Source organism: Schistocerca gregaria, chromosome 2 (assembly GCF_023897955.1).
Source record: "Schistocerca gregaria isolate iqSchGreg1 chromosome 2, iqSchGreg1.2, whole genome shotgun sequence".
NCBI classification, from domain to species: Eukaryota; Metazoa; Arthropoda; class Insecta; order Orthoptera; family Acrididae; genus Schistocerca; species Schistocerca gregaria.
The window spans coordinates 957,307,293-957,451,471 of NC_064921.1; the positions used below are offsets into that span (position 1 = coordinate 957,307,293).

The 144,179-nt window shown below is 43.1% G+C and overlaps 1 protein-coding gene across 1 annotated transcript; it reads right to left on the minus strand.

The window, feature by feature from the left end:
* Window positions 1-2,722: 2,722 nt before the first annotated feature.
* Window positions 2,723-89,386, minus strand: LOC126336068 (trypsin-like). The gene is made up of 4 exons (XM_049999549.1): window positions 89,102-89,386; window positions 68,929-69,152; window positions 30,770-30,935; window positions 2,723-2,893 (listed from the first exon to the last, which is right to left on the minus strand). Exons 1-4 carry the CDS (start codon window positions 89,384-89,386, stop codon window positions 2,723-2,725), a joined length of 846 nt encoding a protein of 281 aa, XP_049855506.1.
* Between the last annotated feature and the right edge of the window lie 54,793 nt (window positions 89,387-144,179).

The window sequence follows — 144,179 nt, forward strand, 5'->3', positions numbered from 1 at the left end:
CATTGTTAAACCACTGCATAAAATAGGGGGTAGGACTGATGTCAACCCAATCTCCCCCTTCTGACTGCGTTATCCAAAAATCTTGAAAAAGTAATGTATTGTAGAGAAGCTACACATCTTTGTAAAAATAAAGTTTTAGCAAAATGTCAGTTTGGTTTCCAGAAGGGAAATGCTATATATACTTTCACAAATGAAATATTAAATTCTCTGAGTAACCCAATGGGATTTTGTGTGATCTATCAAAGGCTTTTGATTGTGTAAATCATGGAATACTTCTAGATAAGCTCAAGTACTGTGATATGAATGAGACAGTGCTTAAATGGTTTAAATCATACCTAACTGGAAGAGTGCAGAACGTTGAAATAAACATTTCACATAATGTGCAAAAAACTTGTGATTTCTCAAACTAGGGAACAATTGAGAATGGCGTGCCGCAAGGTTCGGTCTTGGGTCCTCTGCTGTTCCTAATATATATTAACGACTTGCCATTCTATATTCACGAAGATGCAAAGCTGGTACTTTTTGCCGAGGATACAAATATAGCTGTCACACCCAACAGACAAGAATTAACTGGAGAAATTGTAAATGATGTTTTTCAGAAAATTATTAAGTGGTTCTCTGCAAATGGGCTCTCATTGAACTTCGACAAAACACAGTATATACAGTTCCACACAGTAAATGGAATGACACCATTAAAATATCTACACTTCGATCAAAAATCGGTAGGTAAAGTAGAATATTCAAAATTTCTAGGTGTATACATTGATGAGGGGTTGAACTGGAAAAAAACACACTGAGAACCGGCTGAAACAATTGAGTTCACCTACTTATGCTATTAGGGTCAATGCAAATTTTGGCGATATACCAGGTGCTTAAAACGTGACTATAAATTTGAAAACTGAATAAATCGCGGAATAATGTAGATAGAGAGGTACAAATTGACACACGTGCTCGGAAAGACATTGGGTTTTATTAGAACCAAAAAAGTACAAAAGTTCAAAAAATGTCCGACAGTTGGCGCTTCATCTGATCAGAATAACAATAATTAGCATAACAAAGTAAGACAAAGTAAAGATGATGTTCTTTACAGGAAATGCTCAATATGTCCACAATCATTCCTCAACAATGGCTGTAGTCGAGGAATAATGTTGTGAACAGCACTGTAAAGCATGTCCAGAGTTAGGGTGTTGGATGTTGTCTTTCAGCATCCCTAGAGATGTCGGTCGATCACGATACACTTTACGTTCCAGCAGGTCTTTATCAGCCACTGCTGGGGATGATGCGATTCTGTAACGTATAGGGGTACCTTTCATCCGTCACGGTAGCACTCACTGACCTTTTGCTGTCCAGCGCCATCTGTCAGACATTTTTTGAATTTGTTTTTTTTGTTTTAATAAAATTCCATGTCATTCCAAGCATGTTTGTTAATTTTTACATCTCTATCTACGTTATTCCGTGGTTTATTAAGTTTCCAAATTTATACTGACTTTTTGATCACTTGGTACACCTGAGTAAATTAGCTTACCACGCCTATTTTCATTCTTTGCTTTCGTATGGCATCATATTCTGGGGTAACTCATCATTGAGTAAATGAGTGTTCATTGCACAAAAGCGTGTAATCAGAATAATTGCTAGAGCTCATCCAAGATCGTCCTGCAGACACTTATTTAAAGAGCGAGAAATCTTCACTGTAGGCTCACAATATACACATTCACTTCATGAAATTTGTTATCAACAACGGGAACGAATTCAAAAGTAATAGCAGTGTACATGGCTACAACACAGGAGAAAGGATGATCTTCAGGACTGAAGGTTAAGTCTAACTTTGGCTCAGAATGGGGCAAATTATGCTGCCACAAAAGTCTTTGGTCACTTACCTAACAGCATCAAAAGCCAGACAGATATCCATATAGCATTTAAAAGGAAATTAAAAGAACTTCTTAATGGCAACTCCTTCTAGTAATTAGATGAATTTTCGTATATAGCAAGTGGGTAATTTACCCAACACTCACAAAAAATTAAAAATATTGAGTGTCATGTAATATTTTGTGTGATTTAATATCTTGTATTGAACTCCGTCTTCAGGCCACAAGTGGCCCACCGGGACCATCCGACCGCCGTGTCGTCCTCAGTTGAGGATGCGGATAGGAGGGGCATGTGGTCAACACACAACTCTCCCGGTCGTTTTGATGGTTTTCTTTGACTAGAGCCGCTACTATTCAGTCGAGTAGCTCCTCATTTGGCATCACGAGGCTGATTGCACCCCGAAGAATGGCTACAGCGCATGGCGGCTGGATGGTCACTCATCCAAGTGCCGACCACACCCGACAGCACTTAACTTCGGTGATCTCATGGGAACCGGTGTATCCACTGCGGCAAGCCCGTTGCCTAATATCTCGTATAGACACCTTTTATTAACCTGATACGTTCCACATCATTTAAAAGTGTCGTATTCATGATGTATGGAACAAGTACTAATCTAACCTAACGGGCTCTAGTCAAGTTACTATTTAGTCACGTTATTTCTCGCAATGGACAGCTCTACTGTCGAGTAAGAAAGAGGCAGCAGGTATGTATTTTTCGTCGAAACGCGCAGCGCAGAATCAGTTTAATAGATGTGAAAGTAGAGACACGTTTCCAAAATCACAATCGTTCAGGCGCCAGCATGATCCCAAAGGACGATGCACGGAGGTGGTCGTCGGCGTGTTGCCGGGAAGCGCCGTCACCGCCAGGAGAGGCCGCCCGCCGCCAGCGTCCAGGCGTACACAAACCCGGGTAGCAGCGGAGGCGCCCCGGAGATGACCTGCAGCAGCCACGCCAGCTGCGTGTCGACGCGGGCGTACACGCCGGGCCTGCGGTCGGCGCACATCATGCACCACGACACCACGCCCACCTGTCGCAGCCGACGGGCACAACCGTAGTGTCTCACAACGACTGCAGCAGCTGAGGCGCAGATTTCAGTTCAGTCTGTAGGGCGTCCACCATTGCATCTTCTACACGCGAATTGGAAGCCACGTTTCACAACACACGAGAGGGCAACCAGAAGTTAGCGAAATTGGAGTATTACTCGCAAATGGTTTATACAGAGGTGACAAAAGTCATGACATACCGATATGCACTAGTACAGTAGGTGGTAGCACTGTACGCACAAGTTGTCATTTGCACTCAGGTTATTCACGTGAAAAGGTTTCTGACGTGAATGGCCGCACGACGGGAAATTACACACTTTCTACACCTACATCTACATTTATACTCCGCAAGCCACCCAACGGTGTGTGGCAGAGGGCACTTCACGTGCCGCTGTCATTACCTCCCTTTTCTGTTCCAGTCGCGTATGGTTCGCGGGAAGAACAACTGCCGGAAAGCCTCCGTGCGCTCTTGAATCCAATTTTACATTCGTGATCTCCTTGGGAGGTATAATTAGGGGGAAGCAATATTTTCGATACCTCATCCAGAAACGCACCCTCTCGAAACCTGGACAGCAAGCTACACCGTGATGCAGAGCGCCTCTCTTGCAGAATCTGCCACTTGAGTTTGCTAAACATCTCCATCACGCTATCGCGCTTACCAAATAACCTTGTGACGAAACGCGCCGCTCTTCTTTGGATCTTCTCTCCTCTAGCAACCCGAGCTGGTACGGATCCCACACTGATGAGCAATACTCAAGTACAGGTCGAACGAGTGTTTTGTAAGCCACCTCCTTTGTTGATGGAGTACATTTTCTAAGGATCTCCCAATGAAACTCAACCTCGTACCCGCCTTACCAACAATTACTTTTATATGATCATTCCACTTCAAATCCTTCCTCACGCATACTCCCAGATATTTTACCGAAGTAACTGCTACCAGTGTTCCGCTATCGTATAATCATACAATCAAGGATCCTTCTTTCTATGTACTCGCAATACATTACATTTGTCTATGTTAAGGGTCAGTTGCCACTCCCTGCACCAAGTGCCTATCCGCTGCACATCTTCCTGGATTTCGCTGCAATTTTCTAATGCTTCAATTTCTCTGTATGCTACAGCATCATCCTCGAAAAGCCGAATGGAACTTCGGACACCATCTACTAGGTCATTTATATATATTGTGAAAAGCAATGGTCCCATAACACTTCCCTGTGGCACGCCATAGGTTACTTTAACGTCTGTAGACGTCTCTCCTTTGAGAACAACATGCTGTGTTCTGTTTGCTAAAAGCTCTTCAATCCAGCTACACAGCTGGTCTGATATTCCATAGGCTCTTACTTTATTTATCAGGCGACAGTGCGCAACTGTATCGAACGCCTTCCGGAAGTCAAGCAAAATGGCATCTACCTGGGAGCCTGTATCTAATATTTTCTGGGTCTCATGAACAAATAAATCGAGTTGGGTCTCACACGATCGCTGTTTCCGGAATCCATGTTGATTCCTACAGAGTAGATTCAAGGTTTCCAGAAACGACATGATACGCGAATAAAAAAACATGTTCTAAAATTCTACAACGGATCGACGTCAGATATATAGGTCTATAGTTTTGCGCATCTGCTCGACGACCCTTCTTGAAGACTGGGACTACCTGTGCTCTTTTCCAATCATTTGGAATCTTCCGTTCCTCTAGAGACTTGCGGTACACGACTGTTAGAAGGGGAGCAAGTTCTTTCACGTACTCTGTGTAGAATCGAATTGGTATCCCGTCAGGTCCAGTGGACTTTCCTCTGTTGAGTGATTCCAGTTGGTTTGAAGGCAGAATGGTAGTTGGAGCCAGACGCGTGGGACATCGGAAATCGTTAGGGGAGTCAATATTCCGAGATCCACAGTGTCAAGAGTGTGCCGAGAATACCAGATATCAGGCATTATCTCTCACCACAGACAACGCTGTGGACGACGGCCGTCAATCAACGACCGAGAGCAGCGCCGTTTGCGTAGAGTTGTCAGTGGCAGTAGACAAGCAATACAGCGTCAAATAACCGCAAAATCGATGTAGGACTAGCGACGAATGTTGTAGTGCCCCCAGAATTTTACGAAACTCTGAAGTCACTTGTGATCCAGCCGCTTCGAACACACGTTATTTTATAGTGGGTTGTAGCGTAAACAGATGTACACTGCAGCAGGACGTTATTTGTGCAGGCTAAGCGAAAAAGAAGAGTAAAACCGGGCCAACAAGTGATGCGCTCGGTTGCATCAAAGAGAAAAGAAAAACTTCCGGCCCAGAATTCCGTGGACGAATTTCATTCACGAAAAACATTGGTGATTGTTGTGTGTTGTGGAGAGACAACGGAAGAAAAAAAATGATTATTATTAATAGTGACTTGGTCTCCAGCACACGGACATGTATATTAGTATTGTATCGTTGAGAAAAAATTTAGTTTAATTTGGTTGACTTCAGTCGTGTGCAATGTCCTAAGAAAGTGTGGGCTTACTGTTTAATGTGGCAGTGAAATGGTGTATTGAATTTTGAATATAGAATATATTACCAGCAACTGAATTTTGAGAGGGTCTTTACTTGGACTAGATAATAGGATTTTGGAATAGTAGATGAATTTTCACCTTCTTCAAAATATAGAATCTTCGTAGAAGAGTTTGATGCAAACAGAAAATGCCGGAGCTGCGGGGAAGCTGAGACAGTATCCGGCATTCAAGTACGTAAGTTCACATTGATAGTCCAAGGAGCGCGGCTCTAAGTTTTAGAGAAGATACAACGGGGCACCGCAATGCGTCTGTGAGGACAGGCTGGGGAAATTTGACGTTGATGGGCTATGAAAGCAGACAACCGACGCAAGTGCCTATGCTAACAGCAGGACATCGCCTGCAGCTGCTCGTCTGCGGTCATGACCGTATCTGTTGGAACCTAGACAACTGGAAGATCTTGGGCTGGTCATCTGCGTCCCGATTTCAGATACTACGAGCTGATGTTAGGGTTCGAGTGTGGTGCAGACCACACGTATCCATGGATCCAAGTTGTCAACAAGGCACTGGGCAAACTGGTGGTGGCCCCATAATGGTATGGGTCGTGGAATGGACTTAGTCTTCTGGTCCAACTGAACCAATCAATCACTGGAAATGTTTATGTTCGGTTACTTGGAGACCATTTTCAGCCATTTATGGGCTTCATGTTCCCAAACAACTATGGAATTTTTATGGATGGAAATGTGGATTGTCACCGGATCACAAAGGTTCGCTATTGGTTTAAAGAACATTCAGGACCATACTAGCGGATGATTTGCTCACCCACATCGGTTGCTACGAATCCGTCGAACATTTACGGTACATAACAGAGAGGCCAGAGCATGCACAAAATCCTGCACCGGCAACACATTCGCGATTAAAGGGGCACCATGGCTCATTATTTCTACAGGGGACTTCCAACGATGTTTTGAGTCGAGGTCACAACGAGTTGCTGCACTACTCCGGGCAGAAGGTGCTCCGACACGATATTAGCAGGTATTCCATCACTTTTGTCACCTTTGTGGATTATGACGCAACTGGCCTTCATTACTCGATCTTGTGAGACTTTACACACTACGGACATCATATTGCGGTCGAATTCTTCCTTCTTCCCACGGTCGAAAAATCATACCAGTATGTGGTAGCTCATGGAAGTGTAACACAGACGATAAATAGTTTGGACAAGAAGAAAATAGAAAAAAAAATGGCTCTGAGCACTATGGGACTTAACTTCTGAAGCCATCAATCCCCTAGAACTTAGAACTACTTAAATCTAACTAACCTAAAGACATCACACACCTCCATGGCCGAGGCAGGACTCGAAGCTGCGACCGTAGCGGTGACGTGGTTCCAGACTGTAGCGCCTAGAACCACTCGGCCACTCCGGCCGGCAGAGAATAGAAGCTTTCGAAATGTCGTGCTACAGAAGAATACTGAAGGTTAGATGGGTAGAGCACATAGCTAGTGAGGTACTGAATAGAGTTGGGGAGAAGAGGAGTTTGTGGCGCAACATGATTAGAAGAAGGGACCGGTTGGTAGGACATGTTCTGAGGCATCAAGGGATCACAAATTTAGCGTTGGACGGCAGCGTAGAGGGTAAAAATCGTAGAGGGAGACCAAGAGATGAATACACAAAGCATATTCAGAAGGATCACATGAACTTCATGCAGCACATTCAGCATATTGGACATGCTTGCGAATGCCTCGATAACTAGACCTCTTCGCCAAAATGACGAATCTTGCTTTCCTTCTGCAAGGTGTTGATGAATTTCATTTTTCTAATGATAGGTGTTTTCATTGTTATGTATGTTTTCCATCTGATTTGCTTTGGCTTGTTCTCTCCTAGTTTCCCTGCTCCTTTGGTTTAGTGTTTTGACGCAGTATCGCTTCTGCTCTACTGTAAAATGTGTACAAATGAAGTATATATAAACATGAGCGTATACAGTCCTTGAAGTCATATTCAAATTTTTCTTAGTTTGCAATCTAGGATATGATCTGATTCGTTATCTTTCTGCTTTTAGTTTCTATATAATACAAAATAAAGAAAAATTAAAAAACTGAATAAATATAACAAAACTATGAAATACTTGCTCATACATATCACGGAGCTTGGTGGTGGTTTTTCGGCTATCTTCTCGTTTTTTTTCTTTCTCCTCTTGTTATTGTTTTGTCATCATAATTAATATGTTCTTCCGTTGCAGCTTATTTTACATGATGATCTGACTACGGGCAACTGAAGTTACAGGACAGTACCAAGTCACACTGTTTACAAAAAATAAACAGTAATGACTCAGTCCGATAGAGCGTCTCCCATGTAAGCAGGAGATCCAGGATTCGAGTCCCGGTTGGGGCACACATTTTAAACTGTACCTGGTGACAATTATCAACGCATGTAAGCAGCTAATGGTATGCATTTCATATTTGTGTGTTGTCTCAAGTAACAGATGGCACAGAGCACCTGGTGGCCTATGCATCAAGGTAAATTAACTCAGCAGAGAATAATTACTCTACGACAGAAAAGAAATGTTAAGCCTAATCTATGGAATCACCTGCTTCTAGTGTTGTCTTTATGGAAAAATGTCTCGAATGATAAAGGATCATGCTGGATTGCAATGGTTCCTGTGGGTGCAGGTACCATCTAGTAGGTTGACATGATGTTCGGTAGAAGTGAATGAGTTTGATTTTAAGGTCGTACACAAACCTGCTAAAAAGCAGTTGAATGCAGGCAGGTTAAGTAGGAAAATAACACTGTTACAAATCGAAGGTGATGAATAGCAGACGGCACAGTAGACAGATAGTGATGTAAGGAGATTAGTAAACAGTAACAGTTTTGTATACAGGATGGATTTCTGTGGAGAGAAACTAAATTGGTACCAAAGATGATGGTGCTTGCAAAGTCGAGATACAGAGTGTTGCAGTAAAAGGATGATCATGTGTTATCAGGTGACGGGGATGTAGGTCTATCAACAGGAGAGTAGCAGAGGGATAATGGTGAAGATTAGGAAGTCGAATGTGGACCAATATGTATGGAGTAACAAACAGTGGGCACAAGAGAGGTGATATGCGTGGGACAAGAGCACCATTGAAAAGGTTCTCTGAACAATTACCAAAGTTTCAGTCGCTTAATATTAATCTTTTTGATTCTTTCAACAATACAACTGCAAGGTATAAAAATGTACTTACGATTAATAGTGTGGCAAGCGTTAGGAAACAGTTTGACACCAAAGTTCATGGTATCTGAGACGATATTGACTGAACTGGGAACCAACTTAATGACGAATTTGTTCAAGGAATTGCGTAAGCATTTGGTGTGATAAAGCCGAGGACAGGTCCTTTACACCCTCAAGCTAATTGGAGAACAAAGGAATGCACAGAACTACATGGGAGATGCTATGTGGCTATGAGGGATCACAACATTCCAATTAGGATGTTTATTTAATGTATATCGTCTCAGTGTACAACACTAAGCAGCACAGGAATACAGTATTGTCACCTTTTGAGGTTTTTTGTGGTCATAAGATACCATCGATATTCTACATGCTAAAAAACAAGTAGAGTAAAACAGGAGAACCTGTTAAACACTTCATGAGAGCAATAAGGGAAATACGGAACAGGGTGCTCAACACCAACACCAAGGTGCTAGAAATGCAAGAAGAAGCAGAGAGCCATTCAGTAAGAATGCCACAGTACAAGGATGGTGAATGAGTCATGTCATTATCCTCTTATGCGCCAAAGGGGAAGACGAAAAGAATTTTCCCCAAAGTATGAAGGGCCTTATCTAATTGTGGAAACTAAGTCACCTTTGAACATCAAGATTTAGCTGCTGACGAGGACGACAGTTGCACATATGGGACGTGTGAAACAATTAATTTTTGCTCGTTACTTACGGTGTTGATGTTGTGATGTTCGTCTCCTTTGTTTGTAGTGTGGTAACACCCTGATTTCTACCACTTTACTCATTTCACAGGCATTTTTTGCGATTTTTCAAACTTGCACAGCGTTTTTGTCGCTATTTCATGTTGTTGTGGCTGTGTAGTATTCATTTGTTTCGTGGCATGTTTGTCTGGTGAAGCGCGCAGATTTGAAGCGTTGTTGGCGTTTATGTTGTTTGGTTTGGTGTGTGTGTGTGTGTGTGTGTGTGTGTGTGTGTGTGTGTGTCAGTGTGTATTTGTGTGTGTGTCTGTGGGAGGGAGGGAGGGGAGAGAGAGAGAGAGAGAGAGAGAGAGAGGTTTTTGTGGAACGGCATCTGGAGTGAATGTATTGTGCAGCGTGGAGGAGAGGGAAATTTAGTTCTGAGGACTGACCTTATGAAGTTTTGGTGTGGATGTTATTTATATAGTTCTTCAGTTGTGGCACAGAGGGTTTATTGCACAGTGAAGTGTATTCGTTTGCTTTTTTCTTTCCGTGGGCCACTGATTTTAGGATTTGACAGTTTTCTTTTATTGTTAATTTTTGGTGTACACTGTCACTAGTTTTAAGAATCCTTAAGACAGTTTCAATGTTTCTTTTATTGTGATAGCACACTATCACAGCCCAACAAACATTGAAACTGACTTAAAGTTTATTAAAACTGGTAACAGGCTATACCAAAAATTATCTGCACAAACACAAGATGGTTATAGGAGTATAATTCAGTTTTCTTTCCAGTAGCAGGGAAACAGTCATGGTACCATTGTTACGGTGTCCACATTATCCCATTAAGCAAGGGATGTTGAGGGTTCACCAGGGTAAATGTGTAGCGGTTCAAAGGACAAGACAGGTATGCGGAAATTGAAGAAGCAGAAGTGTTACAGAGTTGAAGTTACTGTTTATTCAAACAGTGAGAGAAAGTCAGAACTCATGCGCAGTGAAGCTGTTGGGTCAGAAAAGAGGGAAGAAAGTGAAAAGGTTTGAGTCAGATGGAAGTTGATTATTGATAACCGGGACATTGTGTGTGTTAATAGGGCCAACCTTCTGTCTACCTGCAACAACTTTGGGAGTAACCCATCCGAACATTTCATACTCTCTGTTATATTGGCCTGAGAAACATATAGAAGTATTACCAGGAGCGAATCTAACTGTGCTGAATCAGACTTTAGCACCCAGTTAATTCAGTCTGTAGACTAACTCATTAGCGAGCAGGATGGACGATTATCCATGGAGACATTGTTGCAGCATACTGATAAATACACGAAGAACCAGTACCAAAGAGAAACCACATTGACCAAAATTACACCAGGTACTGCAGTGACATGTATTACGTAAAACGTAGTCCTTATTTACACTAAAAAGCAGCAAAACACGAGACAAAGTTCGGAACAAGCATTATTCAAATCCCAATTGACTGCATTCCCAGAGCCTAGGAGGCAGTAGAGGAAACTGCAACAGCACCTTAAGCTAGAAGAAGGTGACGGGGCGTAGACAACGTACTGTGTAAGAGAAAGTAATGATAAAAATAATTTTGGATAAAAGTGGACCAGGGCTAACTGTGGCAGTCGCCAGAGAATTGATCATTGACGTTTGCATAAGGATAATCTAATTAAGGTGACCGAAGCTACTGGGTCTTGTCACAGATGAGGGCAATATAGCACACCTATCACATTTGTTCAGAAACACGGAGTAAGAAGTTGATTGTAGCAGCACCAGCCACAGGCAAGCGCAAATGTTACGCCTTACAAAATACAATAACGCCGTTGCAAGGGGAGCTTACTTGGTGATGTGTGGACACAGCTGACACAGCAGTATCCAAACGGAAGACGGCGGAACCCTCTCCACAGTGGGTGCTTTGGATGTGGTTAGCGTACTTGCCAGAAGGCACTGAAAAGCCCAGGTAAGCACCGCCTGAAAAGTATGAATACCTAGCCATTTTGTACTAAACTCTCTTGTATTAGTATCGCTGCTGTACGAATACAATCACAGAACCCTCTCTGGCCTGGATGCATGCACTTAAACTGTTGTGATGGTGTCATAAAGCCATTATATCCTCACCCGAGGCAAGCGCCGACCCATAACTGTTCTAAAAGGTCGTTGATATCCTGTATATTCATAATTGGACAGAGTTAATGTGCAAGGTGGCCCCATACTTGTTCAACTATGGACTGTGTGCTCTAGCATGCCACGAATAGAGGAACACTGTCCCGTTGAAAAATGACACTACGATACTGTCAATTGAGAGGTAACATATGATGATGCAGGATATCTGTCCCATACCAGTGTGCCGCCAGTTACCTGCTTAAGTCTTACCCTATTGCACCCCACACCATGACATCAGGACTAACACCACTGCTCCTCTTCAAAACAATAGGAGAATGGTATCTCTCCAGAGGTCGCCGCTATACTCTTTGATAATGGTCATCCGGGATAGTGCAGAACCTCGATTCATCGCTGAACACAATGCGACGCCATACATCTGCAGTTTACTATTCTCACCACTCTTAAAGTAGCCGTCGTATTGAGGTGTGAACGGCGGACACTGCAGGGAATTGTATTACACTAGTCTGTCTGTGGCTGGTCTCCGACCGATGTTGCAGAATGATGCACAATGTTGCAGGGAGAGTGTTACTTGTTCTCAGTTGGCAGGCACAAATATGAAGGGGTTATGGTGTAGTTGGTGCACAATAGCGATACTCCCTTTTGGTAATCAGGCGTGATTGACCGGAACCTTGACAAGTATGCCTACATTCACATTTGCATTATCAGACCACTGTCACATCTGAATGCGGCACAAATGTGGATATTCCACGATTATGACTTGCGGAGTGGATGGACACCCACAATGAGGTCCCTTTTTTACTCGCTCAAGTGACGATAACGCCGTCTCACACGAGTATCCTGCATCTCCATATCGTTCACAGTGATCACTCAACATCTTACTCTCTTCACGCCCATTGTACATAGAGATGCCAAAAGTCATGTGATGCCTCCTAACATTGTGATGACTGTGCAGCGAAGACGGATGCTAGCGATTTTTGAGCGGACAAAGCCCTGTATATATGGCCTACCACGGGGAGAAGTCGTCGAATAGACAGCGGAGGCTAACCAGCCTCTTCATACGGGCTAGCAGCTGGACTCGTGCGATAAACCCAGTTGACAGCCTCATACCCGCAACCAGCATTATGAGGAACGAAGGCCTCGCTGATCCATAAACCTGCAACCTCTATGAAAGCCCGAGTCGCACAAAGGCCTTGTAAAGTTGGAGCAGACGTGCTCTGCGGCTCCCCAAGATCTATGACTGACAAGTTTAAGGACGTTAAAAACCTTGAGACGTCTCAGTTTTAGTTCCTGAAAGTGTGGCAACCACTTAAGCTTCTCATTAAAAGTGAGGCCCAGATATTTCATATTTTTCTAACGAATGAGAACAGTATCCCTCAGTTAAAAAGAGAACAAGGGTGACTGAAATCGACACTAATAGATTTCTCGAAAGACCATTTAAATAGATATCTCGAAAGACCATTTAAAACCTATGTTGTTAGATCATTCTTCCACCCGCTTGATCGTCATATGTAATTGCCGAGCAATCGTTCCAGGGTTAGAGGACGCACAGAAAAAGAAGAAGTCGTCCACAAACAATAAAAAATGACAACATACACTGACTGAGAAAAAATTACAGCACAAAAAATAATGAATGTAGAGTAATGAAATTTCGGGAATACTTTAGTTCAAATGGTTCAAATGGCTCTCAGCTCTATGGGACTTAACATCTGAGTTCATCAGTCCCGTAGAACTTAGAAGTACTTAAACCTAACTAACCTAACCCTCCCATGAACCATGGACCTTGCCGTTGGTGAGGAGGCTTGCGTGCCTCAGCGATACAGATAGCCGTACCGTAGGTGCAACCACAACGGAGGGGTATCTGTTGAGAGGCCACACAAACGTGTGGTTCCTGAAGAGGGGCAGCAGCCTTTTCAGTAGTTGCAAGCGCAACAGTCTGGATGATTGCCTGATCTGGCCTTGTAACAATAACCAAAACGGCTTTGCTGTGCTGGTACTGCGAAAGGGGAAACTACGGCCGTAATTTGTCCCGAGGGCATGCAGCTTTACTGTATGATTAAATGATAATGGCGTCCTCTTGGGTAAAATATTCCGGAGGTAAAATAGTCCCCCATTCGGATCTCCGGGCGGGGACTACTCAAGAGGATGTCGTTATCAGGAAAAAGAAAACTGGCGTTCTACGGATCGGAGCGTGGAATGTCAGATCCCTTAATCGGGCAGGTACGTTAGAAAATTTAAAAAGGGAAATGGACAGATTAAAGTTAAATATAGTGGGAATTAGTGAAGTTCGGTGGCAGAAGGAACAAGACTTCTGGTCAGGTGACTACAAGTTTCTAAACACAAAATCAAATAGGGGTAATGCAGGAGTCGGTTTAATAATGACTAGGAAAATAGGAATGCGGGTAAGCTACTACAAACAGCATAGTAAACGCATTATTGTGGCCAAGATAGATGCGAAGCCCACACCTACTACAGTATTACAAGTTTATATGCCAACCAGCTCTGCAGATGACGAAGAAATTGAAGAAATATATGATGAAACAAAAGAAATTATTCAGAAAGTGAAGGGAGACGAAAATTTAATAGTCATCGGTGACTGGTATTTGAGTGTAGGAAAAGGGAGAGAAGGTAACATAGTAGGTGAATATGGATTTGGGGCTAAGAAATGAAAGAGGATGCCGCCTGGTAGAATTTTGCACAGAGCACAACTTAATCATAGCTGAAACTTGGTTTAAGGATCATGAATGAAGGTTGTATACATGGAAGAACCCAGGAGATACTAAAAGGTATCAGATAGAGTATACTGAATTTAATTGGTGAAAGGATAAAGTATAAAAATGCAGTAAATGAAGCAGGCAAAAATGAATACAAACGTCCAAAAATGAGATCGACAGGAAGTGCAAAATGGCTAAGCAGGGATGACTAGATGACAAATGTGTGGATGTAGAGGCTTATCTCACTAGGGTTAAGATAGATACTGCCTACAGGAAAATTAAAGAGACCTTTGGAGATAAGAGAACTACTTGTATGAACATCAAGAGCTGAGGTGGAAACCCAGTTCTAAGCAAAGAAGGGAAAGCAGAAAGGTGGATGGAGTATATAGAGGGTCTATACCAGGGCGATGCACTTGAGGACAATATTATGGAAATGGAAGAGGATGTAGATGAAGATGAAATGGGAGATATGATATTGCGTGAAGAGTTTGACAGAGCACTGAAAAACCTGAGTCGAAACAAGGCCCCCGGAGTAGACAACATTCCATTGGAACTACGGACGGCCTTGAGAGAGCCAGACCTGATAAAACTCTACCATCTTGTGAGCAAGATGTTTGAAACAGGCGAAATACCCTCAGACTTCAAGAAGAATATAATAACTCCAATCCCAAAGAAAGCAGGTGTTGGCAGATGTGAAAATTACCAAACAATCGGTTTAATAAGCCACAGCTGCAAAATACTAACACGAATCTTTACAGACGTATGGAAAAACTAGTAGAAGCCGACCTCGGGGAAGATAAGTTTGGATTCCGTAGAAACACTGGAATACATAAGGCAATATTGACCCTACGACTTATCTTAGAAGAAAGATTAAGGAAAGTCAAGCCTACGTTTCTAGCATTTGTAGACATAGAGAAAGCTTTTGACAACGTTGACTGGAATACTCTCTTTCAAATTCTAAAGGTGGCAGGGGTAAAATACAGGGAGCGAAAGGCTATTTACAATTATTACAGGAAGCAGATGGCAGTTATAAGAGTCGAGGGGCATGAAAGGGAAGCAGTGGTCGGGAAGGGAGTAAGACAGGGTTGTAGCCTCTCCCCGATGTTATTCAATGTCTCTATTGAGCAAGCAGTAAAGGAAACAAAAGAAAAGTTCGGAGTAGGTATTAAAATCCATGGAGAAGAAATAAAAACTTTGAGGCTCGCCGATGACATTGTAGTTCTGTCAGAGACAGCAAGGGACTTGGAAGAGCAGTTGAACGGAATGGATCGTGTCTTGAAAGAAGGATATAAGATGAACATCAACAAAAGCAAAACGAGGACAATGGAATGTAGTCGAATTAAGTCGGGTGATACTGATGGAATTAGATTATGAAATGAGTCACTTAAAGTAGTAAAGGAGTTTTGCTATTTGAGGAGCAAATATAACTGATGATGGTCGAAGTAGAGAGGATATAGAATGTAGACTGGAAATGGCAAGGAAAGCGTTTCTGAGGAGGAGAAATTTGTCAACATCGAGTATAGATTTAAGTGTCAGGAAGACATTTCTGAAAGTATTTGTTTGGAGTGTAGCCATGTATGGAAGTGAATCATGGACGATAAATAGTTTGGACAAGAAGAGAATAGAAACTGTCGAAATGTGGTGCTACAGAAGAATGCTGAAAATTAAATGGGTAGGTCACATAACTAATCAGGAAGTAATGAATAGGATTGGGGAGAAGAAAACCGTGTGGCACAACTTGACCAGAAGAAGGGATCGGTTGGTAGGACATGTTCTGTGGCATCAAGGGATCACCAATTTGGTATTAGAGGGCAGCGTGGAGAGTATAAATCGTAGAGGGAGACCGAGAGATGAATACACTAAGCAGATCCAGAAGGGTGTAGGTTGCAGTAGGTACTGGGAGATGAAGCAGCTTGCACAGGATAGAGTAGCATGGAGAGCTGCATCAAACCAGTCTCAGGACTGAAGACCGCAACAACAACAACTAAACTAAGGCCATCACAGACATCAATGCCCGAAGCAGGACTCGAACCTGCGACCATAGCGGTTGCGCGGTTCCAGACTGAACCGCCTAGAACAGGTCGGCCACCCCGGCCGGCACGTTAGTCTACGTAAGATATTTAAGTGACTAAAATTTCAAAAATCACAGTTTAATGTAAGTACGAGATAAGCCATTGCAAATGTGAAATGTTGGCACATAAATATCGGGTGTAAGCACCACAATGTTTGAGTATAAGCATGCAAAGTGCGTATACTGTGTTGTACAGGTGCCGGATGCCAGTTACTGGGATGTAGTTCAAGACCTGTTGCGCTTTCTCGGTCAATGTTGTTTGTGATTACGTTGGAGTTGTCGTCCAATGATGCCCCATATGTATTGGATTGGAGACAGATCTTGTGATCGAGCAGCCGATGGCAACATGTCTACATTCTGTAGAGCATTTTTTGCGTTACAACAGCAGTATGTGGGAGAGCTTTATCCATTTGGAAAACACCCCCTGATATGCTGCTCAAGAATGGTAGCAGAACAGGTCACACCACGAGACTGATGTATAAAAATGCAGTCAGGGTCTGTGAGATAGACAAGAGAGGGCTTCTGTTGTCATACAAAATCACATCCCAGACCATACAGCTCCAGGTGTACGTCAAATGTATGCATCAAGCAAACAAGTTGGTTGCAGGACCTTAACTGGCCTCCTTCTAACCAACAGACGGCCACCAATGTCGCCAAGACAGAACCCGCTTTCGTCAGAAATCACAACAGACCTCCACCCTGTCCTCCAATTAGCTCTCGCTTGACACCTCTACAGTCGCTAGTGGCGGTGGTGTGGGGTCAGTGGAAAACACGATACACGGATTCTGGCTCGGAACTGACTTTGAAGTAACCGATTTGTAAAGTTAGTTTTGCACTGTGATGCCAACTACTACTCAGGTTGCTACTGGAGATGCATTACGATGCACCAGAGTGATATGCCGGACACAATGATCTTCCCCATTTTTCTTCTCGATAGCGCCGCTTAGCCGTCCGAAACCCGGTCTTTTACGACTGTACATACTCGCGACCACCATCGCCAGCAATTACGTACAGTGCCTACATTCCTGCGCAGTCTTGTTGCAGAACAAACATCGAGCTTCTCGTAGCCTTGTAATACAACCTCGTTCAAACTCAGTCAAAATCACAGTACAGCGTTACGCCGATGATATTCTACGTCCCTTTTTGCTGTCCGTCCTGGAAAGCCATCCTGGGTTTACATTTCGGAAAGATAATGCCATTCAGCAGACGGTGAGAGTGCTTGGACCTGCAAGGTCGCCGGATGTCTTCCCAATTGAGAACTTTTCGACTATTGGTGGCAGGGCACTCCTATCAGGTCGGGATTTAGAAGATGTAACGCTCCAATTGAACAGAACTTGCCACTATATCCCTCATGAGGACATCTAACTCAGTTAATCAGTGCCAAGATTAGAGAAGTTGCTAAGGTGGACCAACATGTTAGTGACTTGCTCAGTTTGTGGAGCTCTTTCTGTTGCATAAATCACCATTTTTTAAAAAAATTGTTAGCATTTTTTCTGTCTGTATGTGTACGCCATATCTGCCGATCTCCGTCCCATTCGGGTAATTCTTTCGTGGTGCACCGTTTTCTCTTTTGGCTGAGGGTGCGTTACGCCAATGGTATTGTTGGTGCCCAGTCGACAGAATTCATCACTAACGACTGAATATTGCTTTTGCTCATGTGCCTACTGCCACACAGCAACGTTATTCGCCAGGGTGTTACTCCAGCTTCGGCGGTTATAACTGAATACAAATGAATTTTAAAATATGTAGATGTCTCTTGTTACTCCGAATCCACTTAGAACGCCGCACGTTGTTGTACAGTCATTCTCCAATATCGATTCTTTATATCGACCAACGAGGGATTCACTATGACGAAGTTTACTTCCTTCCAAAAATGATCGTTTAAGTAACTTTAGCTCCTGCGAGGGGCGTTTAATAAGTAAGGAAACACATTTTTTATTGAAATAAGCTTGGTCTGATTCCAGTACACCAAATTACTCCCCGCTTTGTCGGCTACAAAACCCTATTTTTCAGCACAATCTCCTTTCAGTGAAACGGCATTACGGCACGTTGCTGAGAGGGGCTGTATGCCCGCGTCGTATCATTCTACAGGTTGACGTCGGAGTCAACGCTTTGCTTCATCAAGAACCTCATCATTATGCACGTACTGTTTCCTGCAGAATTGTTACTTCGTGCAAGGAAGTGTCCAGGCATCTCGGAGTGAACCAAAGCAATGTTGTTTTGACATGGAGCAGATACAGAGAGACAGGAACTGTTAATGACATGCCTCGCTCAGGCCGCCGAAGGCCGCCCAAGGATGGGATAAACAGACGAGGTCGGAAAGTGCGAGATCCGGGACGTACGAGGGTAGTCCCAAAAGTAAGGTCTCTTTTTCTTTATAAGTAAATAGACCTGTTTATTTCTACAATGGTTTACATCAGTTTACAGCTTGAACATTTAGTGATTTTTCGACATAATCACCATTTCCGTTGATGCATTTTTGTTGATGCTGTTGCAGTTTTTGTATGCCCATGTCATACCAGCTCGCCGCCAAGCTGTTCAGAAAGTTACGAACTGGCGTGATTGATGCTTGGTCTCAGGTATAAAGTGGTATGCCCAGGTTTCGTCACCCGTGACAATTGAGTCCAGAAAGTTGTCCTGTTCGGCTGCAAGGCGGTGAAGAAATGTGCGGGAAGCATCAACTCGTGGCCGCCTGTGTGCCTCAGATACCAAGCGTGACACCCATCTTGCGCACACCTGCCGGTAGTTCAATGTTTCCGTTAAAATTCTGTGAGCGGTGCTTCGGGAAATCTCAGTAACCAACGTGCAGAGATCATCCAGTGTTATCCGTCGATATTCACGCATGCTTTGCTCAACCTTCAACACTGTCTCCTCAGAAACTGACGATCTCCCGCTCCTTTGTTCGTCGTGAATTTCGGTCCGACCAGCTGCAAACTCTCTACACCACTTACGAACATTTTTGACATTCATGCACGACTCATCATACACTTCCGTCAACTGGCGATGGATTCCAATCGCCGCAGTGCCCTTTGCGTTCAAATACCGAATAACTGCGCGCAATTCGCACTTAGCTGTAACATTCAACGGGAGGTCCATTCTCAACGGCTGCTAAGACAAGGCCGAGCGCCACAGTGCGGCGTGCTCATGTTTACACACAGCGTTGAAGCACTCTCCATAATAGTGTGACCAACTGCCACCCATCTACAGCTACATCTACATAAATACTCCACAATCAACCACACGGTGTGTGGCGGAGGTACCTCGTACCACAACTAGCATCTTCCTTCCCTGTTCCTCTCCCAAACAGAACGAGGGAAAAATGACTGCCTATATGCCTCTGTACGAGTCCTAATCTCTCTTATCTTATCTTTGTGATCTTTCCATGAAATATAATTTGGCGGCAGTAAAAGAGTACTACAGTCAGCCTCAAATGCTGATTCTCTAAATTTCCTCAGTAGCGATTCACGAAAAGAACGCCTCCCACCCGAGTTCCTGAAGAATTTTCGTAACATTCGCGTGATGATCAAACCTACCATTAACAAATCTAGCAGCCCGCCTCCGTATTGCTTCTATGTCCTCCCTCAACCCGACCTGATAGGGATCCCAAACGCTAGAGCAGTACTCAAATAGAGGTAGTATTAGGGATTTCTAAGAGGTCTCTTTTACAGATTAACCACATCTTCCAAAAATTCTACCAATGAACCGAAGACGACTAACTGCCTTCCCCACAACTGCCATTACATGCTTGTCCCACTTCATATCGCTCTGCAATGTTACGCCCAAATATTTAATCGACGTGACTGTGTCAAGCACCACACTACTAATGGAGTATTCACACATTACGGGAGTTAGCTGCCATTCTTTACACCAATCACAAATCCCGTCCAAGTCATCTTGTATCCTCCTACAGTGAATCATCGACGACACCTTCCCGTACACCACAGCATCATCAGCAAACAGCCGCACATTGCTATCCACCCTATCCAGAAGATAATTTATGTAGGTAGAAAACAACAGCGGACCTACCACACGTCCCTGGGGCACTCCAGATGATACCCTCACCTCCGATGAACATTCACCATCGAGGAAAACGTACTGGGATCTATTACTTTAGAAGTCTTCGAGCCACTCGTATATTTTGGAACCAATCCCATATGCTCGTACCTCAGTTAGGAGTCTGCAATGGGGCACCGAGTCAAACGCTATCCGGAAGTCAAAGAATATGGCATCCGTCTGATACCCTTCATCCATGGTTCGCAAGATATCATGTGAAAAAAGGGCGAGTTGCGTTTCGCAGGAGCCGTGCTGATGCGTGGACAGCAACTTCTCTGTCTCAAGGAAATTCATTATATTCAAACTGAAAATATGTCCGAGAATCCTGCAACAAACCGATGTTAAGGATATTGGTCTGTAATTTTGAGTATCCGTCCTTCTACAAACAGAGTTCTGTACTTATAAAAAATGGGAGACCTTACTTTTGGGATTACCCTCTTAGAGTGGATGAGGAACAATAGCCGGCCGCGGAGGTCTCGTGGTTCTAGGCGCGCAGTCTGGAACCGTGCGACTGCTACGGTCGCAGGTTCGAACCCTGCCTCGGACATGGATGTGTGTGATGTCCTTAGGTTAGTTAGGTTTAAGTAGTTCTAAGTTCTAGGGGACTAATGACCACAGCAGTTGAGTCCCATAGTGCTCAGAGCCATTTGAACCATTTTTGAGGAACAATAGTCCACTGAAATATTGTGAGCTACTCTTGGGTGTGCAAACTTCTGTCAGGTCTTCCCTTGTCATAGAGAAGGAGAAACTCGTTTGTATATTACTCGCAACGTACCGGATGAAGTCGTTTCTTCTTTTTCATGAGGGTATCGCATTACACTTCAGAGTTGATCGTTGCGCTTTGGGGGAGGTCACCAAACAGAGTAACATCATGAGAGTCTCAGATCACCGTCGTCACGGCTTCACCGGCTGAGGAATGCGGCTTTGAACTTTTTCTTCGGGGGAGAGGTTGTGTGGCGCCAGTCCTTGGATTGCCGTTTTGTTTCCGATTCGAAGTCATAAACTGATGTTTCCTCTCCTCCGACGATGTTCGACAAAAAATTGTCACGATCAGCCTCGTAACGCGCAAGCAGTTCCGGTCTGATGGTCCTTCGTTGCTGTTTATGGTCTTCCTGTTAGGCGGCGAGCAACCGAGCGCGCACACACCTTTGAGTACCCGAATTGTGGGATGAGTGTGTCAGCACTAACAACAGAGACGTGCTGTTGTATAGGTGTTTGATTGTGACCCGTCGGTCGTCTCGAACTACAGTCTTGCCACGTTCCAACATTGCAGGAACGACAGGGGTGTGCGACCGACCAGCGCACGGGAGATTAGACAGGTCTGCGTGACCTTGTTGCGGTGATGACAGACTCGCCGAACGACGCACCGTGCTTTTGTTCACTGCCAGTTCTCCATAGAATTTCTATATGTGCCTGTATATATCAGCGATGCTCTGGGTTTCCACCAGAAGAAACTCAATGACAGTTCTCTGTGTGGAACGCACCTCCGTTACAGAACCATTTTTGAGGTTACGTATACAGGGTGATCCATTGATAGTGACCGCGACAAATATCTCACGAAATAAGCGTCAGACGAAAAAACTACAAAGAAAGAAACTCGTCTAGTTTGAAGGCGGAAACAAGATGGCGCTATGGTTGTCCCGCTAGATGGCGCTGCCATAGGTCAAACGGATACCAACTGCGTTATTTTTTAATAGGAACGCCCATTTTCATTACATATGCGTGTAGTACGTAAGGAAATATGAATGTTTTAGTTGGACCACTTTTTTTCACTTTGTGATAGATGGCGCAATAATAGTCACAAACGTATAAGTACGTGCTATCACGTAACATTTTGCCAGTGCGGACGGTATTTGCTCCGTGATACAATACCCGTGTTAAAATAGACCGTTTACCAATTGCGGAATAGGTCGACATCGTGTTGATGTATGGCTATTGTGATCACAATGCCCAACGGGCGGGTGCTATGTATGCTGCTCGGTATCCTGGACGACATCATCCTTAACCGGATAGTTACGTTATTTAAGGAAACAGGAAGTGTTCAGCCACATGTGAAACGTCAACCACGACCTGAAACAAATGATGATGCCAAATTAGGTGTTTTAGCTGCTGTCGCTGCTAATCCGCACATCAGTAGCAGACAAATTGCGCGAGAATCGGGAATCTCAAAATCGTCGGTGTTGAGAATGCTACATCAACATGGACTGTACCCTGTTTCTATGCACCAACAATTGCATGGCGACGACTTTGAACGTCGTGTGCGGTTGTGCCACTGGGCGCAAGAGAAATTACGGGACGATAACAGATTTTTTCCACGCACTCTATTTAGTCATTCTATTCAGCTATTCTATTAACCAACAGCGGTAACCTACACCGGCATCATATGCACTATTTGGCAACGGAAAATCCACGATGGCTGCGACAAGTGGAACATCAGCGACCTTGGCGGGTTAATGTACGGTGCGGCATTACGGGAGGAACGATAATTGGCCCCCATTTTATCGATGGCAATCTAAATGGTGCAGTGTGTGTTGATTTACTACGTAATGTTCTACCGATGTTACTACAAGATGTTTCACTGAATTACAGAATGGCGATGTACTTCCAACATGATGGATGTCCGGCACATAGCTCGTATGCGGTTGAAGTGGTATTGAATGGCATATTTCATGAAAATTGGATTGCTCGTGAAGCACCATACCATGGCCCGCACTTTCACTGGATCTGAAGTCTCCTGATTCCTTTCTGTGGGGAAAGTTGAAGGATATTTGCTATCGTGATCCACCGACAACGCCTGCCAACATGCGTCAGCGCATTGTCAATGCCTGTGCGAACATTACGGAAGGAGAACTACTCACTGTTGAGAGGAATGTCGTTACACGTATTGCCAAATGCATTGAGGTTGACGGACATAATTTTGAGCATTTATTGCATTAATGTGATATTTATAGGTAATCACGCTGTAACAGCATGCGTTCTGCGAAATGATAAGTTCACAAAGTTACATGTATCACATTGGAACAACCGAAATAAAATGTTCAAATGTACCTACGTTCTGTATTTTAAATTATTAAACATACCTGTTACCAACTGTTCTTCTAAAACTGTGAGCCATATGATTGTGTCTATTAATGCGCCGTCTATCACAAAGCGCGAAAAGTGGTCCAACTAAAACATTCATATTTCTTTAGGTACTACACGAATATTTAATGAAAATGGGGGTTCCTATTTTAAAAAATGCAGTTGATATCCGTTTGACCTATGGCTGCGCTATCTAGCGGGCCAACCATAGCGCCATCTGGTTTCCTCCTCCAAGCTAGACAGGTTTCGTTCTTTGTAGTTTTTTTCGTTTGACGCTTATTTCGTGAGATATTTTGCCCCGTCACGATCAATGGACCACCCTGTAGTGTCACCAGCTCTCGGAACTTCACGAAACTATAGGGGCTGAAGTGGGAATTTTCCACGATGTCCCACAACAAATTTTTCATTTTTGCAATAGAAATTTGCCGAGGAAAAATGTGTTGCATTACATATTGAATGCCCTCGTCCATTACAAGTATATGTTCGTTTTCATTATAGCGCTCTATCTCGGCTAAGCGAGCGCGTCTCAAAATTAATAACCGACAGTGTGGCTTGATGAGGATGACAAAGACAGTATCATTAGTTTACAATTTGTCGGGAGAAACTGTTGCATGCGGTTCCCATACAAATGCACTGCACCAGAACCGTCTCGAAAAATCCGAGTATTCATTTGCCTTCCCTAACACTGACGGCACGTTTGTCATATCATTTCATAGCCTTACCCGTTAGTATCTAAGCTTTATGCCACGCTGCACAGGTTAAGCTTAACGCTATCGTGTAGCTGCTCTTGTTGGTAAGCATCAGCTTTCATTCTTCCGTGACACATCTTACAAATGCTGGATACCCCACACTTTAAGGGCCACAATTACGAAGATGTTAGCGGTCCTAAGTTAAGTATTTGGAGATACGGAACTGACGGTCAGAAATGAATAGCTTAGTTTCTGTAACATAATTACCAATTTATTTGCCAATATCGCTATGCTTGTTTTACAGTTTTTTATTATACAGTAGACGATCAGAAGTACCCGACCACCTTCAAAACATATTTTCCTTTTAAGGTGCATTGTACTGTCACCTACCGCCAGAAACTCCATTTCAGCGATCTCAGTAGTCATTACATATCGTGAGAGAGCAGAATGGGGCGCTACTCCGAACTCACGGACTTCGAACGTGGTCAGGTGATCTGGCGTCAATTGTGTCATACGTCTGTAAGTGAGATTTCCATACTCCTATAGATCACTAGGTCCACTGTTTCCGATGTTATAGTGCAGTGGAAACGTGAATGGACATGTACAGCACAAAATCGTACAGGCCGGCCTCGTCTGTTGAGTGGCAGAGACCGTCGAGAATTGAAGAGGGTCGTAACGTGTAACAGGCAGACATCTATTCAGACCATCACTCAGGAATTCCAAACTGCATCAGGATCCACTGCAAGTACAATGACAATTAGCGCGAGGTGATAAAACTTGCATTTCGTGGTCGAGCGGCTGCTAATAAGACCCACATCACGCTGGTAAATGCTAAATGACGTCTCCATTGATGTAATGAGCGAAAACATTGGACGATTGAACAGTGGAAAAACGATGTATAGAGTGACAAATCACAGTACACAATATAGCGATCTGATGGCAGGGTGTGGGTATGGTGAATGCACGGTGAACGTCATCTGCCAGCTTGTATAGTCCCTGCAACAAAATTCGAATGCGGTGTTGTTACGATGTGGTCGCGTTTTTCACGGACGGGGCTAGCACCCCTTGTTGTTTTGCGTGGCAATATCACGGCAAAGACCTACATTGATGTTTTAACCACCTTCTTGCTTCCAACTGCTTAAGAGCAATTCGGAGATTGCGTCTGCATCTTTCAACTCGATCGAGCACCGGTTCATAAATCACGGCCTGTGGCTGAGTGGTTACACGACAATAACATCTCTGTAACCGACTGGGCGACACAGAGTCATGACCCGAATCCTCTAGAACACCTTCGTGCCAGGCTTCAGCGTTTTTCATCAGTACCTCTCCTCAGTGCAACACTCCGGGAAGAATGGGGTGCCATTTCCCCACAAACCTTCCAGTACCTAATTGAACGTATGCCCGCGAGAGTGGAAGCTGCCATTAAGGCTGGGCCAACACCATATTGAATTCCGACATTACCGATGGTGAGCAGCACGAACGTGTAAGTCATTTTCAGCCAGGTGTCCGTATAGTTTTGATCATATAGTGTGTAAATGTTAACTGTTATCCTTCGTTTGCAGCGAAACCGAGAAATAAAATAAAATCTTATTTCATAATTGTGCGATTGTCGCAACTTTCCGCTAAAACTGCTTCTATTAAATTTACTGTAAGGCATAAATTTGTTATTGCATGTATTATGGACCGTAATCGTTACATCACAAAATGTTTCCAATTTTTGTCTGTTGGCGTAGGCAGCCATCCATGACACTTCACAACGTTCTGTGTCTTCTTTATACACAATTTGTGTAATCTTCGCACTTATGACTACAGATTGTGTACTACTTTGATGTTCAGATAGATATGTTAATTTAATTGTTGAAGAAAGGTTTGACCCAGTTACATTAGTTGTAATTGAAGTCATGCAGTGCAGACCGCCATCTGGCGATAAGTCTCAGCACTAGCCTCCATCATATTCCAAATCCGGTCGGCAGTTACTCTGTGGCCGACAAAAATGGCGTTATACCACGAGAGGCAAGATGTGGTATGTATCTGTTTTGTTCTTGCCATTCGTACTCAAAGATGTAGATACAACGCTATGTCCACCTCTATAGCTGTGCAGCAAGGAGTACCCGTTGTCTAGAGGTAGCGATTTTGATTCATAATCAAACGTATTTGGTCCCGGGTTCGATCCCCGCCACTGCCTAAATTTTTTCGCCGGCACGGTTAACTCAGCGTGCTCAGTCAGAGGGTTAGCTGTCCTCTGTAATAAAAAAAAAAAACTGATTTAATTGATCAACGACGAATTGAAACGGGCGTCTTGCGACGTCCGCCACGAGCAGAAGCAACGAACAAACACGAACAAAATGAGATTAAAAAACAGTGGTCACCGTGACGGATTGCCGTCCTACGGACCTGGGTTCGGATCCCGGAGTACTGACCCAGAAATTGTTCAATATTATAAAAACTATTGTGCGGTACTAAGAAAAGTTATTAAAAAGTCCAGAAGCATGTGTATCATGTCTGAGATCAGTAACTCTGATAATAAAATTAAAGCAATTTGGAATATTATTGAAAGGGAAACAGGGCAACCAAGAGCACAGGAAGACTTTAGTGCAATAAAACTGAATGACAAGTGCACTAACAAACAATCAGAAATTGAAAATATTTTGAATAATCATTTTTTAAATGTTGTGGAGAAAATAGGATCTAGATCTTCACTAGAAGAGGCAAGGCTATTAATAGAAGAGGCCATACCTGCGCAGTTTGAAACAACTGTAATTCCACCAACCTCTCCCTCTGAAATCAGTAAAATAATAAACTCACTGAAAAGTAAAAGCTCTTACGGAATTGATGGCATTTCCAGCAAAGTACTTAAAGCTTGTTCCCCACAGATAAGTAGGATTCTCAGCCACGTATGTAATAGATCTTTGGAGCAGGGTGTTTTCCCTGATAGACTGAAATATGCCATTGTAAAACCATTGCATAAAAAGGGGGTTACGTCGGATGTCAACAACTACCGCCCAATCTCTCTTCTGACAGCTCTATCAAAAATTTTTGAGAAAGTAATGTATTCAAGAGTAGCCTCCCATATTTGTAAAAATAAAGTACTAACAAAATGTCAGTTTGGTTTTCAGAAAGGCTTTTCACCAGAAAATGCTATATATGCTTTCACTGATCAAATATTAAATGCTCTGAATAACCGGACATCACCCATTGGTATTTTTTGTGATCTCTCAAAGGCCTTTGATTGTGTAAATCATGGAATTCTTTTAGATAAGCTAAATCATTATGGTTTGAGTGGGGCAGTGCACAAATGGTTTAATTCATACTTAACTGGAAGAATGCAGAAAGTTGAAATAAGTGGTTCGTGTAATGTTAAAGCAACAGCTGATTCCTCAAACTGGGGTGCTATCAAGCACGGGGTCCCACAGGGTTCGGTCTTAGGTCCTTTACTGTTCTTGATATACATTAATGACTTACCATTCCACATTGATGAAGATGCAAAGTTAGTTCTTTTTGCTGATGATACAAGTATAGTAATAACATCCAAAAACCAAGAACTAAGTGATGTAATTGTGAATGATGTTTTTCACAAAATTATTAAGTGGTTCTCAGCAAACGGACTCTCTTTAAATTTTGATAAAACACAGTATATACAGTTCCGTACAGTAAATGGCACAACTCCAATAATAAATATAGAATTTGAACAGAAGTCTGTAGCTAAGGTAGAATTTTCAAAATTTTTAGGTGTGTTCATTGATGAGAGGTTAAACTGGAAGCAACACATTGATGGTCTGCTGAAACGTCTGAGTTCAGCTACGTATGCTATTAGGGTTATTGCAAATTTTGGTGATAAGAATCTCAGTAAATTAGCTTACTATGCCTACTTTCATTCACTGCTTTCGTATGGCATCATATTCTGGGGTAATTCATCGTTGAGTAGAAAAGTATTCATTGCACAAAAACGTGTAATCAGAATAATTGCTGGAGCCCACCCACGGTCATCCTGCAGACATCTATTTAAGGATCTAGGGATCCTCACAGTAACCTCACAGTATATATATTCCCTTATGAAATTTGTTGATAATAATCCAACCCAATTCAAAAGTAATAGCAGTGTGCATACCTATAACACCAGGAGAAAGGATGATCTTCACTATGCAGGGTTAAATGTGACTTTGGCACAGAAAGGGGTAAATTATGCTGCCACAAAAGTCTTTGGGCACCTACCAAACAGCATCAAAACCCTGACAGATAGCCAACTAACATTTAAAAATAAATTAAAAGAATTTCTAGATGACAACTCCTTCTACTCATTGGCTGAATTTTTAGATATAAACTAAGTAAAAAAAACTTAATCATTAGTGTCGTGCAATATTTTGTGTAATGTAATTTCTTGTACAGACATCTTTTATTAACCTGACACGTTCCACATCATTACGAAGTGTCGTATTCATGATCTATGGAACAAGTATTAATCTAATCTAATCTAATCTAATCTGGGATTTTCTCCGATCAGGGACTGGGTGTTGTGTTGTCTTCATCATCATTTCATTCCCATCCGGAGTGCCGGTCGCCCAATGTGGAGTTGAATGTAATGAGACCTGCACCAAAGCGACCGGATCTGCCCCGCAATGGGCCTCCCGGACAATGACGCCAAACGCTGATTTTCATTTCCATACAACGCGATAGAACACCTGGCATGCCATTGTAATGTTCAGACTTTCTTATGGTATGTTTTTATTTACATTGTACTTATTAAAAGTAGTCATTGTTATATTTTTACTTTGGATGGAATCCGTCCAAATGAGCAGCATTTCACAAGAGGTTTTGTTTTACAGCACATGTAGGAATATGGGGCAATGGTGTTTACACAGTCATAATGTGATGAAGTGGTTTAAATATTGTGTGGTGTAACTACCACTGCCAAGTTTTATAAGCATGTAGTTTTTGTCACTAAGTTCTTGTTTATGTCCTACAACATTTTTATTTGACCGTAAGTCTGTAATCTCCACATACATTCTCTTTATAAATCTGAAGATTGCGATACATATTGCCGAAACTAGACATCTAGTAATGGTGTTAAAATAGACATTTTGGCAAGTAAATTGGTTTTCACAAAAAAAAACACGACAAATTTATAGATCGCCTGCTGCACAGAACCACCAGGTCAGGTGACCATAATTTAGTTTTTGATTGATTAAATAATTCATACCTTATAGTAGAAACTTACGATCATAGGAATTATCCAAAGTGATGAACAATGTCTCAAAGCGTTGCTAGTTTACATATTTGCTTGTGTTTGTGGCGGAGGGGAAGTGAGTTATGTGGATGGATGGAGAGGGTTGTATGGGGGCACGACGGCAAGGTCTTCAGCGCCCGCTCAGTAACAGATTGAGACTGGTGTTAGGAAAAGACTCAGAACAATAAGATAAAACAGGACGTAAAACACAGGTAATAGGCTTGGAAAAATGTGGGCCTACCCACTCGGAAGCGTGCGACGAAGCATGCCGCCAGCAGTAAAACATGGACAACACAGGAATAAAGTGGCAGAGGGAGCTAAAACAATATAACAGATGGAAGTGGCTGGCTGACCGCAAGGAAAAATGGAGTAGCTAGCCACTGTAAAATACACTAAGGCCTCCAGCATTAAAGTTTAGGCCAGAGCCCAGACACATCACAAAACTTTAAAAAGCTAGACACATACGTCTCATTGTTAGCTAAAACACAGGGCAGATCCCCATCATCTTGTGCTTTTGCCCTTGCATCACGTTATAAAATGCAGTCTGTTAAAATGTGGCGGACAGAGATGTGCACACCACAAGCATTGCAAAACGGGGGATCTCCCGCCGTAATAGAAAGCTGTGTGTGAGAGGACAGTGCCCAATCCGAAGACGCGTGAGGATCACTTCTTCCCGCCTGAGCAACCGGCAGGAGGAACGCCACGGCCGAGTTGTTCACTTCACCAACTGCAGTTTACTGGCCGTCACCGTCAGCCATTCTTCCTCCCACAACTCCATGCGCTTCCTGCGGAGTGCACAAATGACAGAATGCAAGGGGATAGAGCACTGGACCACATCCTGCTCTCTGCAGGCCTCCTTGGCAGCCCGATCGGCCTGTTCATTGCCCCATATTCCTACATTACCAGGCAGAAGGACACCTCCTTAACCCCCAACGGAGCAAGTACAGTTGGTCATATATCACCTGAACCATCTTCTCAGTTGGGTACAGATTCTGCAATGATTGTGAGGCACTAAGAGAATCTAAACAAGAGGAGAAATCTATAGCTCCGAACACGATTCATCCACTTCAGTGCCTTCAGGATCGGGTGGAGCTCCGCTGCGAAAACGGGATATTCATCAGGGAGGCGAATCCGGGTAACGTGATCAGGGAACAGTACAGAACAGCGAAGGAAATTCTCCTGTTTGGAGCCATCAGCGTAAACGACGGTAAAACCGTGATGTGCATCTAAAATGTTAAAAAACTGAAATTAGAATGTCAGATCTGGTCTACTATCTTTCTTAAAATTAGTCAGATCTAAAATAAGTCTCGGTCTCCGGAGGAGCCAAGGTGTAAATCTACTCCAACCGAGACGGAAAACATGAAGACCAGCCACATCCATCGCAGGGAGGCAATCCTGTGCGCGAATCCCATAGGGCCGCGTCGCTTGTTGCCGGTTATGAAATAGCCATGCCAGAAGTGAGTTACAGTACTGTGTGATGTGGAGTCGTGTCTACCACAAAAATAGCCATGAGGGAGACGTTTTCGGAGACTCTGACTTACTTGGACATCTTGGCATATGAGCGCCGAGCCAGTGTCCCCGCCACACAAGATTTTCTTATGGAACGAGCAGAGATGCACATGGCCGCGCAGCTCCCGTTGTAGTGATTGTGAGCAATTAGGCGTGTCCACGAGGCGCAAGTGCAGCTTCACCAGCCTCCTCTCCTTCCTGGCAACAGCCGACACGCCAATCCAGCAACAGCGTATAGTGTGGAATAAAAACTACACTACTGGCCATTAAAATTACAACACCAAGGAAAAAGGCAGATGATAAACGCTTTTCATTGGACAAATACACTCCTGGAAATGGAAAAAAGAACACATTGACACCGGTGTGTCAGACCCACCTAACTTGCTTCGGACACTGCGAGAGGGCTGTACAAGCAATGATCACACGCACGGCACAGCGGACACACCAGGAACCGCGGTGCTGGCCGTCGAATGGCGCTAGCTGCGCAGCATTTGTGCACCGCCGCCGTCAGTGTCAGCCAGTTTGCCGTGGCATACGGAGCTCCATCGTAGTCTTTAACATTGGTAGCATGCCGCGACAGCGTGGACGTGAACCGTATGTGCAGTTGACGGACTTTGAGCGAGGGCGTATAGTGGGCATGCGGGAGGCCGGGTGAACGTACCGCCGAATTGCTCAACACGTGGGGCGTGAGGTCTCCACAGTACATCGATGTTGTCGCCAGTGGTCGGCGGAAGTTGCACGTGCCCGTCGACCTGGGACCGGACCGCTGCGACACAAGGATGCACGCCAAGACCGTAGGAACCTACGCAGTGCCGTACGGGACCGCACTGCCACTTCCCAGCAAATTAGGGACACTGTTGCTCCTGGGGTATCGGCGAGGACCATTCGCAACCGTCTCCATGAAGCTGGGCTACGGTCCCGCACACCGTTAGGCCGTCTTCCGCTCTCGCCCCAACATCGTGCAGCCCGCCTCCAGTGGTGTCGCGACAGGCGTGAATGGAGGGACGAATGGAGACGTGTCGTCTTCAGCGATGAGAGTCGCTTCTGCCTTGGTGCCAATGATGGTCGTATGCGTGTTTGGCGCCGTGCAGGTGAGCGCCACAATCAGGACTGCATACGACCGAGGCACACAGGGCCAACACCCGGCATCATGGTGTGGGGAGCGATCTCCTACACTGGCCGTACACCTCTGGTGATCGTCGAGGGAACACTAAATAGTGCACGGTACATCCAAACCGTCATCGAACCCATCGTTCTACCATTCCTAGACCGGCAAGGGAACTTGCTGTTCCAACAGGACAATGCACGTCCGCATGTATCCCGTGCCACCCAACGTGCTCTACAAGGTGTAAGTCAACTACCCTGGCCAGCAAGATCTCCGGATCTGTCCCCCATTGAGCATGTTTGGGACTGGATGAAGCGTCGTCTCACGCGGTCTTCACGTCCAGCACGAACGCTGGTCCAACTGAGGCGCCAGGTGGAAATGGCATGGCAAGCCGTTCCACAGGACTACATCATGCATCTCTACGATCGTCTCCATGGGGGAATAGCAGCCTGCATTGCTGCGAAAGATGGATATACACTGTACTAGTGCTGACATTGTGCATGCTCTGTTGCCTGTGTCTATGTGCCTGTGGTTCTGTCAGTGTGATCATGTGATGTATGTGACCCCAGGAATGTGTCAATAAAGTTTCCCCTTCCTGGGACAATGAATTCACGGTGTTCTTATTTCAATTTCCAGGAGTGTATATTATACTAAAACTGACATGTATTTCAATTAAGTAGGTCCTGAGAAACCAGTTCCCAGAACAATCACCCCTGGCCGTAATAACGGCCTTGATACGCCTGGGCATTGAGTCAAACAGAGCTTGGATGGCATGTACTGGTAAAGCTGCCCATGCAGCTTCAACACGATACCACAGTTCATCAAGAGTAGTGACTGACGTATTGTGACGAGCCAGTTGCTCGGCCACCATTGACCAGACGGTTTCAATTCGTGAGAGATCTGGAGAATGTGCTGGTCAGGGCAGCAGTCGAACATTTTCTGTATCCAAAAGTCTCTCTATTTTGCCTTTAGGCAGTATCTCTCTTACGCCTAGTGATATACGTCTGTTCTTCATTTACTGCATTTTTGTACTTTCTCCTTTCATCAATAAAATTCAGTATCTCTCATGCTACCTGAGGATATCTATTAGACCTCTTCTTTTTACCTACTTCATCCTCTGCTGATTTCACTGTTTCATCTCTGAAAGCTACCCATCCTTCTTCCACTGTATTTCTTTCCGCCATTCTTGTCAATCGTTCCCTAATGGTCTCCATGAGACTCTCTACAACCTGTGATTCTTTCAATTTATCCAGGTCCCACCTCTTTAAATTCCTAGCTTTTTACAGTTTCTTCGCCTTTAATCTATAGTTCATAACCAATAGATTGTGGGCACAGTCCACATCTGCCGGTGGAAATGTCTTAAAATTTGAAACGGGTTTCCTATATCTGTGTCTTACCATTATATAAACTATCTTACACCTTCCAGTATCTCCAAGCTTCTTCCATGTATACAATCTTGTTTCATGATTCTTGAACCAAGTGTTCTTACATTATTGAAATATGTACTACACAATAAATTGCGTTACGGCATGAAACTTTTATTTCACTGAACAAATAATGGTGAGTAAAACAGATTGAGACACAAAGGAATTACAGGTATCCGCTGCGAGTGCTGGCCCAGGATTCGAATCCAGATCTCCTGATTACTAGGCAGCTCCTCTAAACACTGAGCCATTCAGACACGGTGGTCGTCGCAACTGCACAGACTACCCTCGCAAGCCTCACATCCAAATTCTCAACTTACTCACACACTACTAATAAGACACCACGTATATGTGAATATTTCCATCACAAAACTAACCATCTGCAAACTTCGCATGTATAAGAAAAGGATGGATTCATAATTAAAGTTATTTGTTAGATATCTGCAAAAAGCTGATTAACCTGGTATTAAATTGTGCTAATAACAGATATTTTCATGCATTTAATGAAAATAAATCTACCAGAACGAGAATAATTGATAACTAGAGAAGAGTTGAGATGAAACGCGCATTACTGATGACCGACGCCGGCTCGCAATAAAATGAAGCTTTATTTAAATTTTTGTATGCACTGAACTATATTTGGAACATATGTGTGGAAAATTTTTTCTCCGTACGAAATTTAAGGGAGGTGCTAGCTTTTTCCTTAGACAAAAGGAAAAGCTAAAACTAGCAGATTGCTCTCACAATAATAACTAAGATGGGGGCAGAAACTCGTAACCTATATCTCTAAAGGTAGACGCATTTACAGAGCAAAGAAAACACTAACTGAAAACGTTTATCACCTAGAACAGTTGTCCCATATCATTAATAAGATAGATGCAGCCGGCCGCGGTGGTCTCGCGGTTCTAGGCGCGCAGTCCGGAGCCGTGCTACTGCTAAATTTGTGACAGAACTGAGGATTTATTTATCGATAGGAAATACACAGAACAATAACTCTGATGGAGCAAATGCAGAGGAGTCGTCAGGGTTACACGAGGGAAGTGTGTTGGTGCCTATGCTATTAACGGCGCACACTGTACAAGTTGCCCCCAGTCTTGGCCGTACCCGTACTGTTTGACTGATACTTCACAATTTTTCATACTTAAATTCCCGCAGACGATTTCTGTACACAAGAGGAAATACATCTCTTGGATATAACAATAAACTGAGACAGCAGTAAGCACACACTTTACACCTTCAGAAAGCCAACAGGCACAGACGGAATTATACATGCCATAGTCAACGAACCACAAAATCAAAATTTAGCGGCCATGCGACGCATGCTACACAGACTAAATAATATCCCACTCAGCAAAGAAAACTATGAAAAACAATTACGAACAACACAACTCATAGCCACAAACAATGGTTGTAACACCCATGGAGTATAACGACACATGCCCAAAATGATAGCAAACAGAGAATACAAACACCACAAATAATACAGACAGCACAGCACACACAGAAACGCCCATGGCATGACTGACAGGCACAAATGGTACACTTTAACAAACAAACACAAATCAGCACAGAGAATACCACAGAGAATAGCAGCCGGCCGCTGTAACCGAGCGGCTGTAGGCGCTTCAGTCCGAAACCGCGCTGCTGCTATGGTCGCAGGTTCGAATCCCGCCTCGGGCATGGATGTGTGTGTTGTCCTTAGGTTAATTAGGTTTCAGTTGTTCTAAGTCTAGGGGACCGATAACCTCAGATGTTGGATCCCATAGTGCTTAGAGCCATTTGAGCCATTTTTGAGAATAGCAAATATACTAAAAAAAAAACAGGGATTACACATTGCTTACAGAACACGAACAGCTTGAGTTACATTTACAAACAATCCAATTAAATGCGAAGGAGAACGTATACATCAGTTATAAGGTCCAGAATGTTGATCAGTGTGTTTCAGAATGTGAAAGCAGGAGTTTCAAAAGTTGATCTGAAGAACATACACTATGTGATCAAAAGTATTCCGACACCTGGTTAAAAATGACTTACAAGTTCGTGGCGCTCTCCATTGGAATGCTGGAATTTAATATTGTGTTGGCCCACCCTTAGTCTTCATGACAGCTTTCACCCTCGCTGGCATATGTTCAATCAGGTACTGGAAGGTTTATTGGGGAATCGCAGCTATTCTTCACTGAGTGCTGCACTGAGGAGGGGTATCGATGTCGATCGGTGAGGCCTGGCACGAAGTCGGCGTTCCAAAACACTCCAGAGGTGTACTATAGGATTCAGGTCAGGTCTCTGTGTAGGTCAGTTCATTACAGGGATGTTATTGTCATGTAACCACTCTGCCACAGGCCGTGCATTATGAGCAGGTGCTCAATCGTGTTGAAATATGCAGGCGACATCCCAGAATTGCTCTTCAACAGTGGGAAGGAAGAAGGTGCTTAAAACATTAATGTAGGCCTGTGCCGTGAAAGTGCCACGCGAAACAACAAGGGATGCAGGCCCCCTCCATGAAAAACACGACCACACCATAACACCACGGCCTCCGAATTTTACTGGTGGCAATATGCTAGCTGGCAGATGAAGTTCACCGGGCATTCGTCATATCCACACCATGCCATCGGATCTCCACATTTTGTACCGTGTTTCGTCACTCCACACAACGTTTGTCCACTGTTCAATCATTCAATGTTTACTTTACTTATACCAAGAGAGGCGTCGTTTGGCATTTACTGATGAGCAGCCGCTCGACCATGAAATCCAACTGTTTCCACCTCCCGCCTAAGTGTCAGAATTCTGGCAGTGGTTCCTGATGCAGTCTGGAATTCCTGTATGACGGTCTGGATAGACGTCTGCCTATTACTCATATTACGACCCTTTTCAACTGTCGGCGGTCTCTGTCAGTCAACAGACGAGGTCAGCCTGTGCGCTTTTGTTCTGTACGTGTCCCTTCACGTTTCCACTTCACTATGACATCGGAAATAGAGCATCTAGGGCTGTTTAGGAGTGTGGAAAATCGCGTAGAGACGTATGGCACAAGTGACACTCAATCACCTGACCACGTTCGAAGTCAGTGAGTTCCGCGCAGCGCCCCATTCTGCTTTCTCACGATATCTAATGACTACTGAGATGGAGCAAATCAAGAATTTCGGTCCAGAAACAAGAAAGTGGATCCTGCAGCTTTTCAACAACTGCATGAACCAGTGCCAAATACCAAAGATCTGGCGAAAAAGCAGGGTGATAGCTCTTCTGAAACCTGGAAAGGAAGCAAATCATCCAAGACCAGTTAGCCTGTTCAGTCACCTTTATAAACTGTTCGAACGTATGATTCTGAATAGAATCCTACCAGGAATAGACCCTCTTCTCATACCCGAACAAGCAGGACTTCGACCAAACAGAAGCTGCACAGGGCAACTATTGAATCTCCCTCAGATTATAGAGGATGGTTTTGAAACCCGTCAAATAACGGGCGTGGTCTTCGTGCATCTCACAGCAGCGTACGATACTGTCCATCATCGGTTACTCCATGCAAAACTATACAATATGATCAACGCCCACCTCGTTAGACTACTCAGCACCCTCCCCCAAAACCGCAGGTTTTTTTGTTGAATTTCAGGGACAACGCAGTCGCTGGAGAGCGCAGAAAAATAGTCTATCTCAGGGAAGCGTCTTGGCTCCACTTCTTTTCAACATCTATAGAAACGACCAGCCATTGACCCCAGGCACAAGGAGCTTCTTATATGCAGATGACCTAGGTCTTGCTACACAGATACCATGCTTTGAAAGAGTAGAAAGAAACCTGACAACAGCACTTAGAACACTGTCAAGCTACTACAATCGGAATCAACTCAGACCAAACCCTTCGAAGACACAGGTGTGTGCCTTTCATTTAAGGAACAGGGAAGCTAATCGTGAGCTACATATTGCATGTTCAGGCATCCAACTCCACCATCATCACGCACCTAAATACTTGGGAGTCAATCTCGACAGAACTCTGACATTCAAAACGCACTGCAAGAACACCAAAATGAAAATCTCCGCTCGAAACAACCTAATTCGCAAACTAGCGGGAACACAGTGGGATCACATCCACAAACTATTCGCAGTTATGCAATGGCACTGTGCTTTTCTACTGCTAAATATGCTTCTCCAGGCTGGTACAGGTCATCTCAAGTGAAAATTGCTCTCAACGAAACCTGCAGGTTGATCACGGGTTGCTTAAGACCTACCGGAATGATAAGCTCTACTGCCTGGCTGGAATAGCGCCACCATGGATACGCAGAACGGTAGCTGCCAACATGGAGAGACTGAAAGTGGAACAGGACAGTGCCCATCAACTGCACGGATATAATGCACCACAGCAACGGCTGAGATCGTGAAAGAGCTTCCTGAGAACATCCGAGAAGCTCACCGTTTCACCAGAGAAGGCAAGGCTGGAGTTATGGAAGAAGTCGACACCACACTTGCAGACGCCAGAACCTGAAGAACTACCACCTGGACACAACGAGAGCTGGCTGGTATGGACATCTTTAAATAGATTACGATCAGGAGTTGGACGATCCAGAGACAACCTGAAGAGATGGGGCTTCATAACAGAAGATACGTCCTGTGATTGTGGACAAGAACAAACCACAAGCCACATGCTCCAGTGCCATTTTTGCCCTGCACCCTGCACGAAGATTGATCTCCTGCAAGCCACTCCAAGCGCCTTGGAGGTTGCAAAGTACTGGGCACATGTAATATAAATACAGTTTGTGTGTATATATTTATTGATGTGTATGGCAACTGTAAATTTGTGTGTTTCTGATTCGAGAATAAATAAATGACTACTGAGGTCGCTGATCTGGAGTACCTGGCAGTATGTGGCAGCACAATGCACCTAATATGAAAAACGTATGTTTTTGGGGGGTGTCCAGGTACTTTGGATGACATAGTGTATAATAAGGTACAAGTATGAGACTGACCATTCTACCTATGCTGAACACCTGATGAAACGTGGACATAAACCATTCAACATCAAAACTTCATGACAATTATTACAGAGAACAATTACAACTAAAAACTCTCATTATTGTATAAGAGCTTTCACATTCAATGAGCCCATGCAATGAAAGAGAAAGTACTTAATGACTAAATTAATGGAAGCAGTAACTCATTGATCACGTTAGCCACTAAAACAATAACAACAATCAAAAACACTACCAGACTCAATAAGTAATCAATTCACCTCCCCCCTCTCTCTCTTTCTTTCTCTCTCTCTCTCTCTCTCTCTCTATCACACACACACACACACACACACACACACACACACACACACACACACACAAGGAAGAATAATACGTTTACGCATAACCACACACACGCACACTCACAGAGAACCCCTTGAGTGCAAGGTTGCAAGTTCAGTCTTCATTAAGGCTTACCTGAAAGTGTTGTGTCAACAGTTATGACAGGGCAAGTATTGACTCCTAATGACTCACCAAGTATTGGCTCCTAATGACTCACCATGTTTGTAAGAGGCGGACAGAGGTGCAGAAATCAACATTCTATGGGATGTATGTATCTCACTTCACAAAATGGACATCGTCGACATTCAAGAAACGTTGAAAACAAAATATTAACTTGCACTATAAACACCGAATGAAAAATGGCGCGCCATAGCGATCACAAAGTTTCACATCATCAAGATCGAAGGCGAACTTCTTGGGAGCTACAAACCGCGCTGGACTTTCAGCTAGGTATCCACTCTTAAAGAACGCATACACAATTATATTGGTATAAAGGAGTCATGAGAAATGATGGATGTGATGGCATGCGAACGAATGCGAAATATGTTGTCGTGGAGCTTCTCGTGAATCTGGCTATTCTTTAAAGTGTAGCTGCAGGTAGTGCGATAATATGTTCTAAGTGGTATGAATTGCAGTGACACACTTTTCAGGAGGAGGTACAGTTTGCTCTAAAAAGATTATCATTTTTATACGCAGACCACGAATCAAGCAAAAGCACGTTATTTTGACCAGGTATTGGCCAATAGCAGTGTTCATTCCGTAGTAACAGTTCTCTTATTCCTAGTTTCCCATTCTTGCTTGCTTTGACGTATATAGCCACACACTGCTCGAAAGATCACGCACACGAATACGAATCGTTGGGGGCAGACCACTTCCATCTTGTCGCGTACTATAAATAACTTTCTAACCAATTTACCATCCAGATTAACAATTGGCTTAATTATCTACGAATGCACTAAGTAATTGACGTTCAGGGTTCGTTACATCACATTATTCGTTGTCAATGGATCCCTTGGAGAGGAGTCTCTGGGATGTTGAAAGATACTAGGATGTTGTACAATTCTAATGCAGACAGAGTTATGAGCTATAATCATTGTGAAGATATTCATCGGTGCAGTAGAAGCAGTTGGCCAACAGGAAGTTCTATAATTCAAAAGCTAGCCATATCTCCGCAACATCCTTTCTTTCAGGAGTGCTAGTTCTGTAGGTTCGTATTAGAGCTTCTGTAAAGTTTGGAAGGTAGGAGACGAGGTACTGGCAGAAGTAAAGCTGCGAGGACGGGGCGTGAGTCGTGCTTGGGTAGCTCAGTCGGTAGAGCACTTGCCCGCGAAAGGCAAAGGTCCCAAGTTCGAGTCTCTGTCGGGCACACAGTTTTAATCTGCCAGGAAGTTTCATATCAGCGCAGACTCCGCTGTAGAGTGAAAATTTCGTTCTTCTTTGATTCACTCTGAAACCGATTTTTAACACTTACAAGACCTTTGATATGCTCAGGTAAGTTATTGATTATGTGAGTGCCCATGTATTTGACTCGTTTTTATACTAATGTTAAGCTTTATAGTCGTTATACAGATTGTTTTTGGTTCTGTTATTATATCATGTTTTGCACTATTTTGTGTAAAAAGAGACATGTTGGGAATGACAAAGGACATCAATGAGTATGTGTACTGAGAAGTAGTAGTTAGAATACCAAGTTTCTGAAAGAGGTCTCTGCATGATGATCTAGGACTGACACCAGATATAATTATAATGACTCGTTTCTGAATTTTGAAAATGTTCTCTTTGTGAGAGAAGTTTCCCCACAAGATGATTCCATAACTCATTAGTGAATGGAAGTAGGACAAATAAACTAACTTCTTCATTTTTAAAACATCTATTGCTACTATCAGGCGTGATGCAAATGTAGCTGAACTAAGGCGTTTCATTAAATCTAGAGTGTGAGTTTTCCAATTTAGGTTTTGGTCAATTTGTAGCCCTGACACTGTCTACAGCTTTAATTTCGTTGTTTGAATACATTGTACTTATAGGGTACTAAACTGTATGTACTGGGTCTTGTCAGAATTATGTGACAATCCACTTGCTGGGAACTACCCTTGGAACTTACAAATACTTCATTAGCTTATTGCTCAGTGAGGTCACAGGTATTGTTTTTATAGCAATTTATATTTTGTGACACTGCATATGGAAGCTCATTAATGTATTATAGGAACAACAAGGGACCTAAAATAGAGCCCTGGGACACCCCTTGTCTGATGGTTTCATAGTTTGAATGACTATTGTTATTTAGTAAGCCTGATACAGGCACCACTGTTTTCTATCAAAAAGATAGGATGAGAACTATAAGTCTGCTACTCGTGTTACCCCATAATATTTTAACTTTTGTGTAAGGATATCGTGCTTAACACAATTACAAGCTTAACCAGATCACGCAACATTCCAAGTGGTAATAACGTTTGATTTATGGATTATAATACATCATCTGTAAAAGTGAACATAGCTTGATCACTTGACAATCCTTTCCAAAATCTAAACTGTTCGCGAATGGGAATATTTTTCTGTATTAAGTGTTTATAAAGTCTATTGTACATAACCTTTTCAAACACTTTTGAAAATATTGCCAATAATGAAATGGGACGGAAGTTTTCCACTGATGATTTGTCTCCTTTTTGTGTAATGGGTTGACAATTGCAGATTTAAGCCTATCTGGAAAAGTACCACTGTGGAGGGATTCATTACATAAGTAACTCTGTTTGTGACACATTTCTGAGGAGCAACATTTAATTATGGTAGTGCTGGTTTCATCATAACCACTCGAACATTTGTTTTTAAGAGAGTTAATAATATTATAAATCTCTTTCAGTGTGGTAGGATATAGTTGAATTTTGTGAAACTTCTACAGAACCGCATTTTTTAAATATTTTAAGCTTTCTCCTGAGGAACTATGCAAACCTAAGTTGTCTGCTACTGAAAGAAAAAACTTGTTGAAAGCGTCTGCAATTTTGGAGGTATCTCTAATCAATCCAAATCAATTTTGAGGTTCTGATTACTTTTTTTAGAATTTTAGAATATAATTTGTAATGTGATTTAGCTCTGTAATCATCATTTTCCCTAAACATTAAGTACAGTCTTCTTTTTGTTTTGCAACATCCTTTTATTCCATTTATAATTCTAGGTTTTGAAACATTTAGTCTATTTGCTTTGATTACTTTCTTAGGGCAGCAGTTTTCAGTGTGATCTACGGGCGTATTAGAGAAACAGTTATATTTTTCTTTTATCCCAGGTGAATTGTATACACCTTTCCAGTCTGTATTCCTCAAACAGTTTTTTATACCATCAATTCCTGTTTCATTTATTATTCGAATAGTTTTCCAGATCCTGTTATTAGTTGAATCAGACCCCACTACATTAAATGCAAGCAACTGAGCATTATGATATGAAAAGCCATTAAATATTGGTTTTATACTAATATTTGCTAGTGTGGTAGTATCTATGAAAATTTTATGAATAGCAGTGCTACTGGTACCCATAACCCTGGTTGGGAACTGTACTAAGGAATGAGATTATAATATGTGGTAAGAGACTCTACTATGGATCTTGAGTAACTATCCTCCAGGAAATTTAAATTAAAATCCCCACTTAGTATGAGTTCATTATTTTTAGAAGTTAAGAAATTTAATACTGCATCAAGCTGTTTAGTGAACAGTTGGAAATTACCAGTTGGAGCCCTGTATATTGTGACTATAATTATTTGTCTTTTGTGTGTCTCTACTTGTGTGGCACGTGCTTCAAGAGGCTAATCATTACAGTATTTAAGAATGTCAGTGGTTTTATAATTGTGACCCTATCTAATGTAAGTGGCAACTTTCTCCGTCTCTTTTGTGCAATACTTTGAAGCTAAGATATACCCTTCCAAATTAAGCATTTCACTTTCGCTACCTAAATGATGTTAAGAAATACAAATGATATCAACATGATTTGTAGACTGTAGCTCATCTAAACAGATCTGAAATTCATAATTTTGGTTTTTAAACCTCTGATATTTTGATGTAGTAAATGTACTGATTATTTGTTGTCTTCACTAGCATTATGCTTAACATTTTCTGATACATCTTGTTCAAATAGTGAATGTTTAGATAATCTCCCCCCCCCCCCCCTCATATCTCGATTGGTCGGAGTTGTCAACAAATTCATTACTGAACGATGGAGTAAGTTTGTTTATCTCATCTACAAATTTTCGGGCGATTCCGCTGTGAGTCGTCAAGTTGACTCTTTGTTTGAAATTTCGTTATCTTACGTCTTCAAATTCTGTAGCATTGCTTGAAGTTATCCAACCATTTACTGTTCACTTGAAATCTCTGTAATGTATGCCGCACTCAATTTGATGTCGATAACGTAGTAGGTCACTATCTTGCACATCCTGTAAATTGAATCGACCATCCTGGAAAAGCACAAACACCAATTTTTGTAACAACTGCGCTTTGTCCTCTCATGAATATCCACAGTTTTTATTATACACTACACAGTATTTTTTTTTTATCTGGCACTTCTTTCTCACTCTTTGAAATTCCTTGTGTTCCTTTCTGACTAAATGTCACCTTCAGTAACTCTTGTTGTACATACGATGTTAATTTTTTTTGTTTATCGTTGCCATTGCTCAATTTTGTATCACCACTGCTCGCACTGTACCAGTGTTGCTAGTTACTCGTCGACTAAGCAGTTCAACTACGCTTCGTAGCATCTTGCTGAGTTCACGATTCGATGCTTACACTTCCAACCCCTGGCTGGCTGGCTCTGAGCACTATGGGATTTAACATCTTTGGTCATCAGTCCCCTAGAACTTAGAACTACTTAAACCTAAGTAACCTAAGGACATCACACACATCCATGCCCGAGGCAGGATTCGAACCTGCGACCGTAGCAGTCGCGCGGTTCCGGACTGAGCTCCCTAACCGCGAGACCACCGCGGCCTCCACCCCCTGTTGACATTAGGAGCCAACACTGTTGATTCAAAGTGTGCATTATGTGTGACGCCGAATGCCATAATCACCATTGGCCCTTTGCAAATCTTACCCTCATGGGTTTCGTTGTGAGACAAAAACATTCACATAAAAACATGAACAAATATCAAACCACACATACAGAGCACAAACAAGAAGCGAAAGATAAACATACAGTGACAGTTGGTAACAATACGCACTGTAGACAAACCAGTTCAACACAGAGTGAAAAGTGCAAGTGAAGTGTCGTAATAAATGTGGATAAAGAAAAAGGTCGAAAATTGCCCATCTTAAGTATGGAGACCAAATCTTCACGTTTCCAAGACGATATACATGGAACAGCAAAATTGGAAATCAAATGTAACACCAGACGATAACTTCACCTATCAAACGAGTGCTCCAAAACCTTTTTCTGACCTTAAAAACAAGAGAATAACAGGATAAAACGTAACCTAGTAACATACTAGTACCTACTATGTAATTCGTTTACAGTTGCTGGCGCCTGTTAATGTGTGTATATACAGGATCATTCCATGACGATGTTACAAACTTTCTAGGATGATGTAGAAGGGTGAATGTGACGATGTGAGGTAAGGGTTAGGCACCTGGAGCGAACGACTCGAAAGTTACAAGCGAAATCCGTTCTGACACCTCTGACAGTGGAATACATGTAGCGGTACCGTAGTTACTAAGACTGTAGAATAGGCAACTTTCAGAAGTGGTCTAGTAAATAGGGGCGCTATTATGCATCCCTTAAGAGCTATGAGCAAGAGTAAGGATCATAACCAAAAATGGAAATCGAGCTCATTGTAAAGATCTGTACAAAAAACTGTGAATATTTACTGCTCCGTGTGAATACATTTGCCAGTCAGTTGTTCACATAAAAAATAACATTGGTTATCACAAACAGTCCTGTCCAAGACCATGGAACAAGAGCTAGACTCAACTCAAATTTGCCAAGAAGAAATGAAACTCAAAACAGCATTTGCAAACAAGGAATGGAACTGTACAATAAATTACCGAAAGAGATAAAACAAATTGGAAAAACACACTTTTTAAAAAGGCAGATAAATAGTACCTCTTATGCAATACATTTTATACATTGAAGGACTGCTTAGATGAAACAAAGAAGGGGTTTGTTAGTAAAAAGCGCTATGTAAACAAATAATAATAACGGTTATAAAACATCCAACATTCCACATAACACCTTCACTCTATGTTTTTTTCCTTCTTTTTCCTTTTCCTGGAACACTTACCCCAAGCTATGTGTAGCACAATACTAGCACCTCTTCCTCTTTATGAGCTGAACATCTCACTCGTTATAGAGGGATGCTGATTCGGTCTGGCACACAGTTTTAATCAGCGCACTCTCCACTGCAGAGTGAAAATCTCATTCTGGAAACATCCCCCAGGCTGTGGCAAAGCCATTTCTCCACAATACCCTTTCTTTCAGGAGTGCTAGTTCTGCAAGGTCCGCAGGAGAGCTTCTGTTAAGTTTGGAAGGTAGGAGACGAGGTACTGGCAGAAGTGAAGCTGTGAGGATAGGGCGTGAGTCGTGCTTGGGTAGCTCAGTTGATAGAGCACTTGCCCGCGAAAGGCAAAGGTCCCGATTTCGAGTCTCTGTCGGGCACACAGTTTTGATCTGCCATTAAGTTTCATATCAGCGCCCACTCCACTGCAGAGTGAAAATCTCATAGTGGGAACTTCTTGACTGTCCTTCACATTAGTTTTCAAAGAATAGATGTAGGTGTAGATGTAGATAAGCAAGGAGACGTAGCACCGTGGACTACTGAAGCAGCTGACAATTACTGCCCTTACAAAGAATTTGGAAAAGCTTTATTGGCAAGATATTTATCACAAGGAAATCAGGAGCAGCCACTAGAAGTAATTTTAAATCCCAAATAATACTATATGCAAAATGGTAAGTTGAGACCGTACGTTGAAAAAGGAAGTAAACAACACCAATTATTGGGATGAAGAATTGCTACAAGCAGATATCGTACACATCATCCAAGGGAAGTTGATGATGCAGATCAGGAAATGGTCCTAAACGATAACGTAAAAGTCTGCAGCTCGTGGTCGAGCGGTAGCGTTCTCGCTTCCCACGCCCGGGTTCCCGGGTTCGATTCCCGGCGGGGTCAGGGATTTTCTCTGCCTCGTGATGACTGGGTGTTGTGTGATGTCCTTAGGTTAGTTAGGTTTAAGTACATCTAAAGTTCTAGGGGACTGATGACCATAGATGTTAAGTCCCATAGTGCTAACAGCCATTTGATAACGTAAAAATTTTGTTGGCAGTTGTGCGAAATTGTTGAGAGAGGGCCTGAGTACTATTGATAAGAGCACTATCTTGTGCCCACCGCAGAAAACTAACAGGTTCAAAATATAGTAGTAGGTGACTTGTAATCACAAACCAATACGCAGTAAGACGATGGCAGGATATTCAAAAACTAATATCCACACAGAAAACAATCAGGAACTATTTTACTACAACAGCAGATGACAATATGCAAATCCGCAGGGGAAAAGCCTAACGGGATTGACAATGGTTTTAGGCCAGGACACCCAAACAAGTCACCGCTAAACAACGCTCAGAGACGACGACGCAAGAGAGCTTATAGAATGAGGGAAATCCATTAGCCAATTCATAACGAAGCAGATGTGGAATTTTATGAGGTCAGAAAAAATGTCTCGCAAGACTGGTTGGTAATGCAATATGTGCGGACACGGAGCTAGTAGTAGCACTTACCCAACAGAACTGTAACGAACTACAGGTGGAAACCTTACATTATGGACAAAAAATACCTTTGAAAATGGGAAGATTATTAAAACAGTTCCATGCCATGTGCAGCGTATTTGTCTTGCTACATGGATCACAGGACTGTCACATACAAATAGTACGTTGCACTTAGCCACTCACACAAGCAATGTGGCCAGCGTACACACATTATGATAGCCTTTACGTTGATGACTTGATAATAGACTAAGATCCGAAACCGGTTGCTATTTAAATAAAAACACACCACTGTGCAATTCTGACAGTTTCTTAATCTCATTGAAAGTTGGATACCGTTGCGATGAAGAGGTTTTCGTCTACACTAGATCAAGTAACGAAAGTTTAATTATAACTATCATGTATTTAGGAAGCGAGAAGGTGGAGAAGAAGATGAAGATGAATATGAAGAAGAAGAAGAAGAAAAAGAAGAGGAAGAGGAAGAAGAAGAGGAAGAAGAACAACAAGAGGATAGTTATGATTTGGAAGATGGAGACTAGAATGGAGAAGAAGATGAAGCAGAAGGAGAGGAGGTGGAAGTGGGGGAGGAGGAGGAGTAGGGAGGGAGGAGGACGACATTCGGACTTACAGATGGTCTCCAACAAAAGCTACAGCACATTTCGTCACGAATAAATTTGTGGAACAATTAGTTTTCTTACTGGCTTCAAGAGCGGTGGGCCACAATTAACAAAATAAGGAAATAGTGTTTACTGGAGAGAAGGGTCGGGAAGCATCGTTCATCGCTTGAAGTGGTGGAAAATTAAGTGAATATCACTATTGATAAAAAAAAAGTTTTGCATCACCCCGGTTCCGAGAGTTCCGGAACCTGTACAGAAAATGGGAATAGAGATCAACATAAACATCATTTTCGCCCTTTTCATTGCTGATAAAAAAACCACACATTGCATGTTGTACCACCATACAGCGAGATCTTCAGAGGTGGTGGTCCACATTACTGTACGCGCTAGTACCTCTAATATCCAGTGGCACGTCTTTTTGCATTGATGCATGTCTCTACTCGTCGTGGCCTACTATCCACAAGTTCATCAAGGCACTGTTCGTCCAGATTGTCCCACTCCTCAACGACGATTCGGCGTGGATCCCTCAGAGTAGTTGGTAAGTCACGCCGACCATAGACAGCCCTTTTCAGTCTATCCCAGGCATGGGGATACGGTTCATGTCTGGAGAACATGCTGGCTACTCTAGTCGAGCGATGTCGCTATCCTGAAGGAAGTCATCAACAAGATGTGCACGATGAGGGCGCGAATTGTAGTCCATGAAGACGAATGCCTCGCCAGTATGCTGCCGATATGGTTATACTATCTGTCGGAGGACGGCATTCACGTATAGTACAGCCGTAACGGCGCCTTCCATGACCACCAGTGGCGTATGTCGGCCCCACATAATGCTACCCCAAAACAACAGGGAACCTCCACATTGCTGCACCCTCTGGTCAGTGTGTCTAAGGCGTTCAGCCTGACCGTGTTGCCACCAAACACGCTCCAACGATTGTCTGAATGAAGGCATGTGCGACACTCATCGGTGAAGAGAACGTGATGCCAATCCTGAGCGGTCCATTCGGCATGATGTTAGGCCCATCTGCACCGCGCTGCATGGTGTCCTGGTTGCAAAGATGAACCTCACCATGGACGTCGGGAGTGAATCTGGGCATCATGCAGCCTGTTGCCCACAGTTTGAGTCGTAACATGACGTCCTGTGGCTGCACAAGAAGGATTATTGAACATGATGGCTTTGCTGTCACGGTTCCTCCGAGCCATCATCCGTAGGTAGCGGTCAGCCACTACAGTAGTAGCTCTTGGGCGTTCTGAGCTAGGCACGTCATCGACAGTTACTGTCTCTCTCTATCTCATTCATGTCCGAACAACACCGCTTTGGTTCTCTCCGAGACGCCTGGACACTTCCCTTCTTGAGAGCCATTCCTGGCACAAAGTAGCAATTCAGACGCGATCGAACAGCGGTATTGACCGTGTAGGCATGGTTGAACTACAGACAACACGAGCCGTGTACCTCCTTCCTTGTGGAATGAGTGGAACTGATCGGCTGTCGGACCCCCTCCGTATAATAGGCGCTGCTCATGCATGGTTGTTTAGATCTTTGAGCGGGTTTAGTGAAATCTCTGAACAGTCAAATGGACTGTGTCTGTGATACAATATCCACAGTCAACGTCTGTCTTCAGGAGTTCAGGGAACCGGGGTGAAGGAAAACTTTGCCGGCCGTGGTGGTCGAGCGGTTCTAGGCGCTACAGTATGGAACCGCGCGACAGCTACGGTCGCAGGTTCGATTCCTGCCTTGGACATGGATGTGTGTGATGTCCTTAGGTTAGTTAGGTTTAAGTAGTTCTAAGTTCTAGGGGGCTGATGACCTCAGAAGTTAAGTGGTATAGTGCTCAGAGCCATTTGGACCATTGGAAAAGTTGTTTTGGTGTGTGTATAATCACAGGAAACCGGATAAACATATCGACATTCATCACACAAACAACATGAAATCCAGAGATACAATGACTCCATAAATATATTGTACCACGTATCAAAAAAGAAAAACGTTAAGCTGCTGGCATGTTTCGGATTGTGATGTTGCCCACCCTGTCATTTACAATGATGAGCGCACAGTGGTCTTCTGTATTTAAGATAGATAGTGTGAGCGACCTTTGTCAGTTGTTCTTTCGGCCCTGAACAAGTAAGAGATCGCATTTAACTTCTGGTAATGTTGATTACACAGCAGCTGCACTGATCAGCCAGAAAATTATGACCATCGACATACTATCGATATAAATCCGTTCACGTGATAGCAAAGTCATCTAGAGAGAAATGACTACTAGTCAGTCATATACACGGTGCATGCAGTATCAGTGAGCATGCTGTCCTTGTACAGAACGGGGAAAACGCGCGATCTATCTGAGTTTGACGGAGGGCAGATAGTGATGGCCACGAGGCTCGACATGAGGGTTTCAGAAACTGCACGACTTGCTTTGGTGAGTGTCTTCAACAAGTGGCGAAACCATGGTGAAACCACGTCCAAACGTCGCGGAGCTAGGTGGTCACCTCTCATTACAGACGTCGGACGTCGTAGGCTGGGCAGAGTGGTAAAACAGAACTCCGCAGCGGACAACCCACGCATGTGCCAATGTGAACACTGCATCAGCAGATACACCTGTAATGGGCACATGACGATCGCCAATGAACAGTGGCACAGCGTTGCATGATCTGATGAATCCAGGTACCTTGTTCATCATGCTGCTGGGAGGGTGTGAATCAGTCGTCTTCCAGGGGAACAGATTCTTGACACCTGTACTGGCAGTGACTCCATTACGCTTCAGGAAACAATTACGTTGGTATCCATGGATTCAGTGGAGCTGGCGCCAGGCACCATGATGGCCAAGGAGGATCATACACTGGTTGCAGCCCGCGCATATCCGTTCATGACGATCATATTGCCCGACGCCAATGACATTTTTCAACAACATAATGCGCCTTGTCTCAGAGCCAGGGGTGTGATGGAGTGGTTCGAGGAACACAGTGGCGACTTCCAATCGATGTAATGGCCCCCCAACTCGTCAGATCTGAATTCGATCGAACACATCTGGGGTGTGATTGAACGTGCCGTCAGACGTCATCGTCACTGCCCAGAATTTACGAGAATTAAGTGACTTGTGCGTGCAGATGTGGTTCCATTTCCCTCCAGCGACCTACCAAGACCGCATTGCTTCTGTGCTACAGCGCGTCGCCATTGTTTTCCGTGTCAAAGATAGACATATCAGTGATTAGGTAAATGGTCATAAAGTTCTGGTTGGTCAGTACAGATGGGCTCTACCATTTCTATCACATAGTAGTTGAATGACACAAGGCATAGTTATTATTTCCTTTATGTTTCAGCACACCGCAGAAGCGACTGTAAATGAAAGTGGAGTGCAATTTTCGATACATACCTGATGAGCAATGACTGAAATGGTATATAGAGTGATAGCACTGAACACTGGACGATTAGAAATGAGTGCTTTAGAGTGGTGTACGCTACCTGCCATCAGTGAAGTACAGAGATGATGGTGTTACGGAATGGTCATGTTTCTTGTGGTCAGGGCTTGGTCCCGTTACTTTACGTAAGAAGACAGTAAATGCAGAAGGATATGAAGACATTTTGTGGTATTGTGTATTACGTACAGTAAAGCAGCAGTTTGGAGAAATTAAACGTTTTTATCAACTTGACAATACATCCTGTCACAAAGAAGGACCTGTGAAACAATAGTGTGAGGACAATAATATTCCTGAAGTTGATTGGCCTGCCTCGAGTGTCGACCTGAACGCGATGGAAGACTTTCTGGAGTGAGTTAGAATGCTGACTTCATGCCGGACCTGAGAGTCTGACACTCACAGTTTTGGCTAGTGATTAAACAACTGATTGTCATCTTCAGAGAGACATTGAAAAGTCTGGTCGAAAGTGTTCCCAGCAGAAATCAAGGTATTATATAGGCAAGGGGTGGTCATATCTCGAACTTCCATTTTTACAGTGTCACTGTTCTTTGCTAGGACAGTTGACGCAACATAAACCAATCTAAAGCGGTATTATTGAAGAGAGGAGCAAAGATTTTTACCAGAAGTTTGCCATGTGTAGCAGAATGAATGTGGAGACATTCTGTCAGTCGAGAAACGACTGTAGAAATGTTCATTGTGGAAGAGTCCATGTTGTTGTTGTGGGTTTCAGTCCAGAGACTGGTTTGATGCTGCTCTCCATGCTACTCTATCCTGTGCAAGCTTCTTCATCTCCCAGTACCTACTGCAACCTACATCCTTCTGAATCTGTTAGTGTATTCATCTCCTGGTCTCCCTCTACGATTTTTACCCTCCACGCTGCCCTCCAGTACTAAATTGATGACACCTTGATGCCTCAGAATATGTGTTAACAACCGATCCTTTCTTCTAGTAAAGTTGTGCCACAAATTTCTCTTCTCCCGAATTTTATTCAATACCTCCTCATTTGATTTTCATCGAATAGCATGCAGTGGGTTATGGGCTTCTACAGAAGAATTAGAAGTATCATAATTGACACTAGCCAAAGCGTTCGGGATGAAATAAAAAAAACACACACGGTCCCGATGACAGTCTACAAGATAGTAGATGTGTGGTGGGCCTACTGTGGTTTTTTGGACATGGGCTACAGTAAGCGTTAATGGGAATTCCCCTCTCAGTAGTACAAATAAATGTTGACGCATTTTGCTCTATGATTTTGTCTTCTTTCCAACGCAGAAGGTCTCCTATGTTTCTCTAGAGGCTTGCAGCTGGGAAACAACCTGAACGTGATAAACCTTGGCAAGTATCAACGGGTGTTTTCTTGTTTCTCGTAAAAGTAATAAGTCTCCCAGTTTGCTTAGGTTTATCTGTTTTCTCACGATGGATGGCAAACTGACGTTTTCTGGAATGTGACTGCACAATTCCTGCTGATTCAGCAAGGAGGTTTGTGGGTGAAATCAGTATCCATTTGTAGCAGATTTTATGTGGTTAAATGATTGTTAATGCTCCTGCAGCCGATTTCCGAAATGAACTCAATCACAGCGTCTGTCACTTGACAGCTTGTTCGAAGGATATGATAAAACTTTACAACAAAAACAGAAAACACTGTCTTTATATTTCGAATACACAAACCATTAAATATACCTTCTTTTTGCATTTGGTGAAGTTCTTAAGTAAAAATGAGTGGAAAATTTTCTTCTGTTGACATTTAAGGGATACTCAAAATTTACAGGGTTAGTGGGACCTTTCTGTACAGCTTCATTTGCCGCGGGGGATGTTAAGGTATTCGGCCAAATTCCTGTGTCCGAATTTGTTACTACTTCAGGATTGTTATTACTAGGCCTACGTGAACGTGGAATAACAGGAATTCCGCACTCCAATGCTTCATGTTCACTTGTATCTAAAGCACCACATGATGAGAGTCTACTGTAAATGCCATCGTCCTTACAGCACACTTTAGTCTATCTGAAGTTGTTGTCGAAGAAATTTTTCGATAGTGCCTTTTTGTCAGTTCTGTAGCTTTTTCTTCACCTTTTGAGCACACAAATTGCACACATAACACGTGAAACGGCCTGAACTGGAAAAGTATCGTACGTTTAAACTGCCGACAGTGAACTAATCATATCTGTGGGAAACACGATAATGAACAGAAAGGGTGCGGAGACGCGCTCAGAAATAATGAATCGCGTACCTCGTAATTTATGCGTGAGCAATAGTCATGCGTTGACGATAAATAGTCAGGGTCATAGCCCATGGTTCCCTCGATTTCGATGCAGGTATAATTATCTGAGGCGTACTTCAGTGGCCACAGCTGCGTCACAGTACGTACAGAGTTGCATTATATTACATTAAAAGTAGTTTCAGAAATATCTTACTTTTTTTCAATTTATCTCTAATAACAAAATTCAGTAGGGCGCCTGGAATATTGGGGCCCTGCCCAGTTGCACCATTTGCACGTGCCTAAGGTTCAAAAAAATGGTTCAAATGGCTCTGAGCTTCTCAGGTCATCAGTCGCCTATAACTTAGAACTAATTAAACCTATCTAACCTCAGGACATCACACACATCCATGCCCGAGGCAGGATTCGAACCTGCGACAGTAGCAGTCGCGGTTCCGGACTGCGCGCCTAGAACCGCGAGACCACCGCGGCCGGCGCACGTGCCTAGGGCGGCCATGGATTAACGAATAGAGAACACAGACGAAGAAGGTATTCTGTAAGCACGTGAGACTAGTTAAGCACTAGAATAGTGCTACTCGAGATATGCCTCTGTTCTGAAGGATATTTTCACACTCACTTTCGCGAAAAGTCGCAAAAACAAAAAGAACTAATCAACCGGCGATGCCGAACAAGAACGCCTCAGGCAGGTGGTGCGCGAAATCTTTGACAGCTGTGAAGCATGCTCTCGGACGTGATAGGGTCTTCTCTGATCTCCTGAGATCAGATGAGTATTTTGTTATGTTCTTGTGGTAGAGTGCCACTGGAGGAGCATGCTTTCTGCCTTGGGCCAGAGCGTATCTGATTGACTCCTTACTGTTTGGCATAGTAATGGGAGATTGAACTTTATTGCAAAGTATTTTGAATGGGAGATGTGTCTTGCGTCTGGCCAGCGAGTGGAAGGAAGTAAAGCAAGGACGCACTGCTTTGCGGTTAGGTGGAGAGCCATAGTCTTTAAGTACTCTCTGTTTGGAGGTAGGGCTTGTCAAAAGACTAACTCAGTGTTCGGACCTCGACAGCTGTTCGTTGTTCAAATTTCTATGAGTAACTGCTTGTGTGTTGGATTTTAGAAAGTTTTCAGTATGCTGTACGTTGTCACGATTAGATCCAAACATTTGTCGCTTGCATTGGTGGTATCGCCGACTTGGGTGGGCGACCGATGGATGACGGAGACAGACCATGGTAGCATCATATTTGCCCCAGCTGCTGGGGCAGAAGGCGAGGAAGAGAATTGCAGACCCACTGCGTCTGCTGTTACCGTAATCAACAAGCGGGCCACAGAAAGAACAGCGCAGGTCAAAGCAATGAGTTCAGATTCGAAGAATGAGGAAGGGATTTATATCGGAGAAAGCTGGGATAAATGAACAGAAATGTGGATAAACTGGGGAACCGAGCTTATGCAAATGTTGCTAATCTTGAATCTTTCCCTTCTAAACCTTTCAGAGCTAATTTGTCACTCATTTGCTGAATTATTAAATTAGTGAGAACATGAGCCGAGGTGACAGAATACCCGTAACTACACTTGGTTACCTTCATAACACAAACACAGTCTCTCCTAAACAAGTTGTGAATCGGTGTCATTTTGCGTTTGTTTCTCTTCGTTATTAAGTTTGTGTACTGAAAAGCCAAAGAAACTGGTGCACCTACCTAATATCGTGTATGGCCCACGCGAGCACGCAGAAGTGGCGAAACACGACGTGGATGGACTCAATTTATGTCTGAAGTAGTTCTGGAGGGAATTGATATCATGAATTTGCACGGCTGTCCATAAATCCGCAAGAGTACTAGAGGGTTGAGATCTCTTCTGAACAGCAGATTGCAAGGCATTCCTGATATGTCCAATACTGTTCATGTCTGGAGGATTTGGCTACCAGCGGAAGTGTGTAAGCTCAGAAGCCACTCTGTAGCAATTCTGGACGTGTGAGGTGTCACATTGTCCTGCTGGAATTGCCCACATCCGTCAGAATGCGTAGTGGATATGAACGGATGCAGGTGAGCAGACAGGATGCTTACGCACGTGTCACCTGCAAGAGTCGTATCTAGACGTATCAGGGGTCCCACATCATTCCATCTGCCCACACTTGACACCGTTACAGAACATCCACCAGTTTGAGCAGTCCCCTGCTGACATGCATGGTCCATGGATTCATGAGGTTGTCTCCATACCTGTACACGTCCATCCGCTCGATGCAATTTGAAACGAGACTCTTCCGACTAGGCAATATGTTTCCAGCCATCAACAGTCCAATGTGAGTGTTGACGGGTGCAGGCGATGCGTAAAGCTTTCTGTCTTGCAGTCATCAAGGGGACACGAGTGGTTTTTCGGCTCCCAGAACCCATATCGATGAAATGTAGTTGAATCGTTCGCACGGTAACACTTGCTGACGGCCCAACACTGAAATCTACAGCAATTCGCGGAAAGGTTGCACTTCAGTCACGTTGAACGGTTCTCTTAACTCATTGTTGGTCTTGTTCTTGGAGGATCTTTTTCCGGCCGCAGTGATGTCGGAGATTTGATGTTTTACTGGAATTCAGATATTCACGGTACACGCGTGAAATAGTCGTACTGGGAAATCCCCAGTTCATCGCTCCCATGGAGTTGTTGTGTCCCATCGCTCGTGCGCAGACTATAACGCCACGATCAAACTCGCTTCAATGTTGACAACCTGACGTTGTAGCTGCAGTACCAGGTTCTTTGGCGCTTCAGTGTACATTTCCTGGTGTTAACGCGATTAAGATCGGTTTACTTTCAAATGTATATGATGCCTGTGGTGACCTTAACACTATATCATTTGATAAATAAACAGATATATGGCTCACGGTTTTTCATTTAACCGATTTCATGTCATTTATTACTGTAGCCAATACACTAGACATGTTAACTTAATTGTTGCTGCCACTGTCACAATCAGTTTACATTTTAGCAACTTATGAGGGTTTGTTTAGACGTAGCAGTTTTGTGAACGCTAAGTTAATGGGAGCCCCTTCATCACAAGACCCAGAGTGGTAGAGATTAAGACTTAACAGTTTTGTTACCTCGTGAGCCAAAGAGCAGCACAGTATCTAGCAGATGACCATCAAAAAATGGTTCAAATGGCTCTAAGCACTATGTGACTTATCATCTGAGGTCATCAGTCCCGTAGACTTAGAACTACATAAACCTAAGTAATCTAAGGATATCACACACATCCATTCCCGTGGCAGGATTCGAACCTGCGACCGTAGCAGTAGCGCGGTTCCATACTTAGGCGCCTACAACCGCTTGGGCACAGCGGCCAGCACATGAACATAAACAAAACGTGAAGATAGGTAATGGAATAAAGTCAGGAAATGGGACAATGAGGGAAGGAGAATGGTCTGCTATTTGGGAAACAAAATAACTGACCATGCCCGAGCTAAATCGGATATAAAATGCACAGTAGCGCAAGCAAGAAAATCGTTTTCGAAAAAAAAAGCAAATTTGTTATCATCGACTATGAGTGTTAAGCAGTCTTTTCCTGTAAGTATTTATCCCGATTCCACTTTTGTAAGAAAGAGAATATTCGATCAGAAACAGCTGACATAAGAAGAGAACAGAAATTTTAAAAATGAAGAACGTTGTCGAAAATTGGATTGGTAGATCGTGGTACTCTATCGAAACAGGGAGAATTTCGGACAGGGAAGAGTGTGCGGAAAGGATTGTCGAGGGAGAACCCATCTTGATTTCAGAAAACTGGTTCAAATGGTTGTAGGTCGCAGTAGTTATGCAAAGAAGAATAGGACAGACTTGCGTGGAGAGGTAGGTCAAACTAGCCTGCGGACTGAAGATCACAATTAAAAATAACTTGTTTGCAACATCTTTAGCAAGAGATTCTTTTACATGAGTATTAGATCCACAGAGTTTCTTAACGTTTCCTTCTCTTGACCCATAGGTAGATAAGCGTTTACTTACGAGGCAATATTATGTTTACCGTAACTGGCAGCTATATTCACGTCTAAACCAACATCTACGTGAGCATTCTGGAAACCACCTGTCGGTGTGTGGTGGAGGGTACTTCTGGTTCCACTATTTAATATCCCCTGCCCCCGTTCCATTCACGAGTGGCGTGGAGAACGACTGTCGGTAAAGTCCTATATAACGTCTAGTTTCTCCAATTTTGTTGTTGTAGTCCTTTCACGTGCTGTGTGTGGGAGGAAATAATAAGCTGTATGAGTCTCCGTGGAACCCTGAACGTACTCCCTCGGAATTTCAATTGTAAACCACTCCGTGAGGCACGACGCCTCTCTTGTGGCGTGTGCCGCTGGAGCTTGTAGAACATCTCTGAAACGCTCTCTCGCAGGCTAAACGACCGTGTGATGACACACATTGCTCGTACTTTGGATCTTCTCTGCTTCTTCTATTAGTGCTACTAGGTATGAGTCCCAGATTCATGAACAATACTCAATAATCGATCGAACAAGCGCCTTGTAAGGCACTCCATTACTGGATGAATTTCATTTCCTTAAGATCCTTCCTATAAATCTCAGCCTGACATCTGCTTTTCATACTATTTCGTTTATGTGGTCATCTACATCTACATCCATACTCCTGACGGTGAGTGGCAGAGGGTACCCTGAGTACCTCTATCGGTTCTCCCTTCTATTCCAGTTTCAAATTGTTCGTGGAAAGAAGGATTGTCGGTATGCTTATGTGTGGGCTCTAATCTCTCTGATTTTATCCTCATGGTCTCTTCGCGAGATGTACGTAGGAGGGAGAAATATACTGCTTGACTCTTCGGTGAAGGTATATTCTCGAAACTTTAACAAAAGCCCGTACCGAGCTACTGAGCGTCCAGTCTTCCACTGGAGTTTATCTATCATCTCCGTAACGCTTTCGCGATTACTACATGATCCTGTAACGAAGCGCGCTGCTCTCCGTTGGACTTTCTCTATCTCTTCTATCAACCCTATCTGGTACGGATCCCACACTGCTGAGCAGTATTCAAGCAGTGGGCGAACAAGCGTACTGTAACCTACATCCTTTGTTTTCGGACTGCATTTTCTTAGGATTCTTCCAATGAATCTCAGTCTGGCATCTGCTTTACCGACGATCAACTTCATATGATCATTCCATTTTAAATCACTCCTACTGCGAACTCCCAGATAATTTATGGAATTAACTGCTTCCAGTTGCTGACCTGCTATTTTGTAGCTAAATGATAAGGGACCTATCTTTCTATGTATTCGCATCACATTACACTTGTCTACATTGAGATTCAATTGCCATTCCCTGCACCTTGCGTCAATTCGCTGCAGATCCTCCTGCATTTCAGTACAATTTTCCATTGTTACAACCTCTAGATACACCACAGCATCGTCTGTAAAAGCCTCAGTGAACTTCCGATGTCATCCACCAGGCCATTTATGTATATTGTGAATAGCAACGGTCCTATGACACTCCCCTGCGGCACACCTGAAATCACTCTTACTTCGGAAGACTTCTCTCCATTGAGAATGACATGCTGCGTTCTGTTATCTAGGAACTCCTCAATCAAATCACACAGTTGATCTGATAGTCCATATGCTCTTACTTTGTTCAGTAAACGACTTTGGGGAACTGTATCGAACGCCTTGCGGAAGTCAAGAAACACGGCATCTACCTGTGAACCCTTGTCTATGGCCCTCTGAGTCTCGTGGACGAATAGCCCGAGCTGGGTTTAGCACGACCGTCTTTTTCGAAACCCATGCTGATTCCTACAGACTAAATTTCTAGTCTCCAGAAAAGTCATTGTACTCGAACATTATAGGTGTTCCAAAATTCTACAACTGATCGACGTTAGAAATATAGGTCTATAGTTCTGCACATCTGTTCGACGTCCCTTCTTGAAAACGGGGATGACCTGTGCCCTTTTCCAATCCTTTGGAACGCTTCGCTCTTCTAGAGACCTACGGTACACCGGTGCAAGAAGGGGGGCAAGTTCCTTCGCGTACTCTGTGTAAAATCGAACTGGTATCCCATCAGGACCAGCGGCCTTTCCTCTTTTGTGCGTTTTTAATTGTTTCTCTATCCCTCTGTCGTCTTTTTCGATATCTACCATTTTGTCATCTGTGCGCCAATCTAGAGAAGGAACTGCAGTGCAGTCTTCCTATGTGAAACAGCTTTGGAAGAAGACATTTAGTATTTCGGCCTTTAGTCTGTCATCCTCTGTTTCAGTACCATTTTGGTCACAGAGTGTCTGGACATTTTTTTTTGATCCGCCTACCGCTTTGACATAGGACCAAAATTTCTTAGGATTTTCTGCCAAGGTAGTACATAGAACTTTACTTTCGAATTCATTGAACGCCTCTTGCATAGCCCTCCTCACACTACATTTCGCTTCCCGTAATTTTTTTTTGTCTGCAAGACTTTGGCTATGTTTATGTTTGCTATGAAGTTCCCTTTGCTTCCGGAGCAGTTTTCTAACTCGGTTGTTGTACCACGGTGGCTCTTTCCCATCTCTTACGATCTTGCTTGGCACATACTCATCTAACGCATATTGTACGATGGTTTTGAACTTTGTCCACTGATCCTCAACACTGTCTGTACTTGAGACAAAACTTTTGTGTTGAGCCGTCAGGTACTCTGTAATCTGCTTTTTGTCACTTTTGCTAAACAGAAAAATCTTCCTACCTTTTTTAATATTTGTATTTACGGCTGAAATCATGGATGCAGTAACCGCTTTATGACCGCTGGTTCCCTGTTCTGCATTAACTGTTTCAAATAGTTCGGGTCTGTTTGTCACCAGAAGGTCTAATATGTTATCGCCACGAGTCGGTTCTCTGTTTAACTGCTCAAGGTAGTTTTCAGATAAAGCACTTTTTCACTGGATTCTTTGTCCCTGCCACCCGTTATGAACGTTTGAGTCTCCCAGACTATATCCGGCAAATTAAAATCTCCACTCAGAACTATAACATGGTGAGGAAATCTACTTGAAATATTTTCGAAATTGTCCTTCAGGTGCTCAGCCACAACAGCTTCTGAGCCCGGGGGCCTATAGAGACATCCAATTACCATGTCTGAGGCTGCTTTAACCGTGACCTTCACTCAAATCATTTCACATTTTGGATCTCCGTGAATTTCCTTCGAAACTATTGCACTTGTTATCGCTATAAACACGCCTCCCCCTTCACTGTCCAGCCTGTCTCTACGGTATACATTCCAATCTGAGTTTAGGATTTCATTACTGTTTACGTCTGTTTTCAGACAACTTTCTGTCCCTAGTACTATATGGGCGTTGTGACCGTTTATTAATGAGAGCAGTTCTGGGACCTTTCTATAGACGCTCCTGCAGTTTACTATTAGCACATTAATGTTGTTATTCTCTGTTGCATTTTGCCTACTCCTACCTTGCAGCGTCTAAGGAGGCGTCATGTCGGGCCTAGGGAGGGCATTCCACTTAATGTTGCGGTGGATGCTTACTGTTAAACATTTTACTGTAGCTACTGTTTCTAGCAATTTCTCGACAGCTGTGTAGTTGTACAGTAGTGGCTTTCTTCTTCTACGTACAAGCAATATAGCTTAGGGTCCGCAATCAGTCCATGCACCATTAATCAATCCTCTACAAATCCTTTCGCAAATCTACCTATTGTTTTTCTGTAGGCTGAGACTTTCTTCAACCTTTATGTTTAGTAGACCACGTTTGCAGCACTCTATGCTGTAATGGCACCAGCTGCTGTACCTGTAGCTTTAATGTCTATATCGGCGATAAATGTCGTTGGTGCCTCAAATAAGAGAACATTGAAGGGACTGTTGAAATTTTACAAGCGCGTGAGGTCGGTCACGACAGTTATCAGTAGAAGAACAGGGAAACCACGTATGTTGCCTGGACACAACATTTTTTTCAGAACGTTATTTCGATAGCTATATAACCTTACGTACAGATAACCCGAGTCAGAAAAATCATAATCGTAGCCAGATTCCTCTCGTACCAAAGCCAGTATACCGGGATCTGATCTGTGTATGATCCGACCATGTAAAAACTTAGCAACGTTCCACAATGGCGCCCACCATTAGAATCCGCTGAAACTCTGGACGACCCCATGACCTTTAAAGAGGCGGATTAACACAGAAAACGCCTTCCTTGGCAAGGGTTATTCATACGCAGAATGAGAAATCTCGGAGGAACGAAAGGAATACCTGCTTTCTGTGTCCCAGTTGGTAGACCTTGCCCACTGCTGTTTTTAGCAGCTGGCAGGAGACCTATTTGTTTGCCGGAAGTCTGCTTAAAATAATGGTCTCTAAGGACATAAAACTGAAGAACGCTGCCGTATCATCCCATCTCTCCAGTTCGGATATCATCACTGGCTGAAGTGAAATGGCTTGCCCGGAAGCTATTAAGGGTTGTGCATTTCGCTACAGGCACTTGCCCTATAGAATCTCGTTAGAGTTCTGCTTTTCCTTGCCTTGGACAGAGACGCTAAATGACGCACGCGACAAGGCGCCACCAACATAACACGGCGCGAGTAGCTGTTTCGGACAGAGTGTTGCAGCTACCTGCTGAGTCTTACAGACCACTTTTGACATCGCTATATCGTAAGAAGACGTTTCAAAATCCATCCGCTCCATTGTAGCCTCGACTGAAGACTCGTGAGTGCAATAACGACTGTAATATCTCTGGATTATCTCCAAAACTTTAGGTTCTAGGCAGCCGGCCGGTGTGGACGAGCGGTTCTAGGCGCTTCACTCTGGAACCGCGTCACCGCTACGGTCGCAGGTTCGAATCCTGTCTCGGGCATGGATGTGTGTGATGTGCTTAGGTTTCTTAGGTTTAAGTAGTTCTAAGTTCTAGGGGACTGATGACCTCAGATGATAAGCCTCATAGTGCTCAGAGGAATTTGAACCATTTAAGTTCTACGTAAACGAAAAATTGACCACCTCTCTCGAGACACTACATTCTTAGTAATTTACTAACAATGTATGTTTCTCTTTAAATGCGTGTGTTCTACTTATAATTGTCTACAGTGATTTTTTGGCTGCCATCAGATTTTGTGAAGGTTGTTCTTGGCAATGTTGAAGATTCGGTTGCTAATGTATGAATATTTTAATCATAACCTTTTCCTTTCCTGGTTATAAGATCTGACCGCCTTCTTTGTCTCTTAGTTACTCACTCTGGACCCTCTTCAGGTAGGGATGAATTCTTTTTATCATATTCAAAATTATTCATGCAAATAATTACGTAAATATCGTAACTTACAGTAGTTAAAAATTCTGTACAGAGTGCTTAAAAGTATGTGAATGGTTTGATTTTTTTACAGTATATTCAGTAGGGTTTATCCAAACACTACTTGAGAGGTTTAATTAGCATTTTGTTAAAACATTTTACAACATAGAAAAATGTTTCTGAACTCTACGAATTACGTTTATGCCGCATATTCAAAAGTGTGGAACAAAAATTAAGTAAAGAGTGTAACTGCCGTTGTTTCAAAACATTTACAGTATGCTCAAAAGTATTCAAATGCTCTGATTTTATTCACCATATTGAAAATAATTTTACCGAATTTTCACAAAGCCGCAATCGTTTACGTTGAAAATTCTAGTTCTGTACCGTAGGTGGTTTAAGGTACAATGGACCCTAAAATTAATTATTTTATACACCTCATTTATTGTACAATCAATTTCACGTCTCCCATGAAAGGCATGAAGACGTCATCAAGACTGAACTTGCTGAATGAGCATTCTGATTACTTCGACAAGTCTCGTCTTTCTGACATCCAGTGCATTAAACTCTCTTCTCGCCGTAATACGATACGCATGATACATTGCAAAACACGCATGGACACTATTACTTGACTAATTTACAGCTCGAAGTCCGCTTGTCGATAACAGTAAACAGTGTTACTCTCCTGTAAAATACTCGCATCTCAGCACTCATTCCATACCCATAAATTTGTTCATAGTTTGGAAGTGAAGCATACTGTGGAATAGAACTGGCAATGGTGGATACAAAATTCTCGTTTTATGATGTTTTCAGCCCTGTGATATTGCAGTAATTTTTTATGTAACAGCATTAAATACAGACCACATTAAAGGTTCTCAGGTTTTAACTCCAAATGTTTTGGAGAAAGCCTCTTTTACTTCCCACGTTTATATTAGGTGTATGAAATCAGAGTCGGACATGTTTTTGAGAAGGTATGGTGCTGTAAAAACACCCGTCTGACAATAATAAACTCTAAAAAAACAATTCAAACGCTTGTCTAGAATTGAAGTTAGTAAATTGGAAACTACACTACTGGCCATTAAACTTGCTACACCACGAAGATGACGTGCTAAAGACGCGAAATTTAACCGACGGGTAGAAGATGCTGTGATTTGCTAATGATTAACTTTTCAGAGCATTCACACAAGGTAACGGATCGTGCAGCCACGTCTCGATCCCTGAGTCCACAGATGAGGACGTTTGCAAGACAACCACCATCTGCACGAACAGTTCGACGACGTTTGCAGCAGCATGGACCATCAGCTCGGAGATCATGACTGCGGTTATCCTTCACGCCGCATGACAGACAGGAGCGCCTGCGATGGTGTACTCAACGACGAATCTGGATGAACGAATGGCAACGCGTCATTTTTTCGGATGAATCCAGGTTCTGTTTACAGCATAATGGTGGTCGCATCCGTGTTTGGCGTCATCGCGGTGAACGCATATTGGAAGCGTGTATTCGTCATCGCCCTACTGGCGTATCACCCGGCGTGATGGTATGGGGTGCTATTGGTTACACGTCTCTGTCACCTCTTGTTCGCATTGACGGCACTTTGAACAGTGGACGTTACATTTCACATATGTTACGACCCATGGCTCTACACTTTATTCGATCCCTGCGAAACTCTACACTTCAGCACGACCGCATGTTGCAGGTCCTGTACGGGCCTTTCTGGATACCGAAAATGTGCGCCTCCTGCTCTGGCCAGCACATTCTCTAGATCTCTCACCAACGGAAAACGTCTGGTCAATGGTGGCCGAGCAACTGGCTCGCCCCATACACCACTTACTACTCTTGATGAACTGTGGCATCGTGTTGAAGCTGCATGCTCAGCTTTACCTGTACAAGCCTTCCAAGCTCAGTTTGACTCAATTCCCAGGCGTATCAAGGCTGTTATTACGGCCAGAAGTGGTTGTTCTGGGTAGTGATTTCTCGGGATCTATGCACCCAAATTGCGCGAAAATGTAATCACATGTCAGTTCTTGTATAATATATCTGTCCAATGAATACCATTTTATCATATGCATTTCTTCTTGGTGTAGTAATTTTAATGGCCAGTAGTGTATTATGTTATTTTTTAAAGAATTATGATTGGGAAAGGCTACTCTACAGTTGTACTTGTTTTGAAGCAGACTCTGTATTTTGCAAGAACAACAACAACTATTTGGCCTGGCAGTGGGGAACCGCTTTGCAGGAATGTCCGAAAGAACAGATACCATCTTCATACAGATAAGGCTTACCGGCCTATGATCTTCATCAGTGCAGATGTACACACATTGCTTACACTCTTACGGGAATCGGTAGATTGACTGCCGAGAGTAATGAGTTTAGTGGTTAGGGGCACTGTAAATGTATTGTGTGGACAGTAAGTTGGAAATATAGGTCTCACGGGGAGCGTGCCAGAGGTATGTCCCTGCAGTCGCACTATCCTCTGTGCCCTCGATGGATTGTCGGCACGGTAGCTCAGCGTGTTCGAACAGAAGGTTAGATGCCCTCTGTAATAAAACAAGGATTGAGGTAATCGCTCAACGATGAACTTCAACAAGCGCCATGGGATATCTGCCCCAAACAAATAGAACGATCAAAATGAGATCACAAAGAAAAAAGGGGCAGGCATGCAAGCAGGAGATCCCGGGTTCGAGTCCCGGTCGGGGCACACATTTTCAACTGTCCCCGTTGATATTTACCAACGCCCTAAGCAGCTAATGGCCTGGATTTCTTTGTAATTTCATTGATTACTCTTGGCGACAAGAACACTTCAAGCAGTAAATTAGGCCAGCAGTAGTACTCATGCGTGTTATGCAGTGAGGTATCCATATAATATTACGCCAAGCCAAGAGACAAATTAATTGGATATCAACAACACAAGACTTGACAGAAAAAGCAAAAAGCTCATCCAGCGAGTTCTGCCTTGCTCGTATCTTCCTGCCTGCATTGTGACGCTTTACGGTCATTATAAAAGGATTATATTTGAGAAGTAAACCATCCGCACGAACGCAGGAGCTATTTTATGTAAATTTACGTAATGCTTTTCAATACGGCGCAAAAATTCATAGCTTTCAGATACTGCTGAGCACCTGTAAAGTACTTTAAAATCGTGCAAGCTCCACACCTTGAGCCATTTTTTGGTTAAACGTGGCGCAAAAAATGATTTTCAGAGCGTTCAGATACTATTTAGCATCCTGTAAATAAGAGGGTCAGATACGTTTTAATGTCTACTATTGTTTATCCCTAAACAAAGTATTTTTAAGCGAAAAAATTTAATTCAGCGTTATTCTGCAAAGCTGCAGCTGCTGTCCTGCATCAAAAGGTACCAGTACTGCAGTCCCTAGCAAAATGACCACATGGATGTTCGTATTTGACAGTGTTATGTAATAGAATTCTTGAATGCAGAATTTGAAACGTCCATTCGCATTCATCAACAATCAATGGGGGTTGCTGCTAGCTCTATTCGAAACACGTAACGCAGAGAGTATCAACAGATGCCGTTGCATGTGCCTATACAAATATATCGTTGTGCGACACACAGTTCGAGATTTGATTTCATAAATGCTGAGATGCGTGAAAAAATGCCACATCAAGCACGTAATTTTGATACCCTTTTTCTCTACTATAAGACACTCCTACAGCCGAGTCAACTTAAGGAAATCCGTGACACCTGGCAGCACTTTGACAACTTTCAAGTGCTAAGTTCAAACGGTTGAACGCGAAAGGAATAGCCTTCTGTAGAGCTAGACGCGTTGCCTTAGTGAAGTTTACAAAACCATGTTGTAGACACGTGAAGCAGCTGTGTCCAGCGTACAAAAACTGGAATTGTGACAAGAAATATTGTTTGTAATCTAGTTATATGTTAAATAAACATTACAGACAACTTATATTTTACATACTATGTTTCTTAATTTGGATACTGTATTTAAACATTTATATAGCATGCTTCATTCTTTGTATTATTGTTTCATAATTTCAGAGGTGTTTTCACGAATACGTGGTAATGAATTTTTTTTCTCTATTACTCTGCAAACACAACTCAGTTTTTGTTTTCGTTTTTAATAGAAAATTGGCAAAATGAACACTCTGGCAATGCCGTGTTTGTCAGCTAGTTTTAGATGGAAATGTATTTGTCATATGATAAATCAAGAAGATTGTCCATTTCTGCAACACGCCACTAAAAGCTATTCAGAAACAAAGCAGAGAGACATGGGCAGGTAGTATTGAAACGAAGAGTAAAAATGTTGACTTGTTCAAACCTGTATGTGCTTCTATAACCTTCAAATGAAATGTGCGCACACACGCACACACACACACATACACACACACACACACACACACACACACACACACACACACACACACATATATATATATATATAATGCTCAAAAGTAGCTGATTACTCTGAATTTTTTTTCCTCTATTCTCAAACGTATTTATCCAGAAATAACGTAATGTGTGAATTTTTGTTTTTTGAAAGTATTTTATGGGCTGATCTAAAGCATCCGAATGCTCTAAGTATTTTTTTGCGCCATATATATCCAAAAAGTGACGTAAAGTGTGTAGCTTGCAATATTTAAAAGTAGCTTATATGCATGTGAACTCTTTGGATTTTTTCAGCATTTTGAATCAAAATATTCTACAAAGTATGTATCAAGAATTTGAAATGCAAGTATATAGATTCCAAACCACAACACTGACGATTAACTTACGACTTTGCAATATAATCTCCATTTCCGCAGTTTTGATTCAGCTTCTATTCCAGAGTGGTAAAACACAGGGTCCTGCTTCCGAAGCCATTGACACATGGATATTTTCACGGGCTCAGCATCTTCGATCTGAAAGCCACGTCCCGCGATGATCTTCTCTTAACGTACACAACAGATGGAAGTCTGATGGTGCCTAATTATGGCTGTATGGGGAATGAGGAAGTCTTCCCAACCAGTCCGATCAATGTCTTCAGTGATGTGCCGACTGGTGTCTGATGTTGCTTTGTAATGCACAAGAAGAACATCCGCAGTAACGTTTGCTGGGAGAACTCGCTGAAGACATGTTTTATGCTGTTTGAGGCTACTGGGGTACTGAATAGAATTTACTGTGCATCTATGCCACCAAAAAAGATCATAATAACACCCTCTGCTTCACACAATCCTGTAGCCATAACTCTCCCTGCCTAACGCATGGTTAGGATGTTCTCTGCTACGATGAGTTCCTGTGATGCTATTCCAATGACTGTGTTTTTGATTATCTTCACCCGCTTCGTTACAGCGACGAACCCACTGTCTGAAATTGCTGATCTCCACTGTTGCACTACCACACACATTTTTCAGTCTCTCATGAATGCGAATGGACGTTTCAAATTCTGCATTCAAGAATTCTATTACACAACACTGTCAAATACGAACATCCATGTGTGGCAAGTTTGATTGACATCGATCCAATAGTTTAGCAGGAGATGTGGATTACACACACATTCATACACATAGACATCCCCAACACTGTCAAATACGAACATCCATGTGTGGCAAATTTGATTGACATCGATCCAACAGTTTAGCAGGAGATGTGGAACATACACACATTCATACACATAGACATCCACTTTCATAATATGTTAAGAACAACATATCCATTTTTTTCTTGGTTTTATGACGTAATGCCGATCCCTGCTCCATTGTGTAAGCCATTCCCATCACTCGACGAGGGTTTTATATCTCCACCCTGAAAAAGGTATTAAGGCCAAGCCTGTAAGTCTAGGGTCGCCTTCCACTACTTGCTTGCTTCAGTATCCTAGTTACCCGTTATTCATATTGTTGATGTTATCGTCAGTCCAGAGACTGGTTTGATACAGATCTCTGTGCTACTCTATACATCTATCTTCCTCATCCGCGAGTAACTACCGCAACAAACATCCTTCTGAATCTGCTTAGTGTCTACCTCAACGATTTTTACTCCCCACGATTCTCTCCAGTACTAAATTGATGATCCCTTTGTGCCTCAGAACGCGTCTTACCAACCTACCTCTTCTTTTAGTCAGGTTTTGCCACAATTTCCTCTTCTCCCCAAATCCATTCATTACCTCCTCATTAGTTACGTGATCTACCCATCTAATGTTCAACATTTTTGTGTAGCACCACATTCCGAAATCTTCTATTCTCTTCTTGTCGAAACTATTTTTCGACAATATTTAACTTCCATACATGGCTACGCTCCACACAAATACTTTCAGAAATGACTTCCTGACACTTAAATCCATACTCGATGTTAACAAATTTCTCTTCCTCAGAAACGCTTGCCTTGCCATAGTCAGTCTACATTTTATATCGTCTCTACTTCGACCATCATCAGTTATTTAGCTCCCCAAAGAGCAAAAACTCATCTACTACGTTAAGTGTCTCATCTCCTAATCAAATTCCCTCAACATCACCTGACTTCGTTAAGAACTGATAAAAGACTGAAATATAAGAAAATGAGAATTTAAACAGATTGTAGCCTCTGAGAATGCCATACACATATTTATCGTGTAATAAATGTATTAAACTTATTGTGAAACCCAGCTGTAGTACTACAATTAATGTAACACCCTTGCATCCCCTAACTTGATAACAAACATTCGAAACCCCATGATTGTTTTGATTTATTTTGCTCTTTTCGTTTATCTGCCCATCTCTGTAGAAGGTTACTACACGACTCTTTCTTATAAAACGACTCTTAAAGTTTTGGGAATGATTTATATGACTATTAGGTCACGATAAGCTCAGTTGAACTGTTGCCATAGTGGCTAGCGTCGCAAGATTTAACTACAGAGATGGGTAGATAAACGAAAAGAGGAAAATAAATAAAAGCGATCATGGGGTTTCGAACACTGGTCACTGAAGTGAAATCCTGTGACGCTAGCGACTATGGCAACAGTTCAATTGAGCTTATAGTGACCTAATAGTCATATAAATCAGTCCGAAAACCTTGGCCGTCGTTTTCTCAGAAAGGGTCGAGCACCTGTGTATAAGCTGGCTGCTCTTCCGCTCAGCGAAGTTTCTCAGAAATCGGGTTGTGGCACTTGCCGTGTTCTAGGACCTAAGGCATGGGATGGACACGAGAGAGACATGGAATTTGAACGGTGCTAAACTACCGAGAGATCAACAAGAAACATCAAAATAGTTATTGGATGAGATTTGACAGAGGAGTGTGAACTGACTTGGGCGATTTTTCCTTCATCTTTCCCCAGCCAGCCACGGTGCAGTTGAGACTGTGCAAGACCTCCCCGGGGATGATGTCATCGGGCAGCGGCACGTAGGAGACCCGACGGCTCATCACCAGCTTAGACTGCAGCCGGATCAGTCCCAGGTCGTAGTCGAGGGTCATCTCGGTTTTGAACATGGGGTGTACCACGAACAGATCGGGCCACCCCCGCTGCCCCACCTGCACATAAAACGGTGGCCAGTCGCATGTCTTACTTCTGCCCTCTCGAATCGCATCATAGTGTATAACTTGTAAATTATTTCACTTACGTGGAATTGTGAAACAGGTGCAAGGGCTGCAACGAATTTAATGCAAAAGTTCATTTTACACCAAGGGATAGACACGAGACAGCGATATTCACATATACAGATCATGGTAGTATCGCGTGCACAAAGTATAAAGCGGCAGTACATTGACGGAGGTGTCACTTGTACTCAGGTGACTCATGTGAAAAGGTTTGCGTCGTGATCAAGGCCGCACGATGAGAATTAACAGACACTGAATAGGGAATAGCAGTTGGAGCTAGACGCATGTGACATCCCACTTCGGAAATCATTCTCTCTCTCTCTCTCTCTCTCTCTCTCTCTCTCTCTCTCTCTCTCTCTCTCTCTCACACACACACACACACACACACACAGGTCATACCGGACTTGAGAGTCCGTTACCGCAGCAACGTATTTCCGCCATCTGTCCCTGTCTTGGGCTAGTTCCGTCCATTCATCTTCAATACCTAGGCTCCTCAAATCAGCCTTCACATTGTCCTCCCATCTACGCCTCGGTCTCCCCACATGACGTTTTCCCTCTAGGTCCCCTACCAGTACTCTGCGCGCTGCCCTGCCCTCATCCATTCGAGCTGCGTGACCCGACCATCGCAGCCTACGTGATTTAATAATTCTGATTATGTCAGGGCTTGACTACAGTTCTTAAACCTCTTCGTTATGCAGTTTTCGCCACTCTCCGCTAATGTCATCCCTTATTGCTCCGAAAATTTTCCTCAAAATTCTGTTTTCAAATACTCGAAACAGCTTTTCCTTTTGCACAGAGACAGACCAATTCCCACACCAATACATCATAACCGGTAGAATACTAGTTTTGTATATTCTAGTCTTTAAATTCCTAGAAAATATCAGTGATGAAAGTAATCTATTCAGTGAGAAGTACCACGCACTTCCCACACGTAATCTCTTCTTCAGTTCAGATTCAATCTCATTTCTCGATGTGATGTCCACGCCTAGATACTAAAGTCTTTTCACTTTTTCTAACCGCATGTCTCCAACTGTTAACATTTCCTGATTTACTGCTGTTGGCATTCTAGTAGTAACCAGGTATTTAGTTTTGCCTTCACTTACCCTCAGACCTGCATCTTCACTAGCCTTCATTAACGCATTCGCATTTGCTGTTAGAGATTCTTTCGTATCGCTAATAATGTTTAGATAATCTCCATACTCTAATATCTTAATATTTCCATTTAACTCCACACACTCCGAATTATCTGCTACCATTCGTACAATATATTCTAGGACTAAATTAAAAGGTAGTGGAGACAGGGCATCTTCCTGCTTAACTCCGTTCTTTATTACAAAATCTTCTGACTCCAATTTTCCCACGAGTACCTTTGGTGTTTTTCCAACTCGCTTCTATAAGTCGAACATACTTCTTTGGTATTCCAAGTTCCAAAAGAATTCTCCGGAAATCACTAGGGAATTCAATATTTGGAAATCTACAGCGTCAAGAGTTTGCCGAGAATACCAAATTTCACTTATTAGCTCTCACAGCGGAGAAGGCAGTGGCCGACTGCCTTCGTTCAACGACCGAGAGCCGTGGATTTTGAGTAGAGTTGTCAGTGCTAACAGAAAATCAACAGTGCGTGAACTAACCGCAGAAATCAATGTGGGTCGTATGACAAACGTATCCGATAGGACAGTGGGGCGAAATTTGGCTTTAATGAGCCATGACAGCAGACGACCTGCACGAGTGTCTTTCCTAACAACACGCCATCGCCTGCAGCTCCTCTCCTGCGCTCGTGACCATATTGGCTGGTCCCTATAAAACTGTAAAACAAGTGGCCTGATCGGATGAGTCCCGATTTCAGCTGACAGCAGTCGATGGTACGGTTCGAGTGTAGCACAGACCTAACGAAACGGCGGACCCGAGTTGTTAAGATGCCACTGTGCAACTTAGTGGTTGCTCTGCAAGGGTGTTGGCTGTGATTGCATGGAATGGTCTGGTCCTCTGGTCCAATTGAACCGACCATTGACCGGGAATGTTTATGTTTCACTACTTGGAGACTATGTTCATCAATTCATCGACTTTATGTTTCCAAACAACGACGAAATGTTTATAGATGACAATGTATCTGTGAGCCACAATTATTAGCGATTGGTGTGGAGAATATTTTGGACAGTTTAGGGGAAAGATTTGGCCAACCACCGAATATTTATTGGACACAATCGATAGGTCAGCTCATGCACAAAATCCTGCACCGGGAACACTTCCGTAATTATGGACAGCTATAGAAGAAACAGGCTCAGTATTTCTGCAGGGAATTTTCGAGGGCCGGCCGCTGTAGCCAAGCGGTTCTAGGCGCTTCAGTCCGAACCGCGCTGCTGCTGTGGTCGCAGGTTCGAAACCTGCCTTGCGCATGGACGTGTGCGATGTCCTTAGGTTAGTTAGGTTTAAGTAGTTCTAAGTCTAGGGGATTTATTACCTCAAATGTTAAGTCTCATAGTGCTTAGAGCCATTTGAACAATTTTTGAACTTCCAAGGACTTGTTGAGTCCCTTCCACGTCGAGCTTCTGTATTACGCCAGGCAAAAGGAGGTCCTACACGATATGAAGTACCCCATGACTTTTGTCACCTCTGTGTATTTATGACAGTGGTTCAGATTCTCTGCACAGCCTGCGTACCTATCTGCTCATTCGGTACAAGTGCAGAGGGTGACCGTGATAGGTACTGGGAGGTCCTGTATTAGACGTGTCACGGAGCCCCTCAGGGGAAGAGTAGGCAAGGTGGGAGGGAGTACCACTGTGCACTCGGTGGGTTTGTCGGAAGGTCTCGTCCTCTATGTGGAGGACGCTTTTTGGCTGGCTGTCGAATGGGTGAGTGCAACCGGCTTCAATTCTTGTCTTACGATTGACGCCTATAGCTTGAGTTTTCAGGGCCTTTCCTGCTCTTTAATACACTACTGGTCATGACAATTGCTACACCAAGAAGAAATGCAGATGATAAAATGGTATTCATTGGGCAGATATATTATACTAGAACAGACATGTGATTACATTTTCACGCAATTTGGGTGCATAGATCCTGAGAAATCAGTACCCAGAATAACCAACTCTCGCCGTCATAACAGCCTTGATACGCCTGGGAATTGAGTCAAACTGAGCTTGGAAGGCTTGTCAGGTACAGCTGACCATGCAGCTTCAACACGATGCCACAGTTCATCAATAGTGACTGGCGTATGGGCGAGCCAGTTGCTCGGCTGCCCTTGACCAGACGTTGGTGAGAGATCTGGAGAATGTGCTGGCCAGGGCAGCAGTCGAACATTTTCTGTATCCAGAAAGTCCCGTACAGGACCTTTAACATGCGGTCGTGCATTATCCTGCTGAAATGTAGGGTTTCGCAGGGATGGAATGAAGGCTAGAGCCACGGGTCGTAACACATCTGAAATGTAACGTCCACTGTTCAAAGTGCCGTCAATGCGAACAAAAGGTGACCGAGACGTGTAACCAATGGCACCCCATACCGTCACGCCGGGTCATACGCCAGTATGACGATGATGAATACACGCTTCCAATGTGCGTCCATCGCGATGTCGCCAAACACGGATGTGATCATCATGATGCTGTAAACAGAACCTGGATTCATCCGAAAGATGACGTTTTGCCATTCATGCACCCAGATTCGTCGTTGAGTACACCATCGCAGGCGCTCCTGTCTGTGATGCAGCCTCAAGGGTAACCGTAGCCATGGTCTGCGAGCTGATAGTCCATGCTGCTGCAAACGTCGTCGAACTGTTCGTGCAGATGGTTGTTGTCTTGCAAACATCCTCATTTGTGGACTCAGGGATCGAGACGTGGCTGCACGATCCGTTACAGCCATGCGGATAAGATGCCTGTCATCTCGACTGCTAATGGTACGAGGACGTCGGGATGCAGCACGGCGTTCCGTATTACCCTCCTGAACCCACCGATTCCATATTCTTCTAACAGTCATTGGATCACAACCAACGCGAGCAGCAATGTCGCGATACGATAAACCGCAATCGCGATAGGCTACAATCCGGTCTTTATCAAAGTCGGAAACGTGATGGTACGCATTTTTCCTCCTTACACGAGGCATCACAATAATGTCTCATCAGACAACGCCGGTCAACTGCTGCTTGTGCATGAGAAATCGGTTGGAAAGTTTCCTCATGTCAGCACGCTGTAGGTGTCGCCACCGGCGCCAAGCTTGTGTGAATCCTCTGAAATCCTAACCATTTGCATATCACAGCATCTTCTTCCTGTCGTTTAAATTTCGCGTCTGTAGCACGTCATCTTCGTGGTGTAGCAATTCTAAGGGCCGGTAGTGTATGTGCCTTATTGAGTAATAGGTTGCATTTCGCCTCGTTAATGTATTAGGCTGGTGCATACTATCGTAGCGTTTATCAATAAGTTCGATAATAAACGCAACAGATACTCATAACAGAGACTGTAACCATCAATAATGTGTTCTACTTCAGTTTTACAACAGTCTGCCAACGGTGGTGTGACTTTTCGATAACACGACTGTAGAAATCACGTGGTTTTGAGGTGCAGAACTCGTCGAGTCATGTTCGGAGAGTGTTTTCATGCGGATAGGAAGTTCATTGAAGGGTATTCGATGGGGAGTGGAAAAAATGAAAATCTGAGGGCTCAACATCAGGTGACAAAGTGATTGTGGGATGAATTCCAAACCTAACTCCCGTACAGTGTTTTCTGTCAGTCCAGCAGAATGTGGGCGGTCATTATTGTGCGGTAGCATCACTTCACATAGTGTTCGTAGTCGTTCTTGGACTGCGTCTGCAGGACGTCTCACTTGTTGACAATGAATGTCAGTAATGATGGGTTCACCTCGGGAGAGCAACACACAGTGGCTGCTTTGTTTGGACTCATGCGTTCCCTTTGTAAGAGGTCCATGACTAAGAAATTTATAGCTAGCGCACTCGAGCAGATATAACTTTGATTGATTTGTCAGGCGCTGCCTGCGACATGTATGCTACAATAGAATCGCAGACCAGAGAGCAGTGTCGGCAGCAATAGTGGTAGAAGCTGGCAGTCGGGCTGTGGTGGAGAGCGATGGCGGTGCCTGAGCGAAGGTAAAACCAAAAATCACTATTTATAGCTGCGCGCAGATGTAATTTGTAACAACTGACTTTGTACTATTGTTATATCAAGTCCCATGTAAATGTTTTTAAAAAAAATCTTTTAATAGTAATCTTCCTTATGAAAATAACTTTTGAGAATCATTCATCTGAATTTAAAGATTTTACTAATTTATACTATCCATGGTGATCCCGATTATCGTAAAGAAAAACCATTTGTTTCTTTTTATAAATGACAAATCTAGCGGCCAGCGTTGCACTGGGCTGTGCCAGAAAAATTCCTTATAGGAGCAGATATATACGCGTCGTCCGGCGACTTCATTGAGGTAAGAATTAAGAATTTCCAATTCATTCAGAATGAGTTTTCAGGGCCATGACGCAGCACTAATGAAAATGTGACTCATATGTAACCTTTCAGTGATTAACTGACTGTGAATTTAAACTGGTAAATTGTGTTTTTTAAAAACATTTACATTGGACTTGATATAACAATAGTACAATAGTACAATAGTACAATAGTACAATAGTTGCCAATTCCAAGGTTTTTTACATCTTTCGTTTTTTCAGTAAGTGTGTACAGCCTTTTCTTGTAGGACTTCCATTTCTGGTAACGCTCTAATTGTCGATTCCGCTTTCCGTTATTTCTCGTGATTTTTATTACTTGTGGACTGCTGTTGCCTTAAGGAGTTAATTTTTAAATGTCGCTCTTTGTACTGCTGTCAAAAACAAATCTTGGAATCGACAACTAGTATTCACCTATATAGGTCAGTTCTAATTGCCAATTCCAAGGTATGCAGTTTTTGCATTTTTGCGGGAGGTACCTTATGTCCTCCCCCCATGAACCATGGACCTTGCCGTTGGTGGGGAGGCTTGCGTGCCTCAGCGATACAGATGGCCGTACCGTAGGTGCAACCACAACGGAGGGGTATCTGTTGAGAGGCCAGACAAACGTGTGGTTCCTGAAGAGGGGCAGCAGCCTTTTCAGTAGTTGCAGGGGCAACAGTCTGGATGATTGACTGATCTGGCCTTGCAACATTAACCAAAACGGCCTTGCTGTGCTGGTACTGCGAACGGCTGAAAGCAAGGGGAAACTACAGCCGTAATTTTCCCGAGGACATGCAGCTTTACTGTATGATTAAATGATGATGGCATCCTCTTGGGTAAAATATTCCGGAGGTAAAATAGTCATCCATTCGGATCTCCGGGCGGGGACTACTCAGGAGGATGTCGTTATCAGGAGAAAGAAAACTGGCATTCTACGGATCGGAGCGTGGAATGTCAGATCCCTTAATCGGGCAGGTAGGTTAGAAAATTTAAAAAGGGCAATGGATAGGTTAAAGTTAGATATAGTGGGAATTAGTGAGATTCGGTGGCAGGAGGAACAAGACTTCTGGTCAGGTGACTACAGGGTTATAAACACAAAATCAAATAGGGGTAATGCAGGAGTAGGTTTAATAATGAATAGGAAAATAGGAATGCGGTTAAGCTACTACAAACAGCATAGTGAACGCATTATTGTGGCCAAGATAGATACGAAGCCCACACCTACTACAGTAGTGCAAGTTTATATGCCAACTAGCTCTGCAGATGATGAAGAAATTGAAGAAATGTATGATGAAATAAAAGAAATTATTCAGATAGTGAAGGGAGACGAAAATTTAATAGTAATGGGTGACTGGAATTCGAGTGTAGGAAAAGGGAGAGAAGGAAACATAGTAGGTGAATATGGATTGGGGCTAAGAAATGAAAGAGGAAGCCGCCTAGTAGAATTTTGCACAGAGCACAACTTAATCATAGCTAACACTTGGTTTAAGAATCATGAAAGAAGGTTGTATACGTGGAAGAACCCTGGAGATACTAAAAGCTATCAGATAGATTATATAATGGTAAGACAGAGATTTAGGAACCAGGTTTTAAGTTGTAAGACATTTCCAGGGGCAGATGTGGACTCTGAACACAATCTATTGGTTATGACCTGTAGATTAAAACTGAAGAAACTGCAAAAATGTGAGAAATTAAGGAGATGGGACCTGGATAAACTGAAAGAACCAGAGTGTGTACAGAGTTTCAGAGAGAGCATAAGGGAACAATTGACAGGAATCGGGGAAAGAAATACAGTAGAAGAAGAATGGGTAGCTCTGAGGGATGTAGTAGTGAAGGCAGCAGAGGATAAAGTAGGTACAAAGACGAGGGCTGCTAGAAATCCTTGGGTAACAGAAGAAATATTGAATTTAATTGATGTTGTTGTTGTTGTGGTCTTCAGTCCTGAGACTGGTTTGACGCAGCTCTCCATGCTACTCTATCCTGTGCAAGCTTCTTCATCTCCCAGTACTTGCTGCAACCTACATCCTTCTGAATCTGCTTAGTGTACTCATCTCTCGGTCTCCCTCTACGATTTTTTCCCTCCACACTGCCCTCCAATGCTAAATTTGTGATCCCTTGATGCCTCAAAAACATGTCCTACCAACCGATCCCTTCTTCTAGTCAAGTTGTGCCACAAACTTCTCTTCTCCCCAATCCTATTCAATACCTCCTCATTAGTTACGTGATCTATCCACCTTATCTTCAGTATTCTTCTGTAGCACCACATTTCGAAAGCTTCTATTCTCTTCTTGTCTAAACTAGTAATTGTCCATGTTTCACTTCCATACATGGCTACACTCCAAACAAATATTTTCAGAAATGACTTCCTGACACTTAAATCTATATTCGATGTTAACAAATTTCTCTTCTTCTTCTTTAATTGATGAAAGGAGAAAATATAAAAATGCAGTAAATGAAGCAGGCAAAAAGGAATACAAACGTCTCAAAAATGAGATCGACAAGAAGTGCAAAATGGCTAAACAGGGATGGCTAGAGGACAAATGTAAGGATGTAGAAGCTTATCTCACTAGGGGTAAGATAGATACTGCCTACAGAAAATTAAAGAGACCTTTGGAGAGAAGAGAACCACGTGTATGAATATCAAGAGCTCAGATGGCAGCCCAGTTCTAAGCACAGAAGGGAAGGCAGAAAGGTGGAAGGAGTATATAGAAGGCTTATACAAGGGCGATGTACTTGAGGACAATATTATGGAAATAGAAGAGGATGTAGATGAAGACGAAATGGGAGATACGATACTGCGTGAAGAGTTTGACAGAGCACTGAAAGACCTGAGTCGAAACAAGGCCCCCGGATTAGACAACATTCCATTAGAACTACTGACGGCCTTGGGAGAGCCAGTCATGACAAAACTCTACCAGCTGCTGAGCAAGATGTATGAGACAGGCGAAATACCCTCAGACTTCAAGAAGAATATAATAATTCCAATCCCAAAGAAAGCAGGTGCTGACAGATGTGAAAATTACCGAACTATCAGTTTAATAAGCCACGGCTGCAAAATACTAACGCGAATTCTTTACAGACGAATGGAAAAACTGGTAGATGCAGACCTCGGGGAGGATCAGTTTGGATTCCGTCGAAATGTTGGAACACGTGAGGCAATACTGACCTTACGACTTATCTTAGAAGAAAGATTAAGAAAAGGCAAACCTACGTTTCTAGCATTTGTAGACTTAGAGAAAGCTTTTGACAATGTTGACTGGAATACTCTTTTTCAAATTCTAAAGGTGGCAGGAGTAAAATACAGGGAGCGAAAGGCTATTTATAATTTGTACAGAACCAGATGGCAGTAATAAGAGTCGAGGGGCATGAAAGGGAAGCAGTGGTTGGGAAAGGAGTTAGACAGGGTTGTAGCCTCTCCCCGATGTTATTCAATCTGTATATTGAGCAAGCAGTAAAGGAAACAAAAGAAAAATTTGGAGTAGCTATTAAAATTCATGGAGACGAAGTAAAAACTTTGAGGTTCGCCGATGACATTGTAATTCTGTCAGAGACGGCAAAGGACTTGGAAGAGCAGTTGAACGGAATGGACAGTGTCTTGAAAGGAAGATAGAAGATGAACATTAACAAAAGCAAAACGAGGATAATGGAATGTAGTCAAATTAAATCGGGTGATGCTGAGGGAATTAGATTAGGAAATGAGACACTTAAAGTAGTAAAGGAGTTTTGCTATTTAGGAAGTAAAATAACTGATGAAGGTCGAAGTAGAGAGGATATAAAATGTAGACTGGCAATGGGAACGAAAGCGTTTCTGAAGAAGAGAAATTTGTTAACATCGAATATAGATTTATGTATCAGGAAGTCGTTTCTGAAAGTATTTATTTGGAGTGTAGCCATGTATGGAAGTGAAACATGGACGATAACTAGTTTGGACAAGAAGAGAATAGAAGCTTTCGAAATGTGGTGCTACAGAAGAATACTGAAGATAAGGTGGATAGATCACGTAACTAATGAGGAGGTATTGAATAGGATTGGGGAGAAGAGAAGTTTGTGGCACAACTTGACTAGAAGAAGGGATCGGTTGGTAGGACATGTTTTGAGGCATCAAGGGATCACAAATTTAGCATTGGAGGGCAGCGTGGAGGGTAAAAATCGTAGAGGGAGACCGAGAGATGAGTACACTAAGCAGATTCAGAAGGATGTAGGTTGCAGTAGGTACTGGGAGATGAAGCAGCTTGCACAGGATAGAGTAGCATGGAGAGCTGCATCAAACCAGTCTCAGGACTGAAGACAACAACAACAACAACAATCTACTATGTATGATTTCTCTTATAATTTTCTTTGTTATTGCCACTCCCTATGTTGTTTTAGATTCCTGTCTAATACAACCTCAGAAATCGCTACACATTTGCAATAAGCAACATGATTTAATCAGTTGCCAAGACAACCACAGCAGCATCTGGGAGTATAGCAAGACGAGGTCATATTTCGATTAAATATGATAGTTTACACAAGTTACTAAGACAACCACAGACAACATTTAGTAACAGTCCGACTACATCATTCCAGATTGAAACCACTATGTAGACCATTAAGGTCAAAACAAACAAAAAACGTGCGAAATAATTCAGTCAGCTAATAAAATGAACTAAGAGAAATGTACGATAACACACTTTGCTGTCTGGCAACATATTTATTCACTACCCGTTTCGATCACATACCGTCTTCACAGTGGAAAAATAACTATTGTGACAACTTCTCATGTCATACACAACAGATATTTTTACACTATGATGATGGTCTATGATCGAAACGATAGTGAGTAAATGTATTGTAAGACAGCACAGCGTGTTATCACCCATTTCTCCACGCATATCGATGCTGTTGATAGACGCCTGAATTTTTTTTTAACTAAATGAAATTAACAGGACAACAGTGGCAATGAGGGGGTTTTGCGCATGGACAAGCTAAAATGGCTAAAATGGTTAATTAAGGTAAGGTCATTCCAAAGCAACCAGAAAATTGAAAAATCACGCACACTGATTCCTATAGAATAAATGGAACCAAAATCTACAGAGAACACAAAACTGGAATTGAATAATTTGCTTGACCTATATAGATCACACGAAGAGAGCGCTAGCAGAGCAGAGTCTATGAAACACTGGCCCATGAGCTGATGGTTCACTATCCCACATCAACGTTTACACACCTTGGACGCTGACGTTCCACCTGACGAAGCCAACGGGGCTTTTCAACAGATCAGTAAGGCACGTTTCGGCGTTTTACCAGGCCAATATTGATAAATTTGACTTCATTACTAAACATAATACATCTGGAGTATGCTGTCTTATGACCATGTACGGAAGTTAACGAGATTCTCATAATAGTTTCCACGCAGCTCTTGATGGAGATGTGACAGGGATGGGACGTATGTCGACGGAGAATGATGGGATACTCGCCTACTTTATGGCACTTCCTCAAATGAACGCGCGCAAGCTGATGTTCGGATCAACTGCAACAGCAGCAAGAATATTACTTACCTCCTCTTCTGTCATCACTCTTCCTTCCGTTACGTTGTCTAGGTACTACACTACCACTTCAACGTAACTGGTTGAAGAGGCTGATAAACAATTGCCGAGATGGTACAGTTCAATTGGGATACCTCACAGCATACGCCGTACAAGCACGAACTGCATTCTTCCTACACCCTCCATACACCATAAGAATGTCGGTTTGTTCTGCACTGCTAAATCGCATAGTCCACTCACCAGCTACTGCTTCGACTGTCACACTCTAACTGAGCAGCAAGTCGCAATGCACTCAAGGAACACACAGACACGCTGTAAATAAACATAAGAACATCGTTCCTAGCAACTACGCGGGTTGAGTAGCAGAAACAAGTGACGGTGTGGAATCTTTTTAAAATACGATATCAAGTAAACGACTCGCGCTAGAATCCTGCAAAAAACACCACTGACTTCCTAATTTACTCCACTTTTAGATAGCTGATTTAAATAGGGATTGTTCCATTTAAAAAGAGTGTAAGTTTGTACAAAAGTACACTTTCTATGTATTATTACAAGCTGTTTATTGACTAACGATACGAGCCTCTGACTGCGTATCCATTATGTGAAAACTGAACATCAATAGCACTTCACACTTCCGCAATATTTGAGGTGAAAGTTTTAGGTGATTCACCCTGTGTAGCTGACACGAAAACAGCGATATCAAACATATTCCGCAAAACGACTTAATCGAAAAATAGCACACACAAATTCCTCCAAAGTAAACGGAAAGAACATATACACAAAATGAGCTGGAATCACACTAAAATAAAAAAAATTAATAGATAAAAAACCGAGAGCAAAAAAAATAACGTAGGAAATGAATGATTCGATCTCATTCGACTAAACCATTACTACAAATATACTCCACACGAGTGAGCCACCGCTGACAGCAACACGACCCCTATAAGAACAACCGATACTATAGACGCAGCGGCCCAAAGGCGTCACATTAAAAAAAACAGCCAGTTATTTGTAAAACACAAGATTAAAAACATCACCACCAGTATCACTCACGACCATTTGAGCCATGCATTTAGGTTCCTATCTAAACCCATCCTCAACAAACTTGCCACATAACAAAAACAATAATTGTAAGCTGCAACATGATAATAGTCTCGTCCGCAACAATTAAACTTGTGCTCGTAAGTCACTGCCTAACTTTACCATATGAAATCATGTCAAATATAGAAAGAAACAGCCGAATATTTGTGAGAGGAAAATATAATCGCTATTAGTTTCTGAATCGACAACTGAGGCCGGCCGCTGTGGTCGAGAGGTTCTAGGCGCGTCAGTCCGGAACCGCGGCCGGCCGGAGTGGCCGTGCCGTTGTAGGCGCTACAATGTGGAACCGCATGACCGGTACGGTCGCAGGTTCGAATCCTGCCACGGGCATGGATGTGTGTGATGTCCTTAGGTTAGTTAGGTTTAAGTAGTTCTAAGTTCTAGGGGACTGATGAAAAGAGCAGTTAAGTCCCATAGTGCTCAGAGCCATTTGAATCATTTCTAGAATGCGTCATATCAGCCGATCCCTTCTTTTAGTCACCTTGGACCGAAAATTTTTTTTCTCCCCTGTTGTATTCAGTACCTATCTACCCACGCAACATTCAGCATTCTTCTGTACCACCACATTTCAAAAAATTGTATTCTCTTCTTGTCTAAACTGTTTATCATCTACGTTTCACTTACACATGTTGCTACACTCGAGACAAATACTTTCAGGAAAGATTTACTGATACTTAAATTTATATTCAATGATAACAAGTTTCATTTCTTTAGGAACGCTTTTCTTGCCATTGGCAATCTACATTTTATATCCTCTCTGCTTCGGAAATCGTTAGGTTATTCTGCTGCCCAAATATCAAAAGTCATCTACTACTATAAGTGTCCAGTTTCCTAATCTAACTCCCTGAGCATCACCTTAGTTAATTAGACTACAATCCTTCGTTCTTGTTTAGCTTTTTTTTATGTTCATTTTATATCCTCCCTCCAGGACACTGTCCATTCTCTTCAACTGCTCTTCCTTTACTGATTGGTCACTTCCTGCCGGCCGCGGTGGCCGTGCGGTTTTGGCGCTGCAGTCCGGAACCGCGGGGATGCTACGGTCGCAGGTTCGAATCCTGCCGCGGGCATGGGTGTATGTGATGTCCTTAGGTTATTTAGGTTTAAGTAGTTCTAAGTTCTAGGGGACTTATGACCTAAGATGTTGAGTCCCATAGTGCTCAGAGCCATTTGAGCCATTTTCTTGCTCACTTCCTTATCAATCAGTGCTACCGATTCATGACCGTCGCCTCTTATAACTGCCGTCTGTTTAACGTACCGCTTGATACACCAAATAATCGAACGCCTTTATCACGGTTTAACAATGGTTACGTGCAAACATAGTAGTTCTCTGGTGCCATTCCGTCACGTCTCCACGGCGTTGCTCTTTCCATGTAAAACAATGGCATGTACACAACCCACACACTGCTGCAACTTAACATCATCGGTAAAAACCCACGTAATATACCGGCACCAGAATTCACCACCTACAGCGTCCACAAAAAGATCATTTTGGGAATTACTAATACTACATATTACCTTGGTGCGTAAGTTCATAGCGGTTTTGTTTCCGTTTTGGTATTACGATTTCTATGGATTTATTTATCTATTGTTATGTTTATTTGTAGTTTACTGTTGCTATATGAGTTAACGTATTGTCATTTTGCCATCTGGAAATAGAAAGCAGAGTTGTGGACGTTAGAAAATGGAATTCCAAGTTGAGAAATAGAATCATTTCCGACATATTCTTCTGTTTGAGTTGAGTAGAAGGACAACAACAGCCATGGCAGAAAGTAACATTTGTGCCCTGTGAGGGGAGAATGCCACTGGATAGAGCACGCCAAGAATATGTTTTTTTTCCTTTTAAGGAGGGTTGTTTTGACATTAGTGACTCTACATGTTCACGAGGAAATTTGGAAATTTATGGTAAGTTCCTTTGGGACCAAACTGTTCAGGTCATCGATCCCTAGGCTTACACATTACTTAATGTAACTTAAACTAACTTACGCTACGAAAAACACACACAGATGCCCGAGGGAGGACTCGAACCTCCTCGCGAACCGTGAGAATGTGCTAAAGACCGCACGGCCACCCGTGCGGCGTTCAGGAGGAAATTCGAGCTTTGAGGAAGATAGTTTATACTCATTGATCTTGAAAGATTCATGTCAGTGTATTCGAGAACAGTCAAATGTAATGAACTGTGATCATTCCACCGAATTGCGACATCTGCATGGAATGGGAAAGGTTCAACAATATGGTTGTGGATACCGTATGCTCCAAACCAAAATTACAATAATATGAGGGTGGCCAAATGTGCATCTCTTCTTGCTTGTCATAAATAGGCTGGTGAACAACATCGACCATTCCTATCCTGCATCGTTTCTTTTGACGAAAAGTTCTATCTTTGTGCTAACATAAGGAAAAGAAAGGAATCGTTGAGCCCAAACAAAGCAGCAACTTCCCGTACAACAATCTATGCCTGTCCACAAAGGATAATGTTATGTATCTAGTGGGACAGTGGCAGTGTGGTGTACTACGAATTGCTTACCCGAGGTGTAAACATCACTGTTGACCTTTACTGTCAGCAACTGAGACGTCTTTCAGACGCAGTTCAAGAGTGCGTGAAGTGATGCTACTCCACTATACCGCAGCCCCCATTCTGCTAGACTGATTCAAATGGGTCTGAACACTATGGGACTCAACTTCTGAGGGCATTAGTCCCCTAGAACATAGAATTAATTAAACCCAAACAACCTAAGAACATCACACACATCCATGCCCCAGGCAGGATTCGAACCTGCGACCGTAGCGGTCGCGCAGTTCCAGACTCTAGCGCCTAGAACCTCTCGGCCACTCCGTCCGGCACTGGCCAAACAACAAGGGTCAATTGTAGTGTCCGATTCCACTCGTCAGCTTTGAGCAATGGCGTCATACCTCAGGAAGAGACGCTACATAGAGGCAATCTTTGAAAGCAACTGATCATATACGTAAACAAACGAATGTAGCATAGGATAAAATTAGACACTGTTTACGTGATTAATTACTTAGCCATAAATTATACCGACAAGAATTGAATAAATAAAAACATAAAAAGAGAAGTAGATATGTCTGAAATAAATTATTATCGCAGTTTATTGCAACTAAGAAAAGCGCAGAGAACTTTAAATCCAATACAGTTTATCGCATGGTGAATTCATAATATTATGAATCAGCGTTAACTTTTAATACTAATTGTTAAATCAAATGGGACGAGTACAGAAGTAACGCAAATTAACAAAAAGTAGCGTCTAACAAGCACGGGAATCTGTAACTAGAACTGAGCAACATAGGATAATTCTAGTTACCGCTTCCAGCCATTCCATTGTTCGTTATTTAGAACGTTTTAACAACAAGCGTGTGCTGTAAAGTGTTACAGGATTTCTACATATGGCGTTACTTTCTTCATTACTATGAACAAGAGAAAAATCTGGAAGCTGCACCTACAATATTTGTTAGTTTTTCGTAGTAGTTTGAGATCAATAAGAAATTTAAAATCCTAGGGAAACCTAGTTCACAGATTTACTCCTATACAGGTTAGTTCTAGTTACCGATTCCAGCCACTCGGAGATTCAGTAGTTAGATTCTTTTTTCAGCATGCGTGTGCACTAAAATTTAGGCTAATATGATTTCTGCACTTGTAATTCGTCTCTGAACTACTGCAAAAAAAGTTACTAATATGGAACTGGTAACTAGAATTGACTTATGTAGATGGTCAGTTCTAGTTAGCGATTCCAATTTTTGTTATACACAGCAGCACTTTTAGAAAGCAATTGCAAATTTTGTAATACTGTTACGTTTCAGTGCGTACAGCTGTAAAAATAATTTACATATGAATCATGGAGCGGTTGGAATCTGTAACAGGTATTTACCGACACAGATTACTTCTAGTTATCGATTCCAATATTCTTTATCTTTTATAGATATTTGTTTGTCATGTAGTGGATATTATTTTAGAATTTAGTGTGCCGGTTTCTCCACATGTTATGCTACTGTTTAGTACTTGTTGTCATTCATTTAATTTTCCCGTTTTCCTGACACATTTTGGTTTCTCCTCGACCAAAATCCCCAGTTCCTTGCCCTTCTCCCGTTAGATTCAATAATTAAAAGTAAATTTAACGCTCTTTTGTAACACTATGATTTCACCAAGGGTTTTAATGTAATGCAATGTCAAGGTTCTCTGTGATTTTCTAGCCGCACACGAATATTTGTTTTAATTCTTGTTCTTAATTATTGTCGTTATCCTCAGTTCATTTCGATATAATTCATGACTAAGAAAATATTTGCGTGAACTTGATTGTAATTTTATCGTATGCTACATTCGTTTGTTTACGATTATGATCCGTTGTTTCCCTCGATAGATTATACGTAGCGTTTTTGCAATAGGTATGACGTCATTGCCGACGAGTGGAATCGGACACTAGAATTTACACCGAACTCAGTTTAAGGGCTGTGTTTGTAAGTCATTCCACACCTACTTTGTTCGCGTGATCTTGCGACCTGAGATTTTCGCCTTCTCCGCTGTATCACGAAACTCTCAAGGAACCTTCTTTCCATTTGCAAATGCGCTCCGAACATGGCTGGATGAGTTTATCTCCTCAAAGTCACGTGATTTCTACAGTCGAGGAATCGGAAACTTATCGCAGCCTTGACAAATGGTTGTAAAAAGTGGAGGATAATACAGAGGTGTCCAAAAAATGTATCCACTGTTTAAAAGTGCATAACTGGCAAAGTAATTGACGGAGTTGTCTCATCTTTGGTAGTGTAATAGTCTGTAGTTCCGGCAATCGCCACACAAGCGTTGTATTGCGTTGTTTTGTTTTGTCAGATGAAAGTCGCCAGATAGTCAGTGTTTTGTTCTTAGTTGCACCTAGTTACTCGAGTAAACATGGCTGGCGCAACGCTTACATTCGATGGAATGAAGACAGTTTTGAAGTGGCATTTTAAGTACGAAAACATTAATGAGGGGCAATGGCAATGGCGAAATGAGTATCAAACAGAGCCACCGACACGTTTAACGATTCGTCGCATTCGAGACAAATTTTAAGCCGAAGGCTGTATTAAAGATGTACACAAACAACGATCTGGACGACCTGTAACAGTAGCAAGTCCAGCTAACTCCCGTCGTGTGTTACAACAATTCACTCGCTCACTACAGAAGTCTGTGAGACAGTGTGCCCGTGAAACTGGAATCAGTCGCTCAAGTGTTCGTCGAATTTTGAAGACAGCAAAGTGGAAGTGCTACATCCCACGATTGCTACACGCAATGAACGAGGACGACCTAGATCGTAGAATGGAGTACTGCGAGTTGTTTACTAACAAGATGCGCAACGATGAAGAGTTTGCAGAGATGACTGTGTGGTCTGATGAGGCACAGTTCAAACTCAATAATGCAGTAAACCGCCACAATTGCATCTACTGGGCCGCCTAAAATCCAAACGTCCATGTAGACAAAGCCGTGAATTTGCCAGGAGTAAATGTATGGCGTAGGTTGTCTTACCGGGGCTTCATTGGGCCATTCTTCTTTGACGGCACAGTTACCGGTGAGGTGTACCTTGAGAAGCTTCAGACATACATTTTACCTGCCATCCGAGACTTGTAATGGAGACGGAAGAGTCCGCAGCTCGTGGTCGTGCGGTAGCATTCTCGCTTGCCGCGCCCGGGTTCCCGGGTTCGATTCCCGGCGGGGTCAGGGATTTTCTCTGCCTCGTGATGACTGGGTGTTGTGTGGTGTCCTTAGGTTAGTTAGGTTTAAGTAGTCCTACGTTGCAGGGGACTGATGACCATATATGTTAAGTCCCATAGTGCTCAGAGCCATTTGAAGCATTTTTGAGATGGAAGAGATTACTTTCAACAAGATGGTACCCCAGCCCACTACCAAAATCGTGTTAGGGCGTATCTCGACGAAAATCTTCCAGGAAGACGGATAGGCCGTAGAGGCGCTGTGGAGTGTCCACCACGTTCCGCAGACCTAACTTCTCTGCACTTTTACCTGTGGGGAACACTAAAGGACGTCGTTTATCGACAAAAGCGACGCACATTGGATTGATGTGCAAATATCCTACTGAACAAGTTGCAATCAGTAGTTCGTGCTACAGTTCGGTGGCATCGCTTGTGTATGGATGTTAATGGTGACCATTTCGAACACCTACAGCCATGTCTTTAAGTTGAACTTTAAGCTACACTTTCACAAAAACTGAAGCAACTCCGTCAATTAGTTTGCAAGTTATGGACTTTTAAACAGTGGATACAATTTTGGATCCATCTGTATTTCATTGACTAAAGTCTCGGTAATTTCCAAGAATGACTGCCTATCGAAGTTGGAGGGCTCCAACCGATACATATAGAAGATGCGATGGTAAATCGATTATGAAAGTCTCGTTGCGCACGATACGAGTATGTTTGAAGGTGTTATTACAGAACGAGAAAGGAAAAGCGTTAGAGAAACAGTTGAAAACTGCAAGGAGACGACTTACCTTAGTCGTGGTCGGTGTTATCGTCTTGTGACAGTCCGCGTGATGTATAAGCTGCAGGGACAATTCCTTTTTTCCCGTACCCAGGGTAAACTCTGCCAATATCACTCATGAATACCGGCAGTGTGTCGCACGCATCGACTTTCCCCTGCAAACGCAAGTTGTGAAAGTGTAGGTACTGGAACAAATACAGTTCTTCCCTCTGTCCTGGACGCCCTTCTCTTTTTTTATAGTAAACGAGACAGACTTCCACAGCTGTTCTATATTCTGGGAATGGTGTCACCTGAAGAGAGAAACTCCACAGAGTGGTTCACGAATTCGTGCTCGAACCCTTGAGCTTTGAGAGTCTGGTATGACTGAAACCCGTCTGTGGTGACTTTTGTTCCAGGCAGTATGAAATGTTTTATGAGACCCACTAAAGTCACCTTGCCTCGGGACAATACCATCACAGTGAAACATTTGTGTGACTCTCTTTCTATCCCACCAAAAAACCAAATATGATCTACTTCACTTTTATAAGGTCGTCCTAACTGATTCTTTCGTCTAGCCATATGAGACTCGTCTCCTACTATTTTATTCGGTCAACCAATTGGCACACTGTCATTTGTCACTATCACGTAGCACACTTCTCGGCAAAATCCAAAGTAGTCACACACAGTATTTCCCTATAACTCAGTTTCTGATGCTGTGGCTTGCAACGTGTAATGCCGAATCCAGCGCGGCACAAGAATTACGCTTGTGTGAATCGATAATTTGGAGGTCTGGAACCACGTGTTTCTCCTGATGCTAGTTTGCTTTCCGCAAAGTCGGCAATGAAATTGCAACGGAATTTCAGTGTTCACACTCCTCTTACGAAGTTTTACAGACTTTGCAGCATGAGAGTCAACACAATCCCTCCTTTCCTCGTCCGGGAGAAGTCAATATTTCCGGCAAAAAGTCACACATTTTTCTATGCTGGATAGGCATGGAATTAGAGTTTTACATGTGAGGCATTCCGCAGAAGAATCGTGAGAAGCAGCAGACATTACACTCGCTATCAAGAGAAACCGTGTCGATTTCCCAATGGAATCACAAACAATTACGGCGGGAATGTAATGTACACGAACTGAAGAAACAACGCAAAACTGATAAAAATGACGATCACAAATAATTCATCATAACGCGCGCCACGAGACTTCCATAATGGATTTACTATCGCATCTTCGATATATATCGATTGGAGCCCTCCAACTTCGATTGGCAATCATTCTTGGAAATTACCAAACGCTATATGCTTACACACGAACCTAATATTTCCGGCGAGCTTAGGAGGCAAACGACGGGAAAGTAAACTGTCTGAGGAGTACGAACCTTTAAAGCGATTTGGTTGGTGAAGTTGGAAGAGCCCATGAGCACGAAGTAGTCGGCGGCGGGCACAGGCTTTCCTTCTCTGTCGACGATGCACTGGGCGGCCGTCAGCAGCCAGCGTGTCGTGATCAGCGTCGCCGTGCACACGTGTCCCTCCCCGATCTTCTGCAGCGACGCCACGTACGGCTGGTCTTCTATCTCGACGAACCTCTCGCATCCACCAACCTCGCCGGCCTCTCCCTCCACCAGAGGCAGTGCGAGCGAAAGCAGCACCAACAGCCATCCCATCGTCGCTGCGTCACGACGGCTGCGCCGCGATTTCCGTGGTAACGTATTTAACCGGTCAATAATGTAACAGACGTGTGGGCAAAGGTCGTGCGTGTACGTAGTGTTTATATTCGGTTTACAAGCGGACAAGATAGATCTCAGTGTTTAACATTTTTTGCAGGCTCTCTAAGAGGTTCGCTCCTGAGCTCAGGGTGACGATTTCGAGTGAATTTTGGTCCGTTTGGTTTATTTATTTATAACTGGATTATGTATAAGACTTATATTCAGAAACGGTTCAGGACGCATTTATTATACAAACAGTCAGTTTTGGCCACCCATGCAAAGGCAATTGCTGCTGTGACGTCACTTTTTGTTCAGCATGTCGAATTACCGGGTGATCAAAACGTCAGTATAAACTTGAAAACTGAATAAATCAAGTAATAATGTAGCTAGAGAGGTAGAAATTCACACACATGCTTGGAATGACGTGGAGTTTTATTAGAACCAAAAAAATACAAAAGTTCAAAAAATGTCCGACAGATGGCGCTTCATCTGATCAGAATAGCAATAATTAGCATAACAAAGTAAGACAAGGCAAAGATGGTTTATTTACAGGAAATGCTCAATATATCCACCATCATTCCTCAGCAATAGCTGTAGTCGAGGAATAATGTTGTGAACAGCACTGTAAAGGATGTCCGGAGCTATGGTGGGCATTGGCGTCGGACGTTGTCTTTCAGCATCCCTAGAGATGTCAGTCGATCGCGATACACTTACGACTTCAGTTAACCCCAAAGCCAATAATGGCAAGGGCTGAGGTCTGGAAACCTGGGAGGCCAAGCATGACGAAAGTGGCGGCTGAGCATACGATCATCACCATACGACGCGCGCAAGAGATCTTTCACGCGTCTAACAATATGCTGTGGAGCGCCATCCTGCATAAACATCGTACATTCCAGCAGGTGTTTATCAGCCAGACTGCGGATGATGCGATTTTGTAACATATCGGCGTACCTCTCACCCGTCACGGTAGCAGTTACAAAACCAGAATCACGCATTTCCTCGAAGACAAAAGGCCCGATAACGGTAGATGTTGTAAATCCAACCCATACCGTGACCTTCTCGTCGTGCAATGGAGTTTCCACGACAGTTATAGGATTTTGGGTAGCCCAAATTCTGCAGTTGTGGGCGTTGACAGACCCTCGGAGCGTGAAATGAGCTTCGTCGGTCCACAACACGTTACTCCACCAATCGTCATCTTCCCCCATCTTTTGAAACGCCCACACCGCAAATGCCCTCCGCTTCACTAAACCGCCAGCTAACAGTTCATGATGCCGATGGATTTGGTATGGATAGCATCGGAGGGTATGCCTCAGTGCCAACCAAACAGTAGCGTATGGAATGCCGGTGCGACGTGCGACTGCACGAGCACTGACTTCCCCGTCCATAGACGAACCCGCAACAGTCTCCATTTCTTCCTGAACTGTCTCAGCAGCATTACGCCTTCAGCTCGGTCGGCTACTACGGGGTATATCGTATAAACAACCCGCGGCTTCGAATTTCGAAATCATTCTCGCTACAGCTGCATTTGTCAACGGACCTTTACCCGTTCGAATCCTCTTCCTATGGCAATAGGAGCGTAACGCTGAACTAGCATATTCCCCATTCTGATAATACAGCTTCACTAAAAGCGTCTTTTCAGGTAACTTCAACATGCTGCGACTGCTGGCGCATCTGATTCTCTCTCTCATTATAGCTTCTTTTATACACGATTGTCTTGCGCAGGCACTGACGTTTTGCTGTCCAGCGCCATCTGTCGGACATTTTGTGAAATTGTTTTTTTTTTGTTCTAATAAAACCCCATGTCATTCCAAGCTTGTGTATCAATTTTTATCTCTCTATCTACATTATTCCATGGTTTATTAAGTGTTGAAATTTATACAGACTTTTTGATCACCCGGTACATTTCTTGATAGTGTTACTGTTGAATTCTCGTTGGTTTCGAGAGAATTTACATTTTTAAGCTCTGCTGTGCATGACGAAAAACATACTGTTCCTTCTTTTTCAGAGGGAACTACAGTAATTTATGAGTTTATCAGTCCACTTCTCTTCATGACAATTCTTTCTCAATTTCCATTGTTTATCAATTCCCTATTCGTGTTCTTCCCAACAAGTAGCTGAAGTTCTTGCGAATTAAGCTTTTCGATATACTTGTGATTCGTACATAGACAGAGGTGATTAAAGTCATTGGTTATATTCTAATAGCCAGCCGTTGTGACCGAGTGGTTCTAGGCTCTTCAGACCGGAACCGCGCTGCTGCTACAGTCGCAGGCTCGAATCCTGCCTCGGGCATGGACGTGTGTGATATCCTTAGGTTAGTTAGGTTCAGGTAGATCTCACGTATACGGGACTGATGACCTCAGATGTTAAGTCCCATAGTGCTTTGAGCCATTTGAACCATTTGAACCATCTACAAATACCGTGTCGGGCTTCCATTAGTCTGACGTATTGCAACAACTGTACGTGGCATGCTCTCAACACCTTTGGAAGTTCCATGCAGAAATTTTGAACCATAACGTCTCTATAGCCGTCCATGACTGAGAAAGTGTTGTCAGTGCAAGATTTTTTGCAACGACTGACCTCCAGATTTTGTCCCACAAATGTTCGATGGCTCATGTCTGGTGAGCTGGATGGCTCGCTTTGTCCAGAATGTTCTTCATATAAATCACAAACATCCGTGGCCCGGTGACATGTCACATTGTTATCCACAAGAATTCCACCATTGTTTGGCAACATGAAGTCCATGAATTGTTGCAAATCGTCTCCAAGTAGCGGAAAGTAATCATTTCCAGCCAATGATCGCTTCAGTTGGATGAGAGGAGTCGGACCATTCCAAATCAACACAGCCAATCTCTTTGTGGAGGCCTCACCACTTATCACAGTGTCTTGTTGACACCTTGTGTCAATGGCATCGTGGGGTCTGGGACACACACAAACATTACCATCAGCTCATACCAACTTAAATGGCGTCTCGTCTCACCAGACGAGGGTTTACCTGTCGTCTAGGATCCAACAGATACGGCCACTAGCGCAGGAAAGGCTCTGCAGCTGATGCTGTGCTGTTAGCAAAGTCACTGACATCGATCGTCTTCTGCCATGGGCCATTAACGCCACATTTAGCAGTGCTGCCCTGACGGATACGTTCGTCGTACGTTCGACATTGATTTCTGCGGATATTCCACGAAGTGTAACTTGTCCGTCAGCACTAACAACTCTTCGCAAACGCCGGTGCTCTCGGTCGTTAAATGAAGGTCGTTCGCCACTCCTTTGTCCATGGTAAGAGGTGATACCTGCAATTTGGTAATATCGGCATACTCTTGACACTCTGGATCTTGGAATACTGAACTCCCTAATGATTTTCGAAATGAATGTCTCAAGCGTCTACCATTCCGCGTTAAAAGTTTGTTAATTCCGGTCGTGAGGCCATAATCACGTCGGAGACCTTTTCACATGAATCACTTGAGTTCAAATGACAGCTCTGCCACTGCACGGCCCATCTACACCTTGTGTACGGTGTAAGACCATCTACACTACTGGCCATTAAAATTGCTACAGCAAGAAGAAATGCAGATGATAAACGGGTATTCATTGGACAAATATATTATACTAGAACTGACATGTGATTACATTTTCACGCAAGTTGGGTGCATAGATCCTGAGAAATCAGTACCCAGAATAACCACCTCTGGCCGTAATAACGGCCTTGATACCCCTTGGCATTGAGTCAAACAGAGCCTGGATGGCGTGTACAGGCACAGCTGCCCATGCAGCTTCAACACGATACCACAGTTCATCAAGGGTAGTGACTGGTGTATTGTGAAGAGCCAGTTGCTTGGCCACCATTGACTAGACATTTTCAATTCGTGAGAGGTCTCGACGATGTGCTGGGCAGGCCAGCAGTCGAACATTTTCTGTATCCAGAAAGGCCCGTACAGGACCTGCAACATGCGGTCGAGCATTATCCTGCTGAAATGAAGGATTTCCCAGGGATTGAATGAAGGCTAGAGCCACGGGTCGTAACACATCTGAAATGTAACATCCACTGTACAAAGTGCCGTCAATGCGAACAAGAGGTGACCGAGACGTGTAACCAATGGCACCCCATACATCACGCCGGGTGAGACGCCAGTATTGCGATGACGAATGCACACTTGCAATGTGCGTTCTCCGCGATGTCGACAAATACGGATGCGACCCTCATGATGCTGTAAACAGAACCTGGACTCATCCGAAAAAATGACGTTTTGCCATTCGTGCACCCAGGTTCGTCGTCGAGTACACCATCGCAGACGCTCCTGTCTGTGATGGAGCGTCAAGGGTAACGGCAGCCATGGTCTCCGAGCTGATAGTCCATGCTGCTGCAAACTGTTCGTGCAAATGGTTGTTGTCTTGCAAATCTCCCCATCTGTCGACTCAAGCGGCGAGACGTGGCTCCACGATCTGTTACAGCCATGCGGATAAGATGCCTCTCATCTCGACTGCTAGTGATACGAGGACGTAGGGATCCAGCACGGCGTTCCGTATTACCCTCCTGAACTGCTGTTTTTTGGTGTATGAGAAATCGGTTGGAAACTTTCCTCATGTCAGCAAGTTGTAGGTGTCGCCACCGGCGTCAACCCTGTGTGAAAGCTCTGAAAAGCTAATCATTTGCATATAACAGCATCTTCTTCCTGTCGGTTACATTTCGCGTCTGTAGCACGTCATCCTCGTGATGTAGCAATTTTAATGGCCAGTAGTGTATATATGTTCTCATCGCTATTTCATGAATTTTGTCACCTCAGTGTACACTGGTACTGCAGAACGTAAAGATGAAGTTTCGCAAGAAGTGTCGCAACCAGATAACGTAGCTGAATGATAGTTGGACCATCAGAAATTCATCAGAAACAACGGTATCATCAGGAGTGTCCACAGGAAGTGTGATAATTCCGCTGTTGTTTTCTGTATACTTAAACTATTTGACGGACAGGGTGGGCAACAATTGGCAGTTACTTGCCGCTGATGTCAGGGTCTACGTTAAAGCGTCGAATTTGACTGTAGGGAGATACAGGACGACATAGACAAAATTTCCTATTGGTGTGTTGAATGGTAGCTATCTCTAAATGTGGAAAAATGTAAGTCAATGCGGATGAGTAGGAAGATAAAACCTATGATGTCTGGGCACAGTATTACTCGTGTTCTGCTTGACACAGCTGAGTCGTTTAAATATCTGGGCGTAATGTTATTAGGGCTCATGCGAAGGTATATGAACAGTCTTTTTTGCCTCGCTCTACTTGCGAGTGGAACAGCTCCGTAGATGACGAAGATATTGATAAAATGTATGATGAGATAAAAGAAATTATTCACATAGTGAATTGAGACGAAGATTTAGTAATCATGGATGACTGGAATTCGATAGTAGGAAGAGGAAGAGAAGGAAACGTAGCAGGTGAATGGGGGTAAGGATTGAAAGGGGAAGCCGCCTGGTAGAATTTTCCACAGAGCGTAAATTAATCACAGCTAACACTTAGTTCAAGAAACATAAAAGAAGGCTATATACATGGAAGAAGCTTGGTGATACCCTAAGGTCTCAGATAGATTATATAATGGCAAGACAGAGATTTAGGAACCAGGTTTTAAATCGTAAGACATTTCCAGGGGTAGATGTGGACTCTGACCACAATCTATTGTTTATGAACTGTAGATTAAAACTGAAGAAACGACAAAAAAAGGTGGAAATTTAAGGAGATGGGACCTGGATATACTGAAAGAACCAGAGGTTGTACAGAGTTTCATGGAGAGCATAAGGGAACACTTGACAGGAATGGCGGAAAGAAATACAGTAGAAGAAGAATGGGTAGCTTTGAGGGATGAAGTAGTGAAGGCAGCAGACGATAAAGTAGGTAAAAAGACGAGGCCAATAGAGATAGTTTGGTAACAGAAGAGAAACTGAATTTAATGGATGGTTCAAATGGCTCTGAGCACTATCCAACTTAGCTTCTGAGGTCATCAGTCGCCTAGAACTTAGAACTAATTGAACCTAACTTACCTAAGGACATCACACACATCCATGCCCGAGGCAGGATTCGAACCTGCGACCGTAGCGGCCGCTCAGTTCCAGACTGTAGCGCCTAGAACCGCACGGCCATTCCTGCCGGCTGAATTTAATGATGAAAGAAGAAAATACAAAAATGCAGTAAATGAAGCAGGCAAAATGGAATCCAAACGTCTCAAAAATGAGATCGACTGGAAGTGCAAAATGGTTCAAATGGCTCTGAGCAGTATTGGACTTAACATCTGTGGTTATCAGTCCCCTAGAACTTAGAACTACTTAAACCTAACTAGCCTAAGGACATCACACACATCCATGCCTGAGGCAGGATTCGATCCTGCGACCGTAGCAGTCGCGCGGTTCCGGACTGAGCGCCTAGAACCGCTAGACAAGTGCAAAATGGCTAAGCAGGGATGGCTAGAGAACAAATGTAAAGATGTAGAGGCGCATGTCACTAGGGGTAAGGTAGATACTGCCTACAGGGAAATTAAAAAAACCTTTGGAGGAAAGAGAACCACTTGCATGAATATCAAGAGCTCAGATGGAAACCCAGTTCTAAGAAAAGAAGCTAAGGCAGAATGGTGGAAGGAGTATATAGAGGGTCTATACGAGGGAGATGTTCTTGAGGACAATATTACGGAAATGGAAGAGGATGTAGATGAAGATGAAATGGGAGATATAATACTGCCTAAACTGTCTGACAGAGCACTAGAGGACCTAAGTCGAAACAAGGCTCCGGGAGTAGAAAACATTCCATTATGACTACTGACAGCCTTGGGAGAACCAGTCCTGAGAAAACTCTACCATCTGGTGAGCAAGATGTATGAGACAGGCGAAATTACCTCAGACTTTAAGAAGAATATAATAATTCCAATTACAAAGAAACCATGTGTTGACAGATGCGAAAATTACCGAACTATCAGATTAATAAGCCACGGTTGCAAAATACTAACAGGAATTCTTTACAGCTGAAAAACTGCTAGAAGCCGACCTCGTGGAAGATCAGTTTGGATTCCGTAGAAATGTTGGAACACGTGAGACAATACTGACCCTACGACGTATCTTAGAAGCTAGATTAAGGAAGGGCAAACCTACATTTCTAGCATTTGTAGACTTAGAGAAAGCTTTCGACAATGTTGACTGGAATACTATCTTTCAAATTCTGAAGGTGGCAGGGGTTAAATACAGGGAGTGAAAAGTTATTTACTATTTGTACAGAAACCAGATGGCAGTTATAAGGGTCGATTGGCATGGAAGGGATGCAGTGGTTGGGAAGGGAGTGACACTGGGTTGTAGCCTCTTCCCGACGTTATTCAATCTGTATATTGAGCAAGCAGTAAAGGAAATGAAAGAAAAATTCGGAGTAGGTATTAAAATCCATGGAGAATAAATAAAAACTTTGAGGTTCGCCGATGACATTGTACTTCTGTCAGAGACAGCAAAGGACCTGGAAGAGCAGCTGAACGGAATGGACAGTGTCTTGAAAGGAGGACAGACGATGAACATCAATAAAAGCAAAACGAGGATAATGGAATGTAGTCGAATTGGGTGATGCTGAAGGTATTAGATTAGGTAATGAGACGCTTAAAGTAGTAAATGAGCTTTGGTATTTGGGGAGCAAAATAACTGATGATGGTCGAAATAGAGAGGATATAAAATATAGACTGGCAATGACAAGGAAAGCGTTTCTGAAGGAGAGACATTTGTTAACATCGAGTATAGATTTAAGTGTCAGGAATCTTTTCTGAAAGAATTTGTATGGAGTGTAACCATGTATGGAAGTGAAACGTGGACGATAAATAGTTTAGACAAAAAGAGAATAGAAGCTTTCGAAATGTGGTGCTAAAGAAGAATGCTGAAGATTAGATGGGTTAATCACATAACTAATGAGGACGTATTGAACAGAATTGGGGAGAAGAGAAATTTGTGGCACAACTTGGCTAGAATAAGGGATCGGTTGATAGGACATATTCTGAGTCATCAATGGATCACCAAATTTGTACTGGAGGGCAGCGCGGAGGGTAAAAATCGTAGAGGTAGACCAAGAGATGAATAGCCAAAACGTATACAGAAGGATGTAGGTTGGAGTAGGTACTGGGAGATGAAGAATGAAGCACAGGATAGAGCAACATAGAGAGATGCATCAAACCAGTCTCTGGACTGAAGACCACAACAACAGTACCTGAAAGTATGAGGCAGTGAGACGAACAGCAATGATACTTTTATTTGAAGACAGTGATTAAATTGTAGTCATTGCAATTCACGATTGAGCCGCCGACAACCGGTAGGGTGTGTTATCACTACGGACGGAAATTCACGCTCCGCATGTTGGTTCGATGGTGCCCACAAGTTGGTAAGGAGTTGTTGTGACACGGTGTTCCATTTCTCCAGCAGCGTAGCTGACATATGCTGGATAGTCATTGGTGCTTGTGGACGTCCCCCATTACGTGTCAACTACGCATTCAAGACGTGATTGATGGGGTCTGATTCGGTTAAAGGGCACGCCAGTCCTTTCCTCGAATATCCTTTTGTTCCAAGGTCTCCTTCGCCTGCGCTTTTCGACCTCGCATTTTCATGCATAAAAATGATGTCGGGACTGGTGAACACCTAAAAAGTCGCACAAGGGGAAGAAGTACAGAGTCGCTTCCGCCTCATAGAGTCGCTCCGAAACGACGATGTTCGATAATGATTGACGTCGCATCGTATGACGAGAATTAGCTACACGTAATGTACCCACGAAGCAGTCGAACATGATTGTTTTCTTGGTCTAGGTTTTATGATGTGAAGATGTATATTACTGCGTGGGCGTACTGCTCTCCAAATCTTTGATATACTCACCAGTCAGGGCTGTTGTGACAATGTACTTCGTTCCCATGCGCTTATTTTCAGACATGCATTCGGCCCTAGCTTCATTTTTATCATGATAATGGGCAACCGCATCGAACAGAGCAAGTGGAGGTGTCTTCGAACGACAGCACGTTCGTCCAGTGGAATGGTCTGCCCATTCAACAGACTTAAAACCGATCGTGCAGGAGTGAGGTGAATTGGGTAGACGTACTGCAGCATGTCCATATGCACCAACGAACATGGAGCAGCTGTGAACTGCGCTGGTAGGGGAATGGAACGCCCTACCACAAACAAGTCCTTACGAACCTCGTGAGCAACACCGGAGCACGTTGCAGAGCTTGCATTGCCGTCAGTGGTAATTATACATCCCTTTAAGAACCACCTCCCCCCGTTTTCTGTATTGAGGGACCAACAAGAAACACGCTATCTTATAGTTATTGTCTTCGAATAAAAGTGTTGAATACTGTGGCAATTGCCCAGTCAACGGAAACATAGACATCAACGAAAGGAATAAGAGAGACGTAACACTGCAAAAATGGAAGGACAGGAAAGAAACAGGGACCGACGGAATGAACGGCGAATTGTTTAAATACGTACGTCTTTCACCGAAGGAACGCATGCTACATCCCATTAACCTATGTTGGACTGAGGTGAAGGTACCTGAGGAGCGGAATATTGTCAAAAATTTTTCCATATTGAAGAAAGGCAACAGGTGCGTTCTGGATCGCTACAGAGGAATTAGACATGATTCAAGAGAAATATATATTTTAGTGGCGAGGCATACTGGCACTCACTGTTATGTTTCTACCTTGCGTGACAGCTCTGACCCGACTATACTAGGCGCAACACCGACGGTGTCGGACCGACACTAGAGGGATCTGCTCGGTCTACGTGTACCCCATCTCGCGGCAAAACCTATCACGTATTGCTTGTACATCTGTCGCCGCTTCCACCAAGTGTGGCACTATTCGGGTAATTCCTTCAAGGTGTTGCACTTTTCAGAAACGGCAGTGTGTATGTTAATATTGAAGATCCAAAAGTATCCGTTCGAAGGACAGTTGAAGATACGCGTTTGGAGAAACACCGTGTTCTGCTCCGGGACGAAATCTGCAACTGACTGTTGCACATCCTCGTCTGACAGGAGTTGTCAAGCCTTCCAGACCTTTTTAAGGGATCAAAGGCGTGATAGTAACACGACGAGAGATCAGGACTATAAGGCTGCTGTTAGAGTGTCTCCACTTGAGTTGTAACTTCTGCGTTACTACATTTGCGATATGGGGAGGTGCGTGTCGAATAGCTACCAGCACGGAATGTGGCACACCATTCTACAACGCTGATTCTCGACAAACATACTGCCACATACCCTTTCTTCATTCTTCGGTGGATGTCTACCGGTGTTTGCTGCGGAGGATAGTCAAATAATTCTCTTTAGCGCAATTGGTAACTTTTCTTTTTCTGATGACTATTCCGATGTACAATCAATAACTAAACATAATAGTAGCTGCGTGTCGCAGTCTCCACTTAAGGTACGAGGGGCTTTCAAAACGTAAGTTGCATATTACCATGAAAGGCCATGTAAGCTCTACTGAATGCCGCATTACACTTCAAAGCGAAACGAATAACTGACAATACTTTTCCACGTGCTCACCAAGTCCCTGTAAACAATGGTCGGATCGTTCAATGAGTCGTTCAATATACCGGCGATAGAAGTGTGCTGTTTGGTAACGGAGCGCTAGAGAACCACTGTGTGAAAGTCCTCATTTTCGGATAATATGTTTTAAACATATTTTTCAGCTTGTCAAATAGAAGGAAACAACATGCAGCAAGATCTGGAGTTCCCGATCGGTATCACCCATGTATTTGTGGCCATGTTCAAACTCTAATCACCATTTCACTTAAGCTGGAAGTGACATTAAACGTGCTCCACATACCACCAGAATTTCACCGTGAATGTGTTTCAGTTTAGACGTTTTACTCACAGGAATGCTGTTTCACCTATTTCAACTTTGACCACATTTACAGCTGCTGAGTCACTTCCATCGTACGCTGTTATGCATTTGTTGCCCTTATCGCAATACAATGGTTTGTGTGCGAAACGCAGAAAATGTACTCGCTTCCGACAGTGCACCACACTGTTACGTAATGGTATTAAGATGAGTCAATTTATATATAAATATATATATATTAGCTGAGAAAGTCGGAGTTGCCAGTGTATTTACTTATTGTGATCATCTACTTGTTCGTCTCTTCTTACCTCCTTCTCTGTCCATCCCCTACTTCCCACTCTCTCTGTCCGTATATTTCTTCCCCTCACTCTATACACGTACTTCTCGCCTCCCTCTGGATCTGTCCCCTTGTCTCATTATTCACCTCTCTTCCCTCCTCTCTCTATCCATGTGTGCCCTGTAACTGTACATCACCTCTAGCTCTCCCTCTCTCTGTCTGTTCCCACCACTCCCTCTCTCCATCCATCTCCTCTACCACTATCTTCTCCTGCTCCTCAATCTGTCCATCTCCTCCATCTCCATCTCCGTCAATCTGCTTCTTCCCTCTTCATTCATCTACTCACTCCCCCTCTGTCCATGTTTCTTTCTCAGTTAATTTTTCCTCCTGTCCATTTCCCACTACCCTCCCCTCCCCTACCTGTACCTACTCTCTCCTTCAGCGTCCTCATTCTTCATTCATCTACATATTCATCTACATTTATACTCCGCAAGCCACCCAACGGTGTGTGGCGGAGGGCACTTTAGGTGCCACTATCATTACCTCCCTTTTCTGTTCCAGTCGCGTATGATTTGCGGAAAGAACGACTGTCGGAACGACTCCATACGCGCTCGAAGCCATCTAATTATACATTCGTGATCTCTTCGGGAGGTATAAGTAGAGGGAAGCAATATATTCGATACCTCATTCAGAAACGCACCCTCGCGGAACCTGGGGAGCAAGCTACACCGTGATGCAGAGCGCCTCTCTTGCAGAATCTGCCACTTGAGTTTGCTAAAAATCTCCGTAACGCTATCACGGTTACCAAATAACACTGTGACGAAAAGCGCCGCTCTTCTTTGGATCTTCTCTGTCTCCTGCGTCAACCTGATCTGGTACCGATCCCACACTGATGAGCAATACTCAAGTACAGGTCGAACGAGTGTTTTGTAAGCCACCTCCTTTGTTGATGGACTACATTTTCTAGGGACTCTCCCAATAAATCTTAATCTGGTACCCGCCTTACCAACAATTAATTTTATATGATCATTCCACTTCTAATCGTTCCGTACGCATACTCCCGGATATTTTACAGAAGTAACTGCTACCAGTGTTTGTTCCGCTACCATATAATCATACAATAAGGGATCCTTCTTTCTACGTATTCGCAATACATTACATTTGTCTATGTAAAGGGTCAGTTGCCAAACCCTGCACCAAGAGCCTATCTGCTGCAGATCTTCCTGCATTTTGCTACAATTTTCTAATGCTGCAACTTCTCTGTATACAACAGCATCATCCTTGAAAAGCCGCATAGAACTTCCGACACTATCTAATAGGTCATTTATATGTATTGTGAGAAGCAATGATCCCATAACACCTCCCTATGGCACGCCAGAGTTTACTTTAACGTCTGTAGACGTCTCTCCATTGATAACAACATGCTGTGTTCTGTTTGCTAAAAACTCTTGAATCCACCCACACAGCTGGTCTGATATACCGTAGGCTCTTACTTTGATTATCAGGTGACAGTGCGGACCTGTATCGAACGCCTTCCGGAAGTCAAGGAAAATAGCATGTACCTGGGAGCCTGTATCTAATATTTTCCATTTACCTTCACATTGTCACACTCACCATAGCAGAGGGCTTATGGTTCGTACCACTACTGTATTTCTTTCCTCATTGTATTAAGTTGTTGTTGTTGTTATGGTCTTCAGTCCTGAGACTGGTTTGATGCAGCTCTCCATGCTACTCTATCCTGTGCAAGCTCCATCATCTCCCAGTGCCTACTGCATCCTACATCCTTCTGAATCTGCTTAGTGTATTGCTCACACTCTACGTTTTTTACCCTCCTCGCTGCCCTCCATTTCAAAATTGGTCACCCCTTGATGCCTCAGAACATGTCCTACCAACCGATCCCTTCTTTTGGTCAAGTTGTGCCACAAACTTCTCTTCTCCCCAATCCTATTCAACACTTCCTCATTAGTTATGTGATCTACCCATCTAATCTTCAGCATTCGTCTGTAGCACCACATTTCTACAGTTTCTATTCTCTTCTTGTCCAAACTATTTATCGTCCATGTATCACTACCATACATGGCTACAGTCCATACAAATACTTTCCGAAATGACTTCCTGACACTTAAATCTATACTCGATGTTAACCAATTTCTCTTCTTCAGAAACGCTTTCCTTGCCACTGCCAGTCTACATTTTATATCCTCTCTACCTCGACCATCATAAGTTATTTTGTTCCCCAAGTAGCAAAACTCCTTTACTACTTTAAGTGTCTTATTTCCTAATCTAATTCCCTCAGCATCACTCGACTTAATTCGACTACATTGCATCATACTCGTTTTCCTTTTATTGATGTTCGTCTTATATCCTCCTTCCAAGACACTATCCATTCCGTTCAAATGCTCTTCCAAGTCCTTTGCCATCTCTGACAGAATTACGATGTCATCAAAGTTTTTATTTCTTCACCATGGATTTTAATAGCTACTCCGAATTTTTCTTTTGGTTCCTTCACTCCTTGCTCAATATACAGATTGAATAACATCGGGGAGAGACTACAACCTTGTCTCACCCCCTCCCCAACCACTGCTTCCCTTTCATGTCCCTTGACTCTTATAACTGCTATCTGGTTTCTGTACAAACTGTAAATAGCTTTTCGCTCCCTGTATTTTACTCCTGCCACCTTCAGAATTTGAAAGAGAGTATTCCAGTCAACATTGTCGAAAGCTTTCTCTAAGTCTACAAATGCTAGAAATGTAGGTTTGCCCTTCCTTAATCTAGCTTCTAAGATACGTCGTAGGGTCAATATTGTCTCACGTGTTCCAACATTTCTACGGAATCCAAACTGATCTTCCCCGAGGTCGGCTTCTACTAGTTTTTCCATTTTTCTGTAAAGAATTCGCGTTAGTATTTTGCAGCTGTGACTTATTAAGCTGACAGTTCATTAATTGTCACATCTGTCAACACCTGCTTTCTTTGGGATTGGAATTATTATATTCTTCTTGTAGTCTGAGGGTATTTCACCAGTCTCATACATGTTGCTCACCAGATGGTAGAGTTTTCTCAGGACTGGCTCTCCCAAGGCCGTCAGTAGTTCCAATGGGATGTTGTCTACTCCGGGGGCCTTGTTCTGACTCAGGTCTTTCAGTGCTCTGTCAAATTCTTCACGTAGTATCGCATCCCCCATTTCATCTTCATCTACATGCTCTTCCCTTTCCATAATATTGTCCTCAAGTACATCGCCCTTGTGTAGACCCTCTATATACTCCTTCCACCTTTCTGCTTTCAGTTCTTTGCTTAGAACTGGGTATCCATCTGAGCTCTTGATGTTCATACAAGTGGTTGTCTTATCTCCAAAGGTCTCTTTAATTTTCCTGTAGGCAGTAGCTATCTTAACCCAAGTGAGATAAGCTTCTACATCCTTACATTTGTCCTCTAGCCATCCCTGCTTAGCCATTTCCTGTCGATATCATTTTGTGGCGATTGTATTCCTTTTCGCCTGCTTCATTTACTGCATTTTTATGTTTTCTCCTTTCATCAATTAAATTCAATATTTCTTCTGTTATCCAAGGATTTCTACTAGCCCTCGTCTTTTTACCTACTTGATCCTCTGCTGCCTTCACTACTTCATCCCTCAGAGCTACCCATTCTTCTTCTACTGTATTTCTTTCCCCCATTCTGTCAATTACTCCCTTATGCTCTCCCTGAAACTCTGCACAACCTCTTGTTCTTTTAGTTTATCCAGGTCCCATCTCCTTAAATTCCCACCTTTTGCAGTTTCTTCAGTTTTAATCTATAGGTCATAACCATGAGTATGTGTACTGAAATCTTTCCAGAGATTTAGGATGTCCTTTTTACTGCAGGCTTTGCTGTTATATGCTCATGTCAGATGTATTGCATACGTATTTAACATATTTCACATTTATGCCAATCGAAGTTCGCCCTGCAGTTTCGTTTTTATGCAGTTCAATGTTTATGACGTCTATGTCCAGAACTGTGTGCTATGCAGTGAAGTAATTTTGCAGGTATATTCAATGTCATTATGGGTACAGCCTGCGAAATGTGTCATGAATAGATTTAACAGTAAAAAAGTAATAGATTAAAACACTATCCATAATGCGGCAGTTTCTCACGTATGTCAGTGTTTATGACGTAAATGTGTACGATAGAATGATATATTTTCTATGTACATTCAGCGGCATATATGTATACAGTTTGCGAAACATGTTGAGAATGGAGTTAGTAGGAAAGAAATAATAAATTATAATGTCATGCATGAGGTGGCAATTTTTCACGCATCTCCACATTAACACGTCAGCCTGAAACACGAGTCCTGCAATGATGTAAGTTTTGTGACGCATTCAGTGGTATATATGAATACTGTGTGCAACATGTATTGGGAATACAGTTCGAAGTAAATAAGTAACAAATTAAAACGTCATGTTTCATGTTTCAGTTTTATTGTATGAACAGGAAAAGGTAGTAAGTGAGAATTTTTTCCTTCAATCATTTTGTTGGGGTCGTGTTCTAGAAGAAGTTTCGTAAAGGACAGAAATTATGTGTAAAGTTTGTTGCACGTTCCTATGTCCTCTCATTGTCAAGTATATTGGATAACTGAAGTGTGGGTATTTTACATGCATAGGTACATCCATTTTTGTAATTTTTATGATTGTGTGTGTGTGTGTGTGTGTGCGTGCGTGTGTGTGTGAGTGCGTCCTGCTCTCGATCAGAACTGTAGATCTGTGTTTTCAATATTGCATTTTATTTCTTTCCCTCTAATAGTTAAAAAATTTCTTATTAAACCCACTTAAGATCTACACTGAAAAGTACATATATTCGAAACTAAGTATTTCTACTCGATCTCCATTTGAGATACATCGTTTCTGGTGTCATAACCCGGTGTCGCTGATAGGCCATCGGAGAGTAGACAACTGGATCTGAGCCGCTAAGCAGATCTGTTAAGTCCATGAGCCGTACTATCAGCAACCGCGGCGCCACACATCGTTCTGCAAGCCAGTTACAGCTGCCAATCGACACAGAATGCAATGGTGTAGTGACCACGCAATCATCACGTTGTCTCTACGCACCCTTGTTTATGGATCCCTATTTTCGCTTCATCGCAGGGTTAGTGTCTCCGGATTGCTTGTTAGGTCAGGAGTTCACTACACTCAGCTGGCGGCTACTCGGGTAGCGGAGGCTGTGTGGCGTGGACTGGGCGGTTTTTTAGGTTAGAAGGCCTCGGGAAAGTTCGGGATGGGCTGCTGTGTCAAAGGGTGCTTGGCAATTACAGGACGTGCTTGCATCAAGGAACAGTCGGAATTATAGTTGTAAATTGTTGTAGTTGCGCTGGAAAAGTCCCTGAGCTTCAAGCGCTAATAGAAAGCACAGAAGCTGATATCGTTATAGGTACAGAAAGCTGGCTAAAGCCTGAAATAAGTTCTGCAGAAATTTTTACGAAGTCTCAGACGGTGTTCAGGAAAGATAGATTAGGCAGAATTGGTGGTGGAGTGTTTGTGTCTGTCAGTAGTGGTTTATCTTGTAGTGAAGTCGAAGTAGATACTCCGTGCGAATTGGTATGGGTGGAGGTTATACTTAACAGCCGAATTAAGTTAATAATTGGCTCCTTCTACCGACCCCCAGACTCCGATTATACAGTTGCGGAACAGTTCAGAGAAAGTTTGAGTCTCGTAACAAATAAATACCCCACTCATAGGGTTATAGTTGGTGGGGACTTCAACCTACCCTCGGTATGTTGGCAAAAATACTTGTTCAAAACCGGTGGTAGGCAGAAAACGTCTTCCGAGATTGTCCTAAATGCATTCTCCGAAAATTATTTCGAGCAGTTAGTCCACGAACCCACGCGAATTGTAAATGGTTGCGAAAACACACTTGACCTCTTGGCCACAAACAATCCAGAGCTGATAGAGAGCATCATGACTGATACAGGGATTAGTGATCATAAGGTCATTGTAGCCAGGCTCAATACCATTTCTTCCAAATCCATCAGAAACAAACGCAAAATAATTTTATTTAAAAAAGCGGATAAAGTGCCACTAGAAGCCTTCCTAAAAGACAATTTCCATTCCTTCCGAACTGACTATGCGAATGTAGACGAGATGTGGCTCAAATTCAAAGATATAGTAGCAACAGCAATTGAGATATTCATACCTCATAAATTGGTAAGAGATGGAACGGATCCCCCGTGGTACACAAAAAAGGTCCGAACGCTGTTGCAGAGGCAACGGAAAAAGCATGCGAAGTTCAGAAGAACGCGAAATCCCGAAGATGGGCTAAAATTTACAGACGCGCGAAATTTGGCACGTACTTCGATGCGACATGCCTTTAATAGGTTCCACAACGAAACATTGTCTCGAAATTTGGTAGAAAATCCGAAGAAATTCTGGTCGTATGTAAAGTACACAAGCCGCAAGACGCAGTCAATACCTTCGCTGCGCAGTGCCGATGGTACTGTTACCGACGACTGTGCCGCTAAAGCAGAGTTATTGAAAGCAGTTTTCCGAAATTCCTTCACCAGGGAAGACGAATGGAATATTCCAGAATTTGAAACACGAACATCTGCTAGCATGAGTTTCTTAGAAGTAGATACCTTAGGGGTTGCGAAGCAACTCAAATCGCTTGATACGGGCAAGTCTTCAGGTCCAGATTGTATACAGATTAGGTTCCTTTCAGATTACGCTGATACTATAGCTCCCTACTTAGCACTCATATACAACCGCTCGCTCACCGATAGATCTGTACCTACAGATTGGAAAATTGCGCAGGTCGCACCAGTGTTCAAGAAGGGTAGTAGGAGTAATCCATTTAACTACAGACCTATATCATTGACGTCGGTTTGCAGTAGGGTTTTGGAGCATATACTGTATTCAAACATTATGAATCACCTCGAAGGGAAGGATCTATTGACACGTAATCAGCATGGCTTCAGAAAACATCGCTCTTGTGCAACGCAGCTAGCTCTTTATTCGCACGAAGTAATGGCCGCTATCGACAGGGGATCTCAAGTTGATTCCGTATTTCTAGATTTCCGGAAAGCTTTTGACACCGTTCCTCACAAGCGACTTCTAATCAAGCTGCGGAGCTATGGAGTATCGTCTCAGTTGTGCGACTGGATTCGTGATTTCCTGTCAGGAAGGTCGCAGTTCGTAGTAATAGACGGCAAATCATCGAGTAAAACTTAAGTGATATCAGGTGTTCCCCAGGGAAGCGTCCTGGGACCTCTGCTGTTCCTGATCTATATAAATGACCTGGGTGACAATCTGAGCAGTTCTCTTAGACTGTTCGCAGATGATGCTGTAATTTACCGTCTAGTAAGGTCATCCGAAGACCAGTATCAGCTGCAAAGCGATTTAGAAAAGATTGCTGTATGGTGTGTCAGGTGGCAGTTGACGCTAAATAACGAAAAGTGTGAGATGATCCACATAAGTTCCAAAAGAAATCCGTTGGAATTCGATTACTCGATAAATAGTACAATTCTCAAGGCTGTCAATTCAACTAAGTACCTGGGTGTTAAAATTACGAACAACTTCAGTTGGAAGGACCACATAGATAATACTGTCGGGAAGGCGAGCCAAAGGTTGCGTTTCATTGGCAGGACACTTAGAAGATGCAACAAGTCCACTAAAGAGACAGCTTACACTACACTCGTTCGTCCTCTGTTAGAATATTGCTGCGCGGTGTGGGATCCTTACCAGGTGGGATTGACGGAGGACATCGAAAGGGTGCAAAAAAGGGCAGCTCGTTTTGTATTATCGCGTTATAGGGGAGAGAGTGTGGCAGATATGATACACGAGTTGGGATGGAAGTCATTACAGCATAGACGTTTTTCGTCGTGGCGAGACCTTTTTACGAAATTTCAGTCACCAACTTTCTCTTCCGAATGCGAAAATATTTTGTTGAGCCCAACCTACATAGGTAGGAATGATCATCAAAATAAAATAAGAGAAATCAGAGCTCGAACAGAAAGGTTTAGGTGTTCGTTTTTCCCGCTCGCTGTTCGGGAGTGGAATAGTAGAGAGATAGTATGATTGTGGTTCGATGAACCCTCTGCCAAGCACTTAAATGTGAATTGCAGAGTAGTCATGTAGATGTAGATGTAGATGTAGACTTGGCGTATCTGTAGTGCCCTCTCTGCTTGTCTGTTTCTTCGTTGCTGTTTCGTTGTCGTTCTGTACCCATTCGGCGATTCGCCATTGAGGACTCCAGACTGTGGAAGCGAATCTTGTGAAACTCTTGGAACAGCAACAGCAACTACACCAGGAAGTGCCACAGTAATTCGAACAGCGGTTACAGCAATGGCAACAACAACATGAGAAGAAAACCAGTTGTTCCATCAAGAAATTCAGCTTCTGAGTGCTTAACAGAATTTATGGGGTAACCCAAATGCAGGCAGTGGTCACTTCCTGGCGGAGAGATGCCCACAGGCGGTTTCGCCATTCAACTATCTCACAGAAGGCTGGGAAACTTATTTAGAAAGCTTGAATCAGCATTTAGCCTCCTTCAAGGTCACTGAAAACAATCTCAAATCGTTGCTCTTCCTGTATTGCCTACCCCTGAGGCGTTTTTCTTACTCTAGAAGTTGTCTGCTCTCTCGAATCCAGTCATCCTTAAAATTAAGGAAATGGGATCGTTAATTTCGAATTATTATTTGCAAATACTCCATATGGTCACATTGACACTAGAATTTCATCAGTATGATAAACAAACCTGTTGAATAGTATCACTCCTGGGTTGGCCTACTGGTCTTTTTCAGTGGTTCAGTGGTTCAGTCGCCGATGCGAATTAATTGGACTGAAGTCAGAACTCAAAATCTCTTATGCAGATTCTGAAATTCGAATCGTAATTGTCCAATTAGCTCCCGATCTTGAAGCACAAACATCATCATCAAACCAGACAACTCTGGGGCGTATTTTGAACAATAGCCACTCTTTCCAAACAGAATAGGCAGCCAATGAACTACCCACGGCTCGACAACAACTAGCTATGGTTCAGACACCACAACCCGCGCAGGAAAGCAAAGACAGCAGCATCTTGATCCTCCCATATCTGGTGTGTCAGTGATTTTGAACAGCCAATTGTAGCCCGTGAGTGTGTGCAATGGGGATTTCCTTCACGCATAAACAATAATTTAAATTACCCCTTACACATGATCAGAATTGCCAAGGCTCTCCATGGTCTGGGATAGCACCTAAGCACCGAACGTAAATGGTGGATCCAGCCTGAAACACAGACGAAGTTACTTATACAAATAAAATGACGAAATATAAGAAACTTCACTAGTGTCCTATAGATTTGATTTGATATGTATGGAGTGAAGCGGCAAGTGAAAATTGGTACCAAGGCGCGGATTCGAATCCGTGTCACCTGCTTAACACACAGGTGCGTTGGCCGCTAAGCCACTTTGACACAGACAACTGCACCGATTACCTGGCACTCTTCCCTCCTACTTCCAAATTCTCAAAGGCAATCAATGTTCATAAGCATGGTTCAAATGGCTCTAAGCACTACGGGATGTACATCTGAGGTCATCAGTCCTCTAGGCTTAGAACTACTTAAACCTAACTAACCTAAGGACATCACACACATCCAAGCCCGAGGCAGGATTCGAACCTGCGACCATAGCAGCAGCTCAGTTCCGGATTGAAGCGCATAGAACCGCTCGGCCACAGCGGCCACAGCGGCTCCTACGAACAGTATTGCCGAGTCTCTCTGTGTTACAGAATAGCATCTCAGCTTCGAACATAATAGAAGACTGGGGCGTCAGTGAGAATTTAGATCGAGGAGGGAGGTGTGCACTTGTGTGAACCATTGTGCCAATGTTCGATTCCCAGCCTTGCTACAAATTTTCACTCATCGCCTCAGTCGATATACACAAAATAGTGTAGCTACCTACTCTTTGAGGAACTTTGACCGACCTTGAATCATGGTGACGTCATGCATGCAGATTTTCCTTGAACGCAAAATATGTCACAAGCCACACCCACTATCTATGAAGTCATCATACCTGCCGGCCGGAGTGGCCGAGCGGTTCTAGAAGCTACAGTCTGGAACCGAGTGACCGCTACGGTCGCAGGTTCGAATCCTGCCTCGGCCATGGATGTGTGTGATGTCCTTAGGTTAGTTACGTTTAACTAGTTCTAAGTTCTAGGCGTCTGATGACCTCAGAAGCTAAGTCGCATAGTGCTCAGAGCCAATTGAATCATCATACCTGCAGGCGCAAAAGGATGTGTCAACAGCAACTTGGCACACATTTTCGTCTGTTAAAATTCTGCCTTATCAGGACACCTTCCTCCCAAACATACACCATTGGATCTCCCAGTCACAGCCCAGCAATTTACGAACCATTAAAACAAAACTGACGGTTAGTATGTAGCCCCAGTGTCATCATATTGCCTATGATCAGAAGTTTTGTGTAAACTGGCGCCACATTATGAAGTATGAGACACTTTTAAATTTGTGCTGTGTTCAAAAGTGCTTAAATTGTCTGGATTTTGCATAAATTGGTACAATGCTAAAAATTATTTAAACAACCTGAATTTTATGTAAGTGGATGACATGTTCAAAAGCATTAAATAATTTATCAAAAATACCTAAAAATATTGGCAATGCTGGTGTAATTTGACACTAGTGATCAAATGTAAGAACATTTGTCAGTGGGCTTAGTTCTCTCTCTTAGCACACTATGAGTAAGACACAAGGGAGTCCCAAATTAAATATCACACAACATACACACACAGCACACACACACACACACACACACACACACACACACACACACATACACACGGCGGGTACATCATATGTTATAATGTTAACTAGACGCAAAAAGTATATGGCAAAAGATACGACAGCAACACACACACAACGATTATGTCAACTGATAGAATGTATACTGCACGAATGAAATAGCTGTCAAAATATATAAAATGTGTAATTCACATCTGAAATGAGTACCAAAAACTATATCAAGCACACACACATTGTCTTTCTCACACATGACAGCGTTTTTACGCCTAAATACCTGAAACATGACTGTTAGCTTTCAAATAAAGTGCACAATGCTATTTCCGAGTCTAAATTGTTCTATAACTGCACAAAACACCCACGGGTAAATTAACATGGACGTACTGAAAAGGATGAGTTTTGACAAAAAAATTAACGCGATATATCACTTAAACTGCATATTTTCATAATAGGCATGTATAACTTCGTAACGGAGCAAATATGAAATTCAAGCACAAATATTTTAACATTTTATTTTTGTTGGGTTCCATAGCTTCACTGTGTTTTCAGAGTGGAAACATGGACCAAGTAGGCCGTATTCTGTTTATTATACGATAAATTTGCAACTTTAGACATCCTAATACCTCCCTGGCACATGCAGATAGGTACACATTGTGTCTGAGCGTATGTAGCACAAAAACAATACAACAATCTACGTCTAGTACCGGACGCAAACACAAAACGGCCATATCATAACAAATGATACTGTTTGTCGTTTATGGTAACCTGTATTACAATGTGAAATGCAGAGCGAAGCTTAAAATTTGTGCTAGAAAATGAGGATAAGCTTCCACGCACAGAGGACACTTCTGCATCTCAAAATACGATACTGACACCAAAATAAAATTATTTATTAACTAATTTTTTTTCGTAATACACATATGAAGCTTCGCAATGAATGCATAGCATGAGATGTTCAAAGACAATGGTGGACAAGGTTCCACACGGAGAAGAAACTTCGATGCTTTGAAATATAACCTTTGCACAATAATAAAATTGTTTATCAAATGCGTAAATATCTCGAGTAGAAAACGCATGCAAAGTTTTCTTATCATAAAACAGTAGATTTATCATAAAACAGTAGATTTCTGAACGCGAACGAAAATACGATCTTCGCAACAAAATAAAATTCTGTGTACTTTTTATCAAAATATATAAAGGATTCCAACACAAAACATATGTAGAATTAGTGTCATAATATAATTGTTCTATTAGATTTTTAAAAATGTACGTGGCTTGCATATTACATCACTGATTAAAACTGCAGGTTAAGGTGCACTTGTCAACAAGCTATGTGACACGCCAAGAACGGAAACTTCCTGGCTGATTAAAACTGTTTGACGGACCGAGACTCGAACTCGGGACCTTTGTATTTCGATGGCAGTTGTCCCTGAAATGAAAAGGTATCGAGTTCAAGTCTCGGTCTGGCACACAGTTTTAATGTGCCAAGAAGTTTCATATGAGCGCACACTCCGCTGCAGAGTGAAAATTTCATTCTGGAAACACCATGAGCTGTCTGTATTATTATCACAGGTAAATTTTCTTCTACAACATTGCATCTTACAAATGGCTCATTTAATTTATAGCTTGAAGTGTACTTCTCGAGGAGAATAATTTGATTTTTATACAATAGTAAATAATGTTATTCGTAAGTCTAAATTATCTGTATGATTTGTCAAAACCAGGTCTTGGTTTAACTTTGATCAATACCACACTCAATTAGACATTACAATGATTCCAATACTAGTGTGTTAATTTATCTTGCACTGCTAAATGTTTGACGTTTTCTACTGATGATGATAAACTGTGTTGTCGCACAATGGGAACTAAGTAACAGTTTGATGAAACGACATATTGAACAGCAGTGATACAAATTGATATGGATAACATAGAAGCTTTAAATTAAATTTAAAAGTGACCCAAAAATTCCAGTGATTCCACGCTAAGGAATTTTCTTTGTTTTACAGTGCAAAACAGTTGTCATCATCTGTTGAAAATGTTGAACTCTGCTATCATATGGTGACAAATGCATGATACTTTGATGAAATAAAGAAATGAACAGTAGTAACACATTTCCGTATTGTGTCGAGTGTAGTACTATTTCGAATAGCCTTTGAGATTGGTATCACTTTCTGTACTGGAACTCTGGTAAGTGCTGCTTGTCTCTCCGGTCTTGAGGTGTTTATCCGTTTGTATGCTCAGCACTGTGGACAGTGATTTCAGCCATAAGGACAAAGCCAGTTGCTCGGTGGCCAGACCGCGACTTGAGAACGGGTTTGTTGATGTGTGGCTGTCTGCATACACCAGTCTTATTGTGGACCTACGGAGCTGAACAGTATTGAGGCACTACACCCTGTGACATATGGGTTTGCTGATAGTGTGTCCCTGTGTATGACTGTGCGTTATCAGCTGATATTTGGCCTGCTACATTTTGTATGTTACAATTACCGCTGCTATTGAATTGGTCGGCCGCACTAGCAACAGCTCTTGTTGCTAAAAGAAGGTATGGCTGTTGTCTGTTTCAAATACTGAGCTATTTCAGGTTCGTTTCTGAGGCATTTATTTTGACTTATACATGGCAGTTATGTATGGGACAATTTCACAGAATTTTGCGACAGCAATGGTGATGTTTGGAGCGATTTCTCAGGATTTTGCTATAACATAGCAATGTATGGCGCACTTTGTTGGAGTTTGGCTGTAGTATATCGATGTATAAGGCTATGTGCCCCAATGTTGCTGTGATATGTTGATGTATGGGGCAATTTTTTTCCAGTTTTGCTGTAACATGGCGATGTTTGTGGACAATTTATTATAGTGTTGCTGTAAAACGACGACGTATGGTGGGAGAATTGTCATGTAGTGTTTATTGTGCAATAGCACAAGCTAGCATTATAAGTGGAAGATAACAAATGTTTTGTATTGCTAGGCAAAGTTAATATCGTAGCGTGAGTCGCTGTAATATTTTGCGACTTTGAAAAGTAAATGGATTTGGTTGCTTGAAAGAACAGCAGCTGTCGTCGTTTACATATGCTAATATATGAAGTAGAGCCAGTAGGATAAAAGGGTGGAATAGAGTGATTCTGTTCAGGTTATGAGTACAGTATTTGTCTGTTACTGAAAACGTAAATAATTAGCATCATAGACATATAAATTTGACTTGATCTGAAAAGTAGTTACACATACTAAATTGATTTAAATTGAACAGCATGCTTGCTTATATAACTATTGCTTCAAAGGTGGTAAAAAAGAAATGATGAGAATATATTTATTAAAATTTAGCAGCACATTTAGTATGATACGGCATAGTACAACAAGCCAGTTCAAACAAGTTCAGAACTATGCTGTCCAAATGAATCAAAGTTTTAGTATACATACACTCATAACGAATTAAGTACAATAAGAAACTTCCCTTTGCAAGAGTCTTGATGTTTTGCATCCGAATACTGTCATTACATCCACTTTGGTAATCAAATTCAGTCCACTGGCACATACAAGGCACGAGAAATACCTCAGAAAGTAGTGTGAAACAACTCAGTATAAAAAACACAAAACAACCCTACCTTCTCTTAGTAATAAGAGCTAGTGTTTGTACACGTCACCAGCACTAATCATACCATACAAAATCTAACAAGTCAACTGTCAACTAACAACAGAAACTCATTCAAGGTCTGTGCAGTTATATAGCAAACATGAACCACTGTTGCCCTCCAGCTCAAGACAATGATTTATTTACAGAATACAGCGACAAGCTGCACATAGGTAGTTGTTAGATACTGCCAGAATGAATGTTACTTGCCACGATCTTTTGTGCACAAATCATAGCCATAATATAACACCGTGTGTGTGACACATTGGACATAGATAAATCTTCCGGAATAAATTTTTCACTCTGCAATGGAGAGTGCGCTAATATGAAACGTTCTGGCAGATTAAAACTTTGTTCCCGGCCGAGGCTCAACCCTAAGACTATCGCATTTCGATGGCAGGTGTCCTACCAACTGTCACGCCGGACCTAGAATTTTGTGTTGAACCAAGCATTTATGTCACAACTGTGCTTGTTTTCTCCTTGACACTGTCTCTCATGTAATTCATAATGCTCTTAGTTTTGAAGAGCAATTTTTAGTGACGTTAAAAATTGAAACTGGAAGCTATTCGATCATTAAATAAATTTATACTACAGTCTCATTCTATTGTAAGCTCATTATCTTCCAAGACCAGTCTCGGTATTGCAAATCAGTATTATTACTAGCGATTACTTTCTAATTTTTTGTTCCTCTTTTTTGTTTATTATGGACATTTGTGTGGTTTTGCGAGCGTCATTTTCTGCATTTGCATGTTACCTTGAATTTGTACAAAGTTTCGTATCGATTAGCAACATGTCTTGGAAAAATACGAGCGTTGTGGAGGGTCCGCTATTGAGTTGTCAGGCAACAGCTAAAAACAAATAACAGATTGGTGAAGTGCCGGAGTGAGGGGAAAGTTTTAATTTTAATGCCAATACTCTTCATGTTATGGTTTCCTGAGCGTTGATTGTGTATGTGATAAATGTTATTAGTCATTTCAATTGTGGGCATGATATACCATTAATCCTTGGAACAATTAAGTATTTTTCGTTTCAGACACCACCAAACTTACGCAAATGAAATTTCAAGGAAAACGTTTCAGAGTTCTTCCACTTATATTGATGTAGTACGCTCCTTCCTAGTTAGTTATATTTTCAGCGGAGTTCTGTTTCGTCACAGCTTTCAAGGTACACGGAAGCTAACTGACTGTCTTCCCTGTCAACAACTGACTAGTGTATTCCACTTGACTCTCACTTTCAAACAACGGACACGTAACGCCACAAACATCTAAACTTACTGTGACTGCAGGAACGTTTATCTATGGAATGAGCGTATGTAATATAAAGACAAAAAAGGAAAGATGTCCTATAAGCAAATGTCATATTGTTTTCGAGTGGGAAAGTAATAATAAATCGATTGCACCCAGTACAACATGTATCACGAGGAGTCAAATATATAATTTCTGTTCATTAGCGCAACACTAAATTTCATATTGAGAAGCTTATGAAGAACTTCCTTGCAGGAAGAGCATTAATGCTTAGCAATATAATCCTCGATGTAAGATTTTTGTTTGTTCCATGTATCACATTGCTGTGCTATTGCCCTTGAGATGGACCACAGTCCTGCCACCATCTACCTGACAGTTACCTTGGTGCACTTCACGCTTTGCGTATTTGAACACACTACGGTGTCACAAAACTTTGTATCTGAAGTTAAGGATGGACTGGGGCGCTATCTGCATAGTTTACTCTGTTTTCATATGGAACGTGGGCGAATGGCGCTATGTATCCTACACAGCAACGTTAAAGGCATTCAGTATGTGGCAAAAAAGAATAAAATATCAGTATAAACTGCAAACTGCCTATAAAAATAATTATCGTAAACAATATTCAGACTTGCCGCCGGATGATGTGCAGATACAGTTCAATTTACTTCAAATTACGTTTATGTGATACACATTCGTACAAAAGTTATCACTTACTTTGATGTGTGGTTCCTGTCCATATAAACAGTTAGTTCTTTACTATAGTAGTAAAGATAGACATTTTGTAGCTACACATATTTGTTACAGTGCCTTAAGTTTTATATAACTTCTTTGAGTTACCTTTAGGACAGATTGAAGTTAATCAACTTTAATACTGGTAAGTGTATGAGTGAGCATAGTTGTTTATCTACCAAACCGCTGTGCTATCGACACCCTAATAAACTGGCCACATTGCTCTTTACCTACGTAACTTCTTCCATTTGCTAGTAGGTAAAAAGATGTTAAGTCGATATTATGATTCAGTGTGTGTGAGTTTAAGCTTAAGGCTTAAAAAACTACTGCCTAAAAAACCCCTTATGCCCATTATCTGATACATCTCAAAAATATATTGAAAGCATTATTGATGTTTCCGTACCTTATGTTGTACAATATTGTAACTCAGCTTAAGGGGAGTGTAACATATTAACATAATTTTTTCAGTATACGTTAAGTTTTCATTAACCGAGTAATCTTTGAGCACAGAGTAGTTATTAAGACTTACACTGTCACTTCGCTGACCGATTTAGGATCGTATCATATGAAATAAGAGAACATAGAAAGAAGTCTTCTTCCTGTATTTGTCTAGCTTTTGCGTTCAACGTACAAGGATGCGAACGCGATTGCTCTGTATTTAACAGACACGAATTATTATACATACTAAATGTTACTGGTGTACAAGAGCTCATTTCACTTGAATACAAAGTCAAGGTAAATAATTTTAACGCATTTTTTATTTCTAACTGTTGAACCTACATTTGAGCCCATTATTATACTGGCTGTTGCACTGTGTCTTTTCATCACAGATCGTCAGATTTGTCATAATGAAAGAAATCCCACTACACATGGTGTAATTAACCAAAAGTGATTACACATCACTAAAATATCTGCAGTTTGTAAATTGACACAAGATGTATAAGTATTATTTATTTATATAATAATTAATGATTTTTGTGAAAAGACTATGAACATTATTTTTGAACTTTTATTACTCTTATGGATTCTATATTACACACAAGTTAGATGTAGACAGGAATTTGTGATGAACTTGATGAACTTTATATTACGAACAATAACGTGTCACGAGAATCATATAAGCTAGACATACAGCTAGGATGGGATTAATTACTTTTTCCCACTAATACACAAATGATATAAGCCAGATCTCGCGGGAAAAGACCTAAATTAGCAACAACCTCGGTGCAGCTTAAACAATGGTTGCTGCATCCGCTACAGTGCTGTGGATTGTTGCACAACAAACCCCACACTACCCATGCACAATAAATGGTATGATGTGCTACTATTTTTATTCCAGTCACAGTAATATCATCACCTCAGCTAACTTAAAATTCCCGATACGCGAGATTAATTATTTTTTTCTCGCAAATGCATTAACGATGTAAGCCAGTTTCTAATTCCAGCTGCACATAATGTATGAATAATTCTTTCCCAGTGATTTTTCAGTGACAATTTGCACATGTGTTCTGATTGCACTTGTATATATATATATATATATATATATATATATATATATATATATATATATATATATATATATATATATATATATATATGTAGATAAAGAACTGTAGTATCACAAGCATTAACTTGACTTGTATTCCCTGGAAAACTATTACAGTTTTTATTCACTCTCTGAGTAGTCTTAGTAATTGAATATATGGTAAGACACTGCTGATAGAATTTCAGGCCTCATTCGGTTTATCAATACATTCGAAATCATTGTCTTATCTATGTACTCTTCCCATAGAGAGCTCAGATTTGAGTAGGACATAACCTCGCTTGGTCTGGCTAACTAAGAATAGTTCGATTCCATATTAGATTAATATTATTTATACAGTCATACATTTTATGCATATTACATGTGGAGAAATTAATTGAAAAGGTAAAAAATATGCAACGGACTCAGTTATCGTTCTTAATGTGTAGTAAAACCATCTTATTGTCGCATTAGATTTTGTCTGTTCAAGTGAATCTCATTAGTTTATATAACCCTGCGATTTAAGGCTTCATACATCTGCGAGAACTGACTGGTAATGTACACAACAGGAGGTTTCCTTGTTCACAGATCACATTGCTGGAGTCTTAAATGTAGCTGCAACAATGTGAAATCTTCAATTATTTATAAATTCACAGTTAACCTTAATAGCTTTCACGTTATTTGCATTTGACTTGGGATTACTGAGAAACCACACAACTTTTATTTACGCATGTGTAATACTTGTAGAGTGCCCTCATTGAACGTTAGTTAAGACTAATGACCATTGCTTCATTATCGTAATGAAAGTGTTCTTATATTTATTTATTTATATTGAAGTTTTGATGGAGCGCTGATGATGCTGATGAGAGGCGTCCATATCGAAAGAGGAAAAGAGACTGCCATGAAGAACAGTCTTATTTGAGGGCATTGGTGATTAACTAGAAGTGAAAAAACTTTTACATTCCATAAATCAAATGATAAAGCACATAATATTTACTCACTTTGGAGAGGAATGGAACACAAACTATTTCAGTTACACCACATCCAGATGAAGACCCTCATTGCACATTAGATTTCTTAGAATTGCCTCTAGTAGTGGTGCAATGACCAAACTGAGACAATTTGTAATTGTGGGTAGCATATAGTCAGAGGCAAACTTGATTGATTTATGAACCCTTCTCCTCCCCTTAACTAATTGTTTTGTTACTTATTATATGACGACGTGGAGCTTGAATTATGACCCCCTTGGGATAATCTGTCCTTTCGAGAAACTCCCATCGCTCTCGTCATCCTCCACCCCTTTCGGAAATACTGTTGCGGATACAAGCACACCTTCGATATCAAATTATTGACTAATTAATTAAATCAATAAACTAATTACTTTTCCCTTTGGGAAATCACCCAGAACTATCCTCCGACCCCCACTGAGAAATCAGCTGGGACTCTGTGCCAGAGAGTAATGATCTCATGATAGGAAATTGAAATGATTGTCAGCTGCATAGCTGAGGATATACTTATTACTTATAAAATTCAATTTTCAGAGGGATGATCTCTGTATCTGACACGGAAAGCTCATCATTCTCTGCTATTTTGGAAGACGCAGGTCTTCTAAAATACATCAGAAAGAAGTTATGAAGTGGAACGCTTTTTCCAATCATGCAAGGAATATCCCCTCCCGCCCCACTCCTCCCAGAAAAAGACCAACTCTGTGCAGGAGAGGTAGGATCTCTTGGCACGAAGTTCAAATCAGTGTTATAGTATATTGATGTGTATTATTTAATATATATTATTTACTCAGTTTGCAGGAGACAGGGCTCTCCCACTTGGGTACAGCTCATGTCCGCACCCACTTACCTCCACTTCCCATGATGTAGTAACTGTAAGCACATTTTGGTGTTGTGGCTGCGGTCTGTGGTCTCCTGAACCTGTATTTCTCATCTGGGTGCCAACACAGAGGTCAAAAACCATCCAGTTACCTAATTAAAAAACAAAACACTAAATACCATTGGCCATGGACCAGGTTTCAGCCTCCTTTGATCTCACAAGCCTGAACAAAGCATTAGGTAGCGGCAATTCTTTCATATTAATACCTGAGAAATTCCTGTCACAACACATGCTCTCTCTCTTTCACACTCTCTCTCTTGAAGCAGTTCATGCTCAGCGCTCAGCGAGCGCCTGTCATGTACCACACTAACCCCTCTTTCGTCCTGAACAAAGTAGTGGATACCTGGAAAATCACTGGTAAATCACCAGTTGTGGATAGCATGGATATATACCTTCACTCTATCAGTTGTAATTTTGCATTGACAGGTGATGTCATTTCCATTACCTGATACAGTCCCTGGAACTTGTTTGTGAACTTCTTGGTTCTCCCTTTTGGAATAAATGGATTAGCTAGGAGCACCCATTGGCCTACACTATACTGTACCAAGTGCCTCGTTGTACCTCACATCCGTTCTTGTCGTTCCAATTCTTATGTGTTAGCTCGTGTAACTCTCAGCCACACATCCTTCATGATTTTCGCAAATTGCCTTACATGCTCGCCCTCCGCTCCCAGCCTTGGACGAAGCATGTCAAAAGGTGATGGCATCTTCCGCCCATACACTACGTCGTACGGCGACAATCCTGTCGAGGTATGTACCTTACTACACTCCTGGAAATGGAAAAAAGAACACATTGACACCGGTGTGTCAGACCCACCATACTTGCTCCGGACACTGCGAGAGGGCTGTACAAGCAATGATCACACGCACGGCACAGCGGACACACCAGGAACCGCGGTGTTGGCCGTCGAATGGCGCTAGCTGCGCAGCATTTGTGCACCGCCGCCGTCAGTGTCAGCCAGTTTGCCGTGGCATACGGAGCTCCATCGCAGTCTTTAACACTGGTAGCATGACGCGACAGCGTGGACGTGAATCGTATGTGCAGTTGACGGACTTTGAGCGAGGGCGTATAGTGGGCATGCGGGAGGCCGGGTGGACGTAACGCCGAATTGCTCAACACGTGGGGCTTGAGGTCTCCACAGTACATCGATGTTGTCGCCAGTGGTCGGCGGAAGGTGCACGTGCCCGTCGACCTGGGACCGGACCGCAGTGACGCACAGATGCACGCCAAGACCGCAGGATCCTACGCAATGCCGTAGGTAACCCCTCCGCCAAATTAGGGACACTGTTGCTCCTGGGGTATCGGCGAGGACCATTCGCAACCGGCTCCATGAAGCTGGGCTACGGTCCCGCACACCGTTAGGCCGTCTTCCGCTCACGCCCCAACATCGTGCAGCCCGCCTCCAGTGGTGTCGCAACAGGCGTGAATGGAGGGACGAATGGAGACGTGTCGTCTTCTGCCTTGGTGCCAATGATGGTCGTATGCGTGTTTGGCGCCGTGCAGGTGAGCGCCACAATCAGGACTGCATACGACCGAGGCACACAGGGCCAACACCCGGCATCATGGTGTGGGGAGCGATCTCCTACACTGGCCGTACACCTCTGGTGATCGTCGAGGGGACACTGAATAGTGCACGGTACATCCAAACCGTCATCGAACCCATCGTTCTACCATTCCTAGACCGGCAAGGGAACTTGCTGTTCCAACAGGACAATGCACGTCCGCATGTATCCCGTGCCACCCAACGTGCTCTAGAAGGTGTAAGTAAACTACCCTGGCCAGCAAACTCTCCGGATCTGTCCCCCATTGAGCATGTTTGGGACTGGATGAAGCGTCGTCTCACGCGGTCTGCACGTCCAGCACGAACGCTGGTCCAACTGAGGCGCCAGGTGGAAATGGCATGGCAAGCCGTTCCACAGGACTACATCCAGCATCTCTACGATCGTCTCCATGGGAGAATAGCAGCGTGCATTGCTGCGAAAGGTGGATATACACTGTACTAGTGCCGACATTGTGCATGCTCTGTTGCCTGTGTCTATGTGCCTGTGGTTCTGTCAGTGTGATCATGTGATGTATCTGACCCCAGGAATGTGTCAATAAAGTTTCCCCTTCCTGGGACAATGAATTTACGGTGTTCTTATTTCAATTTCCAGGAGTGTATTATATCCACTGGTTACAAATTGCAAGTATACATCCCAGTCGGTGTCTTGACTATTTACATAGTGACTCAACCTCTCAGTGATCGTGCGATGCACTCTCTCCGTTCACGCGTTTGCTTGCGGATGGAATGGACTGTTCCATATTTTCTTTACCTTCGGTAACTTACGCAGTTGCTTCATCAGATCAGACGTGAAATTAGTACCTTGATCCTAGATTAAGGACTGAGGTATCCCATACCTGAGTAACTAATTATTAACTAAAGCTTGTGCCACCGTACTTGCTTTCTTATCTGGTAATGCGACCATGACTCAGTACCTAGAAAAGTGGTCTATCACTGACAACACATACTTATTCCCTGCTCCACTCCTATTAAATGGGCCTAATACATCAGTACCGATTTGTTGGAACAGTCTGTCTGCATCTGGTAATCTTCGAAGCTGAATCTTTTGATGGCTCAAGTCCGCACACTGTGAACACGGCACACAATTCCTGGCGTATTCGTTCACGTCTTGACGCCGTGTCCTCCACCAAAACTTCTCCGCAATCCACCTATCCGTAGCTCTTCTCCCGCCATTACCTGAAATAGAATGGTCATGTATCTGTTGCAAAACTTCAGATCTTAGCGCTGCTGGTACGACAACGTGTGGGCCGCATTTCGTTGACCTGAAAAGTAAGCTGTCCTGTACTAGAAACTGTGGTTGCTTTCTGAACAATTGGCAGTCACCATCCACGGCTTATGCCCTTTACCATTCATCTTCAGTCACCCCTTTTACTTGTAATACCGTCACTTTCCCGCTCCATGCGTCAGCATTGGCATGTTTCACACCTGGCTTGTGTATTACCTCATAATCGAACTCACTGAGTTTCAGCGCCCATCTCACTAGCCTACTCTCTGGGTCTTTCAGACCTAATAACCATTTCCGAGCTGAATGATCCGTCACAACCTTAAATCTTGTACCGTACAGATAACATCGAAAGTACGAAATCCCGTATATTATGGCTAACAATTCCTTCTCCGTCGTGGAGTAATTTTGTTCCGCCTTGTTAAATTGACGAGACGCGAACGCAATCGGATGTACTTTGCAATCAATTTCTTGCCGAAGTACAACCCCAAGAGCGTGATTAGATGCGTCACATGGTAGTATAAACTCCTTCGAAAAGTCTGGAAACTTCAAAACTGAACTGGATCTGATGTCAGTATCTGTTTCAACTTTTGAAAAGCTTTCTCCCACTCTGCCGTCTACTGGAAGGTAACACCTTTTCTTAGCAACTTAGTAAGTGGCCTCGCTATTTCTTTGAACCCCGGTACGAATTTTCGATAACTGCTCGCAAGACCATTAGACGACTGCAGTTGTTTAACCGTTTGCGGAACCGAAAAATCTCGTACTGCAGAAGTGAGACGAGGGTCTGCCCGTACCCCACCCTGACTGTTAACATGCCCGAGATAATTTACATGTGCTTGGCATTTGTCCAAACTTAATGTTAGCCGTGCTCCCTCTTATCTTTTAAACACCTCCTTTAACCGTTCCACATGCTGCTATATATCTATTAAAAAACTATAATGTCATCCAGATACACCATGCATTTTTTCGGTTTCAACCCGTGAAGGACTCCATCCAACAACCTTTGAAATGTTGCTGGAGCGTTTTTTAGTCCAAAGGGTATTCTTTTATACTCGAAGTGACCACAATGCGTCGTAAATACTGTTTTTGGCCTGTCTTCCGGACATACTTCAATTTGGTGATAAGCGCTTCGCAAATCCATAGTGGAGAAAAATGTACACTGCCCTACGTTGTCTAACGTTTCTGTGATATTCGGAATTGGATATACGTCCGCCACTGTCCGTTCATTCAGATGTCTGTAATCGCAACAAAAGCGAAATTTTTTCGACAGGTCCGGTGTCTTCTTCGGAACTAGGACCACGCTACTAGACCAAGGACTATTACTGTGCTGGATTATCCCATCTTCCAGTTGTTGCTCTATTAATTACTCTACTACTGGTTGTAATTGTTTCGGTAGTCCTTACGGCTTACGATACACCGGAGCGTGATTCCCTGTCGGAATACGATGCTGTGTTATCGGTGTATCAGGTAACGTACTCTGTGCTCCAAACTATGCTTTATACTTTAGTAATAATGCTTCCATTCCCGAACGATCATTTCCTCTCAAATGATTTACCTTGTCACGAAGTGCAGACGTGCTGATGGTGTATTTTACATCATATTCTAGCCTCCAACTATAATGTCCTCTTCATCCATTAACTCTACTGTGGCTGTTACTAATCCCTTCGGCAGATCGACATTATCCCGTCCGAAGTTATCTAAACTTACCGGAATTATAAACTGCCCGTTTATGTCCGTTACCCGTGATACACTCCCACGAATAAAGCAATGCTTTTCGTCTAAAACGTCATTAATCGGTAGTGGCTCCACCAAGAATAACCCTTGCTGTAGCACATCGACACCCACCGGTACCCAGATCAACTTCCCTGTACCTGTTCGTCCTTTGTCACACGAAATCATCTTTAATGCACTTGTACGCAGTTTAGTTGATATCACCTTAGCTATCGGTGCTCGTCGCGACTCTGAAACATTTGCAACGGCTGAACCCATTGAGAACAAGTTCCCATCGAATTCCAGCGTATGTTGCGAAATGTCAATTTTGGCGTGATGTTTAATCAGAAAGTCCAACCCAAGTATTGCTGAAAATCCCTGTCCCACAGTTGACAACACCTCCATTTGCTCCCGGAACCACACGTTCCCTTTCTTAAACTTGAACTGTGCTGTCCCTAGTGCATCTAATTTAATATCACCTACTGCACCCAATCTGTACCTCGGAGATTCCAATTTTTTCTTGCCCACGAGGTCCACACTGACAACTGATACATGGGCTCCAGTATCCACTTATCTTTTATCCAAACCATCAAACTACAGTCCGCCTCTTCGTGCACTCTCTGCGTACCTCTTTTTACTGGGAATGCCTCCTGACGGCAGGAACACTCCCTTTTTCGTTTAACAGTTTTTTACCTGCTGTATCATTTACCTGTGTTTCGGCTTTACACTGCCGTGTCTTATGCCCTATTTTCTGACAGTTGAAACACTGCTGTTCCTGACATAGTCCCTTAAGATGACCTTTCTACCCACAACGGTAACACTGTTTGGAAGACGAAAATATTTTCTTGTCATTGCGACTTCTAGTGGCGCCATCCACTGCCTGCAAATGTGTAGCTACGCGCAATGCTGCTGCTAAGTCACTTGGATTTTCCATCTGGTGTGAAAAATTGGGCGAGGACCCTAAAAAAATACGTATAAATCTCTGTTCTCTGCTTCTATCAATAGAACTTCATTTGCACTCGCAACTCATACGTGTGCCCATTCGTTCTCCTAACTCTGTCTGAAACTTATTCTACCGTTTCACCCGTTTTTTTGCATCATCCTCCCCAATTTTTCACTACAAAATCTGGCACTGTTTTGTTTCCTAAACCTTTTCAGTAACCCCTCAGCCAACTCTGTGAACGTAGTAGCATCCTTTAATCCTTCGTGGTATGCCACATAAGTCTTTCCGTCACCTGCTAACCGTAACCTCGCCAATTGCAAACACATTGCATCCAACCAGCCACGCACTCTCGCCGTACTACGTATGTCACCAATGAAAAAATTCACATCCTCTGATGTTTTAACCGAGAAGGATGTATCAAATTAGCCGCTGAACAATCTGCCACATCGGAAAGATAGTGCCCTTTCGTTCTACATTATCGCTTCCCAAACCTGATTGAGTATTTTGCAACAATTGTTGCTCCATCCTCTGCATGCTCTGTTTTTGCAACTCATTTTCTTCAATCACTTTCTTAACTTGCTCTGTCAATGCGACTACAGCGTCACTTGTCCTGGTTGCACGCGTCTCTGGCACTTTCCGTGTGGTATACCTTACCCCACAAAAATAAAACTGTATTACCCAGAAGCAAGTTAATTCCTAGCATGTCTAATGGCAAGCCATCTAGACTTACAACATTGCCCCGCTACATGACCATAGAAGCCACACATATCTCAAGTGCTTGGTACAAATTTACTGCAAGGAGTGTCATGCCTGTTAATCCATACACTACAAATTTAGATGGTACTAAGTTAACGTGACTATCATTCCCAAGAAATTGGTTGCTAGGCCTTTCAAATGACACTTTCACATCCCTTAACGTTACCCTCGACATGTCTAGCTACACAGAAATCATAGTGAGAAGGCAGTTGCTTGGCTCACTCTGTTTGACGTTTCTTGGTTGCTCCGCACAGTGTTAGTCAAAATCGTGCGTGGGTGCACCTGACACCACATGTTATGGCTTCTGCACCACTTGTTTGCAGCAGACACAGTGGCTGTACCAAAGACTGAGATGGCGTCGAGTTTTACAATTATTTATTGAACATTCTTTACAATCTCTCCCTTGACATCGCTACCCAGCCCTGCGGATCCCTCTGCCTGGCAGCTTCTGTGTAGATCCTCTGACAATGCGCACAACGCTTGCCGCTGACCGCATTCGGGAGCCTCAGGCCACCAGTGCTCTGTGGTTGAGATGAACTCGCCGACACTCGGCGCCCCCAGTATGGCCACGTCCATGGAGCCCCGTCGCAGTGACGTCAGCTGCTAACGCCTGCTACACTGACGGCTGGTCAGCCATCAGTTGCGATGTCCGCAACTCGGGGCGACCTCCAGAGCTGAAGTTGACATCTGGCGGCGAGCGGATGCCTCCTGCGAGCTGGAACAGACTTCCGAAATCGTCACCTACGAAGATTGAACATTCGGACACGGATCACGTCCGTCCTTAGATCCGAACTGCTTCCTAATGGCTTCCATCTTTTGTTCCCTGCACTCCACTCAGCACTCTCCAGGCTTCGCTAGGTGTTCGGTCTGTGTGCTTCCTTGCGTCAGCCTGTTGGTAGACTGCTGCTGTCAGCAAGGCTATTTAAGCCTGCCTACTTTTCAACGCCTCGGTCGCCGACGTACCTCTGTTTTGCCATTCTACACTGCATGAAGCATCGCTTACTACATATGGCTGTAACACACTGGCATCCCACATTTTGCAACAGAAAAGCACGTTTTTGACAGACACTGATAGCGGTCACGTGGGGAATCCAATAATGCGTGACCTCTGAACCACACCTTCAGCGGCTCAGGCTATGAGCTCATCTGCCTCTGCGAAATAGGATGATTAGCTTGAGCTACACGGTCCAGTCTCATTCGCAGTGTTTGACACTCTTCATTCCTAGTCAGCGCTCGACAGTTCGCTCGTGAATTAGTACTGGAAGCCTCACCCTGCATGACACTCATTAGTTTCCTTCTTTTAATAGCTGGACTTTATTGATGTTTGTTCGTCTGTAAAGTTTCTTCGCAGTGCTTGTAGAAAGCTATAAATTAAGTAAAACTTCCGCTTACTGTATTTATGTGTTCGCTAATCATTTCTGCTCCTGTCCAGCCCCCCTAAGATGACACCTGCTGCACCATTTTGTGGCCCATCTCTCCTCACTGTTGCATACAAAGTAGAACATAACACCTGCCATCATTGCAGTAAGGTCACGGATATCTGTCCCATCTCCCACATGCCAGCCGGCCACATACAGGCGTGACTCCTGCACTGTTGGAATAAGTGTACACTCTCATTCCAAGTGTTTGATGGAACAACCATCAAACTTCTCGCTGCGCAAGTGGATCTCAAGGTATTTTCCCAGACAGGTTAAAATATGCCATTGTCAGGCAGCTCTACAAAAAGGGAGACACCACAGATGTCGATAATTATCGGCCAGTATCCATGCTTACAGCATTTTCAAAAATGTTCGAGAAAGTAATCTACTCAAGAGTGGTTAGCCATCTCAACAGTAATGGGATATTTAATAAATCACAGTTCGGCTTTCAAAAATACTGTTCCACTGAGACAGCAATATACAGTTTCACTGTCCACATAAGAGAGTCTTTAAATAGTAAAACGTCACCAACTGGAATTTTCTGTGACTTATCCGAAGCATTTGATTGTGTGAACCATGACATTATGTTACAGAAATTACAGTTCTATGGTACAAATGGAGTTGTACCTACAGAACAGGAAGCAAAAAGTTTCCTTATATGGGTCAAATGATGTAAATAAGTTTGCCACTTCATCCAACAGGGGTGAAATTACATTAGGTGTTCCATAGGGTTCAATCATGTGCCCCCTTCTGTCCTTGATATATGTGAACGACCTCCCTTCCTATCTGAAACAGGAAGCTGAACTGACACTGTTAGCTGATGATACAAGCATCATTATTAATCCAGTAAATGATACAAGTAAGGTCTTTGGAAAAGTCATTAATTGGTATCTGCAGATGGGATTTGCTGTAAACTTTGAATAAACACAGTACATCAAATTTTCTGCGGCAAAAAGTACAGTTTCTTCAATAAATATAACACATCAACAGAAGTCAGTAGAGAGGGTAGAGCATACTAAGTTTTTGGGTGTAAACATAGATGAGAATCTTAATTGGAAAAGTCATATTTTCGATCTTCTAAAGCGACTAGGTTCAGCAACTTTTGCAATCAGAATAATTGCCAATTTTGACGATACTGAAATTAGTAAGCTAACATACTTTGCATGCTTTCAATCTCTGATGTCATACGGAATTATATTTTGGGTAACTCAGCAATTACACAGAAAATATTCAGCGCTTAAAAGAAAGTGATTAGAATAATGTGTGGGGTTCATAGTCGCACATCTTTTTAAAAGATTGGGGATTCTTACAACAGCATCACAATACATTTACACACTAATGAAATTTGTTCTCAACAACATGGACCAGTTTAAAAACAACAGTGACATTCATGATTATAATACCAGAAAAATGAAAGACTTACACTATCCTTTAGTCAACCTATCTTTGGCACAGGGGTAAAATATGCTGCTATAAAAATTTTCGACAAATTACCAGATGAAATAAAATGTCTGACAGACAGCAGTAATAGCTTCAAAAATAAACTGAAATCATATCTCCTTGACAACTCGTATACTATAGATGAATTCTTGAACAGGAATAAATAAATCTATAAATATAGTATATGCATTTTGTGCCATTTACGGGAATGGGGTAAATAAGAGAAATATTAATCTGTAACTCATTATTGTAATATATAAGGTGAGTCACCTATCATTACCACTGGATATTTTTCGTAAACCACATCAAATACTGACGAATCGATTCCACAAACCGAACGTGAGGAGAGGGGCTAGTGTAATTTATTAATACAAACCTTAAAAAATGCACGGAAGTATGCTTTTTAACACAAACCTACTTTTTTTTTAAATGAAACTCCGTTAGTTGTGTTAGCACATCTGAACATATAAACAAATACATAATCAGTGCCGTTTGTTGCATTGTAAAATGTTAATTACATCCGGAGATATTGTAACCTAAACTTGACGCTTGAGTACCACTCTTCCGCTGTTCGATCGTGTGTATCGGAGACCACCGAATTACGTAGGGATCCAAAGGGAACGGTGATGGACCTTAGGTACAGAAGAGACTGGAACAGCACATTACGTCCACATGCTAACACCTTTTTATTGGTCTTTTTCACTGACGCACATGTACATTAACATGAGGGATGCGGTACACGTACACACGTGGTTTTTGTCTTCAATTACGGAGTGGAATAGAATGTGTCCCGACATGTCAGGCCAATAGATGTTCAATGTGGTGGCCATAATTTGCTGCACACAAATGCAATCTCTGGCGTATTGAATGTCGTACACGCCGCAGTACATCTGGTGTAATGTCGCCGCAGGCTGCCACAATACGTTGTTTCATATTCTCTGGGGTTGTAGGCACATCACGGTACACATTCTCCTTTAACGTACCCCACAGAAAGAAGTCCAGAGGTGTAAGATCAGGAGAACGGGCTGGCCAATTTATGCGTCCTCCACGTCCTATGAAAAGCCCTTCGAACATCCTGTCAAGGGTCAGCCTAGTGTTAATTGTGGAATTTGCAGGTGCACCATCATGTTCATACCACATACGTCGAAGCGCTTCCAGTGGGACATTTTCGAGCAACGTTGGCAGATCATTCTGTAGAAACGCGATGTATGTTGCAGCTGTTTCGGCCCCTGCACTGAAGTGAGGACCAATGAGGTGGTCGCCAATGATTCCGCACCATACATCTACAGTCCACGGTCGCTGTCGCTCCACCTGTCTGAGCCAGCGAGGATTGTCCACGGACCAGTAATGCATGTTCCGTAGATTCACTGCCCCGTGGTTTATGAAACCAGCTTCATCGGTAAACAGGTAGAACTACAATGCATTCTCTGTTAATGCACATTGACAGAATTTCAGTCGATGATTAAAGCCATCACCATTTAATTGCTGATGTAGCGACACATGAAACGGGTGAAAGCGGTGACGATGCAGTATGCGCGTGACACTACTTTGACTCAGTCCACCGCCTCTCGCAATGTCCCGTGTACTCTTGTGTGGGCTCATGGCAACAACAGCTACCACACCAACTGCACCCGCTTCTCCTGTGACGGGCCTGTTACGGACCCGTTTGCGTGCTACGACCATACCTGTTGCGTCCAGTTGTCGGTAGATGTTTTGCAATGGGCGGCACGTTGGATTCTCTCTGTCCGGGTACCGTTCTGCAAACACCCTGCAGGCTTCAGCTGCATTTCGTCGACACTCGCCATAGATATCATCTCCACCTTTTACACCATGGTCACAGTTCCTACAACACTATGCTATTACAGACGTCTGGTAACAAGGTGTACTACAGTTGGTCTGCGTGCGGAGACGATTGCAGAATAACAATAGCAGCAAGCGCTACATGCGGACAGTGGGACAGCTAGACCAAACCACAACAGCGCACTACAGCCACACTCGTAAACACGGTCGTCATCGAAAACATGTCCCTTGCAGATGATGCTCGCCGACCGTGGCCCGTGTTTGTTACAACACGCAACTGAACATCGGAGGTTTGAAGCGTCAACTTTAGGTTACGTCTCCGGATGTAATTAACATTTTACAATGCAACAAACGGCACTGATTACGTGTTTCTTTATATGTTCAGATGTGCTAACAAAATTAACGTGGCTCAATTTAGGAACGTAGGTTTGTGTTAAAAAGCATACTTCCGTGCTTTTTTGTATGGTTTGTATTAAACAATTACACTAGCCTCTCTCCTCACGTTCGGTCTGTAGAATAGGTTCGTCAGTATTTGATGTGGTTTACGAAATATATCCAGCGGTAATGTTAGGTGATAATTAATATCAAAAAATCTAGTTTCATATGTGCATTTCTTGTGTACTTGACACGTTCCACATCATGACGGCTACAGTACCGTGCGATTGATCAGTGGAACACGCAACCAAGTAACTAACTGACTTGGTAGTGCTGATACACTCGTCCACCACTTGAGGTAATCAAAGATCTGTGTCTACTGGTTTCCTTGCCGCCGAACTGAAGACCATAAAGAGCTTCCAACTGCAAGGTCCAATGATGGATGCTTGCAACGGGAAGCAATACATGGATGACGTGGTGGTAATTGATGAAGCAAGACGTTGATCTAACACGACCAGCAGAGTGGTAATATGTGGGCGTACAGGCCCTCTCACTAATGTAGCGTAAGGGCGTCGGAACGGATGGAGATTTTGTTGAAAAACAGGGTTTTGTAGCCAACTGCGTGGGGAATAATATGGTGTACTGGTAGCCTGAATAAAACATACCTGCTTTCAAAAAACAGTAAACAGTTTTTGATGTTGCTGAGCAAAAGTCATAGAACAATTTTTAAATGAACGCAGTGCCATTTGACTGTATTGATGTTCGGGCTTTGGTGCCATTTTCAAGTGATTGCGTTTATGTCATTAACATATATTGCAGGAAATCAAGCTCAAAATTTACAATAAATTAAAAAAAAATTCACTCCCCAGGAAATGACAGGTGTAAAATATGCGTCTTGTACAAAGATCAATAAATAATACAAGTACAACGTCTTAATTAATAATATGAGGTTTACCTTCCCATATAAAATATGAACACATGTCCTTGAGTCATAATCATAGAGAAATCCTTTGCGACTCAAGGACATGTGTTCATCTTTTACATATGAAAGTAAACCTGTTTTTATTAAATATGATGTGCCCCCACTATTGTGTAATGATCTTTTTACAAGATGATGATTTTACATGTGGCAATTCGTGGAGAGCGAATATTTTCCTTTATTTATTGCCAATTTCGATCTTTATATCCCGCAGTAAATGTTAATGACATAAACTCAGTCACTTGAATATGGCACGAAAAGCCAACACCTGGACTGTAATTAATTAAATAACAATACAGCCAAAAGCGGTGTGTTTATTTAAAAATAGTGTTACACTACTCAATGAACGCCCCTATTATGATTACACGATTGTACAACGGCCATTAGAGACTTTCAAATACACTCCCTGAAATGGAAAAAAGAACACATTGACACCGGTGTGTCAGACCCACCATACTAGCTCCGGACACTGCGAGAGGGCTGTACAAGCAATGATCACACGCACGGCACAGCGGACACACCAGGAACCGCGCTGTTGGTCGTCGAATGGCGCTAGCTGCGCAGCATTTGTGCACCGCCGCCGTCAGTGTCAGCCAGTTTGCCGTGGCATACGGAGCTCCATCGCAGTCTTTAACACTGGTAGCATGCCGCGACAGCGTGGACGTGAACCGTATGTGCAGTTGACGGACTTTGAGCGAGGGCGTATAGTGGGCATGCGGGAGGCCGGGTGGACGTACCGCCGAATTGCTCAACACGTGGGGCGTGAGGTTTCCACAGTACATCGATGTTGTCGCCAGTGGTCGGCGGAAGGTGCACGTGCCCGTCGACCAGGGGCCGGACCGCAGTGACGCACGGATGCACGCCAAGACCGTAGGATCCTACGCAGTGCCGTAGGGGACCGCACCGCCACTTCCCAGCAAATTAGGGACACTGTTGCTTCTGGGGTATCGGCGAGGACAATTCACAACCGTCTCCATGAAGCTGGGCCACGGTCCCGCACACCGTTAGGCCGTCTTCTGCTCACGCCCCAACATCGTGCAGCCCGCCTCCAGTGGTGTCGCGACAGGCGTGAATGGAGGGACGAATGGAGACGTGTCGTCTTCAGCGATGAGAGTCGCTTCTGCCATGGTGCCAATGATGGTCGTATGAGTGTTTGGCACTGTGCAGGTGAGCGCCACAATCAGGACTGCATACGACCGAGGCACACAGGGCCAACACCCGGCATCATGGTGTGGGGAGCGATCTCCTACACTGGCCGTACACCTCTGGTGATCGCCGAGGGGACACTGAATAGTGCACGGTACATCGAAACCGTCATCGAACCCATCGTTCTACCATTCCTAGACCGACAAGGGAACTTGCTGTTCCAACAGGACAATACACGTCCGCATGTATCCCGTGCCACCCAACGTGCTCTAGAAGGTGTAAGTCAACTACCCTGGCCAGCGAGATCTCCGGACGTGCCCCCCATTGAGCATGTTTGGGACTGGATGAAGCGTCGTCTCACGTGGTCTGCACGTCCAGCACGAACGCTGGTCCAACTGAGGCGCCAGGTGGAAATGGCATGGCAAGCCGTTCCACAGGACTACATCCAGCATTTCTACGATCGTCTCCATGGGAGAATAGCAGCCTGAATTGCTGCGAAAGGTGGATATACACTGTACTAGTGCCGACATTGTGCATGCTCTGTTGCCTGTGTCTATGTGCCTGTGGTTCTGTCAGTGTGATCATGTGATGTATCTGACCCCAGGAATGTGTCAAAGTTTCCCCTTCCTGGGACAATGAATTCACGGTGTTCTTTTTTCAATTTCCATTAGTGTATATTCAGTACCCGCGAATATGGGTAATGAATATGTTAATGTGAACATAATTAAAACTAATGCTGGTAAGGCAGTTGCGAAATTGTGATTATTGGACGATTGCTCAGGAAGTGAAGTCCATCCACTATTGAGGTAGCTTACAAATCTTCGTTCGACCAATATTAAATATTATTCAGGTACAGCTGCGCATTGCGTCACAGGCTCGCCGAGTGAAAGCATAACGGACACTGTGTGATCAAAAGTACCCGGACACCCCCAAAAACATATGTTTCTGATATTAGGTGCATTGTGCTGCCACCTATTGCCAGTACTCCATTTCAGCGACCTCAGTAGTCATTAGACATCGCGAGAGAGCAGAATGGGGCGCTCCGCTGAACTCACTGACTTCGAACGTGATCAGGTGACTGGGTGTCACTTCTGTCATACATTTGTACGCGAGATTTCCACACTCCTAAACAGCGCTGGGCCCCCTGTTTACGATGTGATAGGGAAGTGGAAACGTGAAGGGACATGTACAGCACAAAAGCGTGCAGGCCGACCTCGTCTGTTGACTGGCAGGGACCGCCGGCAGTTGAAGAGAGTCGTAATGTGTAATAGGCAGATATCTATCGTGAAGGTCACACAGGAATTCCAAACTGCATCAGGATCCACTGCAAATACTATGACAGTTCGGCGGGAGGTGGGAAAACTTGGATTTCATGGTAGAGCGGCTTCTCTTAAGCCACACATCACGCCGGTAAATGCCAACCGACGCCTCGCTTAGTGTAAGGAGCATGAACAGTGGACAAATGTTGTGAGGAGTGACGAATCACGGTACAAAATGTGGCGATCTGATGGCAGGGTGTGGGTATGGCGAATCCCGGTGAACGTCACCTGCCAGCGTGTGTAGTGCTAACAGTAAAATTCGGAGGCGGTGGTGTTATGGTGTGGTCGTGTTTTTCATGGATGGGGCTTGCACCCTTGATTTTTGCGTGGCACTATCACAGCACAGCCATGCATTGATGTTTTAAGCACATTTTTGCTTACCACTGTTGAAAATCAGTTCGGGGATTGTGATTGTATCTTTCGACACAATCGAACACTTGTTCATAATGCACGGCCCGTGGCAGAGTGGTTACACGACAGTAACATCCCTGTAATGGACTGGCCTACACAGAGTCGTGACCTGAATCCTACAGAACACCATTGGGATATTCTGGAACGCCGACTTCGTGTCAGGCCCCACCGACTGACATCTATACCTGTCCTCAGTGCAGCACTCCCTGAAGAATGGGCTGCCATTCCCCAAGGAACGTTCCCGCACCTGATTGAACGTATGCTTGTGATAGTAGATGCTACTAGCAAGGCTTAGCGTGGGCCAACACCATACTGAATTCGAGCATTACCGATGGAAATTGCTGTGAAATTGTAAGTCATTTTCAGCCAGGTGTCCAGATACTTTTGATCACACAGTGTACATGCTCATTCAGGTTTAAAGGTCTTCCCAGGCGCGGTGTGGTTTGTTACTAAAATTCCAAGAGCATACATCTTAGCAGCGCGACCAGATACAAAGGGCGCTCGGTAAGTAAGGCCACACATAATTTTTTTTAAGCAGGTTGCTTTTATTCAAGATTCCAATACGCCCTATTATTCCTCACTCCTCTGGCTACAATTTTCTGTTTTTCAACATAACCTACGCTCAATGCGATGGCCTTACGGCATTCTACTGGCAGGGCCAGTATTCCCGCATGGTACCACTCTAGTGGTCGACGTCGGCGTCAGCGTGTTGCTGCAACAATGCATCCCAATCATACACGTCTGCTTCCCGCCGAAAGCTTTATTCCTTGAGGCAAACAGATGGAAGGCAGAAGGAGCAAGATCCGGGCTGTACGGTGGATGAGGAAGAACAGTTCCAGGAAATTTTGTGAGCTCTTTGCGGGTGCGCAGACTTGTGTTAGGCCCTGCGTTATCATGGAGAAAAATAAGTTCGTTTGCATTTTTGTGACCACACTAAAGGCGTTTATTCAGTTTCCTGGAGGTGGCACAGTACATTGCGGAGATGATCATTGCACCGTGGAGGAGGACATCAAACAGCAACCCATTCAGAGCCACAGAAGAGCGTCGCCATGACTTCACTGTCTGAGAGTGCGGCTTTGAACTTTTTCTTGGGAAGAGAGGTAGTTTGGCCCCTCCATGGATTGCTGTTGTTTTAGGTTCTAAGGGATAAATCGATGTTTCATTGCTTCTGCTGGTGTTCTACAAAAAATTGTTACCAGCAGCCTCGAAACGCGCAAACAATTCCGCACAGATGGTCCTTCATTGCTCTTTATGGTATTCTGCTGGGCTGTGAGCAACCCAGTAGGCATACTGCTTTGAGTACCCCAACTGGTTGAGAGTGAGTCAGCAATATAAACAGAGGGGTCCAGCTGTTCAGCTAGGTGTTTGGTTCTGATCCGTCTATCACCTCGAATGACAGTGTCCGCACGTTACAACATTGCAGGAAACACTGCCTTGTCAGCTGGCTGGCACGCAGAACAGGTTTGTGCGAGTTTGTTGCGCCTATGACAGACACATAGCCCAACGAGTCACCATGCTTCTGTTTCCCTCTAGCTATGTGTAGACACTCCGCAAACGATATGAACATCACCGATGCTCGGGTTTTCGGCAAAAAGAAAATCAGTGACAGCCGTCCGCTTGGAAGGCACCTCAGTTACAGACGCCATTTTGGAGATTACGTATAGCACCGCCTCCTACCGGAATTTAATGAAACTATACGGGCGGAAGCAGGAATATTCCACTATGTCCCACAAAAAATTCCTCATTTTCTTTTTCAACCGGAACTGGTTGACGAAAAAGTGTGTTGCCTAAGTTACTTATCACCCCTCGTATTTTATCCATTAACATTACATCCATATTCATTGGTTATCTATAAAGCGCCAATTACAAAAGTACTGCGAATAGTTTGAGTAAGATAGGTGCTCGAAAAATGATTACAAAAGGTTCTCTTCTACATCTACAGCTACATCCACACTGCGCAAGCCGCCTGACGGTGTGTGGCGGACGGTACCTTAAGTACCTCTATTGGTTCTCCCTTCTATTCCAGTCTCGTATTGTTCTTGGAAAAAAGGATTGTCTGTATGCCTCTGTGTCCGCTCTAATCTCTCTGATTTTATCCTGATGGTATCTTTGTGAGTTATATGAAGAATGGAGCAATATACTGCTTGACTCCTCTGTGAAGGTATGTTCTGGAAACTTCAACAAAACCCCGTACTGAGCTACTGAGCGTCTCTCCTGCAGAGTCTTTCACTGGAGTTTATCTATCATGTCCGTAGCGCTTTCGTGATTACTAAATGATCCTGTAACGAAGCACGCTGCTCTCCGTTGGGTCTTCTCTATTTCTTCTATCAGCCCTATCTGGTACGGATCCCACACCGATGAACAGTGTTCAAGCAGTGGGCGAACAAGTGTACTGTAACCTACTTCCTTTGTTTTCGAATTGCATTTCCATAGGATTCTTCCCATGAATCTCAGTCTGGCATCTGCTTTACCGACGATCAAATTTATATGATCATTCCATTTTAATTCACTCCTAATTCCTACTCCCAGATGATTTATGGAATTAACTGCTTCCAGTTGCTGATCTGCTATATTGTAGCTAAATGAAAAGGGATCTTTCTTTCTATGTATTCGCAGCACATTACATTTGTCTACATTGATATTCAGTTGCCATTCCCTTCACCATGCGTCAATTAGCTGCACATCCTCCTGCATTTCAGTACAATTTCCCATTGTTACAACCTCTCGATATACCACAGCATCATCCGCAAAAAGCCTCAGTGAACTTCCGATGTCATCCTCAAGGTCATTTATACACTCCTGGAAATTGAAATAAGAACACCGTGAATTCATTGTCCCAGGAAGGGGAAACTTTATTGACACATTCCTGGGGTCAGATACATCACATGATCACACTGACAGAACCACAGGCACATAGACACAGGCAACAGAGCATGCACATTGTCGGCACTAGTACAGTGTATATCCACCTTTCGCAGCAATGCAGGCTGCTATTCTCCCATGGAGACGATCGTAGAGATGCTGGATGTAGTCCTGTGGAACGGCTTGCCATGCCATTTCCACCTGGGGCCTCAGTTGGACCAGCGTTCGTGCTGGACATGCAGACCGCTTGAGACGACGCTTCATCCCGTCCCAAACATGCTCGATGGGGGACAGATCCGGAGATCTTGCTGGCCAGGGTAGTTGACTTACACCTTCTAGAGCACGTTGGGTGGCACGGGATACATGCGGACGTGCATTGTCCTGTTGGAACAGCAAGTTCCCTTGCCGCTCTAGGAATGGTAGAACGATGGGTTCGATGACGGTTTGGATGTACCGTGCACTATTCAGTGTCCCCTCGACGATCACCAGAGGTGTACGGCCAGTGTAGGAGATCGCTCCCCACACCATGATGCCGGGTGTTGGCCCTGTGTGCCTCGGTCGTATGCGGTCCTGATTGTGGCGCTCACCTGCACGGCGCCAAACACGCATACGACCATCATTGGCACCAAGGCAGAAGCGACTCTTATCGCTGAAGACGACACGTCTCAATTCGTCCCTCCATTCACGCCTGTCGCGACACCACTGGAGGCGGGCTGCACGATGTTGGGGCGTGAGCAGAAGACGGCCTAACGGTGTGCGGGACCGTGGCCCAGCTTCATGGAGACGGTTGTGAATTGTCCTCGCCGATACCCCAGAAGCAACAGTGTACCTAATTTGCTGGGAAGTGGCGGTGCGGTCCCCTACGGCACTGCGTAGGATCCTACGGTCTTGGCGTGCATCCGTGCGTCGCTGCGGTCCGGTCCCAGGTCGACGGGCACGTGAACCTTCAGCCGACCACTGGCGACAACATCGATGTACTGTGGAGACCTCACGCCCCACGTGTTGAGCAATTCGGCGGTACGTCCACCCGGCCTCCCGCATGCCCACTATACGCCCTCGCTCAAAGTCCGTCAACTGCACATACGGTTCACGTACACGCTGTCGCGGCATGCTACCAGTGTTAAAGACTGCGATGGAGCTCCGTGTGCCACGGCAAACTGGCTGACACTGACGGCGGCGGTGCACAAATGCTGCGCAGCTAGCGCCATTCGACGGCCAACAGCGCGGTTCCTGGTGTGCCCGCTGTGCCGTGCGTGTGATCATTGCTTGTACAGCCCTCTCGCAGTGTCCGGAGCAAGTATGGTGGGTCTGACACACCGATGTCAATGTGTTCTTTTTTCCATTTCCATGAGTGTATATATTTTGAATAGCAACGGTCCTATGACACTCCCCTGCGGCACACCTGAATTCACTCTTACTTCGGAAGACTTCTCTCCATTGAGAATGACATCCTGCGTTCTGTTATCTACGAACTCCTCAATCGAATCACACAATTGATCTGATAGTCCATATGCTCTGACTTTGTTCATTAAACGACTGTGGGGAACTGTATCAAACGCCTTACGGAAGCCAAGAGACACGGCATCTACCTGGGCACCCGTGTCTATGGCCCTCTGAGTCTCATGGACGAATAGTGCGAGCTGGGTTTCACACGATCGTCTTTTTCTAAACGCATGCTGATTCCTACAGAGTAGATTTCTAGTTTCCAGAAAAGTCATTATACTCGAATATACGTGTTCCAAAATTCTACAACTGATCGACGTTAGAGATATAGATCTATAGTTCTGCACATCTGTTCGACATCCCTTCTTGAAAGCGGGGATGACCTGTGTCCTTTTCCAATCCTTTGAAACGCTACGCTCTCCTAGAGACCTACGGTACAACGCTGCAAGAAGGGGGGCAAGTTCCTTCGCGTACTCTGTGTAAAATCGAACTGGTATCTAATCAGGTCCTGCGGCCTTTCCTCTTTTGAGCCATTTTAATTGTTTCTCTATCCCTCTGTCGTCTATTTCGATAAGTACCATTTTGTCATCTGTGTGACAATCTACAGTGCAGTCTTCCTCTGTGAAGCAGCTTTGGAAAAAGACATTTAGTATTTCGGCCTCTAGTCTGTCATCCTCTGTTTCAGTACCATTTTGGTCACAGAGTGTCTGGACATTTTATTTTGATCCACCTACCGCTTTGACATAAGACCAAAATGTATTAGGATTTTGTGCGAAGTTAGTACATAGAACTTTACTTTCGAATTCACTGAACGCCTCTCGCATAGCCTTCCTCACTCTACACTTCGCTTCGCGTAATTTTTGTTTGTGTGCAAGGCTTTGGCTATATTTATGTTTGCTGTGAATTTCCCTTTTCTTCCGCAGCATTTTTCTAACTCGGTTGTTGTACCACGGTGGCTCTTTTCATCTCTTACGATCTTGCTTAGCACATACTCATCTAACGCATATTGTACGATGGTTTTGAGCTTTGTCCACTGATCTTCAACACTATCTGTACTTGAGGCAAAACTTTTGTGTTGAGCCATCAACATGGAAAATGGTGCTGCGGGGATTATGTCTGCAAATGTGCATCGCCTTCGACTTGAAAATACATATTTCTGAGGGGAACATAAATCATTAGAGGCAGTAGTGGTAGGTTGTTATAGAAACATACAATTTATTGTGTAAAGAAGGCAGAGACTACAGGCGTAACACACTTCAGGTGGCGGCCCTGCCGAGGCCACCACATGCTTCAACCAAGGCAGGTGCGTGTCGATGCGCGAGTAGACGCACGGCTTCCATCTGGTGCAGTTCAGGCACGACGAGACCACGCCCACCTGTCAGGGCAAAGAGGCCACAGTCAGAGCTGGCTCGTACCAGCCACCTGCCCTCGTCACCGCAGCGTGTCGTTGACAGACTTGCCCATGTAACGTCCAAGAAAAAAGTAACCATCCCTTATAAGGCTTGTATATCGCGTCAACACCAATTTACGATTACTAAGTCAGAAAACTAGGTTCTGCGGATGATATCATTCCATTGCAGGATGAAGATTCACTACGAGTAAACTGTGTTCTGAACTGGAACTTCTTGGCAAATAAAAACAGTGTGCTGGACGAGGAATCGAACTCGGAAATTTTACCTTTCAGGGCCAACGTTTATCCGACTGACTCCGCCATGCATGACACACGACTGTCGCTATAAGTCGTAATTCCGCTCGTACTTCTCTCCCTATTTTCCATCTTTAGAGTACCTGCCTACAAAAGGCAAAGGTTCGAGGTCACAGTCTCGTTCCAACAGGCAGTTTTAATTTACCACGGATTTTCAAGTCAGCACACTCTCCGTTTCATCGTGAAAGTTCATCCTCCAAACGTGCCTTACCTTGTGGCTAAGCCATTTCTCCTCAATATCGTCTCTTCCAAGCTATGTGGTAAAATTGTGAAAAGTAGGAGGGAGGTAATGGCAAATTAATGCTCACATGGCCAGCCGTGAGTTGTTCTGGAGAGCTAAACTGTGTATACCACCTTCGACGAAAGGTAAGGTTTTGGTTTCGAGTCACAGCCCAACACAAAGTTTGAATTTACCAGGAAGTTTTATATGGTTTCATATTATCTTCTTATAACTAGTAACAACGTCAACACATTAATTATAATTTTAATTAATTTTAATTAGCTATATGAATATACAGTTATATGAACGTACAGTCGAATTCAGTCGGGTGATGCTGACGGAGATAGATTAGGAAATGAGATACTTATAGTATTAAAGGGGTTTTGCTATGAGGGGAGCAAAATAACTGACCATGGACGAAGTAGAGAGGATATAAAATGCAGACTGGCAATGGCAAGGAAAACGTTTCTGAAGAAGAGAAATTTGTTAATATCGAATGTAGATTTAAGTGTCAGGAAGTCGTTTCTGAAAGTATCTGTATGGAGTGTATCCATGTATGGAAGTGAAACATGGACGATAAATAGTTTGGACCTTGCCGGTGGTGGGGAGGCTTGCGTGTCTCAGCGATACAGATAGCCGTACCGTAGGTGCAACCACAATGGAGGGGTATCTGTTGAGAGGCCAGACAAACGTGTGGTTCCTGAAGAGGGGCAGCAGCCTTTTCAGTAGTTGCAAGGGCAACAGTCTGGATGATTGACTGATCTAGCCTTGTAAGAATAACCAAAACGCCCTTGCTGTGCTGGTACTGCGAACGGGCGAAAGCAAGGGGAAACTACGGCCGTAACTTTTCCCGAGGGCATGCAGATTTACTGTATGATTAAATGATGATGGCGTCCTCAAGGGTAAAATATTCTCGAGGTAAAATAGTCCCCCATTCGGATCTCCGGGCGGGTACTACTCAAGAGGATGTCGTTACCAGGAGAAAGAAAACTGGCGTTCTATGGATCGGAGCGTGGAATGTCAGATCCCTTAATCGGGCAGGTAGGTTAGAAAATTTAAAAACGGAAATGGATAGGTTAAAGTTAGATATAGTGGGAATTAGTGAAGTTCGGTGGCAGGAGGAACAAGACTTCTGGTCAGGTGACTACAGGGTTATAAACACAAAATCAAATAGGGGTAATGCAGGAGTAGGTTTAATAACGAATAGGAAAATAGGAATGCGGATAAGCTACTAAAAAACAGCATAGTGAACGCATTATTGTGGCCAATTTAGATACGAAGCCCACACCTACTACTGTAGTGCAAGTTTATATGCCAACTAGCTCTGCAGATGAAGAAATTGAAGAAATGTATGATGAAATAAAAGAAATTATTCAGATACTGAAGGGAGACGAAAATTTAAGAGTCATGGGTGACTGGAATTCGAGTGTAGGAAAAGGGATAGAAGGAAACTTAGTAGGTGAATATGGATTGGGGCTAAGAAATGAAGGAGGAAGCCGCCTGGTAGAATTTTGCAAATAGCTAACACTTGGTTTAAGAATCATGAAAGAAGGTTGTATACATGGGAGAACCCTGGAGATACTAAAAGGTATCAGATAGATTATATAATGGTAACACAGAGATTTAGGAACCAGGTTTTAAACTGTAAGACATTTCGAAGGGCAGATGTGGACTCTGACCACAATCTATTGGTTATAACCTGTAGATTAAAACTGAAGAAACTGCAAAAAAGGTGGGAATCTAAGGAGATGGGACCTGGATAAACTGAAAGAACCAGAGGTTGTACAGAGTTTCAGGGAGAGAATAAGGGAACAATTGACAGGAATGGGGGAAAGAAATACAGTAGAAGAAGAATGGGTAGCTCTGAGGGATGAAGTAGTGAAGGCAGCAGAGGATCAAGTAGGTACAAAGAAGAGGGCTAGTAGAAATCATTGGTTAACAGAAGAAATATTGAATTTAATTGATGAAAGGATAAAATATAAAAATGCAATAAATGAAGCAGGCAAAAAGGAATACAAACGTCTCAAAAATGAGATGGAAAGGAAGTGCAAAATGGCTAAGCAGTAATGGCTAGAGAACAAATGTAAGGATGTAGAGGCTTATCTCACTAGGGATAAGTACTGCCTACAGGAAGATTAAACGGACCTTTGGACATAAGAGAACCACTTCTATGAACATCAAGAGCTCAGATGGAAACTCAGTTCTAAACAAAGAAGGGAAAGCAGAAAGGTGGATGCAGTATATAGAGGGTCTATACAAGGGCGATGTACTTGAGGACAATATTATGGAAATGGAAGAGGATGTAGATGAAGATGAAATGGGAGATACGATACTGCGTGAAGAGTTTGACAGAGCACTGAAAGACCTGAGTCGAAACAAGGCCCCCAGAGTAGAGAACATTCCATTGGAACTACTGACGGCCTTGGGAGAGCCAGTCCTAACAAAACTCTACCATCTGGTGAGCAAGATGTATGAAACAGGCGAAATACCCTCAGACTTCAAGAAGAATATAATAATTCCAATCCCAAAGAAAGCAGGTGTTGACAGATGTGAAAATTACCGAACAATCAGTTTAATAAGCCACAGC

Bases quoted from the DNA above. Each gene is read 5' to 3' on its own strand.
- LOC126336068 (XM_049999549.1), bottom strand. From the start codon at position 89,386: ATGGGATGGCTGTTGGTGCTGCTTTCGCTCGCACTGCCTCTGGTGGAG. The intron at 69,153-89,101 runs GTTCGTACTCCT...TTTTATGTGCAG, and splicing joins CCAACCAAATCGCTTTAAAG to GTGGGGCAGCGGGGGTGGCC. The intron at 30,936-68,928 runs GTCAGTTCACAC...GGCTGTTGCCAG, and splicing joins ATGAAGGAAAAATCGCCCAA to GAAGGAGAGGAGGCTGGTGA.